We start from the raw sequence: 121,896 nt of genomic DNA on the forward strand, positions 1-121,896 counted from the left end.
ACATGCACACTCTGCATCCAGAGCTGGTGTCTGTTATCTGCACAGGACAGCACGATCCCATCAGCTCTGTGTCTCAGCTTTAGTTGTCAGCATTATTATCTAATATAGACCTCAGTTGCAGAAAGGGAAGAATCCTGGGAAATCACAGAAAAATTCAAATAAACCCTAAACATATATTACTTTTATAGAGTTAGGCTATACCTGAAGGTCATTCAGCTAAAGTAATCTTAGAGATTGCTAATGAGTGTAGCGTATGAGCTGTTTTATTCTAATGTGCATTGCTGTTTATCATGTAGAGAGGGCTTGTTGCAACCATAGTGTCAAGCTGTCAGAGAAAGAGCAGCCCAATTAGGTTAAATTGACTGATGGCCATGCTATAATCGCCACTGAGGTAAAGGTGGATTGCAGTGTTTCGGGTAACACACCACAAGTTGCTATAATGTCCAGGCTCTTTTCTAAGCATGTATAGCACTGCCTAATGCCAGCTGAAGCATTAGCTGGGTTTTCATTACCAGGGTCTAAATATGTATTCTGAGGTGAATAATACTTGGAAGACAGAGAATTTATGCTACCAAACGTGTATTTTCTTGGAACGTGTCTAGCAGGCAAACATATACACTGAGAAAAGAGTTAACAGATGCTGTGGGCACTGGAGAAATGCACTTATTGTGAAGTCCTTTTTAAAAATACTGTAATTACAGCTGGGAAGACAATCCCCAAGGCATTAAATTGGGTCAACAGCTAGAAAGGCTTGAGAAGAGACATTGATGACAGCAAGTGGTATATATGCAGGAAATAAACGGCAGTGTGATGCTGGGCGTGACAGGCTTTTAAATGCTGTAAGGGTGCCATTAACATATAAGTAATAATACATTAGAGAAGATGTGGTTATCATGAGATGATGAATAATTCTCAGATGTTAAGGCATTAGGCTCAGCAGACTACCTCTAATCCCATGGGGCTGATTTCTTCATAGTAGCCATATCCCCTGGAATCATCTTGTACAGTAGCTCTTTTAAAATATCTTCGTTATTATTACTTGAAGAAGCTGCGTGGCTGAGTGCTGTCATCATTAAAAGATTGTAGGTATAAGCTTTTCTGACACTTGCTTGTCCTTCCATCACCCCCTGCCAAGATCTGGCAGAGCCAACCTGAAACCTGGTCTATGGTTAAAAATGAAACAAAAGTCCTGTATCAGGTATTCATGTCCATGTGTGAGGCAGAGCAAAGCTGTCACTTTGGATTCATAGCGCACAGTGACTGTGGGACTGGAGCATTTAGTTATCTGTTATATATCTGTTAAAGTTATCTGTTTTAAAGGTGAGGAAGAGTCTCCTGCTTTGGGGTTACCTTTCAGAGAAAAGATAAGATTTTGTCAGAGGTAGAAATTTGGAGGAGCCAGGCACATGGGGTCACACATGATGGGTCGCTGGGACTGAGCAATGTTTTCCTGAAGAGTCTGATCCTCAGTCAAAAAATTGAAGTGCTTTGCTCTCACCGAGAGCTTGCCTCCAAAGCGATGAGTGGGAACAAAGGTAGTCTCAGCAGCTCCATTAATGAGTTTGAGTGATTATTGGGACTGATAGTTTGGTATTGAGGCCCACACCACAGCTCCAGCACCTACTGTCCCTCAGCCTGTTGGGAGCCTGGCCTCCCACCCCTGTTCCCTGCAGCCCTGCCTCCAGCCATGGTGGTGGGCCCCAGGGCAGCCCTGACCTTCTTCGCCATTGTGTGCCTCGCTCTTGCCATACCCTTTTTGTTTGGTTACTTCCTAGTTAGGTCTTCTGTTTGCTGCTGATGTGTGTTTGGGCCTCATTAATAAATTAAAATTTTACTGATCAGTAGAAAAGGTGCTCTTGGTGATCCTGGAGAATAACAGACCAGGGAGGAGTGCGCTGTGCAGAGCAGCTTGGGCCTCTGCTGCACCATTCACTGCACTTCCCTCCGTGGTTTATTTTTATTTAGGTGCAACAGCTAAAGGACCGTAGTAATGTATTTTCTAATACCTCTCTGTATGCCTCTTGCAGTAACTGAAACCGAAGCCTACTACAGGTTTTGCAAATGCTACATTTATCCTGAAATTACTTGGAGAGGGGAGAATCACTTACACTGTTTGAATTGGCCCAGTTACACCAATGTTGTTCCCCAAACAATTACGTATGAGTGTTTGATTAATTGTTATTCATACAAATGTGACTAAGAGCTCTGACTCAGACACGGTGTAGGCAGCCTATGTTCAAAGCTTCCTTGACAGCTCTGCCAAAGCATTTTAATGCTGATTTGTAGCAACTCCTTGTGCTATTTCAGTTTTGGACCTCCTCCCCACCGTAGCCGTCACTAGGCACATAAACAGATGCACACGCGTGCACAGTTCTGACAGCGTCCCTCCCTTCTCGTGCCACGTTTTCATTCCAGCCCAGGCTTCCAAACTGATCTACCAACATAGCATGGATCTGACCAGCAGCACAGCTTATCGCTGGTCATAAATCACTCTGCTGACATCCAGTTCTGCAGTACTGTGGCAGAGGACACAGTTTAGATTGATGTGAAGAGGAAAAGGGGATGTAAACTGGTCATATTAGCCTAAATTAGCTTAAATGTATATATATCTTTGAAAGATGTTACAGAGTTATAGTCAGGAATGACAGGGCACTGTACTTGTGATAAAAGATGTCCAGGAAAAATGCAATGCTGAAATTTATGCTGATACTAAAATGAAGCAACATAGCACTCCTTGAATAGTGTACTAGAGTGTTTTTGCTGTAATTTATGATCAGAGGCTGTAGAACTGAAAATGGATAAGGGTAATACACTGACCAATTACAGGAAAAACAGCGACAACGAAGGAGAAGGTGCTGTTTACAGAGTAAATTAGGTGTAACTTTTGTCTTGTGCTCTTCTGAAAATCTGAGAAATCCCCGATACGTACTTGTGGTTCAGTTGCTGTAACTGTAGGGCAAGAGGAATCCTGGTAGACCCAACTGGCTTTCATGTGCCAGCGAAAGCATGGGCTTTCTAGGTCTCATGCAGAAACACCAGGTGAAATTCCAGCAGAGAATGAGAGCTTCATTTTCTTTGCTTTGCTCTGGTGTGGTGAATATTGCCAGTAGTAACAGGTTCAATGAACATGCTTTGTTAGGTCATTGCTGCCACAAGAGGATGAACTTTTAAAATTGTCAGTATTTTAGTGGAAATGTGTGTTGCACTTAAAAGGCACTTTTTTAACTCTACAATTTTCCGTTAGGCTTTTAAGTAGTTTAGATGCACACTATTCTCAAATGGACCATAGGCTGATAGCCTTTGATGTTTTGTTGTACATTTAAATAGTTTGAAGTCTCATTTAAAATAAATATGAAGTTTTCAGATGCTGCTTTGAATGAGGAAATGCCTGTTATCCAGGTGTTGAATAAAACAAGAGTGTCCAGGGTAATATAATACATATGCGTATTTAATTGCATCCTATGCTCTCACTGTTGTAAATGTGTACTTAAAGTAAAAATATCTGGTTTGAGTGGGAAGAAGCTGACAGGTGTGCAGTAGTGGTGATGAAAATAAAAACAAGGGGAAACAAAAGCGTAATAAGAACAAAATACAGGATATTTTTCATCATCTGGGCTGTCAGAGAAGTGATGTGACCAGCACGTTGCAGTCTTGCTGTAATCAGTTACTTCTGAAAACAGTCAGATGCTGCAACGCTGCCAGACCTTTGCCAAAGGTGGTATGTACGTCCCCTTTGGGCCAAGGAAACAGGCAGCTAAAGAAAACAAGCAAATCCTCTGAAATGGGGTCTCTAAGTGAAATGCTTGCTTTCTTTTTTGCTAGTGCAGGCTTTTTTGATTAACTGGACAGATTATCTCTCAACTAAAGACTTGTATTCGAGAGAAAATTGCTGAAGTTGAGTTGCTCAAAGGAAGTTCAAGTGGCTGGAGGCTCTAAAGTTAGGCTGAGGCACTGAGAGTAGTGAGGCATTTGTTTTTCCAGTCACTGCAGAAGGGATGTGCCATCCATGAGACAAGAAGATCCTAGAAATGTGCCATGGTTTGGGGGTTTGTGAGCCTACTCTCACCTGGTGGGCTTTCTTCTGAGGGAGAGGAGAGGTGAAGGGTCCCGCATTGCAGGCACAGTTACTCTATGTTGATCTACCCAGACTTCTGAGGCTTTCAAATTAAAAATTTGAGTTTCATGACACTTAGGAACCAAAGTTAATTTACTGCCATGACTCACTGCTTACAGGCTGGTGTTTCCAAAGTCACCTGTACAATAAGGGACATACTACCAGCCATACCTGTTGCAGGTGGTTAACAGCTTGAAAAGAGAAGAGCTAAACTGGTACCCTCCTCAGAAGCACTTACCAGTGCATCGCTGGAGGCCAGACCTAGAGCAGGAACAGAAGGTATGTGAAACAAAAATGCCTGTGTTTGTAAGCGTTTACTGCAGGCTGTGACAGGGTGAGGGTGCTAGGGGTGAGCTTGAGGGAAAGCTCACTAGAGTGGGTTCAGATATTACTACTCTGAATGTTGCCTTCCGTACAAGAGACTGGAAAGAACGTGTGTTCTAAGCCTTAACTGCACCCCTGCATGGCGCAGCGTAATATGTTAAAGCTATTCTGAAATGGAGTTTGCACTAAGACAAAGTGTGAACTGTGGTGTAAGCATAGATTTGCTTCTGCAGGCTTTGCTGGGGGGAATTTGCAATTCCTGTCACACACAGAGGTGGAGGCACTAATAAGCTAAGTTGCTGCAGTGGTTCATTCAGCAAGCGTGAGCTGAAGCACCCTCTATAATACTCTGTGAACTTGCAATCCCTGCAGCACGATGTTGTGCCCACTGTCATTTCTGAAGGGACTTAGGACTACTAGAAACTACGAGCATGATTTCAAGAGCTGCATGAGAGTAACTGTGTTAGCAATCTCACACTATCTGTGAATGTCCCTCTCTGCTCAGGGAAGATCAGGAGCTTGGAAATGCTGAGTTGCTGCTTGGTGTGGTGGGATGGAGCCAGGGCAAGGGAACGCAACAGTTTGCCCTTTGAGGCACAGTGTTGTGCTTAGAGCAACCTCCTTCTTTCAGCTGGGATGCACCTTGCATGAGAAATGCCATTTTGTCTCTTGGAAGAGCTCATCAAAGGAGCTGTGGTGAGCAAAGTCCTCCGGAGAGAATTGCTGCACAGAGGGCTCAGGCAGGCACCCTGCAAGAAGCTGCTGCAGTGGTAGTATGAGCCCGTGGTGAACTCCAAGTTTCCTCACTGTTTCTGTCTCCAGAGTGCTCTTGCAAAAGCCTGATCGCATGTGCAGCTGCACGTCATGACCTCCCAAGTAACAGCATGTGAAGAAGGTATTTAGTTTTCATTAGCTAGGACAGTTGCTACTAATTAAGCAATGTAAAAAGCCTTCAAGTTAGGTGCAAATTGATTTTTCCTTTTAAAGACTCTCATGAAAGTGTGTTTCTAATTAAAGATACTTTGCTTGGCTAGGTGAGAGCCATTTTACTTGCTATATCTGTGCTGCATCCATTGCCATTAGCTGTCCCACATGCATGAGTGAGTCTAACTCTATTTGTCCACATTTTAAGCCGTGCAGCGGGTTTGAACAGGGATGAGGAGGCAGCATAGCCTGTCCCCGGACCCCCAGTTTGCCTGTGACAAGAATTGGGGGCTGCCTTGCCCTTACCCAGAAACCTGTGTGGTGTTCTTTTTAGTGAAGAGGCCGGGGAATGCTCACTGGCAAAGCCACCAGTCTTGGAGAGCTGCTGGAGTGGTGGTTGCCTGTCCACCTCCCCGAGGCTGCCTGGGGCAAAGGAGTGGGGACAGTGAGAGCCCAGGGCCTGCTCCAGCTTTTACTTGTTTATTGATGTTTAGGCATTCAGTTTTAATTGTGTTAGTAAAGCACCTTTAAAATTCAGGAGAACATGAGCAAGCATTTCTCCTCTTCATCTGCTGTTGCTGTCTGTCACTTGAAGCAAGCAGTGGGTTAAATTTCCTGGCCTGTGTCTGCACGTTGTGCCTGAGACAGTGGGGCTCTGTGTCTGCTTGAGGTTTGCTTTTCTGTAACTCCTCACCCAGCTGTGAAGATAGTTGACTATTTTTTTCCTAGTTGGCAACAGGTACAGAGGCAACTCTCCTCCCAAAATGCAGTTTTATGCTCATTTTTTCATTCAGTTAATTAGAGAAAAAAATCCAAGTTTCATGTCAATTGCAATTAAATAGTCCTTGCTCTAAGTTTTTGACTCCCAGTGCTAATAGTAATAGCAGTTGCTTTTGTATTTATGCCTTAGTGATGATAGCCCTAATTCAAACATGTGATTTAGTGCAAAGTAAGCAGCAGAAAATTGTATGAAACAGCATTCTGACTTGTGTAGTCACAAGTTATTTTAAAACTTGTGCAGACAGATGAAGCTGGAAAGACAGACCATCAACTCTTCCTCCATTTCTATTTGTTTAAAAAGAGAAAAACATCTCAGTCATACATTTTTACAATTCCACGAGATCTTTATTGAGAAAAAGAAACCTTGTAAAAGGGTTGCCACTCATTTAAGAGTCCAGATTGTGACCTGATGCAGTGCAAGAAAATGGGGCATAAGACTGATCCCTCACCAGCATGCTTTAAGAGACAGCGTCTCAAGTCCAGATGCTGCTCGGGCAGCCCCATTTGCCCTGCTTGGGAGGGCAGAACAGGCCCTGGGAGAGGGCTGGCAGAGGAGCTGTGGCTCTGTCCCCGCTTGACCTCAGCCACCAAGGCTGGTTGGCTGGATAAACTGCAGGAAAGGGCTTTTAAAAATATTGGCCCAGAGTCCTGTGAAACAGGGTCTGCTTTCGTGTTCCCCCCTAGGCAGCACACCACTCATCTGTGCCTATGTCTGCAGCTGCTGCCCAGGTGTCTTACTGGGACATCGAACCAGGGGAGAGAAGGATATTTAATGCTAGCTTAGTTTTCAGTTCCTAAAGGAACAAAACAGAGGACTCGATCTAAAAAGAGGCTTTTTTTGATATTTCCACTTAAGGTTTGGACAGAGCTATACAGCAACAAATCCCTGTGTGTACATTGCTGAGAGACTTGTTTGTTTTGAGCTCAGCAACTAGGGCATGCCGAGAGTTGCCCTTAGCATCGTTCAGGTGAGGCAAATGCGCCAGGTTACACACAGCATTTTTAAATTAGTAAAAACATCATTAAAATAGTTTTAAATAACGTGCAAGATCTGGGGAAAGCTGTAGTAATGGAAAAGCCAAAACCAATTCAGAGTAATACTGCTTATGGATAATTCATATCTATATTTCCTTGTGCAGAGCATATAGCAATAGTCATTGGCTCAAAGACTTTCATCAGCCGAAGTGTAGCTGGTGGCAGTGACAACCAATCTAGTTCAGGGAGGAGCCTTAGCTTCTACTGGAGTTATTTGGGGATGTGAAAAATTCAATGTCACTTCTTAAGTCTGCCATATGAAACAATGGCATGGAAAATAGGCAGGGGGAGGGCACACCTGTATTTTTACTCTGTGAATGGTTATTCCTATTTCAGTAGATATTTAGTAAAACTACATTGTTTGAAGTTTCTAGTAAAATGTGCTTAAAGATAAGCTAACATTAATTAACTTGATGGTACCTAGTGGTACTTACCTATCAAGATGACAGTAGTTTTCTTTTTCTATGATTGATTTAAGAACGTTTAAGAACATTTATTATTCTTACTTAAAACAACATAACTTTCACTATTGTCTGAAATTAAGGTCAAGTTTCCTGTGAATTTCTTCACAGGTAACGAGATATGTTTTAAATAATGAACTCTAGGCTGGTTTTCTGTTCAAGAAATTTGCTCTCCCCTGCCCACCCCCAACTTCATATGTTTAGAAGTAGTTGCCTTCCAACTTTGTGCCAACCAGGTAGCGTTTTTTCTATGTCTTGATTCATGACTGGTTGTATTGGCACCTCAGAGAGAGGGCAGCGTACCCCGATGCAGGGGCAAGAACAAATAGCCCTGAATTGGGATGGAGGCATGTAACTGATGCTGCTCTTGAACTGGTTTGCACGTCTGAGTTGACTGCAAGTTTTAGCAGAAGCGCTTTCCATATAGACGGGTCATACGTGAGGTCTCAGTTGTGTGGAGGTTGTTCTAATGCAATGGGTGTTGCGTGCTCACTGCAGCAATTCCTGCAGCTGTGGTACTGACACGAGAGAGGAACTTGGTCTCTAATATGTAATCACTTGTTTTTGTAAAACTCGTAGCATTGTAACTGTGTCTAATATCTCCCCATCTCACCAAATGTGGGCCAATAGGTTTAAAAGTTGTGCAAACTGAATTTCAGAGGACGAGTCAAATATATAGGCAGCAAGGCTGAATAGCTGAGTTTTTGAAGCACTCTCCTTCCTGTGCATGTGTGGTACCCCGCAGAGGGCCCTCCAAGCTTGAGACTGGGAAGTAGTAAGTTCTTGTATGTTCAAAGGAACAAATGTATGGTGGGGAATAGATTGACAAAGTAGATGAGGAGGCTGAGGCACTCAGAGATAAAGGTGCAGGAAGGTGGGAAGTAACCTTCCCTGAAGCCCAGGGAACTGATGAGGAGGAGCTGCACATACTGAACTAAGAGGATCCAAGCTACTCTCTTGGTACATCTGGAAACAAAGGCAAAATGCTTGCGGCCAGTCATTTGTTGCTGGCAACAGGGTAGTGGGAAGGACAGAAATCTCTTACGAATGAGATGGAAAATGGCAAATACTACTTGGAAAATTAGCATTAAACCCTCGGGAATGCTTGAACTTCAGAGATTGACAATACTGTGACTGTGTGCTACAAAACTGCACACAGTTATGTTCAAGTGTGCTGGTTCTTAGTCCCCGGAAAATCAGAAAGGCTGTTGCTGACTCCATGGAGTGATGCATCCGGATGCAGGATAGCAAGAGAAATCACCACGCAAATGATATGTGGAAGCTGGTGGTGAATCATTTATCTGCATAAAGTCTATGAGCAGCAGAGAAGAGAGAACTGTGGATTGTTTGCTTTTCGGAAAGCTTTTGCAGTGTTAGTTGCCTGATCCACAAACCTGTTAGTAGCCTACGTATCAGGAGCCAAATTCTGATAACAGTGTTGAATGTGAGAATGCAGTCAGACCTCTCTGCATATGAACTTGAGTACTGAAGGTGAAAGGAGAAAAATTGGTGTTGAATTTCAGATAGAAACTGTCCCATCTCTCTGCAAGTGAGTTGGAGCACTGTTTGGATCTGAGACACAGTCTAGAGTAATCCCCTTGCAGCAGCTCGTTTGTGTACTGGAAGACACCAGTAAATACAGGATGGCCATGCTCACAGAAATGGCCTTGAGAGCTCTCAAGAATGCTAGCTTTGAAATCACCATGCAGCGTGCAGTCCCCTTCTTCTCCACTCTGGCTGTTCTGACATGTATTATTGATGGGCTTCCACCAGCCTTTCCCCCCTGCTCCTGCAGAGCCCTTGTGCACCGCTGAGCTGAAGCAGGTGCAGAGACCAGCGTGGAGCCCGAGCTGCTGATCTCTGGGCTGTCAGGTCTTGTTTCTTTTCATGCACACTTCCTAGTGCTAATAGGGACCACTTGGTACTGGCACAGAAACTGAAGAGGACTTGTAGAGAATCTTTTTCTTCTTCTTTATCTGGTTATTCAGTTGTTACTAATTTTCTTTTTAATGTCTTACTGGTTCACTGGGTAAGAAATGCAGAGCAATGTCTTGCTGAGTTGACTGCAGGCGTAAGGGTATTCCACCGCTGCCCCCCCACACACCCTGTTTAAGTAACAGATTTATGATGTCTTATGGTTCCTGCCCGTGCACTTGAAACAACTGGCATCGTAAGATGTGTTAGATGAGGGTTAAGTGTCTAATTCCTGTGGATTTTCACCAGTTTGGGGTGGGTTTTTTATGAAGTTGTTAGCATTAAGCACCAAATCCTGCTCACTCACTTTTGTTTGACCTATGGTAACATAAGTAGAGAAAGATATGTCAGTACTACTTATTTCAGAGGTTTCTTAAGTTTCTCATTTAGTCACATTCATAAAGGACACAAAATGTCACTTTTAAAGGAATGCTCTATATTAAAAATTGTAAAGAGAAGAAGTAGGAGTTGGCTGTATGTCCTCTGCATTTAATCCTGGTTGTGGAACTGTGAGTAAACACAGCATTCAACATGGCTGAGTCTAAAAAATATTTCAGTTAGCTCACATTCATATTTTAAGTTGTTTGGTTAGTTTTTTACTGTGTACACATGTGCACATGAATGTATTTTTCATTATCCAAGTGTGTTCACACAGGTGAGAATTACATGCATCTATCTTTAGAGAAGCAGTTTATTTTAAATAAATATTGTTAGCTTTATACAGCTTGCAGTATCCACACATTAATAGAAGGCTCCACATTTGGTCTTTCTAAGTCTTACAGAAAAAGTGGCATCGCATCAGAACAAGAACCCCTTTTAGATTGTAGAAAGCAAGTCGCAAAATAAGGGTTGCTGAATTGCTCCGAATAGTTACAGGAGCTTACTTGTTACTCAAACTACCAGAAAAATATGAATAAGTTTTTAGTTTCAGGTGGTGGTCACAATGAAAAGTGTTCACCAAAGCTAGATTTTAGCTTAAACATCTTCATCTGCTCTCTACTAGCAGATTAAAACCCAAAGATCTCCAAAAGTCTATCATTAGGATATTTTAACAGCAAACATCTGATTATGGTGTTCAACTAATGCAAGGGACAAACACTGAGACAAGTTTTCGATTATTTATCTGTGCCAATCTGCTCTGCTAATAGACACCAATAGCATCATAAGCTTCCCAAACCTAATAAGCAGTCCGTTTTTATGGCAACACCAAGCTCACAGCCCAGCTGCATTTTTTTCTTTCTGCTGCACAGTTGTGGCCACAGGCAGCCTGAGACTCCTCTCTTGCCCTGGAACTGGTGGTCAAGTGCCCACACCTTTGGTTCTACAGAAAGGTTTTTATCTACCATTTGTTGTCATAGCACCATCTTCAACCTGAGCATTAGCAGTCCACCATCCACTGCAGCACTGATGTGGTGCAAAAGGAATTGCAGTTTTTTGCATTGTTGAAATTTGCTGTTTGGTATTGGAGTACATTCTTAAATAAATGTGGATATGTTATACATCATTTTAACGCACTTTTCTTGCTTTTTGTTTGTTTGGTTGTTGTTGCCGTGCACTTATTACTTGCTGTTTATATTTAGTTTAGACTACGGAAATGATGTTAGACAAAAAGCAAATTTGAGCGATTTTCATATTCGAGTTCAAAATGGGTCGTAAAGCAGCGGAGACAACTCACAATATCAACAACACGTTTGGCCCAAGAACTGCTAATGAATGTACAGTGCAGTGGTGGTTCAAGAAGTTCCACAAAGGAGACAAGACCCTTGAAGATGAGGAGCGTAGTGGCCGGCCATCGGAAGATGACAACAACCAATAGTTCAATCATCAAAGCTGATCTTCTTACAACTACACGAGAAGTTGCCGAAGAATTCAATGTCAACTGTTCTACAGTTGTTTCATTTTCGAAGCAAATTGGAAAGGTGAAAAAGCTCGGTAAGTGGGTGCCTCATGAGCTGACCAGAAATCCAAAAAATCATCATTTTGAAGTGCCATCTTATTCTATCCAACAACAATGAACCATTACTCGATTGGATTGTGACATGTGACAAAATGTGGATTGCATATGACAACTGGCGATGACCAGCTCAGTGGCTGGCCCAAGAAGAACCTCCAAAGCACTTCCCAAAGCCAAACTTACATCAAAAAAAGGTCATGGTCACTGTTTGGTGGTCTGTTGCTGGTCTGATCCACTACAGCTTTCTGAATCCCAGCAAAACCATTCCATCTGAGAAGGATGCTCAGCAAATCGATGAGATGCACGGAAAACTGCAAGGCCTGCATCCGGCATTGGTCAACAGAAAGGACCCAATTCTTCTCCACGACAGCACCCAACCGCAGATTGCACAACCTACACTTCAAAAGTTGAACAAATTTGGCTACAAAGTTTTACCTCATCCTCCATATTCACCTGACCTCTCGCCAACTGACTGCCACTTCTTCAAGCATCTTGACAACTTTTTGCAGGGAAAACGCTTCCACAACCAGCAGGATGAAGAAAATGCTTTCCAAGAGTTCGTTGAATCCCAGGAATAAACAAACTTATTTCCCGTTGGCAAAAATGTGATTGTAATGGTTCCTATTTTGATTAATAAAGATGTGTTTGAACCTAGTTGTGGTGATTTAAGAGTCACAGTCCAAAACTGCAATTGCTTTTGCACCAGCCTTTGCTTGACTGTCCCTCTAAAAGGGTTACTGTGCTCTTCTCCTTCCCTAGGAAAGGATTCAGATCGAAGGTTGCTGAGCTGCTTGTCTGGTTCTGTTGTGGGGAAAGATGAAGACAGTAAGACTTAAATGTGGCACCATATCTCAGTGCATAGAGCACTTATTCCTTTAGAATTACACGTGCTTAAGTCCTCAGACAACCTGTGCGAATGACGGAGGGAGCTGGTGGGGGCTCAGGGGCAGGAGCTGGTGGCTGGATAGAGGAGCAAGCCAGGGTGGACGAGGAGCACAAGAGGCTGCCGAGGAAGAGGGTGTATGAATGAGAAAATACCCTGGGTTTTGTGTTGTTTTGTTGCTGGGGTTTTTTTACTTACATAGTGAGAACTGCACTGCTGCAGAACTACGTCGTTTCATTTTAAGGTAGAATTGATGGGTAAAAATATACTCTTTGTGAAGTCAGGAAGCTCTAAGGAAATTTGTTTCTGTATAAGGTTTGCTCTTACCAACAAGAATTATTGTACTTTTTTTTCTGTCCATTTATAGATAGACCCATGGCTATATATTAGCCCACTGAAAGATGAGTTGCTGGACAGTGTCTTAAGTATCTTTTAATTCTGTTTTAGATGTTATGTTGCTTTGCAGTCAGAGTAGAAACTTAAGAGATAATTTCTTAGAAAAAAAAAATTGTGAAACAGGGAGACTTTGAATCAGCCTCAGCAGTGAATATTTCAATACTTCAGTGACCTTAGCTGGTTAAGATTTTTTTTTAATATATAGCAAAGTGAAAACCCCTTATACTGTATTGTTAATAATTCACTATTAAGTACTAGCATCAGACTTGAGCACTGATAAGATTTAACAACATAGAGGTACAAGTCAGGCCTGCTAGTATGTAACTCCTTTGTCTATAAAAGTCAAGGTCATGTATCTGAGGACTGTAAGTGTGTTTGTAAAAAGTTGTGACAGGAAAACAATTTAAAACATCATAAAACAGTGAGCCAGGTGTACTTCTAAAACTATAAAATGTGTTTCCCATCTGTGTGTAGAGTTGCTTCTGTTCTGTCCTAGAATGAGGAAGGTAAATCATTTTAACGTGGTCTGTGGTTTATATTGTAACTTATGTGCTTAAAACTTGCGTTGTTTATGTGTGCTGCTTAATGTGTTACTCTCTTTCAGTTCGTTGCATAGACATGACACTTGACAATTAAAAAAAAAAAATCCACTATCGCAATGTAGTTGTCTATTTAACAATTCCATATTTCAGCATCAAGCCATTAGAAATGTAGTGGCTAACCATTCTTGTAGACTTACACAACGGAGATGTATAGGCATTTAATGTTTTTATTCAACCAATATTCTACAGATGGAAGTACATTAGTGCAGAAACCATTGCTGTGGAAAGTAAGGTAGAGTGGAAGTCAAGACGAGGTTGTACAACCAGCTGTTTATGTGTAATAATATTTAATATGCTTATGGTGTTGTTATCTATGCTAGATGTTCTCCTTCCTCACCATGAAAACGTTGTTAATTGAACGTGAAATCCATGAGAAAAAATTACCTGTGTCAAATCTATGTATAGATACAGATATCACATGACAGTGATATAAAAAAGGTAAATGTAGCTATTTCATGTTCTGGAGGTAGCTCACTTGCTCTCATTTGGTATGTTCACATGTTAAAACAGCCACTCAGCTGTAGCCACAGGATGCAGTGTCTGCTCCCTTTATCCTGTCCTGCCCTTTCTCAGTGAATAAAACAGCACGTTGGCATTACAGGCCCCAAGATGGGCTTTTGTGTTGTCTGCTGGCAGGAGAGGCAGGCGAGAGCGCGCCGTGTGCTTACTGAGTAATTCTGCGTTGTGAGCGATATATTTGGTTGTCTCGTACACAGGCCCCTGTAGAGAAGGCAGCAATAAGCTACTGAAAGTAAATGACATCTTTCTCTGTAGGATTTCTAACTTTCAATCTACAAGTAACTCTTCCCCCACCCCTCTCCCCTAAATTTAGAAAAAACACTGATTAGGTGTCAAGAGGTAGAATTCTTTTAAATTGTTGTCTGTCAGAAACTGGAGCCATTTCTGCTCGACCACAGTATCCATATGTGTTCTGCAAACCTGGGGCTCCTCTGACTCTTTGGAAAGGTTTTGATGTGCATCATAAAATAGAATGTTAAAAGGAACTAAATGCCAGAGTTGAATAAAACAGCAGTTTGATGCTGAGATTTAAAAGAAAAGCAGACAAGGCATCATTTTGGTTAACTGCCACAAGTTTACTGCAAGTGATGTGTTCTTTGATTCATTATTAGCAAAAGAAGGAAAATTTTGTTGGAGGGAAAAAGAATCTGACATTTCTTTTTTATATGAACAAGGAAAATGCTAATTTTTCCAATGTTGTTAATTGTTTTGTTTAAGTGTTCTTCCTAATAAATTTACAATATCATTGCTACCACAGGACAGAGCTAACAGTAGTGGAACCACTGAATAAAATCGATGTTGAAGTAAATAACCTCATCCATGGTGAGGACCATAATTGAGTCGCAGTAGAACTTATGACTGTTTGATTTTGCCAAAGGGAAAGCACAAGTCACTTTTGGAATAATAAATAGTAGGTACAGTGCTTTAAAATGTTAATGAATCCAGTAATGATGATCATGTTATGAGAATCATATGCGCATTTTTAAGTCATGCCTTCCATTTAGCGGTCTGTGAGGTTTGGGGTTGAATTTTCCGATTCTAGTAATAGTAGCTATCAAAGTCAAGGGCCAAAGCAATTGAGTGACTGTTCGAGAGGCTTTGGGACTCCTATGTTATGCAAACTGGCTTATCGGCATTACTTAGCATATTTGAATAAATTCCTAAATTAAGATAACTTTGGTCAGACAGTATCAGATCTGGTTTGATTAATGCTCAGATTTATTTTAAATTTTATCTCTAGTACTTCTACATTTCCAGCTTTTCATTTTGCTGCCGCTCACTATCACGAGAGTGTGCAGTAGAGCACTTGTCAATTGCTGAAAAGGGGTTTTTTTCACATCACCAAACCTTATTACCTTACTACAAAAATGGTATCTATGCTTTGCAGAGTGCTTAGGTATGGTGTGGATGGACAGACCCACCCTGCCCATTGCTGCCTTCTGTCTGGACCTCTTTCCCAGAGCTAGGACAGAAAGTCTTGCGATCATAAACACTTCATCTTTCTCTCTTCATGGGCTAAACCAAGGTCTTCAGTTTCCAATACTGTTAATTGTGTACATTTTTGTGATAATGCAACTATCATTTTTTTGAGTAATGTGTATTTAAAGATGCATTAAAAAGCAAGATGGAGAAAAGACATAGTTGGTAGAGGTAAGCAAAAAAAAGATACCAAACCTACATTCTTTCACTCTCCAACAAACAACTTGTCACAAAACCTCTTTCTTGCCTCTGTCCTGAAATTCAACTGAAAATAGCATTTCATTTTGCAGTGATTACCTTTAAATCCTGGGTAGAAAATCTGGAGTTTTTTCGGGTCTTTGCCTTTATACTTTTTTAAAGTAATTTTTAAAATTTTATATGTAAAAATGGCAAGGTGACACTGTCACATGGAGAAGAAGGGAAACAAAATACAACCTCTTGATGGTGGTGAATAGCAGAATAGAATCCCGTAATTTATAAACTTGTTCTGCACCTACTTCACAGCATTTGGGGGGTGAGGGGAGGATCTAATCTTTATTGTGGTACGGCACTTTGCTCCGCAAAGAGTTAAATGGTGCATGAAATGACCTGTCACACTATATTATGTGCCCCAGTATTATATACACAGAGGAATGCTCTTAAAAAAAAAAAAAATCCTGCAGCCTCACTTTTTTGTTGTTTTGAAGAGAAACATTTGGTGTGTGTATATATATTTCTGCATAATTTATTTTAGCTAAGCCACAGGAGTCCATCAGCTACAAAAACAGAAGGAAAGGACATGCTGGATAGGGAAGGTAACGCTGGAGATTCAGTGCCTGTGATACATCTTTCCTGCAGGGAACAACAAAACCAAACTTTTGCATCTCATACTAGAAGTAGCCGATGAACTATTTCCTGAATGGCCCCAAGTAGCTTCATTATTGTGGGAGAATTTAGGAACGCACTTATGAAGCTTTGCAAAATGCAAAAAAGATGGTACACTGCATTTTTTATTAAACCATAATATTCTCAAGTTCATGCTATATAGTTTAATCTGATTTTGCCTGCAGTTGATGGTGATTTGTTGAATCTCAGATTGAAACAAGAAGTCCATAATGTGGAAGTCATGTCTTTATGCTTCATGTGCCATTCTTTTCACTACAAATACCTTTCATCCCTTTCACAAAGATATGGACACCAATATTCCTTCAGGCATGGGGCCTAAGTCCAAGTGCAAATTTAGGCCTTACAGTTTTAAACAGAAAATAGTAACTTTAAATGGGTGTTAGTTTATTTCCATTTTCTTCTCTGGATGCAGAATATGGTCAGGAATGCGGCAGATTTTTTTTGTCCTCAATTGCACAGTTCGCTTCCAGTTAAAGATCTGCTAGTGGGGTAGAAAATCTGTTTTGCTTTAAAAGAGTGAGAACTGGAGAATAACCCAGTCCTCTCTGAGCATTTGAGCTGCCACAGTGACATTCGCTGTTCATCATTACTCAGATTTTTAAAGACAGCAGTAGCAATGCTAAAACCCTGACTGGGCATCCACCAACTCCATCCCCACTTCTTCTCTTCTTTAATATTTATGTCTTTGGATTTCATTTTAATAAATAATATATTTAATAAACCACTTCAGATTAATTATTTAGCAGTTTCTGCATTTTGTAGCAAGGGGGAAAAGGTCACTTATGAGGAACAACTTGTCTTTTTACACCTGCTCAGCATTGTTTAAAATCACTTATTTTCTGCTGGACGCGTGAACAGCGTTTTCCACCCTGTTGCATGGGAAGGCTCATTTTCATGTGTCAGTGGTGCTGTGAGGGAGGTGGCTGGATAGTCCTGTCCTCCCCAGCCTTGTGTTGAAGGTGGGTGGATTGGGAGGTGGCAGCTCTGTGTTTGCAGCTCTGGGGAGGGATAGCAAACCTTGAGAATATTGTCCAGTTCCCAGCTTTGGGAAGATTCAAATGGGAATCTGCTTGGGTTTGTGGATTTGAAGTGGTTCGGGTGCAGTTCATAACCAGCTCTTCATTTTTTCTCAAGACTTGGGGAGCTGCAGGTTCCTATATGGGAACATATTGGTGACCCACTGTAGTCCAGCATTTTTTCTGTCTGGAAGTGCCTTATATTTGATGCTCCAGAGGAAAGTGACCTTCTGCTGCAAGTCCTGTGTTTGTCAAACTGTGGTTCAGCATCATGGAAGAGGGACCAGTGGTGCTTTCTCACACCAGGTCATGCATAGACCACCACAGGCTAGGATTATTGATTATTTAATGTAATCTACTGTAATCTAGTGTAATACTAAAACTCTTACGTGCTACTTCTAATCAAACTTGAAAAACTGGCCTCAAATCATATTACAAATTGGAAACTCAGTGCACTGTTGTTTGGAGGATTTAAGATTCCTGGAGCTTTTTCAGTTGTTCCAGTACAAAAACAGGTTTCAGCATAACTTTGTCTTGCATGAGAATGATTAGCTTGCGGCCAGAACTCAAAGTGAAATTCAGGGTGTGGGAGCTAATCCCCAAAAGAAGCACTCACAAAATCAAAGCTGTTGAACTAAACTCTCTTTCTTTTGGCACTTGCCAATTCAAACAGCTTGTGCAATGTTATTTTAGATGGCAGCTGGGTCACAGCTTTGCTTCTGGGCGTTCCAGAGCTTGGGTTAATGGGCTTCACCCTGGTGCCCTGTCTGCAGTGGAGTGATAAGAGGCCGAGATGTGCATGCCTGCATGGCAGCGGGTGCACTAAGGAGCTCTGCCATGTCATGTATGAAGTTTACTCCTTCTGTGATAGTCCCCACGCAGACTTTGGTAGGCATGTCTGCTCCACTCCTTCTCATTCATCACTGTATGAGCAATGCAGAGACCTCCATAGTTTTACATTAGGTGCAGTGATGCAACAGAAAAAATCTCTACTGTTTCCACAGCAACTTGTGCGTTGGATCCTGGCTGGAGTGAGGCAGCAGGATGCTGTCAGTCCCTGAAGTCGGTGACTTCAGTAGAAGCTTCTCAAAAAAAAGCACATGCTCTCATGTTCCCCCCTAGCCCCTCTTGGTTATTGACATAAGAGGACTCTGGTGAAGATATTACCATAAGTGCAGCTCTAGATTTCCTATTATAACTTTATTCCTTCATATTTCAACCCATGCTTCTGCTTTGTTTTGATTCAGTCTTCTATCTGCAAAGAGTCACTGAAGAGCTCTTCAGGATCATCTGTTCAAATCTTGCCGAACTTGGCATGGTCAGAAGTAGTTAGTACTATGTGACTGGTGACCTGTGTAAAATGGTCTGGAAGGCTTAGTGCTGTCACTACCTGACAGATACCAACAGCCCAGCTGCTGTCAGCACCAGTGGTTCCCTTAGCAGCACTGTTTAGGGCAAAGAGGGACTGAACTTCTTCCTTTTTTCCCCAAAGTGGTTCCTCCAATTTAGGTTGCACACTGCAAAACAGTTTATAGGTGATTCTACCCTACATTTTTCCTGGCTAAAATGATCTATACATTTATGCATGTATCCGTGCATAGGTTTGAATATTTGTTTGCAGAGTTTCTAAGTCAAACAAAGGCCTCCCCTGTTCAATACGTGCTGTATGGCAATAACAGTACAATTTCTTTCACTGAAATGTGACTTGCATCACACCTCAGTGATAATTCTACAGCCACTTGGTTTCTATTGGAGTGCGTTATTTACAATTCACATAGTCTTCACTGGATATTTACAATACTTTCCTAGAGTCATAAAAAGCTTAACACTTCTGCTTATGGAGCAAAGTAAATATTTAGTCTAATTTGCAGCTAGCCTAAGAAGGTTTCTAATTAGAGCAGCTGTGCTCTAAATCGTGAAAGATCTCTCAAGCTGTTCACATGCATATATGTGACATCTTTACCATAATTGTAGAAAGCATGGGGAAAAAATGCTCCGTTCACAAGAAACTTCTGTTATGCTGTAAAGTGCAACACAGCCCCAAGCATTTGCTACCATAATTACAGCTGCATGATGAGTGAACAAGAGTTCGCTTTAAGTATTTTTACACAGCTTTCTAACATGCCAAAATAGCCTCCACCTTTAAGCAGTTATAGCTCAGGTAGGATTTGAGCTGATCAGGAGTTGTCTGTCAAAATATTTTTAATGAAAAATTGAGTTTGCCTAACACTGATGCATTGATGTCTTTTGCTTCTAACTATTGACACTGATGGACTAAAAAGCTTGAAATTCGAGAGGGAGAAAATTATATTAGTTCAGCTCATTTGGAGAATCTCTGTTTGCTGAATTAATTTGCTAAGCTTTGGTTTTCTGCTGAATATTAAACCCGATTTTCCAGCTGTGCGTATACTGCCTGAGGGGAATAGCTCCATCTCTCGTCTTACAGTGCAGCCCAGGCCGAGCCAGGGGTGCTCTGCAGAGCTCATGGTGTAGCTGTCTTATGGGAGGCACAAAATGTTCCTGCCTGGTACTCCCCAGACCCTGGTGCTGAACCTCAGCAGCTGAATAAGAAGTGTCACAGTTTTTCCCTAAACACTATTTTGGATAAGTCAGTTTATGTGGTGAAACCCATCCATCCACGTGATGAATTGCTGAGTAGATACTCACTTCGTGAAGCTCTAGCTATATTAGTAGCAGTATACAAATAATCACGGTTAGTGCCTTGGTAGTTGTTCCTTCACCAGTACCCTCCCATTCACAATAGAGAAATAAAATGCTAAAACATGTTGCCAGTCTGAAGGTGACAATATTAGGTCTATTTCACCCTCCCAATAAACATGTGAAGAACACAGTTGTTACTTTCTTTCTTCCCTGAAACACACTCAAGCGTGACAGAGCTATGTGGTGTATTCTGCCTTTATCTGAAATAAGCTCTTTAATTTTAAAATAAGCAGAGGTAAAAGCTCTTTTGGAAAGACGACAAGTTCTATCAGTGCCCCTGCCATGAGCCATCGTCACAGAATTATAGAATAGTTTAGGTGGGAAGGGACCTTCAAAGGTCATCCAGTCCAACCCTCTGCAATGAGCAGGGACATCTTCAACTATATCGTGTTGCTCAGAACCCCGTCCAGCCTGGCCTGGAATGTTTCCAGGGATGGGGCATCTACCACCTCTCTGGGCAACCTGTGCCAGTGTTTTACCACCCCCACCATCAGAAGTTAGTTTTGTAGGAAGCATCCAAATGGCTCTGCTGCTGACGCATCGGTGCTCTGCCACACTCTGTTTTGTTGCGGGTGTTGGCATTGTGAAAGGTTGTCAGAGATGGGCAGCATATCTTTTGTAGTTGTGTAGCAACCACTATCTGAGGCACTCCAAGTCCAAGTCTGACATCTTTGAATTAAATTTCACTGCCCCTGTGCGATTCCATATTATCTCCATTATACAGGAGGGGAGACTTGAACAGGGACAGATGAAGCTGTTTGCTGAAGGTCACCCAGCAGTTCTCTGGTGGTGCTGCTCCACCACTTTCCAACACTGCCTCAGAGGCAAGATTGTCCTTTCTCCCTCAAGGATGCTGAAGGGAAGTGCATTAGCCTTTTTTTGTTTGAGCAGAGTGAAATCGTCTGGACTGGTGAAGCAAGTTAGTTTCAGACATCCCGTCAAATTAACTTTACTTGTCAGTGTGTGTGTGGGGCTGCGTGGCAGGAGTCAGCAGGTGCCAAAGGCTTGGGCACGCTGGTGGTGTCACAGAGCTAGTCAGAGGCATTCATGGGACCCATAGGGGTTGGCAACGTGAGAAACAGTCTATTTTAAACTTTTACTTCAGTACAGAGTAAAAGATCGAATGTATTTGTAATTGTTGCCATCATGCTAGCTGACAACAGATTGGTCCTTTCCTCCATGTACCATCCAGCTCCACCAATATTCATGAGAGCTTCCATCTGCCAGCATGAAGAGGATGTTTACCATCGCACAGAACTGTCCATCCAACCCTATACGTCTAATGTTGATGCTGATGAATGATGCTCAGGACTCTCCAGCCACAGGTTAGCTGGTGACAGGAATCCCCAAGAGCAGAGTACCTGCTGTGAGTAATCAGACAGGAACCTGGCGCATACCCAAATATTCAAAAATAGGCAGCAGGATCTTTCCTGCAGGGTCCAGTGGGAGGCTAGAATATGAAAAGGGCACTGTTTCCTTCACTAGTTCACAAAACTGAGCTGGTAAAATGGGACCATGGTGGTCTTTGACATCATTACGTGGTAATCAGTTGCAACTAAACTAGAGCTGGGTAGCTCCAGTAAGCTGTTGTTAGTGTCCAGGCATGGGGTTGTGGAAGGTAAGAGCTGTTAGTTTTTTTGTGTGTTATTTGCCCTTCCCTCAGAGTCTTGTCTCCAAGGACAGCCTGAGCTAAGAGCAGGGTCCTTAGAATCATAGAATCATTTCAGCTGGAAGAGACCCCAACCATAACCTAACTCTAGCACTAAACCATGTCCCTAAGAACCATATCTAAATGCCTTTTAAACACCTCCAGGGATGATGACTCCACCACTTCCCTGGGCAGCCTGTTCCAATGCCTGGCAACCCTTTCCGTGAAGAATTTTTTCCTAATATCCAATCTGAACCTCCCCTGGAGCAAACTTGAGGCCATTTCCTCTTGTCCTATCACTTGCTACCTGGGAGAAGAGACCAACACCCTCCATGCTACAACCTCCTTTCAGGTAGTTGTAGGCAGTGATAAGGTCTCCCCTCAGCCTCCTTTTCTCCAGGTTCCTCATAGGACTTGTGCTCCAGACCCCTCACCAGCTTCCTCGCCCTCCTCTGAACTCTCTCTGGTACCTCAATGTCCTTCTTATGATGAGGGGCCCAAAAGTGAACACAGAATTCAAGGTGCGGCCTCACCAGTGCGAAGTCCAGGGGAACAATCACTTCCCTGATTCCAGGGCCCAGCAAGGCCATGCATGCTGGTGTGATGCCACCTGGGTGCCTGCGTGACTTCTGGTGCTGGGAGAAACAGAAGCTACTGCAGAGTCGAGAGTTGTTTTCCCTGTTATAATGGTAGCATTAGGGATGTTGTGTGGCACTGACCCAAAGTTGCCAGGCTGTGATAGTTACATTCGTTGTTGTGTTATGACTTATTTATTATAGCACACCAACAAATGTAGTATTTTATTTTCCCCTGCCTCAGAAAAGGGATTCCTCGTCTCCCAGTGATGGACATCTCTGCTCTGACAGAAATTCAATGTCTTCTGCTTCATGCCTTTACCCTTCTTAGGCCAGCAAAATTGCTGATAGTGGAAAAGAAGGTCTAATGAATACCAGCAAATCCCACATATGCATTAAATCCTCAATACATTCTGTGTACCGTAATATGTTGGTAAACTCTCATAAACTACCTGCTGTAAAGTCCTGTCTCCACTGATAACGTGCTTCTGGAGCCAAAAGCCCTTTTCAATGCATTGAAAGTGGCGTAATGTGAAAATCATTCTGGACAAATATAGGGAGCAGAGTTGTCAGCAAGCAGTCAGGAGTTCGTTAGGCATACATTACTGTGTAGCTAACAGTGACAGCAGATACACAAATTGCTCTGGCTTTCTCATGGAGATACTGACCTAGAAATCCACTCAGAGGGGAGAATAACGGTTCACTTTACTGATGCGAAAATCAGACCAGATTGAAATAGCAGTGACCTCCATAACAGGGGGAAAAAAAAAAAAAAAGAAAGGTGCCTGTTCTTACCATGACTTTTGTTGGGCAGAAGTTAGTTCACTGAAGCTTGCTCATTTAGGAGTGATAAATATGAGGAACACTTAGTTTTACACGTTCCTGCTTCCTAGCCTAATTAAATGAACTATCCAAGGACTCCTCTTCCCTGTCTGCCAGATAGGGAAGCCTAAAGGATATTTAATGACATGCAGAAACTGAAGAGAGAATTATTAACAGTGAAGTGTCTAGGTAACTCTCTTAAAGTTAAGATGAAAGGGTTTCATGAAAGTGACCTTCACGCTTGATGTTCCCTCTTTGCTTTTCTCCACACTTCAAGCTCTAATAATCACTTTTTTCCACTTTGTCACTGTATCACTTATTTCATGAAACATTCCCATAGCTAGGCAGGAATTTGGATCCAGGGTGATATATCTGCAAATGTTAGGTGGATGCAAAATACGAAGAGTCAGATATTCTCTTTATAGTGGACTGAACAAAAACTTGACATAAGTCGCTAAATATATTTTTTTAATATTTTATTTAAAACTTGATTAAAACTTGAAGAGAGGATAAAATGGTCATCAAATGTTTCTTTGAGTAGGCTATACTGTCCCCTTTGAGCAGTGCAGAAATTTGCTGGAGAGCACAAGGAAAGCACGTTGGGAATGGAAAGACTATGTACAACCAGAGGCTGTAACGCGCAGGCTCTCAGGCAGCAGACCGCAAATGCTGATGTGCTGTAGGAGGATGATGTATGTAGTCATGTCTGGACCACATGAGAGGGCAGAAAAGGAAGAAGATGTGGCATCTGAGTAGAAAAGGGAGCAGAGAAGAAACATTCAGCGCTCAGAAATAAAGAGAGCAGAAAGTGCCAGTGGTCAGGCTGGAAGACATGAGGAAGAAGGAGCCTTCTGAAGAGGAGTTATCTCTTGGACAGTTTTGTTTACTTTGATTTAAAATTGCAATAGGCTTTTATAGTTGTGATTGAAACACAAACTGATGGCCCCATTTGAGACATTGGTGCCTGCTTGGTTGCTTGAAATGGGATAGTTTCAGTAAAACCAATATATTATGCTTTTTTTTAATGGAACTTTTATTGGGGCGGTAATAACATAAATCATGTCTGGTCTTCCTTTAGCTTACAGTGAGTGAAAGAGTAAGAAGTTTATTTTTCTCTATCAAAACAATTATTTTAGCTGATTTTTCATTCTGAACTTCTCATTGAAATAGGAAAAAACCAGTAGTTTTACCAAAACTTATGTTTGTGGCTTTTAAAGCCCTTTAAGTGTTCCTGGAGACATTCCAGAGTAGTTTCCTCGTAATACACATGGAAAAATCTGGCTCTGATGCTAGCTACAAGTGCATACAGATGAAGACATGTAACTAGTTGGACACGGAAAGGCTTTTTCATTGCCACATTGAAGTGATTCTTGCTCTGGCTGACCCTCTTTGTCTACCATTTGCAGGCAAGTGAGCTGTCCCATGCCCCAGCAGGTCTGGTGTCGGGGTGCCGTAGCCTGGTGGGTCTGGGTTCCTGATGAGCAATGCTGTCGGGCCCCTCTGAACACCATGGGGTGCTGTGAAACGCTTCTTGTCCAGCCTGAGAGGAGCAGTTACTCCTCCAGTTATCCTTAGACTGTAAGAAACTGTTTTGATCATCACATAACCTTGCATAAAGTTCAAGTGAAAGGGAAAAGGTGATATTAGTTTTCATAGTGTTTGGGTTGAGGGAAGAGTAGCATTATTTTATCACAAATTAACTGTAGGTGACAAACTCTCCTATAATCTACTGAATCTTTCAGGATATTTTCATATTTGTGACTTCATTCCTGCTGAGAGTCTGTTCAGGTCATGTGTTAACTTAAAAATAATGTATAAACAAGGTGTGAACAGTTCAGTTAAGTGATAACCTGAGGTTAAAAATAGTGATCAAATTCAGTGTCTGAAATTGGCAGGGAGATTGTCTTACTGCCTCAGGAAGACTTGAAATTAAACTTGTTTTGAAATGTAGGTGTTAAGCGTGTGAAATAAAACTCACACATGTAAACGAAGCCGGTTTTCCAAAGTTGAAGAGAGCTGGTTGAGCTCTCAAGCTGCCTTTAAGAGAAAGATGGGCTGTGCTCCCAACCACGTAATCTCTCTGCTGAGGTTGCGTTTCATAGTATCTGTGAGGAGAAAATCCTCATGTAGAATCAGAGCTGTGCTCCCCAAGAAGATCTGTGTTCCCTCTCTGGCCACCATTGGCCTTGGCCCCCTGTCCCCAGCCCCGGGCAGGGCTGTGCAGTCAGCCACTTGAGCTAACAGAGCCAACAGCTTCGGGTTTATTTTTGTTGGGCTTCTGAGTCCTAATTAACTTGAAAGAAGAAGGGTTTTGGAGATAGCAAATTTCCGCACTATGTTTGTGTTCAGCTTTTTGTTCTCCCTGGTGTTGCCTTCAAATAAATGCAGGAGGAGTAGCTTCAAAAGGAGCAAAAATCCATTCCCATTTTAGAGTAAACAGGAGGCGGATTAAGCTCCTTGCCCTAGTAATCAGATCCTCTGATTGCTGTGCCTTTTGAAGATGATTGTATGTTTCCTTGTATGTGATGGATTATGTATGTGCCTGTGAAGTAAAAGTTAACTCGGCTGTGAAAATCTAACCAGTTTTCCTCTGCAATCATTTTGCTTTGGGTTGTGTTCTTCATATGGTAACCCCACACACATCCCACCAGCCCACCCTGCAGCGTGGGGCACAGGGGAATCACCCTGTGGTTTTTCTGTCTCACGCTCTTCTCAAATCACAGCCCATTGGTGATGTCTGGGAGCCTTTGGAAAATGAAAGCCCTCCCAAGGTTACAGTATCAAGGATTCAAATGGAGAATGGGACAAACTGGAAGGGAAGCACTGGTTGCAGTATAGAGTCTAACTCAATTCACATGCAGAACGAACAACATGGTTCTGTCACCCCGGTCAGCAAAAAACGAACTATTGCAGTTGGATTGTCAGTATCTGACCACCATCTTTCAAGCTGGCCTACATTGTCTCGAGGTTACTAGTCTCAGGGTTTAAACTTGGGAGGTAGTAGCCATGTGTCTAGGTCTGTGGTTGTGCAGTAACATGCATGGTATATGTGAAGCCCATCCTTACCAGCAGGGTTCCAAAGCACTCACGGTATGTAAACATAACTGTCACCATTTTGCATAAACCACTAAGCCTCTCCTTCCTTTTGACAGATTGAAGACATCATTACGAGAATGCAAGATGACAAAACAGGTGGAGTTCCCATCCGCACTGTCAAGAGCTTTCTGTCCAAAATCCCCAGCGTCGTCACCGGTAAGGACCCTCGTTAGCAGGGAAGAGAGCATGAGATGGTACTCGCTGCCTCTAAGCAAATACACTTCTAAAGCCACAAAAAAAAAAAAGGAGCGTAAGAAAAAAATGGTTTCCTCTGCTTAGTTTTTCTGCATGTCATTTTTATGGGATGAAGTATTGAAAAAACATTTCTTAGTTCAGTTTAAGCAAGCTTTTGTTTATCTTTGGGGTGAGTTATATTTTAAAATGTCATATAGCTTTTGTGACTACTATATATATATCTATATATATATGTATATCTCTAACCAGGCAAAGTTATTCCCTATGATAGTAGGAAGATCTTGTGGAAGAACTCAGGAAGGAAAGTTGAAACCATGTTTTCTCACTCACAACCAGATACTCTTATCAGACAGGTAGAGGAATGTGAAATACCCTTCATGCATGTATGCTGTTTTATTAAAGCTCTATGTACAAAAATGCAGGTGGTGCAGGAACCAGGAGTCAGAGTACAAAACAGTTCCTACCCATATTTCCAGACAGAATGTCTTCCAGTGCAACAACTAACTTTGCCATTGATAGATGATGAGTTTATTCAGGGTGATGTAAATTGCTTGGAGAATTTGTACTTGAGTTTCTGGTACCTGCTTTCACTAACTCAGTAGCAGTATTCACTATGGTGGTACAAAACTACTGTTTTCCATCTTTCTACTGGTAGACTATTGTCTGTTAGGAGATACCTAACTACTACTGTGACTTATAATTTATGATGTTGCTCAGCTCTGCAAAGTAAATACAATTTTCTCTGTCCTGCAGAGTCTCTATCTGAATTAGACCAGATACACACACTGATGAGTCCGTTTAGGGAAGTTTCTCCTTCAGTTCTGAAAAGTGAAGGGCTTCCTTCTCTGTGGCTGAGACTTTGCTGCACTAAAATTCAAATGATTGTATTGTTGTATGTAGGTAGCTCACCTGTAACTGAGAGAAGACTGGCAGTTCTACAAGACCTTTCTTGCTCTTGGGGACTTTATACTGTCGTAAAATAATGGGGAAATACCTCTAGTCGACAAGGATGCTGGCAGTGCAGCTGGTGTCAAGCCACTGAAAAGAGAGTTCCCTGCAGTGGAGCATCTCTGAGCTGAAGCACTTCAGCAATCTCTTTACTGTGAAAATGGTTGGATTGAGCAGAGTTGGAGGTTGTGTTGGTTGGTTCAGGAGTGTGATTTGATACCCTTGTATCAGAAAAAAATGTCCAACTTAAGCTCCGGGGATGGAATACAAATCTGCAGAGTTCTTGGTGATAGGCAGGGAATATGGACATGGGGGAGTGAAGTTTTTACTTAAATGAGGCTCAGTCCAGTTAATCCCTTTTTATTGAGCAACAGGCTCTTCCGTTGGAAATTGATTTCAGGGTGGTGACTAAGTGTAACTGGCAGTTGCAGGATTAAGGTTTTACTGTGGAAAAGAAACCTGAGTCTAGAATGAGAAGTGAAAGTTTTGTTACTAAATTGCAGGTTATGGCTGGAGCAGGTATGAGCTAACTGTTCTTGTAGATTGCTGGCGAGAATAACCATATATCTGATTTAAAAACTCATTCCATGATCTCAAGTTTGCAATGCACAAACTGGATGTCTTAAGATTTATTCAGCTAAAACAAGTTTCTGATATTCCTGTTAATATTCATATTAATAGCATTGATTAAGCAATTGATGTAGTTGTCAAGCTGTCCCATTACTCAAAAGAAATGGGGGACTTCACAGCATCTTTAAGCTGATTATACTTACCCTTAGGGACCACCTTGGCTGGCAGCTTTCCCCTTGCACTCTGCCATTCTGGAGCAGCAGCTGCAACTACATCACCTTGACATGGCTGGTTTTTCACTGCACAGGGAATAGTAAAAAACTGAAGACAAAATAACAACAAAAGCTTCCTCTGAAACTCACAGAAAATTCTCAGATTTGGAGGGGAGCAACTCAGTGCCATTCCCTTCAGCTGATTTGAAGGTGGTTCCCTTATGATGTGTCGGGCATATGAAGCCTCTGAGTTTGAAAAGTATGGGAAAATAACGGCTCATCTGGGTGCCCAAAGTTTTCTGAATTTCTCATTTCTCCTTTCAGATGTATAGACCTGCCTATAGAGATCAAAACCAAAATAAATTTCTATATAATTCCAGTACTTGTGATAGGTAGGTAAAGAGCTGGAGCACTTCAAGAGGCAGGAGCAACAATGTTTGAGCAGAAGCTGAGGACGCTGAGCTTGTTCAGACTTGAGAAGGGAAAGCTGAAGGAAAAGAGAGGCTATAGAGAAGACAGGGTCAGACCCTTCTCAGGAACGCATGGTGGAAGCATAAAAGGCAATGTACACAAGTGGCAGGAAAAGAAATCCCAACCAGATTTAGGAAGAAAGCTTTTTAGTCTCAAAGTGGCTGAGCATGGGCTGGTAGCCTGGAGAGGCTGTGGAACCAGTGTTTTGGAGCTGTTCAGGAACCCCTGAGCACAAATGAACTGTGCAATCTGACCTAACTCTGCATTTGGCCTTGCTTTGGGTGGAGGTTAGAATACGTGACTTCCAGAGAATCTTTCCAACCTGAATTATTCTTCCAGTCATCAGATACTCAATTTTAGTGCTTGTCTAATTCCACTCAATGTCACTAATACAAGAGAAGAGCTTCTATTTTCAAAAACTTTGGACCCCTTCTTGGGAAGAGCTTAATTTCTAGATTCTGGCATTCTCCCACACTTTTTATTTCTACCTGAAAAATGGAACAGCAACACTGAGATGTGATTTACTTGGCAAGCTCACAGTGACTGTGATTAACAGGGGTTTATTTTTGCTTGACACTTCTATTGTAATTGCTTCTCACAGGAGAAATGTTAAATCTTAAAGAAAAAGAAACATTATAGCAGTGCCTTGGTACACTAAACAGGCAGCTCTGCTTGTAGTGTAGCAAAGTGAGTATTTGATTTAAAGTTTGAATACCAGGGAAAAAAAGGCTCATCTCTGTTTTGCTTTCATCTGTCCTGATGCCTAAGTTGTGAATGAGGTGTTGGGTAACATGAGGAGAAGAAGCCTCAGGGAGCTATCATTAAGGGTCCCCTCTCGACAACAAGAATCTGGGAAATGGATGAAAAAACCTTTTTTAAATGTATGATGAGTCTGTGTGGAGATACTGTGCCAAAGACACGTTTTAATCTGCATTAGAAGTAGATTTGTGTATCCTCTTCTCTGGCTTTTGGCTCAAAGTAGGTCAGTCAAAGGAGGACACTTCACACCATTATCTTCTTGGTTCAGTCTTCACTTTTATGGGCAAGCCACAGAGAGTGAAGGTAAGGCGAAACCAGTCCATGTGGCATCTATATGCATGTATATGATATTGTCTAATGGTAAGTTTAGAGTACAGCACTAACACAATGCACAAACAGACAGAAAAGGTGGCTGAAGGCAGGCACTGAGTAGTGCTGTGATCCGTGCCCAGATTGGGTCATCAGCCACCATCCATGATGGCAGTTGCTGCAATAAATGGAGCTTTACATTTCTCTTTTAGTGAGAGAACAGTTTCCTCAGTAATGATTTTGTTTCTGTAAATGAATAAGCATTTCTTTATTTTTCCAGTCATCAGACTGTTGTAAGAACATCTCATTATACTAACCAGCAGCAAAACTGGCTTTCTAGTCTTCTTTTTGATTTCTGTACAATTGCATCTTAAAAGTAACCTCCTGTTTGGTGGGAGGACCAAATATGTGTACTTTCTTCTCCAACCGATTCAGACTTGGCCCTATACACTATTGCTGAAACAAGTCAGAAAGAAGTCAGTGCTGCAACAGCTGAACTTTCCAGTGCAAAAAGCCTCCTTCGTGCTCCCCAATCTGCCTACAGCCTCATTCCAGATTTTTCCTGGTCCTGTGTACTGTCTGATCCTGTGTACCAGCATCTTTGCTAAAGCAACCCAAAGGTGACATGCAGTCTACAAGGCTTGCACCGTTCTTCCCTTCTCCCAAGAAGTTTTGATACAACTTCATCCTGACCCATAACCCCCTGACTTCAAGCAGGCGGGTCCCCACGGCTCCATTTCGAGTGATACCTCTTCCTTTCAGCAGCTGTCCCCTCACTTGTGCACTGCTCTGGACCTTACTCCAACACTCACTCATCGCCTTGCTCCACTCCCAAAGCTGCCTGTGTGGCCATGAAGGGACTGATGGGTGATGTCTCGGCTGGACCGGCTTGGGTTAAGTGCTGCCGTGCAAACTTCATGCATGCAGCCCTGCCAATGCATTTCACTCCTGACCTGCCATGTCTGTCTTATTTAGGTCCTGGACTTCTCTGAGCAGAAATTGCCAGTATGACCAAAATGTGCGAGGTGGCCTGTCATTACTTGAGACTCATGATCTAAACCAAGTTTAAACTGCCGTGTGTCTCTGTCTGAAGAAGCCAGCATGTGTCTTGGCAAATGCCTATGGAGGTGTCCCAGAACACATCAGAATGTCACTTTCTCAAAGAAAATGTGTTTGGATGGAGTATGGAAATCCTATAGTGCTGGGAAAGAGAGAGTTTATTATTGATAGTGTTCCCTGATGGTGTAGTTCAGGACAGTCAAGTTGTGCTGGAGGATTTCATATGCCCATTTCAAAATGAGGTCCCGCAGTGCTGGTTTGAGGGTATTCATTGCCTTTTCTCTTAAAAGAAGGTCAAACGCGTCTCCCATCCAGATGTGGCAGACAGAGGTGCAAGGCAGAAGAGCAGGTTCTTCATCTCCTGGGTTTGAAAGGTCACCATTCAGAGGAATTGTATAAAGAAAGACGTCGGTGGTGTGGTGAGCAGGACTAGGACTGGCAATGTTGACAGGAGCCAGCACCCATCACCTCACAGGGCCTGGTGAGCAGGCTGCCAGGCTGAGTGCTTTGCCACAATGTTCACTTTCTTAGTGCTTTTTTTCATGGGTAGGACATGCCTCAGTGCCTTACAGAAACTGCTTTTCATTGGGACCAAATGACTCCATGACTTGGCTACACAAGGATTTGGCTTCCCCTGAGCTGTCTGTCCCACTGCTTGCAGCATCTGACCATGGGATTCTGACTGGAGGACTGAGCCTGATACAGATCTCTCTGAACATTTGGGTGGTTTCATTCTAGATCTAAACCATCAGTCCCTGGATCTGGGACAGTGCTGGTCTCTGAACCTGAACAGCCAGAACATTTGTCAAAATGAGTGTCTGAATCTGAACTTTTAGCCCAGGTTGGGTGCTCGCTCTCTCTTTTTTTTTTTTTTTTTAATTTTGTCTTTCCTCTGCAGTTTAGCTTTGGAAAACGGGAGACTTGAAATGCAGTATTGACTCAGTTTCGGGCAAAGTTAGTAAATAGTCACAAATCTAAACCAAGAGCAACCTTTTGCTTAAGCATGAGTGAGCCCATTTAGTTAAAACAAGCAAAACAAGAAAAAAGCCTTTGCCAAAACTTAAGTCAGCATCCAAAATAATTTTGTGTGTTTACTGGTTTATAAATGATACAAAGAATGTGCTTTTGGGTTAAAATTGGTATATATTTGTATATAAATATATAGTACTGGGCCATTTCTGGTGGTTTTCCACATTTAAGTACAGCAGATGCTACACAATAAATTCAACAGTGTCGTGCAGTTGTGTGGTGGGAACCGGCTTGCAAATACTGGTTGAGCACACAAATCCATTTATTTCTCCTCAAAAATCAATTGTTCTCAGCAAGTTGCATTTAAACTAATTCAAGTCAAGACTGGGCTTCGTGATCAGAACTTACGTTTTCTTTTATGCATCTCTTCTTCAAATTGCACCCAGCGGAAATGTAATCCATCCTTCCTTCAATAAGAAGGTTGTTATACCTTTTAATCTAGTATTTCAAAGCTGCTGTGAATCACATAACATTAGACATGTCAGCTATTACATGAGTAGCGCATACTTCGCAATTTTTTTTTCCTGTAGCTTTCTCTTAAGCTTTCTATTCCCATGCCAGGAGACAAATTAACCCAGTTAAGGAGCCAAAGAGTTGCGCTGTCTTCATCCACAGCTCCCTCCTCCCTCCCTTTTTCCCTTTAAGTGCATCCAGCTTCCTACTTTTCAAAGAGTGAGAGAAATGGGGGAGGGAAAGAGGAAATCAGCTCTCCGAAGTGTAGCAATTCTTTGGCTGTTGTTAATAGGCAAATCAATGCCTTGTGAAGCAGAAGTGTAGAGGATTTGATTTTCAGAGGACAAAAGGGATAGCAGATGAATTGAATAGGATATGGTTGTCAAAGAAATAGGAGAAAGCAACCAGAATTAATATTTCTAATAGTGAATATTCAATCTGTTTCTGTGCAACTGCACATGTGCATGCTTAAATACATAGAAAGAGCATGCAGCATGCGATTTTTCTTCAGAATAAGCCTGAGAGTGGTAAGTGGTGAATGCTGGAAATGAACAAGGACAGGCTTCAGCATTTTTAGGTGCTGTGCAGAGTGAGGAGTGCTGGTGTCTGTGTGTCACTGCCCTCTGCTGCACCCAAGCTACAGTTCAGTTCTGCAGCTTCACCTTCCCCACAAGCCAGGCTGCGTGTGTCCTGTGCTCTCCCAGCTCAGGTGTAGTTCGCGTGGAGCTTACGCATCCCTTAAAAAATGTGTGCACACATTATGGGATAAATCCTAAATGATTAAATGAGATTAAGCATCACTTTTAAATGACAAAAATTGGGCATTTCACATAACCATGCACTTGAAAGTAGTCGTACCCGAGGTGAAAAACATTAGAGGAAAAGCACATCACAGCAGTGGGTGCATTAAAATTTGGCTTAGGCCCCTGCAGAACGCTTAGGAAACACATCCTGAGACTTTAGTATTCAGTCAGTAAAATGGCCTCTACTTCAAGTACTCTCTAAAAGCCCTGAATATTCATTTCCTGACATAATTTTGAAGGTCCTTCCTGGTCCTACTTGTCCTTGCTGCTTTTGAATCTCTGCATCATCAAGTGAAGCTATGGTCACTTGGAAGCATAAATAATCATGCTACATGGATATTACTGTGGGCAATAAAAATACGATGAAAATAATCGCCAAAATCACCAAATGGTCCAGCTTTGTCTTTCTGCAGTGACTTGTCTGCTCTTCCTAGTCACCAGAGGTGAAAATAAAACGAAGACCTTCCAACCACCTGGGCAGAAGTTAGAACAACAAAAAATTAGAATTTCTCTTAATGAAAAATACGAGTGTAAAAATTATGGGGCTGGAAGGCATCAAATGAAAGCTATGAGCCTGGAACAAAGCTGATCTATTAAAAATTGTTTAATTTTTTTTTTTTTTTCAAGAATTGCTTTTGGGCCTTTTCAGTCTTTCAGTAGAGACTAAAAGCTGGAACAGAGACAGATTAGATGATAAATTACCTGCTGAACTCCAGTGTTTAGATGAATTGGTAATTCAGCCACAATAACAGAAAATGTTACATATTAAGAGCATTTTTGTTGCTGACTGCAATTTTATCCTGAAACACAACATTTAGCTGATGGAATATTGTGGCTAATGAATAAAGCATTAAAAGGAAAAGTCAACAATTTTTCAATGCCTGTAGAAATTCATGGAAATGAATGATTAATGCTTTTCTGCATTCATCTTGCTATCTTCAAAAGCGCAGCATTATTACGAAAGTTTGTTTCCAGATCTGAATGACATAGCAAAAGAGCAGAGATTAATTATAAGTACTGTGTGGCTTTGATTTTTGGATGCGAGTGTTGAGCAGGCTGCACTCAAGCTGCAGTACTTCACCTCTCTTGTCTGCACTTCACAGCAACTTGGGAGGTGTGTAGTGAAGGCTCTACCAACAGAGTTTTGTGGTTTTTTCACACCTCTTGCTTTGTTTCTGCCCTGCCTCCAACACTCCTGTGGGCTGCGAAGCGTCAAATACACAGCAGAGCAGCTTTGCTCCCGCTGTGCCTGAGAACCCATGTACCCACCGAGGCGTATGTGGAGGTCTGACCCTTAAACAAACCATTTTTATAACACCTTGAGGTACTGGAAAAGCAATGGTACCTAAGTACCCAATGGTGATCAATAGCACCATGAAGGAGCAAATCTTTGAAGTGTGGTTCGGCAGTCGTTACTTTTAATCTATTGCTTTAATCTGATGCCATTCCAGCCATTAGAAAAATAAACCCCTCTCATTATTTGGTGAATACATCTACCTCATTATTCCATGCATATATTCTGTTCATTTTTATCTATCGTTCTTTGGCTTTTTTAGTCAAAGTAGTTTTCAGGGTGTTCTTTATTGAGCAGATTCTTACTTGCATTTTAATTAAAGGGCTTTTATTGCAAAACACAACAGTTTGTTCTGGAGTTTAAATTTCCTGACTTTAATCAATGTGTTGTTCTAATGTAATGCAGAAGTTAACTTTGGTAACTGTAAATCCAGTCTCATGAATCATTTTCTATTATTTTACACATACATTAGGTTTGATAGGTGAATGATTCTTCTATGTATGATACATCTCAGTTACAACATTGAAGTTACCAATAATGTGACTGTTTGGGGTAGAGTGAAAAGGTTGGTTTGGGTTTTTTACTTTAAATAGTACAAAGAATTACATAGTGCACCAGCTTATTTTTACCAGCCATAAATAGCACACCAGTCAGAAATCACTGTTGCTAAAAGCTGCACTGGGGACAGTTAGAATAGGTCTCCACAAGATGCTGTAGTTGAAGGGGCCTGGCATAGTGCTAGAATACAAAATTCTATTACCTGGCTTGTCTGGAATGGTTGATTAATAACTTGTTTTATTTTGCCTGTTCCAGTAGAAATACTCAGTTCTTTGGTCTGTTGTGTGTTTGCACTACATAGCATCTGAGAATGCCATCGATTTGGCTTTAGAACCTTCCATCAGAAATGGCAAACATGAAAATGAAAAAACTTTCAGGCTTTCCTTACATATCTGTCATTATAAATAATACGCATTTGCATGTTATCTCTAACTTTTTTTTCTGTGTGGATAAATCTCTCAAAATTGCATGCTGGTTTCCCATGGATTTGTTTTGAGTATGGTGTGAATTGATGAGCTTGGATATTTTTGATGTATGATTCACTACCACATGCAGGGAAGAAAATTATATTTTAGTCCTGCAGAGAAATAAAACTAAGCAATTGGGTCTTCATTTAGTTAATTCCTATTTGATGGCCGTGTGCTTTGTAAGAAGAGAGTCTCAGGATCCTACTCCACTACAAGGTCACTTGCACAATAAGAATTTTCTGCATACAGATACCTCCACAATATGGCCAGGATTGCAGATTAACTTTTACCTAGAGCTGAGTAATAAACATGCAAGAAACTTTGAGAAGTTGTTTAATGTAAAATGCTAATTACACTAAAACCAAACCAAAACAAAAACATAGACTGATAAGAAAAGTAATGTATGTCTGTAGCAGTGGAAAGTTTTACATCCAATTGTTGTGGGGTGTTGTGTTGTATTGCATAGGAAGTTTTATTCTGTTATTTTTGTACGTATTTTTTTGTGGATGGGATTGCACAGTGACAGATGAGCTTTCTAAGGGAACAGTAGTAGCCACTGAAAAGAAATAAAAGTTACTGTATTGTGATCAAGTTTCAATCACAAGGCTATTCAAAGCTGTTGTTGCTGAAATTAATTAATCGACAGTGGCATATTCATCAAAGTTTATTTCTTTTGTCAAGTAGAGATAACAGGATCAGAAGACTTAAAATGTGATTTAATAGTTTTGCATCGTAGCATCATTTATTCATAATTTATGTCATTGCTACGTGGATATTGTGTTATGGATTTTTTTTTTTTTTCTAAAGTAGGAGGAGTTGAATTTAGAGCTCCAAAGAGAGTTGAGTCTTTGACACAGTAGCTTGCTTTCTTGGAGAGCTATAAGATTTACTTGAAGATGACACATGCCCTAGGAGTTGAGAAGACACAACATGAAACTATAAAAAGAAGAAACAAAAAATCAAAAACCAAACAACAAAACCCTAACAACAACAAACAAAACAACAACAATACACCAGAAAACAAAGAAACAAACCAACCTTTCAAAATGAGCTTGTTGGTACACCTTTGTTTACTGACCCCAGAAACTTGCTTTGCCACCAGTTGTGTCTGGTGCCCAGTGGGAGCTGACGAGAGTCAGTTCAGACACTGCAGGCCTGTGCCCAGCAATAAATGACACAGATGTCAAGGCTCACAAGTCTGGTTGTGTGTCCTGGAATGGTTGCAAGTGCAGCTCATGTTTCTGGGAGGAGAGGCTGACCCTGGGTGAGCAGAGGAGGGATGGAGATCTTCGTACATTGTGCTGGGCTGTGCAGCAGGAGGTTGTGGTGGTCCTTTGGTTCGGTCTGCTTACATACAGTTTCCCTGCCTTTAAATCTCTCTACAACTGTAGATCTTATAGGAAAGTATCCAATTTAAAAAAACGCCTGACATGAAAAATCTGGGGTAACCTTTAAAAAAATCATTGTCACCCTTAAAAAAATAGTAATATGCCAAAAGTTGTTCCTTGTTTCTGGTCTGACTTTGTCCAGATCATCTTCTGGTATTTAAAGTGTTTTTATGGCTGCCATTGAAGATATTTGTTCTCCCCAAAAAGATACTTAGTCACTGCAGTGGAATAGCCCCTTCACTTTCTATTCGTGAGGTTAATAATTTGTGTCCCTGAAAGAGTGTCTGACTACAAAGCACTCTTTCAAGGCCTTTAATTCCTCTTGTGCTTCTCTCCTGGACACTTTCCCAAGTTTTTAACAACCTTTTTGAACGGTGGACACCAGAACTGCCTGAAGTTTTCCATTGACCGCTGTGCTAGTGCCAAGAGCGGAGGTAACGTAACCTCCCTGACCCTGCTCCACAGCCACCTTCCCCTGGGAGGTGGAACACCACGCTGACCCTCCTGTTACCCGTCTGCCCACTAGGCACCAAGTCCCAACAGGAAGATGCCCATCAAGAAAGGGTCTGGTAAGCACTTTGTTACTTTTGTTGTTATCCATGATACATAAACAAATTAATCAGTTTCTGTTTATTACGTAGTATGTTAGCATATCGCAGCACCATCTCTGTCAATGATGTACTGCTTGTTTGTTCCCTATTCAGGTTTTTGCTCCAGTTGCCAGGAATTGAGCGTCAAGTTAACAAACACACCTGGCCTACAAACATTCTTTCGTGTCTTGGCTCCAGTAAGAGAGCATGTTGGCGTGTTACAATCTTTCTTTGCAGACTGTTCTTCCCCATTAACTTGTATGGGCTGTCCTGTGGGGACCATCTCACTCATTCAGATAACTGAAGATCTCTATGGGTTCCCCTGATTTTTTGTACAAGACAGCTGAGCAAACATGTGTGAGTGTATTCCTCTGTACTTGGATACTTTTTTAAAAAACATAAAGGATCATATTTCTCTGCCCTAGTGGAGAATAGAATAAGGAAAAATTAAAATAAACATAGCCAGAGCTTTCTTCCTGCAGAGTGCTGTATTTTAAGAAAGTAATATTTTGACTGATTATAGTTAGCTTTCATAGAGCCATTCTTAATTAACGCATTATATTCCCTTATATTGCTAATCCTTTTGGTGGCTTGGGACTTGGCTGCAGATGCTTGTTGTGTGTGCGAACATAAATAAACTCAAGACAGAGTGGTGTTCAGGTTTTGTGGATTACTCTACATTCTCCGCTTTTCTTTCCTCAAGTACTTTCTAGGGATGCAGGGGCCCGCTAGGCTGGGGTGCTCGAGGCAGGGGGGTTACCATCCACGGCACCCCACAGGAGAGCATCCCCCTCTCGGTTCCTTAGTCCCCAAGGGTGGGTGCTGGCTCTGTAGAGCAGATCAGCTGGGGACAGATGTGAAGCCAAGTGAGCTCCCCCCTCTCTGTGCTGAGAGAAGCTCTCAGGCAACCTTGACACTCCCTGGAAAGCTCACAGGTGAGACTCTTTGCATCATTCTTCTGTAAAGCTGCTCTTCTCCACTCTGCCCTGGCGAATTTGTCAGTGTTGTGAAATTAAAGCTGGGGAAGAGTGAGGAGATCAGAACAGTGTCTAATCAGGGCAATAAAGCTCAAGAACATAAAGCTTGAAGAAAACTTCAAGCCTCTCTGCTGTATTCAGTCAGCCTGCTTCTTGAACACTGTGCAAGTTAGATTTGAGCATAACTTCTAATTAGGTATCTGGGTCATGTTTGACATGCTCTCAGTTCAGCACTGACGTTTCTATGCTCCTACTTAGCTCTAAATTTGCCAGCTGTTTTCCTGAAATAATTCCACCTTCCATTAAAGGATTGTGTGTCTTATGTAATTACACCCACAGTAGCGTGAGGGCAGTCATAAGGACACGGAGGTAGAAATAGCTCGGTGTTTTCCACCAGCCTTGGCATTCTTTAATTGAATTATTAAAATTCGGATTCTCTCCTCTGCTGTGACAAGCTTCTCTGGCTCTGCCGAGCTCTCATTCATAATGTCTAGACTCTGTCACTTTTGGCACAGCTCTGGAAACAACTGTCTTCTGTGCCACCGAGTCCTCCAGTGCTTGCCTGTCAACTGTTTAATCCCGAAATGTCAAGATTAAATTCTATTTCATTATCTTTCTTCAGCAGTTCAAGGATTTGTTACCAGTTTGGATAGATTCAGGGATGGGTTGCATTAATTTTCTTCTAAATAGTCTCAGGCCACGAGACATTTTCTGAAACAGAGATTTACATTATATGATTCAAAATAATACCAACAGTATAAAAGCAGATTGTGTGAGTGCTGGAAAAGTCACACCAGAATGCAGAGTACCAGACTACGGAAAAAAACTTTGCATGTGCAGTGTCAGGCTGGAGGTCTGTCAGTCTGTGACTGCTGTAAAGTAGGGTTCACTCTGTTACGGCCCATGCTGTCGAAAGAAAAGTTATTTTAAAAAAGCCTGGTTTTGTCACCACCTACTCCTCTTTCCTGGGATTCCTGGGCTAATCTGTTCATGGAAAAGGAAATGCCCATTTTAGGTGCAGTTTGTTAGAGATTCGCATCTGTACTGCAGTAGACACCTTACTAGCACCCTTAAAAATGCTGCTTTTTTAAAATGAAGAAATCCTGCTCCTCCTCCTAGCTGACCCTTCAGTCCCTGTCTACTCTTTTTGCATTTGTGTGTGGTGCCTCACCCCACCTGGCGGGTTCCTTGCAGCCTCATCCACTGCACTTTGCTTCAAGCCCACAATCATTTCATTCCACACTTGGTACCACTAATCCCCACTACCCTCTGGTATCCTCTTTCTCCTTCCAGCTTCCCACTTTCTTCTCTGTAATTTTGTGTGTTTGGAGCAGCCTCTCAGAACCTGCACACCAGGTACATAGATGTTTATCAAAGTGGTGCTTTCAGAAAGCCTTTGCGTGTTTCTAGTGCCTTTCATTTCCCAGGAATAAAAACATGTACTAACCACCCTAACTGAGCAATGAAGACATTTAAGGTCAGATGCCAACAGCTGAGCTCCTTGCCTGTGGTTTCAGATGGGCTTTTTGTGTCTTACATTGCTAAACTGTGCAGCTTGACAGCACCCTTCTGGGGTTTTATTATAACCATTCATACAAGTAGTGAAGATAAAGAGTAGGTGACTTGCCTGGTGTTAGACAAGAAGGCTGTAGTGCGGATGAACATGGAGACATAGGTACAAAACTGTCCCTTTCCTTGCTATGGCTGCGAGAAGGATGGAGACATGGCAAGCAGGATCCTGGGCAGAGACAGATTACAACAGTCCGCATATCTCAGGATCAGAGCAGGCCACATGCGGCAAGACAGCACATAGGAATGGGAGCTTGCGAGTGGTGTGAGGAGAGGTTGAAAAGCCATCACATCTTGATTGTTACGGTCACCTGCAATTACATATTTTCACTTCAGGCTACCTCTGGGTGACAGTGATTGTTAATATGGGCCTGGAGGTTTGCCCTGTAGAACAGGAGGAGCGTTTGCAGGTGGTGCTGAGAGAGATGGATTAATATGCTGTCACAGCGAGAGATAAAACCTGCAGCTGGTTTGCGTCATGTCTGCATGGGTCTGTTGAGCCACCTTGCTGGCTTTACTAAATTAAAGGAAGGTAGCATCTGTTCTTCAGCTGTGCCACTTGGCAGTGCCTGATCAGCCTGACTGAGCCTCTGAGCCTGTTTCTGCCCATTTGCTAAGAGAGGGAGTCACTTGCAGAGTTCATCCCGTTTTGTCTGATTGCATAGCAAACTTTATTTATTAAGTGGTAGTATTGAATTCCACTGTCCCTACCTCTAAAGGAAACCTGTATAGACTTGCACATTCACATGAATGGCAGCTGCAATTTTTTTCACACAAACTTGTATTTTTTTTATTATTGGGCTTGATAGGTTAAGCTTTTGGTGTTGAAGATGGTAATTTCATAGTATGTTATGGGGGCGCCAGATAATATACAACCTACTCTCTGCAAATAGTCGAATCTGCCAAGTAGGGCTGTAGTAGTGAAGGTAATGTGCAATACCACAGTTTGGGTGGGAACTTGCTGAAGGGGCTTTGAAGTCTAGACCTGCAGGATCTCTACTGAAATATTAGTGTTTTTAAAGAGTAATTTCTAGTGAAGCCAGGCTGCTGTGGATGCCCATGCATGCAGCTGTCCTTGGAACCATTATGGTGAAGGCAATACCTTTGCATGCTCCCTGTAGGTGCTGAGAGGGACAGAAGATAAGGCATGTCCTTTTCAGTTGTGTCCCTTCTCTTGTGCTTCTGCCTTTTTCCTCATAACCTGCAGCTGCTGAAGGGACTGGTCTTGCCTAATGAGACATGAGCCTACAGAGGATTTCTCCGAGATGAGTCTTTTAACTAATGTGGAGCAACTTAGCAGGTATGAACTGCAAAAGGGGCGCTCTAAGGGATGTGTAAGAATGACCAGCCTGAGTCAAACCAACGCCTGCCAATATTCTGTCAGGCCATGGATACTGTAGTGGATATCTAGGGTAGCATATAGGAAAAACAAGCCATGTATAGCAGTACTGTGGTGCAATATTCCTCAGCCTCCAGTTGTGTGCTAGGAGGGACTCAGTGCGGGGAGAGAGTCAAATGTTTTGCCATTCTGTTTGGATTTGGTTGTATTTTCATTTTTCAGAAATGCAGAACGAATATGACCTTTTTTTTTTTTTAGCATTTTGCATTGCCATGTGTAAAATCCTATAAATGTACACATAATGTACTTTTTACCTTGTGTGTGTGACATAGACAGAAGTATGTTGTCATAGAGCTGGATTTGAGTGTTTGACCAAAAGAGCATTCAGGTTAACATGTAGATATTTAAAGTAGTCCTTTGCTGCTAACCTGACTAATATAGTAAGTGACAGTCAAGTAACCATCTCAGTTACTTAATTGAACATGACGAGGCTGGCCAAGAACTTGTGTTCATAGCTGGAGTTACTGCTAGTGCCACGGAAAACCAACTGGTCTCTGCAGGAAGATCCTGCCCTGATTACCTTCAGCAGCCAGGACATCTCACCCTTAGTGTGTAGGCATGCTTGAAGGTTTCATCTTTTCCTGTAGTTCAGGGAAATGATTTTCCCTTTCTCATCCCAACACACTCCACCTGGACATGTTCAACCTGTTCTGCTGTACTAACCTTTTTTGCCACTTGCTATCACCCCTATTTTCTCATCTCTGGGCTGTACTTGTCACACAGATGCTTTTTAGCCTTTTATGCTTGACTGGGATCATGCCGAATGGTGGCACTGCAAAAAAAAAAAAAGTACCAAAAAACCCGAATGTCCACCAGGGTCTAAAGTGTGTGGCTTATAGTTATTCAAATATGTGAACTACAGAGTGCTTTGTCTCTTTAATGTTGCATTAATTATGACTTTCATGCAATAAATTATCTGCTTACCCTTAAGGGAAGATTTTTGATACGTATCAGTGGTCATTTTAGAAGAAATCTTTGCAGTGCTGGAAGACTGATGTGAATTACATAGCTGCTTATTTTACTGTGTATGAACTAAAATGTTCACACATTATGGATAGGTTTTTTTAAATGTATAATTATACATGAAAGTCTAACTAGAGAAAAAACATGCACGGGTTTTCCCAGAAATCTTAATCTGTTTTACAAAATGCTCACTGATGAATTGTAAAGGGAAAAGAAACTACCTGATGAGTTATGAAATTTTGTCTGGGCCTACATGACAGCTCAAGAAAGAGTTGGATGCTTGAAACCAAGGGCAGGCTGCTCCAATATCTGTGTGGCTGGGTGAAACACTTGAAGTGCCTTTGAAAAAGTAAGTCTGCTGTTTAAAAAATGACTTTAATTATTACACCAACACATATTTGCTGAAATCTGATAGAATGTAGGCTCCTGAGGGCCTTTTATTTTGAAAATGGAACAAAGGAGTCTAAGTCATTTTGGCATTTTTGAAACTCGTGGCCAGCATCATCTTTTAAAAATAGAGAAAGGTTGTCTGTAGGACGCCTTCCTGTTGCGTTGGTATTTTGTCTGGGGATGACATCCTTTATAGTCCAAAGATGTAACAAATCTATCTAGGGGAAATTCTCAGAACCATGAATGGTTATTAGGCTGCTATGGCCCAGTAATAATCTGAGGGAAATGTCCATGCCTTTGTGTGTTCAGGGAGGCAAAGGGATGCAAACTACTAGGGAGAAGAAAAGGAGAAGCGGGCAAGGAGGTGCATTGTTCTGCTCTCAGAATTATTACTTTAGAATAGAAAATTGCAGACAGCATACAAATACCCAACAATTTAGTTTCATAAAAGGGAGCATTCTAAACAAGCATAATCCATATAATTACTTCAAAATAGATTTAAGACAAAAATGCGCATTTAACAAGCAAATGATAATATAGAAGAGAACTTCAGAGAAAAAAAAAATTCTAGTTGAATCTAAGCCAGCTTGGGGAACCTACTTATCTCCATTCCTGGTAGCCACTGATAGCCTTCCCACAAAAAGGATAACAGCAAGATGATAAACCCCACCGTTTATTTTTGCTATAGATCAGCTTATGTTATTTTAATACTAAGAAAGCAATTAAACGACACCAACAGTGCGGCTATTTTCATTAGCGTGTGCTCTGGCAAGGGGTGTTGTGGGCTTTGTATGGAGCTCTTGGTCTCCTCAGGGAGGAATTCATTAGTGGTCAAACTGGTCTGTGTTTATAGGCAATTATATTCTTCCTTAGTACCAGAACTTAACCCCCCAGCTCTTGGCCAGCCAGAATAGCTTGATGCGGTGACAGGTCACAACGTTCCCTAGGCCAGCTATTGTAACTCTCGTTCTACAGCGTGGGTAACAGAATCATGCCCAGAGGCTGGAGACAGCCAAGTTCCTGACCCTGTTTTGTAAGTCTCAGAAGTGTAAGAGTTGGAAGAGCAATTAGCAGGTGGAGGTGCCCATGGCCTCCCATGGTACCCACCTCCCTGTGCTGGCTCCAATGGCACTCCAGCGGTGCAGGCACTCCTGCAGTCTGGGATTTGGGTGACCTAGAAGCTCCTGTGCAAGGAAGCCCCTCAGGATAGGAACCTCACTTGAAACCTTCATGAGTGCCATGTGGCTCAAAAGGCATAAACTGGCCATCTATTCTATTTTCTATTTTCTATTCTAAGTAGTGCTTGAGAGGAGCATTACCAACAACTGCCTAGCTCCTGAGCATCTGCAGATGTTTGAGAACTGCAGTTTTGTTGCCCATGGTAAGCCTGCTGTGTGCTTTTCTGCTTTGCTGTCGCTGCTCGGCTTCCTGGACTCGATTGCGTATCCCGAATCAGCCAGTTTTCTGCAAACTTGCATTTGAAATGGTCGTGAAACAAACACATCCTTACCATTTTATATTTACCTTCCAAACAAGGGATAAATCTGTTCTCTCTTGACTTACTTGTCTAGATTGTTCTGTTCAGTTCTGTTTCCTATAGGCTGGAGGAAGAGCAGGAGAACAGTTTAACCACGTTAAAAATAAATATCTTGTACTGTTTAAATTGTCATGATTCTTTAATCTGTTTATGGTGTACTCATGAGGCCACAAGTCTGTGGGCCGTTTCTGTGTTTTTCTGGAGGCGTCTGTGATACTGGTTTTGACCGATGGATCTAAGTGCTTGTTGTCTGCTGGGAACTGATATCGTCAGGGAAGCCTCACAAGACCAGCTGTTCCTGTTAAATCAGGTATTTGTGAGGTCCAGGTCTAAATCTAAGGTAAGTTCGTCACAAGATCGAAAGCATCTCTGGCAGAAACACAGTCAGTTGGCTAGACCAGCATTCTGGGGTTTTATAGGTGTAATTTGAAGAAAGGTTTTCATTTTCAATGGGACATAGAGGGAAACCTGGAGATATGCTGATTGTGGCTTGCAATATTCAATACTGGAAGGGTGTGTTGAGGGAAGGTGAGATGTAACTGGTGGGAGAGATGCTTCTTTAAGAAGTGGGTTAATAATGTGCCATGCTGTACTGCACTTTAACATAAGGCAGTCATCTCCACATCTGTGACGTGCCTCTCTGTGTGTTTTCAAATGTAAAGGCATAGAAGAAACCTCATGACTTTCAGAAGCGAATATCAGCTCTTGCTTTAATTTCTTCTCTCACCAGACCAACTCCTGGCAGCAAATTGCTGGTTTAGCCATAATGTGGCAGCCTTTGCTTAAAGTTTGCAGCACAGGTAGTCACAGTCACGGAGTGAACCTATGTGAGCTCGTTGTCTAAGACTGGAGCACTGAAGCTGTACAATGTTGTAAGAAGAATGGGTCAAATAAAGGACATGGTCCTTGGCTGAATGAGCTTAGTACCTGTGGGCCCTACAAAAGGGACCTGCCCAGTACTAGACAGTACAAAACACATGCTGAGTAGTATCTTGTAAAGTTACTTGATTGGGATCTTGGTTTCAAGTCTGCATGGCCTTGTCATAGACTGGTCGTGTTTGCACAAGGCAGTCTGTGAGTAAGCTGGCAAGAGAATGTAAATATTGGCCTTTCAATTTGTTCTCTCAGGTTGGAAACAATATTCTGAGTTACCTGCCTTGAGACTGGCTGTGGTTTGCTCTGGGCATAATGCTAACAAAATTTGCAAAGCACTGACAGGTTTCAATCTGTGAAAGTAAAACCAGAAATGAGTATTTACAGAGGAGAGACTCTGCACAGGAGAGTAGGACTGGGGAACTTCATTGGCAGGAATTAGTATAAATGTTCAACACACTATGTGAAGTTACATGGTGTTTCATGTTTTCAAAGTGCTAGGTAGACATCAATTCATTGATCTTTACAACCCTGCTGAGAGACACCTGAATATTATTACTACACTTTTTTTCAACCATATAGTTGACCTGCAGGAACATTATGTGGTCTTTCCAAAGCCGTGTAGCAACATACCTGTCCTGAGAGGACAGATCCAGTAAAGGCTTCCCAGTAGCCCACCAAAGACAGCTTTTTTTTTTCCAGTATAACTCTCACTTTGGGACTTGCTAATTGTATGTTTTCAGAGAAAATACAACGCTACTTGGGAGGCATTTGCTATGTCAGCGTTGATGTGATTTGTAATTTTTTTATATGGCCTTTGGAAGAGTTATATTGAGATCTGTGTAGTATTTATGACATTACTATATGTTTTCAGTATTGTTATACTTAACCAGGTGTCATGATGAACCATCACTGAGTTACCTTGCATTTGTACAGCAGGGTTTCCAGTCCCACTTCTTCCACACGTCACTTTCGTGCTTGTTCTTGCAGCAGGGACCATACATGAGCAATCCAGCAAATTACTCTCTGACCTGTGCTCCTGAGGAGGGACTGTATGGGTATACATAGTCAAAGCCATGTATTTCTGTATTATGATCTCATTTCTAGTGCCTGCCTCTCTATGTGACAAAACATTTTGTTAGAGAGAAGTGACTTCTGTGTCATTTTTTCCCCTGAGTTTAACATAATCTCTTTTGGAACTGACTTCATTTGTTTCTGTTGTACTGTTCTTTAGATGAATTTGCTGTAGTACTTTGAAAACATTTTTTTTCTTCAAAACTTCTGTTCATTCTGTATCTTTCACTGCTTGCACTTCCCCTCTCCTAAGTGATTCCGTTTAATTCATAAGGCGATAACTTTAAGCCCTTCTTCGGTTTTGGGTGTGTTGTTTTCCTCTGGGACGACAGAAGTAGTTCAGATTACTGATGTTCATCTGTCTTTTCTTTGAGTCCAGGCTTTTTTAACTAATTGCATTTCTGAGATCCACAGAAATGAAGATTTTCCTTTGCCTCCCCAGTAAAACAGAGTTGAATACATGTATAAAAGGCACTGTCTATAGCACAGTAAAAAGCTCGGTGTTTCCGTTAGGTCTGACAAATATTTCCTAACTTCACTGTGGGAGGAGGCAGGTGAGCTGGCTGCACTGGGATGGGCGAGGGACACCGCTCCACGGCCCTCCCTGGGCTGATGGTGCCAGGTTCGGAGCACCGTGTCTGCTCTGTCGCCATCTTTCTCGGGGACTGCTGGTGCGAGATGCTTATGACTCATTGAGGAAAACCAGGAGCATCACGTATCTGAGCGTTTTCCTCGCAAATGCGTGGTCCTGAGGTGAAAGTGAAAAATAAACAGAAGATAAACAGGGCTTTTCCTCCCTCTGCCTTTCCACGCCTGTTCTTGGGTACAACCTGATGGTGTGACCTGTTGTGTTTTGCCCTGGTGTAATTCTGAAGTGTTGGTTTCTTGGGACCTTTTTGTCTCACTTGTACTTTGTGAGTGATTTAAGTGGAGACGTCATCTCTCTCTTTCCTGTGTTTCTTCCTGGGCAGGGAGAGGACGGTGCCTGCTCCCATCTGCCTGGAGTCTGTGTTTACTGCCGTTATCTGCAAAACTAGTTACATCTTGAGATCATGAGCGGTGCTTTCAGAAGAGGTGGGGGCTCCATCTCATGTGCCACCGGCCTCGCCTCCCACTTGCAGCGTCCGCTAAGCTGGGCCTCGGGTCAGGAGCTCTGAGCCCGGGAAGGGCGCTGCGCCGGACCCAGCGGAGGGCCGGTGTCCGCGGCTGCCGGGGAGCCGCCGAGCCCGCCCGCGGAGCTGCCGCCCGTTCCGTGGGCAACACCGCCACCTCCCGGCCGCGAGGAGTGCCTGCCTGCCCCAGCCCTGCCTGCCCCAGCCCTGCCTGCCCCAACCTTGCCCCAACCTGCCTGCCGCTGCCCTGCCTGCCCCTGCCCTGCCTGCCCCAGCCCTGCCTGCCGCTGCCCTGCCTGCCCCTGCCCTGCCTGCCCCAGCCCTGCCTGCCCCAACCTTGCCCCAACCTGCCTGCCCCAGCCCTGCCTGCCCCAGCCCTGCCTGCCCAAGTCCTGCCTGCCCCTGCCCTGCCTGCCCCAGCTCTGCCTGCCCGAGTCCTGCCTGCCCCAACCTTGCCCCAACCTGCCTGCCCCAGCCTGCCTGCCCCAACCCTGCCCCAACCCTGCCTGCCCCAGTCCTGCCCGAGCCCTGCCTGCCCGAGTCCTGCCTGTCCCAGCCTCAACCCTGCCCCAGCCCTGCCCGCCCCAGCCCAGAGGCGACGCAGCCGGCTGGCGAGCAGCCCCGCCGTTGTTTCGCGTCAGAGCCTGACGCTGATGTTCCGTGAGCTCAACCTCCCAGGTGCGACCCAGAGGTTTGGGGCAAGGAGGAGGGAGAACGGGCAAAAGGTTTAAGGAGGGAAGGAGCAATATGTGTTTTAAATGAGGATGTGATCAGAAAGTATTTGGAGAATTCTTGTAATCCCTGGAAAATTTATTTTAATAAGTGTTGATTTAAGATAAAATCCATGTGATGTAGTCCCTGTTTTATGGTAGGTGCCCAGGAGTTTTTAAAGTAGGTTTCCAGCAGATATGCTCACATCTGCAAAACCAGCATTTGCTTTCCATCACTGCTTGTCAAAACATCCCTGGCAGTCAGCTTACTGCTATAATAACATTCAGAGGCAGGACACCAACTCTGTCAGTGTTTGCACAGCGCTCACTGGTGGGACCCTGAGGGTATTACAATATAAATGTAAAACAGTTGTTATTTCTGGAAAGCAAATACAGAAGTCGTGTGAGCAGAAGTGAAATGTAGTTGCTTCTTTTATTATTTTAATATTTGCAGGAAGATTTTTTGTTAGAGTATTTATATAGTTCTAGTTTCTCCAATCACTTGTGAAACTCTATTCTCTGAAAATCTTTTAAGACTTTTCTCCCTTAACATGGCAAAGCTTCTCAATATGTCTCAAGACCTTACAGGGCACAGTGTTGCTGGCTTAAAAAAAAAAAAAAGAAAAAGCTTTTACCTTACACGGAGAGGAGTTTGAGTTTTGCCTGTTTGAAACTAAAAATGCCAGAATGTGGTTTGCTGCATTATAAGGCTATTTTGTGCAAATTTGTCCAGGCAAAGTGTGCTTGCTGGGAAACATTGTGAGATCCGAGGCCATGCTTACCGCACACACCAGGACAACACGGCCGAGTTCAGAGTGCACAAAGCGGCTGATATGCCCAGTGGCACTGTTTCCAGAGAGCCGTACCAGACTGGGTTTTGTCAAGAGTCAACGGTGACAGTCGACAATTTACTCTCACCCTCATGAGATTTCCAGAAAGATGTGGGTGAAGCTGCTGGGCCTCAGACCAAGGCATTGGATGGAACCAGGAAAGCAGCAGCACTGTCTGGTTTGTCCCGCTGTTGTTGGATGTTGCACCATGAAGCCCTCTGAGGAGCTGCTTTGGACAAGGCTGATCCTCACCGCATGATGAATGGCTTTGTGGAGGGTGTGCTTCATGGGTAACAACGAAATACGCAGCCGTGTCTGCTCTGAGCCCATCCCACATTCGGGGCCTGTTGCTGTCTGAAATCATTGCTGCTTCGGAGCAGCCCGTCAACTTTTCCAAGTCCAAACCCATGCTTTTGTGGAAAGGAATTAAATAAAACATTTTTCTTCAAATTCTTGGAGGTGAAAAAAGAAAAAGAAAGAAAGGGAAATATTTTACTAGATTCCTTCTGTTTTCATATGGAAACAAAAATGCCTTCTAAAATTCATAGACATATTTTGCAGTTCTAAGCTACATGGTGTTTTGACAGTAGATTCAATTATTTAAACTGAATGGTACTTGTCTAATGCAGTTTTCAGCTTTTTAAAATGCTACTTACTTTTAGAGGTTATTTGGTAAAATAAACTTGAAGGATTTACCAGACAGGAAACACAATTTTAAAATACAGGTATTTAAGAGAAGCTGATTGTTGTTTTGACCGCTTGTTATTATGTGGAGCCCTGTAAAAGCCATCAAATTTTTGAACTTGTTACTTCATTATGAATACTAACAGATTTGTGCTTATTGATTGTTTCATTGTTATCATTAAATTGTTCTGAACATGTAAAATTCCTGCTGCTATATATCTCTACCCAAATTTGAAATGCAGGAATGAGAGGTTGCCAGAAAGATCGGTTGTTCCTTGCCAGTATAAGCACCTTTAACTTATGGTTTAAGGAGCCCTGTTTAAAATACGTCCTCTAGTGCTGGTGCCAATACTGTCTCTTTGTTTAGCATGGCAGTAAGTAAAGTGTCAGCAATTGCTATATGACTGTAATTCATCTGGTGTTACACTTTGCTAAAAGAAGTTATATGTGCAACCTTAATCCCACTGGAGAATTGGCCGTGAGTGACTGCTGCACCAGTATAGAGCTCCAGTGAAGCCAACTGCACTCCACTGCACCCTGTCTTATATGTGATTGAAAGGCCTAGCAGAGAAAGGGGGAAAAAAATCTGTACAATACCTATTGTTTCATTTTCAGGACAACAAACTCCTGGATGGAAAAGAGCTACAGATGTCAGGTTATTTCATTTTCCAGATAATGTGTCTGTTACTGTATCACTGCAAACAGCGCGTGTGGTTCTCAACCTTTCCTGAAGAATAAGAGAGAAAAGAGTAAAAACGTGATGGGATGAAGTTGGTTTCTTAGAGTATTCGATGATGCTAATTATCCTTATCTGTAACAGAGAGAACAGGCAATAGTGTGGCCACAGTTAACATGAAGTGTGTGATCTTGTGAAGGAGAGACCTGTCACAGCCAGAGCTCTTCAGGAGGTTTAAAAATTGAGTGCTTCTGCAGACAGAATTACTGTGGAAATTCATAGGAACCCAACATAAGTGAGGACTACAGGGTCAGATCTCCTTGTAAATAAATATTGCACCAAAATCATTAAAATGCTGCAGCTTTCAGAGCACTTTGCTGTCTCACACCAGTCGGTGACATTTACACTTTTGCAGAGAAACTGTTATAACACTGGTGAGGTTGAGGAGGACCTTGATGCGACAGCCTTTGAATCCCACCTTGTGAATGAGGACGCAGTGTGAAGGGACCTGATAGTCGCATGCTGAAATACACAGGTCGCCTTCTATGTTTTATTGATCTTCCCCTTTCCTGGGGAAGAAAATTTGCCATTAAAAGTACTAATGTATGATTGAAGTGACAGAAAGATTGCCTTTGATTTAAAGGCTGTGCACATGAATTGCATAGCAGTAAAAATGTTTCAACCCTAACAAGATCTGACACGGGAATCTTCAAAACCCTGATTCCAGCAGTGCTCTGAGTTGCTTCCCTTGCTGGTTTGTTGCTGAATCATTTTGAAAGCGTGAGGAACAGCATCTAAACATGACTACATGGCAGTGAGCCAAACTGCCAAGCTGTACAAGCTACTTCAGTAGTCTGAGTAGTGCAATGGCAGAGCAGCCTGAATTTATGATGAGTTGTAGGTGTAAAGGTACATCTTGAGACATCTGCAATTCTTCACGATTTGTAAAAGGAGGTAACTTCTGATGCTGCTACTGAATGCTGTAACTATTGCTGCTGGGAGGCTGGGACTGCAACAAGGTACAATTTTCCTGCTTCTTGTACACCTTTATAATGGCTCTCAAGGCAACGAGCTCGTCTTCTCTGGGTGGTATAGGAGGAACGGGTACAGGTTTGAATGACACAAAATGTGAAATTGTTAATCTGTTTTGTTTTGCAATTTTCTCCTGTACTTGTCGTAACAGCGGCTTGTTCAGAGTTGCATTTGAGGAGAGAAGAAGATTTGGGCATAGGTTGCACAGCATATCTCTTAATTTAGAAGAGGCCAAATTCTAGCTAAACAAAGCAATGGTGGTGGGGATCGCACTGGGGTTATGGTATATTCTGGGTTCTGGAGGGTGCACGTGCGTGTGTTTGGGTCTATCAGTATGTTTATTGATGCCAGGCCTGTCTGTAGATAGCACAAACCTGACAGCAGCTCAGGTGTTCTGAGGCAGGTGTGGAATGTTTAGCACAAATAAATCAGCGTGGCTACTCCTGCCGTAAGACCACTGCTTGGCATCTCTCAGTGCAAGCAAATGCCAGTGTGTAAGCGGTCAGAGGTGCTGAGCATCGAGTGCGAGGGCTGGGCTGACGTGACACAGCTCTGCCAAAGCGGAGTGAGAACAAGGCTGAGGCTGGCATAGCACCAAATGCTTTGTATCGGTGTGGGTCAACTGGAAAAAGACCTTTTGCTGGTGTCGCTTTTTTTCCAGTTGAAGACCCAGTTTAAGCTGTGCTGGCAGACCTCTTTCACTGGGATTAACTGTGCATCCATTAAGAAGTTTGCTAACTCAGCCTTACTAATACCACTGTGGAGCAGTCATTTTAAATCCAGGGCTCTCAGCTAGTGGCATCCTTCTGCCCCTCAGCGCTGGTTGCCAGCTTCTAAGTGTTGCTGATGGGAGGGTATTGCAAGCCAGAAGCATGTCTTTGGGTATGTCTTCTGCTACTTGCATTCATACCTTATAAAGTTACCTGAACTATTTTTTGACGGGCAGCATTGTAACAAAAGCAGTCTGGCCGTATCTCTAGGATCTTACGATCTAATTTATCTTTGTTACCTGGGTAAATTAGCCCACACAGAGCTCTGTGGTCTTGTCTGGTCATTTATTGATTCCTGCCTTATGAAAATCTCCCTCTATGGGTGTGCATTGTAGAGGGTACATGCGCTTTGGTAACCTGTCCCTCCAAACAGCAGTTCAGAAGAAGGAGCTATTAACAGGTGAAAGTACACAAGGAATTTGGATTTTGCAAATCCAAATCTCCGGCTTTCATCTTTCGTATCTGTCTACATTTAAAATGCAAGCAGCAGAGATTGTGTATGTATGTGTGTATTACATGTAAAATACATTCGGGAGACAAAGATTGAATTTACACCGCAGTGCTGATGGTTAAATTGTGAATTTGCAGCCCATTATTTCATAAGCTATTTCAAAGTGTGTTAGCACTTGCAAGAAATTCCTGTTGGATTCCTCGTTAGAGCACACAAGCAGCTCTGCAACTCTGCTGTGTTGCCCTCCGCCTGGTCTCATTCCCTGAACTGATCCCTCAGCAGCTCATCTGCTTTCCCCACCACGACCGCAGGAGCCCCTGGCATTTTTTCTCTCCTTGGGAGGTTTTCTTCTGTCACTCTCCAAACACCAGAAGTGTCTATCAACACCTTGCAGTGCAGCTGCCAGTCTGGGTCATTGCTCCCTTTCATGAAAGAATTTATTAATAGATTTGCTGCTAATTTTGCTTCAGGGCCTGGTGTCAGGGACATGAAAGCTCACTAGTCAAACATCAGAATTGTTCATTTTAATGGGCTTTCGATAAATCTGTGATCAGAGTCCCATATGGTTTTGTTTACACAGATATGGACACTCATGCAAGAGAGGTACAGCATGCTTCCTAAGTTCAAAAGCAACATTAGAAAGCCCAATGATTAGTGTTTATATGGGACTCAGCTCTGAAATAGCAGCATTTGGTATAAATGGACGGTCATACTGAACAGCTTTCTGTAGATAACATTTAGTAAAAGAAGCAGAGGAGGGTTGAAGAAATGGTTGGAATGTCGTATCAGCCCAAACACTGTGATAAATAACTCATGCTGATGTCAGGAAAAGCAAAGGATCAGAGACTTTGAACCCATTGAATTTACAAATATTCTGTCTTTGTCATTGTTTTGTCATCCTGGAATGCTCACATGCAACTTAGCTCCATGTGCTGCTTTCCACCTTCCCACCAAGCATCATTGTTACTTCACACAAAGTATAATATCTTCAATTTTTTTTATTACAAGAAAAGTAAATTGTAAAATAAAGCACATGAAAGTTATAACGAACAAAAAGACTCCTTGGAAACTTTGACTGCTTTAATCAAAACTCCTGCTGCTAATGATTGTTAATAATTCACAAACAAGATTTAAAGTGAATATAATGTAAAGGAAAATTGCTATTGCTAGAAGCCCTAAGCTGTTGTAGCTTTGATGATGCTCCTTGCTGACACTGAGTGGTGCAATTACCACATGCTGACGGAGGGGAGCTACAATTACCACATTTTCTGAGTCAACTGCTGAGACTTTCTTTTAGTTGGCATTGGTATTTATCTATGTGCTTATTGTAGACAAATTCTATAAAGTCCTTCCTCAATATTTGTAAGAGAATACTAGGCAGAGACCTAGATTTTTTTTTTTCCCCTACCATAAAAGTTGGCACTTTGCATTAAATCCCTCTCATGAGCAGAAGTCTACACTTCCAACCTAGCTGAAATCACTGTGGGAGTCAGTGGGCGGCTCTGTGTAAGAAAAATAGTAGCAGGGAGTGCTGGAGGCCATGAGAAATTTTATATTATGTCATTTTGCCCTTTATCATGGGTGATGTTCATGTGTTTATTTTTGTAAGCCCAGTGGTAAATATGTGGATAATCAATTAACCTTTTCGTCCTAGATTTACCAAGGACCCAGTACTGTTTCGAGGGGACGAAAACACGTTACTTCCATTTAACGGTGTGAGTGCCATGATTGGCAAGGTAGAAGGCAGCTTGAGTAGCTGCTCATACACCTATGCATGTATTGTTATAAGTCATTTTGACTGCTTGTGATTTTTTTTTCAGTCCTGCTTTTCTGGTATAAATATTTTAAGATGCATCTGAGTTCAGGAGCAAATTGTTTGGAAAATTTAGGGCTAAAATGGGTTCATCTCTTTTCAAGAATGAAGTGACAGGAAGGAGAACACATTTTCACCCTTTCATCAGAATACTATCTGAGCCTTGAGTTTGGAGATAACTGACCACGGAGGCTGGGCACATAGCTTGTTTGCCCACAGAGTGTGTCATGGAGTGTACAGATAAGGTCTAGGAAGGATTCAGATGTTTCACAGTTTTCATATTCCTTTTGTAAAATAATAAAAAATTATAAAATTATAAAAATAATAATAAAATACAAACAAAACCACTATGCAAAAATAGTTAATATTTATTAAAAGTCATTAAACTATGTTCAGGGAATATTTGGCTTACACTAACACTAGAAAAAAGATGGGAAACAACCAAGCAATCTGATGTCCGTTCCTGTAGACATGCATATATGACAAATTCTTTCAAAACATGATCAGACAGTATTCTAAAAATTATTTTAAGTCCGCACTTTCTTCATTGTTAGTATTTGTCAGTGCAACGTGAGGCTGTGAACAATCTGAGATCCAAAGCATCCCACCTCGTAGGCTGTAGTTGCTGGATGTGTCCCAGCTTCGGTCATCAGGGCTCAGCTCAGCTACTCCCGTGAGAAACGACAGACTTTAGTACTTGGTCACTGGTGCCACACCTGGGTAACACCAGATGTCCCACGTCAAATCGCTGTGGAGCTCCGCTTGACAGTGCTTACCAGCTCTGCCACCCCAGGGACATCCCCACTCCACTGGATGACAAGCAGCCCCCAGTGGTCCAGGCTCCTGTGCCCAGAGCCAGGAGCACAGTCCCCACTCCAAGCAGCGGATCTTTAGAAATTGCTGGAGGAGGGTACCTTGTTCTGTCTGCCTCTGCATTTCACACAGTGTGCAGAAGATGGGCAAATCTGATTGTTGGGTGCTCTACATTTTCCAAGCAAATCCTGGGTTTTCTGGAAGAGGTAGAACAACTTAGGTTGAGTAGAAAATGTATCAAATACAGTGGTGGTGACTCACCTCCTTAACTGCATCTTGCCAATGGCCTCACACCTTGTGAACTTTTTTTTTAATTTATCTTTTCATGACCGGCCACTCATTTGTCATGTTGACAGGCAATGGCCTTCTGAGAACACTAGCTACAGTTATGGGATCATTGAGGCCGAACAGAAGATGGAGAAAATAGCAAGAAATATAAAACTGCTGGTCTGTCTCTAAACCAGGTAGCCAGATAAATGGTCATTGTGAACCTGTTTAAGCGTAAAACCACAAGTATTCTGTTAGTATTAAGCCACTTGATCTACTTCAGCTTCAAAGAGGAGCCTAAAGCAAAAAGATATTTCATTATAGGTGTGGAGGAAATAGATGTTCACAGGCTGTTGACTATCCTTGAACTGTGCATACTGACTCAGGGGAAATGTATATATATGGAGGGGAATATAGAGGGGATGGGAGCCATTCCTTGACCTGGATCCAGCAACACTTTCTGTTATGAAAACACGCCCAACTGTTTGTTTTCAGAAGATCTCAAATGCCTGTTAGTGGAAACATGTCAGGGTCAAGGGTTTCCCTTGGGTGTTCTCTGAAAGAGCTTGTGAAATGTGGAATCTGTAAATCAGCCAGAAAATATGTTTTGGGGAAGGTGAGTTGTATGAGGGCTGTCTGCCGGGCTTAACCTGCAGGAGAGGTTAAGATGAAGTTTTCTGGAAACACATAAAAGAATCTGTGTCTTGGTCTGACAGAGGAGAGTCTTGTAAAGGATTTGCTCAAGTCTTCACCTTGTCTTATGAGGTTAAATCTGACTTTTCTCATTTGAGGAAGGGTATAAGTAGTGTTTCTAGGTGGGCAAAAGTAGGTTGCGGTGATAGAAACAGCCGCAAGCAGAGGCAAAGCCAATGTGTGAGGGTAACCCTAAAAATGAAGGTGTTGTGGGAGATGGCAGTAAAGAGTTTTCATTATGATTGAATATTAATTAGTGACATGGCTATTAATGATGACAGTAATTAACAGAGGAAGGAAAGACTTGTCATTGTCCCGAGGGTGAATAATCAGTCTTGGCAGGTGATAAATAATGGTTCAGCAAACTCAGCAGAAAGATAATCTGTCTGCCTCAGGACAACTGGAGAACAGCTATAAAATCTTCCAGGCTCTTGGCAACATTCAGGAATGACTTCATGTTTTTAACAGAGACAAATTAAAATCCCTGATCTCAAGTGCCGCTTATGTTCCAGAGTGGCTGATCACAGAAGTTCTGATTGAGTCGGTGCCTTCAGTTTACTTGCCCCTTTAAACCTTTCTTTTTTAATCTTAATAACAGGGAAGAAGGACTGGGGAACCAGCTTTCAGTGTTACTTTAATTTTTAATTGCACTTTCATGACAATTGAATAGATTCGTCAAGAGGCATAGAGCTGGGGACAGGACCGGTCTGTGTAAAAATGGAGAGAGACTTAATCCTACATTAAGCATTTTGATATATCTGGAAAGAGATTATGCAGAATGTGCTTTATCTACCTTGAGCAAAGCAATGCACTACTCTAGATGATTTCAAGATATGAGGTGTCACATCACTTGGCCATCATAAGCCTTAGAGATCCTGCAAGCCTGTAATCTAAGACCAAAACCAAGAGAACTAGTGGACTTTTTAGTTTGGGGGCTGAACAGAACCAAGAAAGATTCGGCTTTAGCTTGAGCAAAGACAGCATTTTATGAGGTTTGGTTTCGTTTGTAGCAATACAGAAGCAGTTCATTTTAAGTCTTCTGGAAATGATTTTCTAAACCCAAATGTTTTGTTCTGTCTTCAGGATATTTTTGTTTTGTGAAAGGCAAAAGGGAACAACCATGTTTATAAAATAGAATATTTTATTAACAAACTTGTCAAAACAACAGTTACTGGCTCTGAACATTTTCTCCGTATGTTATTCAGCTAGCACTGTTCACTAGATGTGTTCTTATCTAGGAGGTAGCTTTGCACCTCTCAGACATCCGTTTCTGAATAAATTTACAATTCACAAAAAAATGACGTGACTTTAGGATGCACCTGGCAAGCTGGTTTCAGTAGAGGCAGCGAAGTGCTGGCACCGTTGCCAGAGGCATTGGTTCAATGGTACTGCAAAGTACTGCCTGCAGTTCTGGTGACCCCAGTGCAAAGAAATGGAACTTAAATTTGAAAAGTTGCTGAATGGTAAGGTAGAGGGAGAGAACATCTTAAGAGGAGATTTTAAAAGTTTGCTTGGTTTAGTGAAATGGAGGTAGGGAGACAATGTGTCAGCCCTCTGTGGAAATGCGCAGGAGGAGCTATCAAGGAATAAGAATAATTCTTTCCATTAAATGATAAAATGGATTGATTTCAAATGCATATAAACTGCATATTAATAAACTTAGGCTCGAAGCTACAAGAGTTCTGTCTGTCAAAAAAAAAAAAAAAAAAAAAAAAAAGACGTTCTGGAATAACTTTCCAAATAGGATAGTGGCAACTTAAATTGCTCCTAGGTGGAGTCAGGAGCTATGGAGAGTGACCATAGAGCTGAGAACACAAGTTTGTGAGATCAGGCCTTTAGTATCTGGTCTGTTGCTACTGAGAAGGCAGATTGAGACAATGCCCACATGTTTTCCCAGTATTTAAGCAAAAGCAGGTTGTTCCCTGATCTTCAAGAGCTCTGCTGATTGCCTGCGGGGACAAATGAGTTGTTTCCCTTGCCTTGAGCGGGGGAGGAGAGAGATGGGAGGTCAGGTCCATGTTCCTGCTTGCCACCAAAGCCTGACTGAAGAGGGTTTGCTGGTGCCCCTTGCAGAGTCTTGGGTCAACTTGTATTGTCAGGGAGAGCGGGAGCTGCTGTCCCTTTCTGCATGGGGTACAGCCCATGTTTCTAGTGGGAATTTCACTTGTATGGGGGAGTCACTTGGACCTGAAGATGTTGCAGAGACCTGGGACACTAGCAATGCCTGTTGTCTCCCTCTCTGTGGCACATCATACTTGTTACTCATGGCCTTCATTGTATTTAAGGTTTGTTGAAGGTGTGGGGATGCTCTGGGCCTGTGGAAAGCAAAATGTTCTTCAGACCTTTTCTGGAACAGGCATCTTATGGGTTATGCTGTTTCTTGAAGCACCCACCATATCTGAACTCGGAAGTGTGCCATGCAGACAAAATCCTTGGGGGTTTGTTTAATGGGCCTGAACCATATGGTTGATCAGTTCCTTTTCGTATGCTATCTTCGACTGATGTATCCCAGAGCATAGCACTTAGTATTACTGGGGCTATTAGCCTACTGTATATGAATGCAAATATTTCTCAACAAATTGACTGTACACTGAGAAGAGCGTGGCATTCTGTCTGAATCCAGACAGGGCATTGTTAGGTTGTGCTGCAAACTGCCATAACTTGGTATGGGCTTGCTAATTTGCCTCCAAGTGCCTTTGCTGATTGCCTTTGGTTTTGGACAAGCCATGTTAGCTGACTTGTACACACCTTTATGTTTCATTTTAAGATTAACTTTCCGAGTATGTGATTTTACTAAATTTTGCTGCACTGACATGTTGTATTTTGACAAAAGGCCGTAGCTTCTACTGAACAGTGACAAGTTTTCTACTTCTATGATTTCCGTGTGAGCAACAGAGAGGTTCAATACATGCAGAGGATCAGTCCTAGAGATCTTTAGGCTGTTTTTAAGATAGCAACAAGCTTTGTACTACTTGATGAGCCCAGAAAACCTAATAAGCTACCTGTTGGGCCTTATAGACTCACTTTGCTCCTGGCCACCATGCTGCTGGTGCGATCACTATCAAGTGACAGCTCAACAGTGGCTTGGTTACAGGCACACTGAATGCCACTTTCTTCTCCAAGATATTGCTTGTCTTTGGCATAAGCGAGACTTTCCTCTGCCTTTTTTCGACTGATAACTCAGTTCCATACTTTTAGGTTATTGCCTCTGATGTTAGAGGTGCGAGGTGGCAGTAAAGTCTCCTTTGTCTCCTTGCTAGCTAGTGCTTGCAGAAACGTAACTCCCGGTATGCTGAGCAGGGAGAGAAGCAACTGGGGGGGAACAAGTTACATGGAACCATTAGAGTTCCTATCACACGGAATACTTTTTAGGACTTCGTACCTGTCAATAACTGTATACTTACAGTGTGGCACAGGAAGGAAAAACATTCTGAAACCTCAGTAGAGTTAAAAAGGAAAATTGAATAAAATCCATGTCAGTTCCATTATATCAATATTATCTCTCTCTAGGGTTCCCAAATCCTGTGGTCTCAGGGTTTAATGCTTTCTCCACTTTTTTTTTTTTTTTTTTTTTTTTTGAGGTGCTGATATTGTGCAGTGGCTTATGAAGAACCTCAGCATTGAGGATCCAGGTAAGGTGACCACAGGTGGGGAGGAACAGATACTCCATGTGTATTGTGTGTGCCATTAGACAATATATACTATTGTCTATTCTCTAAATTACCAGTGGAACAGCAAGGTTGATTTATGCATTTAAGGGAAGGAGGAGGGAAAGAGATAAGAATCAACATCTTAATTAAGTCTAAAGCCTTACACTGCAACACACAGAAGGCACTTTGCAGGAGTCTTAACCTGTCTGTGAAATTGTTGCTACCTGAGAAAGCCCATTTGATTTTAAGGTTGTTCCCAGACTTGGAAGGGAAGTTGGTGGATATGTGTGGTTAAACAGGCAAAGGCCATGACAGGTTTTCTTTATGAGGAGGAAAGTAGCCATGACTGAAAGGACATACTGGCCAAGGATGACACAGACACCATCATGGGATCTGATGGTGGCTGCTGATTTATCACAGCACACAGATAAATGGATAAACAGTGATCAGTGAATGAACCCAGTCCAAGTAGTCCACTCTTTAGAGAAACCAAAATAATTTTGGCACAGTGAAGAACTATTGGGAAAAGAGGAAGAAAAGATCTGCAGGTTCAGAAGTTTCCTTTTCTGGAAAGGGAAAAAATCCAGCATCTAACCTCCCAGTTTGTTTCTGCTGCCTACTGTCACCATGTAAAAGCAGAGACAGAGGCAGTATTGTCCCATCCAGGGCATCTCTATAAACGTATCCTTCCTCGTGAGTCCAGTCAAGTCCCAAATCTGAATTTCAGCTGCAGACAGGAGCTTTATTGTCTGCCTGGGGGCACATGAGCACCTAATATATGTATTTTGCAACTCTGAGAAAGTTGATGCAGCTTTTTACAGCTGACGTCAGTTGAAAATCTGTGCACATGTGCCTCTGTGGTGGTGAAGGTTGCCTTGGCAGTTGTTGGATACATGTTCTCCTTTACCTCAGCACCGTTTCCTCTAACAAACGCTGATGCTACAGTGTCAGGATTTGTCTTTGTGAATATACACGCCGTTAATGACCTGGTGTTGCAGGTGTTTGTCGGATTTGATAGAGGCAAGTGGGGTTCACTGATGGAATGGGCTTCTTCTCAGTTGTCACCTGTGGTGGCTGATGTGCTTTGAATTGAATTTCAGACTCCAGAGCTGAACTGGTGTGTGACATTTTGTAAACATGAAACCAGCATGTTAAACATTTGAACAGTGTTTCATCTGTGTTGTAAGGCTGATCTCTGCTCTCCTCTTTGCACGATTTAGTTGGAAGGCATAAGGATGTGGCGAGGGTACAGAGGCATGTTTGAACCAGGTCTTCACGTGAGTCATTGCCAGGGCTGCTGCTGCAAGCAGAGAATTGTGCAGTGCACATCTTCCTGACAAATTCCTGCTCTTTTCTCTCTTCCACAGGGGAAGCAATACACTTGGGAAGTCTTATTGCTGCACAGGGTTACGTCTTTCCGATCTCAGACCATGTCCTTACCCTGAAAGATGATGGGACATTCTATCGATTTCAGGTTGGTCAGCCCTCTGCCTTCCTTGTGGCCCCTTCTACTGTCCATGCAATAATACTGCTGAAATCACCCGCTCTTTATCCCTAGGCACCCGTTAGGTCTAAGAAGCCAGGGATTGAAGCTGTCTTGATAAAAGTCTTAGGAGCCTATGAAGTTCCTTGAAAAAGATCTGCTTTAGAATCCCAAATCACTATTTTCTACTTTCTGACCTACAGTTTTTGCATAAATGAACTGATATGTCCTGTGATTATTTTTGATATGTGATTTCAATGCTGTTGTACTCAGAGCTGAACTAAACCAGGAGAAAGAAAATGACTCTCGGGTTCTAACTCTGGCAGAGAATTGAGTAGCCACACTCTTGTGCAAAATGGACCAGGGCAAACTCTGGAGTTGGACATTCAAGCTCTGGCACAGCAGGAAATCCAAATTAGGGTTTTTTTGTTACAGATTGGTGTGGTGGGGGGCAAGCTTCAGGCTTTTCCTCTTTTACACAGAATGTGTAACCTTGGCAATCACCTAAGCCGGGACATCTCTATGCGGCAATGTCCCCATGCCTCCAGATGCGTTGAATTTTTAAAGCATCCTGCACTTGAGTTCCATGCCCTTTCCAAAACCTGCTGCTGTCTGCCTCCTAGATAACTGAGTGCTGTACTGCAACAACTCCTTTTGGACAGATTGTGTGACTTCAGAAGAAGCAATAAGTTCAAACCTGGAGTCAAACTGCCTAATTCTGCTGGTGGAATTTAAGTTTTTCTGTTACATGACCCCAGCCAGCTCCTTTGTCTTTCCTGTGACCTCTCTTGTTCACCCTCCCATTTCTCCTTTACACTTGTTTTCTCTTATTCATTTTTTATTTGAAAAGCCTGTTCTCTTTGCATCTGATGTTGCTACTGCTGTTGTGATACTGTGTTATCACATGGCACGGTGAACAAAGCAGCCCAGGAGATCACAGAGCTCGCTTTGTCTCACCCCACCTTCTGGTTACCTGGCATCATTCAGGTTTGTCATGACAGTTGCCTTGCTTTTGCGAAAGTCCTGCTCCTCTTGTTCTGCAAGACGTGACGGGAGCAGGGGTAATACTGTGGTTGCTTATTTAGTTGTATTTATCTCTGTTTTAAAAGAGTCACACCATAAGGAATTGTCCTGTGCAGCTCTCAGGAGCTAGATTTCACAAGCAGAGTATAATTCTATTTATTTTTCTTGTTTTAAGCCTGTTTAAACCACATCATCAAATTGTCTCGACTGCTTATAGACTTTTATTTCTGATATATTTTCCTACAACTTTTGCTTATTTTTTTGCCTGCTGTCATTTCCTGCAACAGTTGTCCTCAGCCGTTTTCTGCAAAAATAACCTGATAGAGTAGTTTTTCTTTTCCGTTACTCTCTACTTGCCACTTTCTACCTCAACATCAGTCTCTGCTTTAACAGTAGTTTATTGTCTGGTGAAGTTAGTAAGACATATATCAGTGAGAAGCATTGAACCCCGTACTTTTTGATCCATCCGTGTTTTCTCACTGTACTTTGATGCAAGGAGTAGTCTTCGTGCATGTAGTGTCCTATGCCTATTTGTGGCATTACACTGGTAATGCAAAACAGTGTTCTGTAATTTGTGTGATCACAGGAACATTATTTTTCATTCATGTTAAAACTGAAATACAGCTACATGTAGTAATTTCTTGTAATTAATTGTAGCAACTGCAATATGCAGACCTGGGTAGAAGACAAAAGCAGTGAGCTTAGCTGGACTCACCTTTCAGAATGACTCTAAACGGCTGAGTTTGGACCTCTACCATCTGTTCTATTTAAAAAGTAAATTGTTTTGTAGGCTGCCAACCACACTGGTAGATGCTCCAAAAAAAAAGCAAGTGGTGTGTAGTATATATAAAAGCCCATGAGGTTTCTCATGCTCAAAAAAAAAAAAAAAAATAGATCCAGGGTGCTTGTGAATTCCTGGGGAAAGAGGAGGTTCTGGACATAAGAGGGGAAGAGGTCCACATTCAGATAAGAAGGCAACAGAGTCTAAAATGTCATCAGGATATTGGACATCCTCCTCAAGAGATGCTTGTATTACAGTGTCTCTATTTACCTGAAGTGAGGAATGTTAAAGATGATACCTTCCTGGAAAAGCTGGCAATGTTTCCCCTGAGGGCAGAAGCTGGGCTGTAGACTTTGTGATTCTTCTCGTACTTGTAATGTTTTTCTGCATTTGAATTATTTTTTATCTCTAAAATTACAAAAATGCCGATATTGTTTCTTAGGCACCGTACTTTTGGCCTTCAAACTGCTGGGAACCAGAAAACACAGATTATGGTGAGAGCATAATTATTTCATTGTAGAAAGTTAGTACAGAAAGTTTGTGATGGAAAAATTTGTCCTTAAAGCAATTGCTGTTGGCCCACTAAACCCTTCATCAGCAGAATTTCTTGTCAAACTGCAGCATCAGAGGCAGGTTTGTGCCCACCTCAAATACATGAAGTGAAATCCTGGGTTGTCGCAAGGCCACACAGCTGTAGCCATCAAGCTCAGTGGGGCCAGAGTTTTACCTTCATTCTTCTATAGCTCTGTTCTTTTCGGCAGGATTTATAGCAATCACAGTACTGTGCCTTGGGAATCTTAAATAATACCAATATTGCTTTTGTGGGAAAACATACTCTGATCTGTAGCTGAATCTGATATGTTGATCAATAAAAAGTTACCTCATCTGGGCAGTCATCTGCCTGATCAACAAACCAGTATATAACTGATGGCAACCCATAGTTAAAGTTCTCTGATATATGACATCAGACTTATTTTTCCCACTTTTTTAAGATTACCAGCTGAGCATGGTTTATGAGCTAATAAACTGCAACATGGTGCATTAAACATGTGAGTGCCTGCAGACAGTGATAATACATAAAGAAAATATGTCAGTGTTGTTATCTTTAGCTGTCTGCTTGCAATATTGCTGTCTCTTCCAGAACTACACTTCTTTCACAGTTAAATGATAAAATCGATTGTTGCATCCCAGTGTGGCATTGGAAGAAGAAGTGAATCCATGTGTGTGCTCGTAAAACAGGAGCTTCTGGAATGGCTTCTTTTAAAATATCTCGTAATGTAAGATCAGTTTAGAACTCCTCCCTGAATAATCAGGTTTTCTGTCTTTCCTGGGCAATAACTGCTCATTGATATGGATTCTGGAAATCATTTGCTGGGGCGGAGAAGTAGCCAGCTATGTTGTCTGTCATGTGATAGTTCATTTGCAGTCCCCATCTGCAGGGGAGCGAGCACAGACTTGTGTGTTTATCCCAGTGAGGGGACTGCTTAGGAGAAAACATGATGCTGTTCATTGTATGCAAAACAATTTCCAGATTTTGCAGTCACCATGTATGACTGTCTGAACTGTGCCAAATATGTGTTCTGTAAGTATCAGAATAACAATCTGAAGAGGGAAGTTCTGGGTTTTTTCCTTTAGCATCTGATAAATAACTGGTTTTGCAGTCAGATTACTGTGTTGCAGGGGCATTGAGTGGAACAATGCACCTCAAAATAAAGCCTTATATGAGCTGACCCACAGCTGAACAAGCTGCAACCGCATTAGCTCTGAGCCCTGTAGTGACAGATTTTCATCTGTCCCAGAAATCTCTAACATATGCTTGTAATCAGTCTTTGCATATCAGAGGTCTGTACAGATGGAGTCTTCCCAGGAATTAATCCCAAAGTAGCAGTAGACCCAAATCAAACTGAAATCCCAGCAGCTCTTCATACTTCTTTTATTTGCATGGATCCACTCACAGGACAGGAACTAACTCATTAATACTAATGGCAGGTCACTGCCTAGCATGAAGAAATACTGTGAGATGACTGATTCTCACATTATTTGGTGTGGCAAATGGCTTACAGATGAAACTGCTCTTGAGATGTATAAATACACATGAACTGATCAGCTCTGGTTACCATGCATAATTTTGGTTCATTGTATGAATGTTAGAATTATAGGAATAGTAGAGAATTACGTTATATTGAGTAGTACCATTTTCCAATATATTTGCAATAAGAATAAGTTTCCAATGGAAAACGTCCATGAAGGTGTAAGAAAATTGTGTTTATCAGGAAACCAAAACCTCATGGTTTTCAAAGAAAAGCTGAAATTTTCTGGAAGAGATTTATTGCAGTTTTCTGTAGATGATGCTTTGTCTTTTGCCCTGCCCTGGTTTGGTAAGCTGTTAGACACTCAGCACCTGGCCCTGCAGCAGGAGAGAGGAGGGCATAACACAAGGAAGGTAGAAAATTCATATCTATATTCATCCCAGTATGAGAGCACTGGACCTCTGTTATGCAGTTTGGACCTGACTGTACACCCACGGTGTGCTGGGGCCCTTGTATTAAAGCCTATAATGGAAATGGGGTGAGCTGGCAGTCCAGCTGAAGCTTTCCCACAAGGCAGCCTGGAACTGGTTTGGTGTCGTGCACTGGGCTCGTCTTGGCCCTCGGAATCCCAAACCACATCAGTTTCTGCAGTGTCTGCCTATAGTGGAATGTGAGAAGGCTTTTCTTAACCATTTGAAATGTGTAGGATAAGTGGATGTAGCATATGAAAAAAATGCACAGATCATACATTTAAGATGTGGCCCATATTTCTGGTTTCATTTTAATATCCTGATTTTTTCTTTTTTAACGAAAGGGGAAAAGAAGTGCAGGGCTGCTCACTTTGGAAGGCATATTCCCAAAGTACTGAGGGGAACAGGTTGCTAATGCTAAATCTTTTACCAGCCCCAGAAGTACTTGTGCCTTTCTCAGACAGCTTGTTAGGTCCTGGCATCTACCCTCTGCACTTTTAAACGAGATGTCCCAGATGTTTAAGGCCTCTGAGACTACAAGAGGGTAATGTCAGCTGGGTATTCAGCCCTCTCATTTCTTGGCTTATGTTGCTTTCTGATGAGAATGAACAGTGCAGGGACCGCTGTTTTCTTTTTATGATCTAGTCCTAATAAACTGTCACTAATTGTTTTCCGTTCTGTTTCTCCCTTTAGCCATCTATCTTTGCAAACGGACCATGCAGAACAAAGCTAGGCTGGAGCTGGCAGATTATGAAGCCGTAGGTACACTGCTGCTAGAGTTTAATGCTGGGGGGTGTGGGAAGATCTTTTCTTGCCAATTTGATGTTGCCATTTTGTGCTTTGGGGTCAGCAATTACTGTGTCTTTTGTTACTCGTCAGAATTGTGGGAAGGCTGATCTGGAGACAACATCAGGGACACAATTGGGGAATGTCCTTGGCTTTGCAACATCTCAAAGCATCTGCTGTATAGCCAGCCCTCCAGGACTGGGGCAAATTACATAGAAGTTTACACTGGTTTCCTGTTTCCAGTTAACAGTTCCTGGTTTATATAGCAGATATTAACACACAGAAATGATGGATTTTCAGGTCCATTATTGGGCAATTAAATTGCTGATGAACCGTCTAATTACGAAAGTTTTCAGATACTAGACTTGGACTGTTTTCAATATACCATATAAAAAGCTCTTACTTAAGCTTATTCAGGGTGTGTTTGCTGTTATTAAATGATTATCCATAAAAATATCCTCAACCTTGGCTTCAAATTGTGCAGGGTTTGGGTGAAGAGGAGTGGGAAGAGGGAGGCAGAAGGGGCAGGGCTGGTGTGAGTTTCTTTGAACACCAGCAGTGTAACACTCTCACCAGCTGAACTTTTCTTTCTATCATATTGACTTTTTTTTTTTTTGCTTACTAACTCAACCGTGTATCAGCTAAATTTCAGATGTGGATTTTTTCATTGGAGAGTTTCTTTACAAAACTGGTTCTGGTGGACAACTGTGTCCATGTTTATTACAATAAAAACATTTATATTGCATATATTTTAGAGGTTTTTTTCCAAAACCAGACTTTTTCCTTCTTCCTTACCATCTACATTTTGGGACTTTTGTGCATATGGATATATATATGCACCATTTAGTCCTTTCAGTGGAGAGCATGCAAAAATTGCCTCTTATCTAGTCCGCCCTGGAAATTCATCCAGAGTTCCCAAGGGTTCTAGTTTTGAAGTACAGGCATAAAGGAAGGAATGTAATAATCTGCGTACATTTATACATCCTTTTGCTGCGTTTTCTCTTCTGCATATTCTTGATTTCATTATTAAAACCATTAAAATTGCTCACAGCTAACCAATTAACTGTAAGTACTCTAAAGATCTATCATAAAGCAACAAAAGGCTGTTCAGCAGTGCACACACTCCCACACACATGCAGTGAGGCTAAGGCTAAGTACTTTTGCACATCGTTGTCTTCTGAGAGTAGCAATGCTCCAGTGATGGCAAATAATTAGATCTTGGCAGTCTCTCTTTTTTCTTGTGAATATTGCATTGCACAATTAGAGATTGCTTCTGCGTTCAAACTTTGCTCTCTTAATTAGAGACAATCAGATAAGAATGGCACCAACTCTTCCTAGTCATTATGGGAGCTGAAGGAGATCCAACGATGGAGATGTAAGCTAAGCACAAGTGAGAGAAACAGGCTTACAGGAGTGAGAGGGAGCCCTGTACATTTAGTACACATTTTCTGAGTTGTAGCATGAGAATGCGTCTCCATGGGCATCAGCACTGACCTGGGGTTTCCAAAGAGAATCTCTACAAAGCATCTCAGGGGACATCTTCTCATTTTTATGTTCCGCTTGCAGCTTTTGTAGACAACCCCCCATCCCCATTTGTACTGGTAGAGCAGGGGTCTTGATGATATGATTAAGCTACATAATCACATTCAGTTTTGTTTATAATTGGCCGAACATAAGCACGATTCAAATAATGCCTCAATTGGTGATGTTTTATTGGCTTCAGCTTATTTACTCCAGAGGGCACATGTGAACATAATTTAAAAAAAAAAAAAAGAAACCCACAAAAAATTGGGTTTGCAGATAATTACAAGTAGTTCTTCCTTGTAGCCACAGTTAAGGAAATCATCACAGTTCAGCACAGCTGCAAATCATTTGCTTAACTGTTTTCCTCCATGTATACGGACTGAAACTCTTACAAAGACTTGGTGGTAACAGGGCCAAGCTTTATGCCTAGTGTTATACAAGAGTTTATAGTCGTTAATAGAAAGATTTTTACTAGCATTGAAATGCATGCACTTCAGCACTTTCTTGAAATAAAGGGAATAGGTATAAAAAGAACAGCAGTAGAACTAATAGTGTTCATTTTCAATGTTAATTTGCAAGAGTTGAATTAGCTATAATGGAGAAGAGTGTCAGGTTAATGGTCTCATAGGGCTACTTGTCAGGGTGGGCGTGGATATGTGACTTTGGGGTGCCATTTGAGCCTGAAATTCTGGCCATGTCCCGAGTTTGACCTTGAGCTGTGATGAAGTCACATCCACCTCCAAATGTTCAGATCATGGCGCTCTCCCCAATGGGTCTGGGCCAGAGCTCTTACTGCAGCTGTAGAGCAAGGCTGCATCTGGACCTAGGCTTTGCAGTTTGCTGTGTTCATTGTTCAGACAAACAGGCTGTTTCCTTTTCTGAATCATCCTGGCAATCCCCAGGCTTCGGTGCTGTGCAGCCACGTGGTGCTCATGGTGGTGAGCAGGACTGAGCAAAGCGAGGGATGCTCTGGCTTTGCACCTTAGCAAGAGCCTGAAGAGAGCGGTTGGGGGAGGAAGGGAAAGAGGGGATGAGAGGGAAATGTGCAGGTGGCAGCCATCTGCTATCAGAAATGAAAGTCGTCAGTTTCACAGAGCTGCTCAGTGTTATCTTTTGGGAACAAGTCCATCATTATTTTCGTAGTAGAGCTCAGGCTGTCTTCATCACACTCCATTACTTATCACTGACAGGACCCTCTTGGCTGCGGCCATGGGGCTGCAGCCCAGAAGGATGTGTTACAGCCTTGCTTTGCCGGCAAGATAGTACACCCGAAACCAACACTGATTTCTGTGTCTTGAGTTTTCCAGCTTAAAAAAAAAAAAAAAAAAAGGAATAAAATAAACACCCACCATGCTAATTGTGCTCTTAAGCAATTGCTGTAATTACAGGGATTAATTGTTCTTACTATTTTAATCTTTTGTCAGGAAAACTTAGCGAGGCTTCAGAGAGCATTTGCAAGAAAGTGGGAATTCATCTTCATGCAAGCTGAGGCCCAAGTGAAGTGAGTAATCCTGGAGCACTGAACTACACCAGTATTTAGAGCTGTGAAGGAAAGGAGATTCTGTACAAATAAAACTCCTCTGTCAAAGTCTTTACTGCAACTAAGATCAGAAGGTGTTGGTGAATTTTAGTCACCAGCAAACTAAAAACTATAGAGAGCAAATTCTGAAGGTTTCTGCCAGAATTTGAAAGATGGGTTTAATTATATGTACTTGGAAATCTTGGTCAGGAACTCCTGAGACTGGATTCACCATGGGAGCTTGGGCAATTCACTTGCCCATTCTGCTTCTACTTTTGTGTAGTGTTTTTGTTTTGTATAAATGGAAAGAACAGAACTTTGTCATCTGTCTGTGTTACTTTATGCTTGTAAAGCATTTTTGAGTTTAAAAATACTGCCACTTCAAAGTGATTATAAGGGTAGCATGTACAGCAGACTGGATTTGGTTTTCTTATTTACACCAATCTCTAGCTGACTCAGTTGTACCTCTGCTCTCTGCAGTCTGATTTGTGCTACTGAATTAGTGCGGAGAATTGGGTGACACTTATATGAAGGTTATTCAGATTTAGTATTTGGTTTTTTCCTATCCTCTGCTCATACTTTAAATCTATAGTTTTTTTCTCATCTTCCTTTCTGAAAACAGTTTGAAGCATTTTAATGTTTTCGTGTGTTTTCATTATTGCTGCAAAATGGGTATGGTCCAGAGTTTGTATACTAGGGTCTACAAAGTAGTGCCTGAAACCCTACATGTCCATTTTGTGCATGTAGTTGTCAACTGTAAAATGGAAAGGTTGGTGAAGCTGCCATCTGAGAACACCAGTACTGATACTCTGTACCATTAAGAGGGAATTTGCACTTTCAGCATTAGATGAGAAAAAGTTAAGGAACATCATCTCTTAAGGGTGTGGCTGAGGTTTATTTCTCTATCTTTGATTAACCCTTTGGAATTTTGATTAATTCTTTGCTTAATAACATTGTAATTATGCATTATTTAAGTACACGATGATTATCCTTTAAATTACAAGGTAATTGAGGGATTTTTTTCTGACCAGAATACTAGTGCTCTGTTTAGAAGAGAAAATTAGAAGTTACAATAGCAATTGTACTTTCAGTTACTTAAAACAACCTTTAGTCAAAACAAAATTCTGCATTCTCTCTATAGCATACAATTATTACCCAAGAAAAAAAAAGTAAATATCAGATTCTTTACATGATCACTGTTGCATATTAATCTTTCTCCATTATGTTTTCCTTGAAACATAAGCATGGACTGGCCACTATCATCTTTTTTTGCTGGCTGGTTTCAGCTTCTTGGTTCTCAGTTCATGTGGTGGTTCAGTCTTCAGGTTTCCAGCAAGGCAGGGCTGGAATTCACAGTGTAATTTACAGCCCCGAATTAACTAAAAAGGAAAACCAAACAAAAATACCTGAAAACATTCCTTCTGTTTATCAAGTTCTGCTCCACCTTCCACATCTTTGCTTACACACTGAATTTCCATTGCTGTACCTACATTGCTCAAAAACAGCAGCCACAGAGCATCTAATTATGTTGTGTGTTCATAGTTTAAAATGTGAAATACTGAGTTATCAGTAAGTTTGGGGATTTGAGCCGAGAACCTGGGTTCAGCACGAAGCACCTGTGAAAAGAATCTCTAGAGCCTCCAAAGAGTCCCTCCGGTTCGCATGCGTTGTGTGGTGTGAGGTTGGCAGAAGACTTCACAAAGAGCTCACTCAGAAAAAAAAAAGAGATTTTGGCGTGAGTGTCTGTGTTTGCTTGCTCCTCAGCACAGTGACTGTTGTCTGGTGGTGGGGACGGAGCCTGTGCAGAGCTGGTTTCTCATCTCAGCCTTGCAGGGATGATATTCAGAGAGTGATGTGAAACTCTGGAGAACTCAGACTTTTTGGCGGGAGCGGTGTTCAGAAGCTTCAGTTTCCCTGTTTTCTGTCCCTTTGGCACGTTTCTAGCAAAGACTTAGCCAAGGACCGCTGCCCCACCAAAGAAAAACAGGAGAGGGGAGAACCTGATGGTCAGAAATCCCAGCTTACACGTTTCTTTCCTCACTGCTTTGATTTTCACGGGCAGCAGCAGTGTGGGAACCCAGCACAGGGACACTGTCAAATTTTCGGTCCTGATCTGGAGGTGAAAGCAGTTCCTCCTTTCCTGTGCCTCATCCAGGATCTCTGCAGGAAGATCTTGCAAGCCAGTGGTGACTTTGCTGTGCTCATGTGTAGAGCCGAGCACGGGAGCGAGGCACCGAATGCACATTGCTCGATGCTGCCAAGAGACAGAGGAACAGTTGCTTTGAACAACCTCTGGCAGCCTTTGATATGAGTGCTTTGAGTGAGACGATTCACTGGCTGCATCAGGGCTGGAATTATTGTGTTGCAGTTGTGCTGGCCCAGTTGCACGTCTCTTGGGTGAGCTCTGGCTTGCACGAGGCCGTGCAGCAAGCTCGGCTCCACTCGCCTGTGCTGTCACCGGTTGCTCTGCCAACACCAGGGCAGGCAGGCAGAGCCCTGAGAGGGGTGGCCCCATGTGCTGCCCATGCTGTTGCTGCTGAGAACTCCTGGGGTGGCTGCCCCTTCACAATCTGTGGTCATGCTGGGGCGCTGGGGTGCAGCGGGACCTCTTGATGTGGACCTCCATCTGGCACCGGCCGAGAGCTTCACCTGGAGTAAAGAGGTCCTGGTGGGTGTCCTGACAGAGCCAAAGCCAAACATGAACTTGCCCAGCCTGCCAAATCAGGGTCTGGGAACAGAGTATCAGGAAAGGCTGTTTTCCTCACCAGATGAAAAAGCAGATGTTACAATAAATTTTCTACCTTAATAGGAAAATCTCTTTTGACACATATTAGGAGCAAACATCAGTGATATTTTGTTCATGGCACGTGGCCTTGGAAGCAGGAGTGTGACATTTCTGTACAAAAAAGTGGATTTCTGAATTTTTTTGTCATGGGATTAAAACCCCAGATAGGAACTGTAACAAACAAGAAAGCATTACTTGGATGTTGACTCATATGTTTATGCTTTTGTTTTCAGAATTGACAGGAAAAAGGATAAAACAGAAAGAAAGATTTTGGACAGCCAGGAAAGAGCATTCTGGGATGTGCACAGGCCTGTGGTAAAGCTCTTTTTGAATGATGAGACATTCCAGGTTTTGACAGGAAAGTTTTAATGCTGGTAAACATTGTGCCACGTATTGCGCAAAGACGTTGCCATGAAAGTCACCACGTGGTTTTTACTCACAGTTCAAGACAAGCCAAGTATCTACAAGATTCTTTTAGACATTCTAGATTTGTGCATGGATGAAAGTATTGATTTGGAAATGTATGATAAACATGAAGTTTTGAAGATTATTTATTCTGCACACAAACCAAAAGCAGCTTACCCACTTTGGCTTATACTTCCTAGAAAAAACTCTCCACTTAGCTGAGAGATTTCCATTTCATCCCAAAGTTCTGAATAAGTGGATTTGATGCTAAGATGCCAACTTTGGGTATATGCCCGCTCTTGTTTAGCCAGCATAATTTATGGGACACAAACTTCAGGAAAGAATTTTGGACAAGATCTAATTGTATATTTTATAAAGGTAAAGTAGCACACGGACTGTGAACAAAGAAGTAATACAATTACCATCTCTTTGCAGCCGGGCTGTGTGAACACCACAGAAATGGACATTAGAAAGTGCCGTCGTATGAAAAACCCACAGAAGGTGAAAAAGGTCAGTTTGAGTTCCTGGTTTTGCTTTGGTTTGGGGTTTTTGGTTGGTTAGTTTTGGTTTGTTTGTTTGTTTAATGCAAATCATGCTTGACTCCTACAGTGTATCAATTTCCCAACAGGAACCAGAAGAAGTGTTTTGCTGATATCAGTTCTGTTTGGTTCTAATCTGTGAATTTACTCTTCCTGTTTTACCAGCGAGCAGTACTTGCTGGGTGACTAGTATAGCTGAGAAAAGCATTAAGGAGCTCTGTGTTCCAGATGTCTACTGGTTCTGCACTCCCATAAAATTAAAAGCAATTGGCAAACGTACCTAGGTCCTGTCATGTTTTAACTCCAGCCAGCAACTAGGACTGTAGGACCATGGTAGCTGCTCACTCAGTCCCCTCCATCCTCCAAGTGGGACAGGGGAAAGAATCAAAAGGAAAGAGATTAACTCATGGGTTGAGATGAGAACAGTTTAATAAGACAACATTAATAATAGCAATATAGCACTAATAATAAAATATAAAATAAGTGATACTCAGTGCAGTTTCTCATGAATTCCATTTGTGCTAAACAGCGAGTCCCAGAAAGGAGAGCACCCTGGTCCCGAACAGCCGATCCCAGCGAGAGAGCAAAAAAGGCAAAAGGCAGAGGCCCAAAGGCCACATGTGAAACAGCAGAATAGTGGAAGGCCAAATTCCAGTGGAGCTGAACCGGGGTGGAACTAGCCAAACCGGTTGGAAAACCTGAACTCCCCAGCCAGAAAAGCCGGCTCCAGTTATATACCAAGCATGATGCTAGTGGTAGGGAATATTTCACTGACCAAGCTGGATGTCAGTCTAGGTGCTGCTCCATCTGTGCCCCTCTCCTAGCTGCCTTGCAGCTGCAACTGGTAAGCCAAGAAAGTCCTTAGTTTCCTTAGTAACAGCCAAAATATCAGTGAGTTCTTACATTCTTTTCATACCAAATCCTAAACACTGGAAAGCCACTGGAAAGAAAGAAGTTGGCTTTTCTCAGGCAAGGCATGGGAAACATGGTTGTTATCACATTATTCTTATACTCAATCCAAAATGAAAAACTATGCTAGCTACTTAGAAGATTCTAACTGCATGGAAAATTACCTCGATTTCAACTAAACTAGCACAGTTCCCATTTTCAGAAATTATTTGGGCACAGATTTTACAGAACTGTTTGCTCGCCTCAATCATTTCAAATCATTAGCAACTTGGATGCCTTTGACTTCCATCAAGTTTTAGCTTTTCTGTGTATATATTAGTTTTGGAGGTGACACCAGACTCCTGAACTTCCGTTGGAAGTTAAATTGCAGCAGAGCCATTCACATGTCTCTTACAAATGTTAAATAAAAAGCAAAAGCACTAAATGAAAGGGTAGCTGATATTGCTTTCAGTGCAGGTCTCAGTCCTGAAAATGGATGGCTACAAGTCAATTTGCAGGTTTTCATTTTGAGAGGTTCTTTTTGAACTTGGCCTGTCGACACCTGGTTAAGCTCGCTCTTCAATGTGTAGTTTTACAAGGCAGTAAACCAAGTGGAAGAAAATGGCATAGATTAGGTTCTCAGCTTTTCTCTGCTTGGTTCACCACAATCACCATTCCCAGTGTTCATCCTACAAGTGTTGACTCACACAGTCGTCAGACCTCCTAAAATTTTCAGCTGCATTTTACTATTTAAAATAAACTCTATTCTTAATGGGCCTACAGACTTTCCAAGTTCAGGTGCCTGCAAGCACAGTCTGATCTGTAAATTTTGCTCCAGGCTAAATGATTATTGACCTGTGTAGATATAAACAGTAGGAAATTGACGGCTTGTTACCTTACTGTTTTTATACTGCACTTTCCCTCATTGTGTAACAGAGAAAAATGCCATAATCTCTTCTATTTATTTATTGGTTCCTCGCAGTCAGTATACGGGGTTACAGAGGAGTCTCAGCCCCAAAGCCCTGTACACATGCCCTCTCAACCTGTACGCAAAACTACAAAAGAGGATTTCTGGAAACAAGTAAGTAGATGGCTACACAGAAACTCTTCTGAGAACTGTTATCTGCCAAAAAACACCCAAACAAAACCCCAAAACATAAAAACCACCATATAAAGTTATGGAGATATCAGCAAAATCAATTGTATGCGTTACTGTCACCTGTCTTTGATCCACATATACTTTATGTGAACTAGTAAGTTTTTAAAGATATGTATCTTGATTGAGCAGTACAGTTGTATGATGATATGTGTTATGGGTAATACTGACCTTTGAATCTAGCATTACTCTTTTTGTGGGCCAGTAGACAGATTCATTTCCAGATCACTGAGGATATTTGAAAAGTGGGCAGTGACAAAGGCTGGGGAAGAATCCAGCATACTGGAGCACAGGCTGGGGATGGGTGGTGAGGAAAGGCATCATTTGGTGCATGACCGTTAGACTGCACAGTCAGAGCTTTTAGGGAACTGTGAAAAAAGTTATTTGCATAATCACTCCAAGGAATGGCCAGCCAACTCATGCTCAGGAAGCTCTCCCTCAAAATTACTTTCCTGCAACAAGCAGCACTCACTGAAGTGCCGGCAGGGATTGCTAGGTTGGCATTTTAGTAAAGGCAGCTTTGAACATGTTTCTTAGGCAGGCGCTTTTAGGGTGGTCTTCTGAACTAAACCTGAACACTAAATTTCTTGAGCTTTTTCTGTCATAGGCAATGTTGGCTGCAGAGTGCTGTGAAGAACTAGTTCATAGCAGAGTGCCAATGTGCTGTAAAATGGTAATTGGTCTTGTGATGCCAGTCAGTTATAGAAATGGAAGAGAGGAGTGTGCCGTAGTAAGGGGATTGCATTGCACGCTGAGGAGTCTAGGAACCTCGGTCCCAAATGTATGCCTTTCCTACTTTTAATTATGTCTTCTGAAGCCTCCCCTGGGGCTTTGCCATAGGAAATGGAGACTCCTGTTGGAAGCAGTTAATAAGCTCCTTCTAATACCTAGGGAAGGGTCCCATTTCCTTCTGAGTTACTTGCAAGCTTTTTGGAAAGAGAAATCAATAGTGTGTTGGGGTATGATCAATTAATGCTGTAGAACTCCTGGATTGTTAATGTCCTTGTCATCTCTCTCCTCAGATAACTTTTCTGAACATGCAGATAGAGAGACATTGTTTAAAGATGTCCAAAGTAGCAGAAAGGTGAGTGTCCTCATTTGCATGATTTTGCATTCTTTCCTCATCTCCACTTTGGCATCTCCAGAATCAGAGAGCGGGCAGGAACACACAAAGGCTGGTCCCCTTGCTGTGTATCAATCCTTTCCCCGCCTTGACTGGCCGTGCTACCTGTCCACTGACCACTGACACTTCTGCACTCGCTCTTCTGCCACAGAGAAAAAGCAGGTGAAAAATGAAGGTGTACTGTAAAAACAAAAGAAATATTATTCATAAAATAAAGAAACCTTGCAGTACTTTCGTTTCCCACCCTTTAACAAGCCTAGAGTTTACTTACAGAAAAGTCATTCCTGTTTCAACTTGCAAATACCCTTTTTTCTTTTGTGGGTGAACTCTCAGAGCTTGTCTCTTGTTAGTCCGGCACAGCTCAGGGGCAGGAGATGTGTTTGTGTCTTTTTGAACGTGGTGTTCATGTCTGCGTTCGTACTGGGGTTGTAAGGCCTGTTTCTGCTCCCACTCAAATATACGAAACCCTATGAGAAGTACTGGGATTGTACCTGGACTACTCAAGGCAGTGATTTTAGAGAATGATTTCTCCTAGACGCAAATCAAGTCACAATTTGACTTGCGGAATATTTATTTCTGGTAGGAAAGTATAAACAGATAAAGAACGAGCTCAAATTTAATTGAGAATGACAGCTCCTTTACTTAAATATTTGGAAGTTAGGCACATATGCAGGGGAATCACAGAATCACAGAATGATAGGGATTGGAAGGGACCTCAAAAGATCATCTAGTCCAATGCCCCTGCCGGAGCAGGAACACCTAGATGAGGTTACACAGGAATATGTCCAGGCGGGTTTTGAATGTCTCCAGAGAAGGAGACTCCACAACCTCCCTGGGCAGCCTGTTCCAGTGTTCCGTCACTCTGACTGAGAAGAAGTTTCTTCTCAAATTTAAGTGGAACCTCTTGTGTTCCAGTTTGAACCCATTACCCCTTGTCTTACTGTTGGTTGTCACCGCGAAGAGCCTGGCTCCATCCTCGTGACACCCATCCTTTATATATTTATAAACATTAATGAGGTCACCCCTCAGTCTCCTCTTCTCCAAGCTAAAGAGCCCCAGCTCCCTCAGCCTTTCCTCATAAGGGAGATGCTCCACTCCCTTCATCATCTTCGTGGCTCTGCACTGGACTCTCTCCAGCAGTTCCCTGTCCTTGTTGAACTGAGGGGCCCAGAACTGGACACAATATTCCAGATGTGGTCTCACCAGGGCAGAGTAGAGGGGAAGGAGAACCTCTCTCGACCTACTAACCGCCCCCCTTCTAATACACCCCAGGATGCCATTGGCCTTCTTGGCCACAAGGGCACAGTGCTGGCTCATGGTCATCCTGCTGTCTACCAGGACCCCCAGGTCCCTTTCCCCTACACTGCTCTCTAACAGGTCGTTCCCCAACTTATACCAAAACCTGGGGTTGTTCCTGCCCAGATGTAAGACTCTACATTTTCCCTTGTTATATTTCATTAAATTTTTCCCTGCCCAACTGTCCAGATCTCGCTGGATGGCAGCACAGCCTTCTGGCCTGTCAGCCACTCCTCCCAGCTTGGTGTCATCAGCAAACTTGCTGACAGTACACTCTATTCCCTCATCCAAGTCGTTGATGAATATATTGAATAGTACTGGCCCCAGAAGTGACCCTTGAGGCACTCCACTAGATACAGGCCTCCAACCTGACTCCGCCCCATTGACCACGACTCTCTGGCTTCTTTCCTTCAGCCAGTTCGTGGTCCACCTCACTACCCGATCGTCCAGTCCACACTTCCTCAGTTTAGTCGTGAGGATGCTGTGGGAGATGGTGTCAAATGCTTTACTGAAGTCAAGGTAGACCACATCCACCACTCTGCCTTCATCAATCCACCTTGTTATGTCTTCATAAAAGGCTATGAGGTTGGTCAAGCACGACTTCCCCTTGGTGAAGCCATGTTGACTGCCCCTGATGACCCTCTTATCCTTGATATGTCTTAAGATGGCACCAAGGATAAGGTGTTCCATCACTTTCCCAGGGATGGAGGTGAGGCTGACCAGTCTATAATTACCTGGGTCCTCCTTCTTGCCCTTTTTGAAGACCGGAGTGACATTTGCTTTCCTCCAGTCCTCAGGCACCTCTCCCGTTTCCCAAGATTTGGCAAAGATGATGGAGAGTGGTCCAGCAATGACTTCAGCCAGCTCCCTCAGCACCTGCGGGTGCATCCCATCTGGACCCATGGATTTATGGATGTCCAGATTGCTTAATTGCTCCCTAACCCAATCCTCATCAACCAAGGCAAACTCTTCCATTGCCCTGCCTTCCTCTGGGGCCTCAGGGGTACAGGGCTCCTCAGGACAGCCGCTGGCAGTGTAGACAGAGACAAAGAAGGCATTCAGTAACTCTGCCTTCTCTGTATCTTCTGTCACCAGGGCACCCACCCCATTCATCAGTGGGCCTACATTGCCTCTGGTGTTACTGAGACTGATGGTAGGGATCAGCGTGCTCTTCAGTAACATCGCTTTTAGAGCAAAACTGTGTTGAACATGAGGGACATGATAAGGGCTGATGCCTTGTAGAGAAATAAAACAGATTACCCTATGAGAAATGTGCTTTGCAGTGTCTGGACATGTAATTAGCATGTGTGTACTAAACTGGGCAAATTAAATGGCGAGAGCCCAAAAAGTAAGTTCCTATTGGCTTATAAAGTTCAACAATTAAAATGAAAATTTATCCAATTAAAAAGAAAATATTCAGAGGCTCCCTGAAATCCTGCATACACTATATATTAGCACATTCATATTTATGTTTTGGGCTTTCTGTTTCTTTTTTTATTAAGAGGGTGCATTTGTGCTTTACCAAAACCTGTCATTTTGTACTGAATTTACTTACAATGGCCTTAATATACTGAGACAGTAATAATTTCCAGGCTGGTAATTTACAAGCAAGCAGGTCTGTTTTGCTTGAATTTTTTCTAGGTAGGTATTTATTCAATAAGATGGATTCAGTAAAACTCATTCATTTGTGAACATCAAATCCTGTCCTCATAACACACCTGTTGTTCAACTTCATAAGGAGCTACTGACATAATAAATGTAACATTCACAATGCCACAAACAACCCTATTAGTTTTCAGTAAAACTAGACAGAAAATTTTCCTGGTTTATAAAGGGCTTTCAGCTTTTTTTTTTTTAATTGGTCCCAGACGAGATTAAAAAATGTTGCTATCAAAACCTGTGCAAATTTATGACCAGGAGAAAAGTAAATAAAATGAGAACAGTCAAAAAGCTCTTTAGAGCTCTTTTCTCCTGTTTTGAAAGTTTTGTTTTGGAATTTTCGCTTTGAAATCATAAAGAATGAAAATCATAGTTTGTGATAGTTAATATCTTGTGAAGAAGTGTTTGGTTATGTGATGACTTTGGGTGGCAGTGTTGTCTCAGGGCTTGGTGGGGCGAGTGGTGGGAAGCGCAGGCTGGATGTGAAGCATCGGGGAGCAGGTGGGAGGAAACCAGAGGGGCTTGGCAGGGGTGGGGGTAGCTGAGGAGGAATGAATGTGGGTGACCTGAGTTGAACTACTGCCTGAAATAAAAACCTGTGCAGCCTGAAAACCCAATGCAGAACACGGAATGCACACGCCAGGAACAAATCTGCTGTGTAAGGAGGTGCCGCTATTAGCAAGTCACTCTTCAGGCTGGGCCCTGCTTTCAGGACTAGTTTAAGTGACAACATGGCAGATGGGGGTACAAGAGATGACTCCTTGGCACGCTCCTTTCGACAGCCAAGCCTGACAGCAGCACCACCTGCCATTTTTACAGTGCAGTGCAAAGGCGCTTCCAGACAGGATGAGAGAAGTCACGAAGAGGAAATAAGGCAGGGAGCAGTGAGGGAAACAAGCTGCTCTCTAATCTGTCATAGGAACAGAATATAAATTATTTTAATAGTGATAGACCAATCACATACATCTTCCATGAATGCGTGCTATTTTATGGGATAGCCTTTGTCCTACAGAAGAGGAGTGGAAAGGCTCTCAACAGATTATCCCCAGCTCCCATGAAATAAATGCCTACTATTAAAGACTTGCTTCCCCCTCCTCCTTGTTTCCCTTCCTGGTGCAGACCGGCACCAACTATGGGAGCAGGCATCCCTCAGCCAGCCCAGGCACCTTGGAAATAGTTTACTTCTTGTTTCTTCCACATCCTTTTCCCCCACTTGGGACTTGCACACTGACAGATTTAGGATTTGGCAATGAGATTTGAGGACTATCGAGCAAATCTATCAATTACCTACTGTTTTTCCTAACTGTGTCATGTAGTGTTGGTGCAATCTCAATACAGAAATGGCTGGGAAAAAACAGAGCATCTTCCTACCAGGACCAGTCTCAGCTCCCTAGATGAATATCTGTCAGAAATCTTTGCTATCCTCTCATCTCCTCAAGATACTGTGGAGGCTCAGCTGGGCCCCCTCCTTGCAAGACAGTCAGGCTCTTAAGGCAAACTCTGCATGGTGAACTCTTCCCACCATCTCTTCTACCATAATTACAGTGCATCACCTGAAAGGCTAAAAGTCCAGGTTTGCATTTTGACAGAAATGCTTTCCCTTAAGAGGGAAATGCTTTCCCTGGTAGCCTCCTTTAGAAAATGAGACAATGATTGCACTGCTTTCATTATACTGAATCAGCAAAATGTGCTTAGCAATTCCCCCTTGTTTCATTTAGTTTAGGTTTTTCCCTAAAAAAAAGGCATCACCCCTGATGCCTTCTTATTATTTTATTAGGAGCAATCCAGGTTTCACAGCAGATATCGCCTGATTGATCCTTTTTATTGGTGGGTTTTTTTAACCAACTCTCTCTCATTGATGTCTCAGGGATTGCTGCTGCTCTCTGAAATTGGACTCTGCTCCCTCCTCCAACCCTTGACCCATAGCAGTCATGAAATGTAATTAATGAAATGAGATGAGACAGCCCTGAGTGCCCTGAGGGGCAATGGGAACCTGCTGTGGTTACAAAAGTGTATGATTTTAATGCCTCATGATAAGAGCTAGGACAAACAAAAAGAAATAATTACCGTAGAGCAGGTCAGGGAAACTTTCTGCCTTTTGTGACCCTTTGTTTCACAGGGTCTTTTCATTCTCCTGCCTTTTTGAGGTGTGGAAGACCAGAGGTAAAGTTTAGAATGGACAATCAGAGTGCAAGTAGATAAGTTTTTCAATATGATGAGACTCAATTAACTTAGTTAATTACTTGGTAGACCTAGGCAAAAAAATTAAAAAGTGCCTTAGAGTATTTCCAATATACAGTAGGACAAATTTCTTTTGATTTATTTTATATAAGCTGTCTTTATTTTGTAAAAATGCCCCCTTAGCCCCAACGCCAGTGGGATTCCTGAATCACTTATGCAAGCAGACACAGTCCTTTTCCCAGGAAGCTCTTTGAATCTCATCCTAGCGAGGATTAGAGGCTATATGTCTTATGTAACTCGTCATGAAGCAAACAAGTCTAAATGCCAGGTGTTTTTCCAACATACATATAGCTTATAATTATTGTAAACTACTGTTGGAGTATTTAGTGCCATTAGACTAAATGGAATACCAGTGTAACAAAACAATGATCTATAGCTTGAAGCTTTAGTGCTCAGGGCTGTGATTCTCCAAAGATTTAAATATATTCTTAGCTACGGCACATGACTCTGTTTAGATGAGTTACTCACAATGCATAAAGTTGAGTGATGCAAAAGTCTGCAAAAATGAAGAGGGCAAGAGGCAATGGCAGCATGCAACAAATGAGGAGGATGGCATGCATTTCATAGTCATCCCATGGGTCTCTGTGGGAAATCCCACCATAGCAGTCTAGCTGTTGCCTCATCGGCTTTTTTTCTGGACATCTCGACAGAGACAAGCTTGAGGAAAATACTGCAGTTAGCTGGTGGGTGTTTGCAGAGAAATCTTGGCATGCACTGTCCCTGGGAAAAGGGACTCCTGTGATTGCTGGGAAACTGACTGATCCCTACCAAAATAAAAAGAAGCACACAAAATAAAGAAAAAAAGAAAGGAAAAAACCCAGAAACTGTACCTCTCTGACATATGACTGATCATTCAGGCCCTGATTATTTTTTTCTTTCCTCTTTTTTTTTTTTTAAAATATCTGTCAGTTTAATAGCCTACACAGAGCAGTATGTGGAATATGACCCCTTTATAACTCCTGCTGAGCCTTCCAATCCCTGGATAAGTGATGATGCAGCATTGTGGGACATTGAAATGAGGTAAGAATTGGTAGTTTTAAGTAATGTTAGAGTTGTCTTGCCATTTTGTTTGTGTGTTCTTCCCACTGCCCTGTTTGGATAGGAAGTTGTATGTCTGTAACTTTACACGATACAAGTACATAGCTAAAGTTTAAAGAGGAGCTTATGCTTTATCACTTCTGTGAATTATTCAGACCTTCCACTTCCATACAACTTGGTGTGTGGTACTCTGTAAGTCAGGTAATGGGTGTTCTCTTGCCTGTCAAGGACATGCACAGACTCCAGTCTAAGAGTCCACAGATGTAGGATCCTGCAAAGAAGTATTTGTTTCAGCACATCTCCTTTGACCCTTGAGAGCCTGCTCTCTGGTGCTCCCCAGCTGTAGGGCTCCAGCCCTGCCCCTGTCCCAGGATCCCATGAAAGATGCCGCAGGCAGAACAGGCTGGGCTATAGGGCAGTGGCCATTCCTGCTGCACGGGGGTGGATTTGGCACAGGAGCCAGAGGAGTCTAGCTCACATGTAATGTGTGACACTTGCCAGGTCAGAATGATGGTAGATTGACCAAGTGAGTTTGGGCCTCCCCTGTTGGTGAACAAGCTGGCTTGTCTCTGTTATGGTGACTAATAGATGAAAAGGAGAATGAATTATTGTAGGACCTTCAGTGCCTTGCACCTCAGAGATTTTCTCCAGAAAAACAAGCACAGCACTGCAATTTAGATCGTCTTTTGCTCACGTGATGCTGGTGCAAGGGAAATCCGGCCAGTGTCTACATCTCTTGCTATTACAGGCTCTCCACAGCCCTTGTAGTGGGGCCAGAGTTGTCCTGTGTGCCTCTGTGCCTAGCAGCTGTCGCAGCAGATTTAAACGAAATCACCATGCCACGTATCACCTTAACTACACACATCCTGTGGCCAACTACTGCAAGGGCTCAGCAGCTTCTCCTGGTGTTTAGCCTCTGCTGTTGGGCACCAAATCTGAACCGGGAGTGCCCTTTAGCAAATCTTTGAAAAGAGAATGCCCAACCTCATCCTGTCTGTTCTTGAATAATAATGTAAAGTTTAAGACGCTACCAGGGTAAAAAAGCCAATTCATAGTGAATCCGGGTTCCAGGAAAAGGGCAGGTTATTTCCCAGTTTGAAACCCATGTGGTCTGGGATGTGAAGGATGTTTTCACTTGCTTCTCTGGTAGTCACAGAAACCCATTAATTCCCTAATCTCTACCCGTCTTCACATAATTTCAATATTTTGGATTTCCTTTTTAGTCAGTTTATGACATTTTTTCAGTCCTCCCTAGCAGGGCTAGAACCAGATACAGCTGCAGCAAAATACTTATCTGGAGGAACCCCCACCCACAAGGCGATCCAGGCATGCAGTATTTCTGCGTCTGTTGAGGTAATTTCTCTGCAAATCCCAGAGAAAAATGCCTATGTCCCTGGAGAATACGATTGACTTGATGTCATGGCCTTTGTAGGAATTTAAAATAGATGCTTGGCTTCTGTTATGATTTCAGAGTCAAGGAAGGTGATTCTCCTGATGATGAAAAAGTTGTGTTGCTGGGAGATGGAAGAGCAAACAGCTCTGTATTTCCATTTTTTTCTCTATTGTAAGAGAACTCACTGCATCTGCATCTAGTTGCAACTTGCATTAATAATTAAATGATCCCCGAGAGCTGCAGTAGCCCTTGTGTTGCCTGCAAATCTGTTTCCTCAGTTAGGAGAACAGAGCCCATGCTCAGGAAAACAAAGAGCCTCTCACTTCTAATGGTGAGGCTACCTGCTGAGTATGGACAGCCCTGTGCCACTGCACTTCATGTTTCATGGCACTTGGGAAGCGTCATGGAAAGCCTTCCATTTTAGCCAGTGCTTTGGCGTTTTTGTTCATGCTAGAACGTTGTGCAGCGGCAAGAAGAGCAGCTGCAGGTCTCTGGGTTCAGCAGGAAATTTCCCCAGCCGAGCTCACGCGTAGCTCTGACACGTGTGGCTGTCATGTCCCCATGTGTGCACAGCTCTGCACACGTGTGGCTCTCATGTCCCCCTGCCCAGGCTGGCTCACATGTAGGCTGGTGTCTGCACACATGTCCACCGCGCTGCTGGCTTTTGAATGAGCACAAGAGGAGCCATCCTGAGTGCTCTGCACTTCAAAGGAGGATATGCCCATCAATTTTGCTTAGTCTTTACACCAAAAGGAAATCAAAGCAGGCATTTTATTTACCCCTTTGGCTTATTTGTCTTCAGCACAGATCGCCACTGTCCCCTAAGGCTCTAGGATTAGGAATCACAGTGGACATGATGAGACATGTAGTTTAATAGATACGTACTGTTAACAATGGCTCTACTGTCACAAATGCGAGCAGCTGAGCTGTATTTTAATGATTGTCTTGTAGTATGACGCCATCACACCAGAAGCCTTCAAACAGTTTGTGAGCCCAGATTACGCTCTGATACGGACTGTCTTGTAGGATCCTCGTTGTGATTCCCAAGCAATGCCTCTCCCCATGGGCATCTCTGCAACATGTCTGGCAATTCAAACAACAGCTTATGGAAGTGCAGTTGTATTAAGAAACAATTTAGCAGAAAGGTTGTTAGTGATTTTGGGTGCCTCTGCATCTCAGTGTCCCAGCTGAGACACAAAATAAGAGTCTGATTAACATGGAGGGGAAGAGGAGATGCTTTTTAGTCTTCTAAGACTTAGGCATCGAAAAATCAGAGGCATTGAAAAATAAAAGGCCACGAACCACTAATCATTTTTAGAAATCTTGTCTGTACTGCTTCATAGCGAAACTGCTTTTTTAATGCAAATGTGAAAATCCAAAGCCAGTTCCAAGTGACCAGCCAGCACGGTGTGGGACACGAGGAGATGCTCTGGAGCTCACCAGCAGCCCAGGGAACACTGTTGGCAAATTTCTGCCTTGACATAGAAGCAATTCCCAAGGTACATTTGAGGAGATATATAAGAAGTGCATAATGAATAATCATTCAATTATGGTTTGTTGTTCTTTACATGAAACCACCAGAAATTACTCTGAAAATCGTATCGTTCACCATCTCTCTTATTTTACTGTGTATGTAGCATCCAGATAGTACACTGACTTTAACGATGACCTTGGTCTTTATAGCTTCTTTTTGTATGCTATTTGCTAACTTGTATTTCTGCAAAATCTCGTCTGATAATCTTTCTCCCTTTGCTGCTTAGCAGAAACAGCAGCAGCTGCTTGGACAGCAGGCAGAAATGCACATTCCATCTGGTTTTTTTCCCTTCTGTCTCCAAACAGCAAAGAACCTAGTCAGCAGCGTGTGAAAAGATGGGGTTTCTCCATGGATGAGGTGCTGAAGGATCCAGTAGGACGAGACCAATTCCTTCGTTTCCTGGAATCAGAATTCAGCTCAGAAAACCTCAGGTGATTTTTTTTTTTACTTGAACTAAATGAGTGGGGCTAATCCCGTTCTCTTGCACAGGCGAAATGCAGTGCTTGGTCTGTCTTGAATGGCTAAAACCACCCATTTGAATAAAGTTGAGAATGGCAGAATTTGGCTCATAGCACAGCTATGGATGTCGGTACTAGAACTATGTAAGTAATCTCAGAACAGTGTTTAGCAGAACCAGTCTTGTCAGGTATCGTATGCAAAGGTTTGCCAAGTTATAATAATGTGATGAGGCACAGTGTATTGCTATTAAGCCCCCTAACAATATATAGGATTTATATGTGTGTTTGTGGCAGAGGTCATGTGAGGGGAACAGTATGGTGATCGCATGTCTAAAAACTGTTGCAGCACTAGCACTCACCAAATCGGGTTTGCGACAACTGCTTTTAATTGTGATATCTCTTAACTATTTGAGAGCTTGACTCTTACCTTAATAGCACTATCTCTGTGTAGGGATTCTGAGTACCTGGATTTTTATGTTGCGAAGAAGACAAAACTCCTATTGTGAAGCATTAACGTAGACACACACGTGATCCTACATCAGTCTGAGAGTCTATAAATCTATTGTGCACAATTCTGTTATTTCAACTACAGCAGGAATAGGCAGCAGTAATAAGTTGCCATTTTTTGGTGAACCAAAACTAGATGAAGACAAAAACTTTCCTAGAAGATCCAGCCCTTCTGGCCTTGTTTGTAACACTGTTCTAAACCTAATCTCTGGGCCTAGCACATTGCTCCAAGGTCCAGTCCCATTGCAGAATTGATGACAAGACATTGCAAGTGCCAACAGCATGCTTCGTTCTAGGGTAGCAATCCTTCAAAGAGTATGTGTGTCTCTTCAGCTCTTCCAGCTGCAAAACTAAGTGCTAAACTAAACACCTTATGATTTGTTAGTCGTCCCTGCATACCCCAGAACTAATGTATTAAGCCATTTTCCCTTATCGATACCAAGTGTCTTCTCACACTGACAGAAGCAGAGAAGTCTGGATAGATAACCCCCACAGACTCGAAGCTAAACCCACAGCCCTGCCTACATAGCAAGAATCTGAGTCCTCTTCTTGTCCAAGGATTAATCAGGAGATAGCCACAGGTTTTACCATCCTTGTCTTGAATCTTAACTCTAATTCCAACCCTAACCCTGAAGTTCATTTCAGGGAAAGCAGCACTCCTGCTGTGGACAGGGTGAGGTCCATGGAAGAGCTAGTGTGTTGTTGTATCCTGCAGATCCAGCCAAACCACAGCAGTTCCTGTAACTGCAGAAGCAAATATACTACAGTGAGCTATGATAAATTTGGGTTCCCAGGATTACACTTGAAACAGGGTTGGGACAAACATTGAATTAGTGTTCAGAATTGCGGGCATTTAAATGCTAGCTTCATCGCTTAGTGCTGCAAAGTCTGAAGGAAACAGGAGAGGGCTCCTGCCAGCTGGAGAGGCAGCCTGAACAGGTAGAGCTTGATACTCATTGAGGTTGTGGTTCAGGCTTTCACCTGCACATGACAAACAGCCAAATTTACTGCTACCTTCACCCATTTGTGCAGAGGCAGAGGGGTGGTGGTTAGCAACAGGGCAGGCTGCAGCCGCCAGCCTGGGCTGACGTGATGGCTTGAGTTGGTGTCAGGGTGCCAGTCTGTGCTCTTGCGCTCTTGTGTGTGGGATCCTTCACCTTGCCCCTTAACTGAGGTACGGCAGGTCAGAGGTGCTTCATGGATATCTGCAACTGCTCCTTCCCCTTGTTAGTCCTGGAGACACAGAAGAATCCATCAGTAATGCAATTTGACTGCCCTAGGTATGATGGTAACCAGTAAAATCCACTTTTTTTACGAAGTCTGAATTACACTGCAGAGGCTTCGTTGTCATGCTCTGGTGCTGTCTCAGTACATGGATGGGCACAGGGACCAGTTTACCTGCTTTCTTTTGGGGGCAGCCCTATTCCAATAGGCCTGGTGATCGTTGGCAGAAACAGCCAGTGAGCTCGCAGCGTCACCAGCAGATCCCTGCCTCCTGCTGGGATGAGCAAATCTGCTGTCAACTGCGCATGCAGTCTGTCAGATTTTGTGCCTTTGCTGGTAGTGAGCAGGTTTGATGATGTTCTTAGTTCATGCCAGCTAAGAACCTGGTTGCGCAGCCTTTTAGTTTGTGTTTTGTTAATTTTTTCACTTAAAAATCAAATACATTAGTAAAGCAGGTGAAGAATCGCCACTTTAGTGCAGTCTGCTAGCCGGTGAGATCTGAAAGGGAAATTCCCCAGAAAGTGACTTTAAACGACATTGGAACTGACCATTGTATTGATCAGATTTGCTTGAGGAGAAATACAGAAAGCATGCCAGCAGCAAAACAGTGAAAAATCAATGCACTTTTATGTTTGTTATTTTTAAAAACCTGAAAGTTAACTTGTAAGATAAACAAGGGAATGTTACTAAATTACATAAATGAGCTTGAAATTTTATTGCTGAACAGGTACTGAGCTTGTGTATGCTTACTGCACTTATGTACAGTAAGTACAGCAATTAAATTGTAGTGATGAAGTGCAAAATTAATATGCTGTATTGAAATACTCCTCAGCTGGGTTTTCCGAAATATATCTGGGGTTGTGCTAATGAAATCCAGCAGATTTTATTACTAGCAAGTGTCCCCCACGTTCATCCTACTCAAAAAAATTGAGAAAGTTTAATTATGCGACAGCAAGCATGTACCTGCCTCGGTCAGTCAGAGCAGCTCCTCCTGCTCATGTGCGTTCTCTTTGGTTTTGAGATGGCTTGTGACGAAGGGAGGCTGCAAGTCAGTGGGCTGGGATGGAGAGGTTAAATCCCACATCCTTTTTAGAAGATACTGGTTTCATTATCGGTTAATATGGGAACATTGCTATCATTCCTGTGGTATCATTATAATGGTAATGGCTTATGTGGTAACATTATTAACTAATATTGCATCAGTATTAGCAAGCCTGCTTAAAGCTTTAAATAACAACAGGATGTAAAGGCAGAAATATTAATGAAGAAAACCAGAATAGGATGGATCGTTAGCAGTGGTGCTAGACAGCAGAAGTGGCTCTCTAGGATTCAGGTGTGGCAGAGCAAGCTGCTGAATTCTCATTAGGAATGTGTGACAGGAAGGAAAGTAACTGCTGGGTGCTTAAACATGCAAGCAAAATTTAAGTTACACCCAGCTACAAGGCTGGGATCTGCCTCACCTAAGGTAGCATGTTGGAAGCACACGCTTTCTTCTGTATCATCCAGGCTCCCTTTAGAGTGAGAGAAGAGAAGCTGAAGAGGAGTCAGTGAACCACCAAGTAAGGATTTGTTTCAGCTTTAAGTGGAAACAAAACTAAAAGCACCTAAATTACACTGCAAAGCACCTGTCTCTCTCTGCCCTCGATAAGCCTGGAGAGACTGATTCAAATGAGTGTCTGCATGGTAGACATCTACAGTTAAGTGAGATGCATCCCACCCAAACCTTGGGAATCTGTAGGGAACTTTGTGAGGGCACAACATCTAGCACCTTGCTGGAAAAATTACATTTGCAGTTGTCTTTCAAGGACTCTCCTCCCAGTAACTATCCAGAGATCTGGGAACTGTTGCAGTGGAGATGTATTCTCTTTCGGGAACGTCAGTAGGATCTTCATTAACACTGGCAGGAATCCTGCAGGCCCTGTGTTGTCCTCAAGGCAGATATGAGAAAGTGACTGCTGGAAAACCTAGGAATTCCTGGTAGTGCTAGATAAGATATCATGAAGTGTGCACTTGAGAATACCTTGAAATGAATGTAATTCAGTGGTGTATAGCAAGGGGACCAAATTCTGCTCTTATACCCAGTGGTGCAGGTCCCAAATCACAGGGCTGATTGTGGTTGGGTATTTCCATATCTTCCTAGCTGAGAAAAATTGGTCCCGGTGGGGGTCTCGAGTGAGGCACTGCCAGAGATAGCAGCAGACTAGACTCGGTGACCTCTTGGGTCTTCTTCCTGCTGTGTTTCTGTGTTCTAATAAACTTGCAGGATCATGTCCACCAGTCTCGTGGGCTCGTCTGAGCCCTATATCTTATTTATTTACTGAATGTGAAAGCAGGAAAGCCAGTCGGGTATTTTTCTGTCTGTTTCTATTTTAACTCTTTTTCTTGCTCTCTTTTCTTTTTCCTCTATGTTGCTATCTTTCATCTACAATTTGTTTTGACTGTTGATTTTTCAAGTACCCAAAATACAACAAACAAAATGCCAAGCTTCAATTAAAAAAAAAAAAAAAGGCCAACAGAGAGTTGTTATACATTTTTTATGACTTGGAAGTCTCCTGAGACACCTCGAGATTGCTGAGATGTTCATCTAACCGGTGGATTGATTTTTTTTTTTTTTCCCCCAACTTCAAAGAGTGTCAACTGGAAAGAGAAACAACTAAGTGGGAATATGGGACATGGGAATTTTACCCGAAGGGAGACTGGACACTTGTTTATAGACCTAAACAGAGAACACATGATGCTTTGTAGGAATGCACTGTGCAGCTTGCAGTGCACGCATGCAGGCATTCCGTGCGGTGTTGTGAACATATGTTGAAAATCAAGTTATCCGAAAAAGAATTTTGCCTGCATAAAGCGTTTAGATCCTGTATGATCCCAATGGCTGAAACTTGTTGCCTTTTTTTTTTTTTTTTCGTTTTCATCAGGAAGGGAAAAGTTCAGGTGTCGAGGAGAGCGGATGTGTTAAGTAAAACCCACCCACCCAAGCCCCTTGATTTTGACTAGAAAGGTTTTAGACGGGAAGTCCCGCAGCCGGGGCAGTGCCGGGGGGTCCCCCCGGGGCCGGCCCCCGCCTGGCCAGCAGGGGGCGCCGCAGCCCCGCGCCTCGCCTGGCCGCGCGGGGCTGCGGCGGCGGCGGCGGCGGCGTCTACCCCGAGCAAAGCGGCGTCCTGCGCTCTGCCGGCCGCTGCCGAACTGCGGAGAGGCGTCTTCTGCGCCAAAAAAAACCCCACCAAAAACCAAAACCAACGGCAGGGCAGCAGAACAGGGGGGCTCACAGTTTGAAGGTGGGGAGCGCGGCTTGGGAGAGGAGGAAGGACGGGGAGGGGGCGGCCAGCTGGGCGGCGGGAAGCTTGTCGCCGCTTGCACCGGCACCGAGGTGTCCTGGGGAATGCCGCGCTAGCGAAGGACCAGCGCTCTGCCATGCCCTTCGCCTCACCGCAAGCACCTGTCCCCGAGCTGCCCCACGGAGAGCACATTGCTGCTGGCCCTGCCAAGGATCTGGCTGTTAAGTGGCCCAAAAATGTAAACATTTCTCCTGTCTGAACTGCAGGTTCATTTATACCTATTACCTTCATTAATTTCCCCTCCAAACGGTGATGTTAAAATGGTATTTTTTCCTCTTCGTGAAAGGAAGTGAGAACAAGATTGTGAATGGGGAGAGATGTGAGATGCGAGGTACTTGCATGCAGCTGCTCGGGCTCAGGCAAGAAGACAGGAGTGTGCTCATATTTCAAACTCGGATAGTCACTCAGTGATTTCACTGTAAAGCCAGGGGTATCATGTCCTCTCCCAAGATGGGCACACAACACTGTCCTTATGTTGACAGTCTCTTCCCAGTCTCTGCACTCATGCATATTTTGCCCCTTGATCAGGTCTTAAAATCCATTTTTGTTTTGCAACACACCTCAGAAGCAACCCCCTGTATTTCCCTGGCAGTGTTTTCACCGAGAGGCATCTGCAAACGGCAGCCCACAGTGACTGACCACCCCCACAGTGACCAAGCACCTCCACAGTGCCCCGTGGGGAGGCAGAGCCGGCACGCTGATGCCCAGGAGCTCTGTGCCTTGAGAGGACTGTGTAGGATAAAGCGCCATTATGGGATATCTCCTGCAAGTGACAGCAGCTTAATTACATGCTGGATGAGGCTGGAATGGTTTATGCCTCTGACAACAGTTTAGGACACCGTATTATCAGCCTTCTGCAGATCGTACATGCTGTTTTAAAAAGGGCAAAGAACCTGTGATCGATGCTGCTATTCCCTTGGTGCAGACAGTCCCTGTGCCAGTCCTGCTCTGTGGAGAGGACACATGAGGACATCGCCCTCCTCCCCTGCCCTGTGCAAGAGGTGTCCACTGGAGATCTGCCTCCCAGAGGGAGGAGAGATGCAATGTGGGATCTTCTCCTGGCTCCTTGTGAGCATGGGGCTGGGCATGCACTTCAGAAATTGTTGGACTGACTCAGGGAGCGCATTTGCACTCTATAATTAAGCAAAAATTCCAGCACAGCCAGCATATGCCTGCTCTTATCCTGGGCAGAAATACCTGTGTCTCCCTTGTAAATGATGTATATATTGCATAGGAAGCCCTGCCTGTGCATTGGCTTCAGGATGATTCCTCGTGGCAGAGAGTTAGCCTTGGAGTTGAGTCTGTGGGGCCAGATGCCCCTCTTTGATGTTCCTCCATTTTCAGATATCAGCTATAGTGAATAGCTTTGAAATTTTTACCGAGACAAAACTCCCCTTTGCCTTGAAGAGGACATCCAGCCTTGGGCATGAATTCACAATTGCTTGCAGAAAAAAGAGCTTGTTCTTGTTAGTGTCAGGTTGGTCTGGTTGGTTGGTTTTCAGATTGAGCCAAATGGTTATTAAAATGGATGGTGCTCCTGTTCAGGCAAGCTGTCACTTCACTGTGTGCCCGGTTCTCTCACGAGCGTGCTTTCCCAGCCCGCCTCCCCGGCTCCAGGGGCAGAAGATAAGCCAGCAGAAAATGTTCTCTCTAGCCATGTGTTTGTTTGAAGTGTCCCAGCTACTCTGGAATGATTACCATCTTCTCTCTTTATGCATTTTCTGCATTCTCATGTTCCCATCCCATCTGAAATTGAATGATAAAATAATTTTGAAGCAAGGAAAGCCACATATGGCATCAGATTGTTGCACTGTGAGTACCACCCTTTACTCTCTGCATGCATGTGATAAGTGGGAGTGTCACTTATGGCTCAAATAACAAGGCAGAACATCAGGCACACTTAACATCTTGAAGACGGAAAAGGGCCAAGCATGCACACCCCTCCACCAACCCCAAATACTGTATTTTGGTTTAGAAAGCTGAATGCCACTGTGTGAGGGCCACCAGTACAGGAGTCCACAAGTACTGATGTAGCGTCTGAGTGTACCCCAGTCTGTTTTACTGACAGCCTGCCAGGGAGCAGGGAAACCGTAGGAAGGAATATGATCCAGTGTCTTGTGCGAGTCAAGGCTACAGCATTAGTGCCTGTGCGTGCAGCAGCCCTGCAGATGCCGGAGCAGCGCTGCAAGGGGCAGGCAGCCACTGCCAGTTACTGGTGGGGTCGGGCAGTGCATCCTGCCTACATGGTGGTCCCAGCCCTCATCCCAGTGGTGCAGTCTCCTGCTATCTCTCATGGGCTTCATGGATGGATTAAGCATGTTATTCGGGTGAGGGACAGTAGCAACAAGGGAGAACACAAGATGGGGCTGACTTGGCAGCAGGGGAGCAAGAGATAAAACATGTACCTGCAAACACAGCCTGATTGCTGGAGTCATAGGTGCAAGGAGCATGCTCAGCCCACACGCCTGCCCGGCTGGGCAGGAACAGGGGACAGGCAAGGAGGATTTAGGCTGGCCTTGCACACAGCATGGTGGATGTCTTTTTTTCCCAAATTGGCCATTTCCCTCTGTTGCAGGCAGAGCACCAGGCCAAAAGGTTTAGTGGCCTCATTTGATTATGATAACCCCAGTACTCCTGGGGTGATTAGGTACCTCCTGCAGCCAGTAAGGAAGCGACGGTCAAAAACAGCACAGGAGTCACCAGGCTGCTGGCTCCTCCACGCACCAACAGGACTTTAGTTTGGGAGAGTCTGTATTTTCCGCCTTCCACCATGGGGAAACATTTGCCTTAGTGGCACAAGGCTGGCACCACTGAATCATTTGCGGTGGGAAATCAGGCTTTCTGTTAAATTTCAGCTGGTTTATTTAGTAGTGTCCCATAATGACAAAGGGGGGACACAGGGTTTTCTAAGTTGTGTAGCTCTTTCAGGTACCCTGAACAAGCAGTGACCCAGACAAACCCTGTCCTCACCACACACTCTGCTGAGCAGAGACGAGTGTGTGCGAGAGTGGTCGTCATCATCCCTGGGGCCACGGGCTCCTCTGCAATGGGGTCAGAAAGAGCTGGTTGTTGCAGGTGGCTGCAAAGGTCCCTTCTGTACCTGTTTATCCTGAAACCCTTGGCACTCCCTGCAGAGCACTGCTGTACCCGCTCAGGCGGGCTGCAGGACCTGGGTACCCAGGGCAGAGGCCTCGGGGGATATCTTCTTGCTAGAAGGTAGAATTGACCAAAAGTTGACCAAAACAAAAGGCTACCAGGGGCCATGCATCTTCTGAGTTAATAACCTAAAAGACCATATTTCTGTCAACAATAAATAAAATTGTAAACACCAACAAAATACCTTTTTTTTTTTCAGGGTAAAAGACAATGCATGTCACTCTTGCAAAAAGATTCCATTTCCTTTGATTTCACAGATCTAATTGTGGATTATGCCCATAGCCATCAAAGAGGTTATCTTCTCAATGTTTGTGAACTTATTTTAGTCCATAAGTGTGGTCCAGTCAAGAAAATATCCCCGTAAAACTGGACTATGGCCATGACAAGATTAATCTCTTCCCATGGCATCCATCTGAATGCTGGTCAGTTTACAAGTGGGGAAAAAAAAATCTAATTGCCATTTCTACGACTTGGAAATGATAGGAATATTTCGTTCTGCATTTTGCATCCCCTCAGGATGGCCAGGTTGGAGCAGGGCTGTGAGGGGCAGAGCCTGTGCCCCTCCTCCTGCTGCACAGCTCTGGGGGTTCCCGTTTGCCTGCCTGGTGTCACACTCTGCAGGGGTGGTTTGAATAAGAACCTATCACTTCTTAAAGTCGCTGTTCTGATCTTAGCCACAGTGTAAGGGTTTGGTGTAAAGTGTATCACACCTTCTCCTGAAATCGTGCTAAATGGAGAGTCTTCTGTGAATTCAGCTCGTTTCGGGGTTAGGCTCTATGTCTGTGCTTTGGGACTCTGCCCAGGCTTATCCACAAAGTCTTATCTAGATTTCTTTCTTTTTCTCTTTTATTCCCAACCAACAGGTTTTGGCTGGCTGTCCAGGATCTCAAGAAACAACCTCTACAGGATGTAACCACCAGAGTGGAGGAAATCTGGCAAGAGTTTCTAGCTCCTGGGGCCCAAAGTGCTATCAACCTGGATTCCCACAGCTATGAGAAAACAAGCCAAAATGTCAAAGACCCAGGGAGATACACATATGAAGATGCACAGGTTTGTTTTTGATTTTATGGAACTACTGCTAATAAAACTCTCAGTTTTACTGTGATATTCCACTATCACATTGTCACTGCTCACTTGTAAGAAAAAGGAGAGGCGCAGTTGGAAGTGACTTTGAGGATATCTCTTCAAGCTGTGTAAATGATATTTTCTTTGAATCTGTCAGTTATAACAGGCTAATGCTCCTCTGGGAACAAATGTTCTAAAATTTACAAGTCTGCAAGGCGCAGCGAGCTGGAGCCATGTCTCAGAGAAAGCAAAGATGAAAGAGTGCTATAAAGTTCAGTTTGGCTTTCTATACTCCCTGTCACCAAAGTCTGTCGTATTTACAGAATGCCTGATATCATATCAAAATCCTGGTTAATACACTTTTTTAATCATTTATTTATTTATAGCTAATTATATCCCCCCCCCGCCAAACCCCAAATGCAGCAGCTCCCTCCAACACAACTAGAAATTTGTCCACCAGACAATACCTTAGAATAATGATAGGACAGCAGGCAATGCAGTGGGCTTAATCCTTCCCTCCTAAGGGCCACAGATTTATCAGGGAAATTTTACAGATAAAGTGTACACAGAAAATGCCTTTAGGAAAACAGATAATTTGAGAAAAACTGCTACAAGGAAGGATAAAGCTGCGTAACCTTCTGAAAAAAAAGTGAAAATGTCATTTTATAAAGGCTAAAAAAGAAAAAGAAAAAATGGATCATTTGGCAAATATTACCAGGGACACAATTAAAATATATTCTCCTCGTAATCGTTTTTATCAAAAGCATGTAATAGAACCAACTTGTTCTTTACATTGGCATTCAAAGGCGGTTCTTCCAAATACTCTACTAACAAAATATTTCCATCTCAGGGGAGATGTTGTGGACCACTTATACAAGGTTAGGCAATGAATTTTTCAAACCAGCATCAAAAACTGTATTTTCTTGAATGCAGTCTTGCTCCTTGGGGCCAGCATAGACGGAATGTACGCAAAGTTTCAAGGTAATCCCTTGTGAATATCAGGCAACTTAAATGTTCTTTTTAAAGCTGAGAAACACAGGAATATGAAGACATTCTGGCTAAGTCATATTTTTTGCTTTGCAGTTATAGTGAACAAGATCTTCTGCAAATTTGCATTACCTGAAAAAGATGATGATGGCAAATGCAGTCTAAAGCAGATAGGTGAATAATGAGGGAATTGATTAAATTGATAAGTAGAAGTACTGAGAAGAAGATGGATGTTTAGACAATGAGTATTTAATCAGAAGAAGACACAGGATTTCGGCTTGAACTGATCAGTTCACAATGTAATTGCCATTCAAAGGGGTGTTGATGAAATCAAGCTGGAGCCCTTGGAGTAAGACTGCAATTTTAGCTCCTCAGGTTAATTTTATTCAGGGGATTTTTATGCTGAAGGATGTCCTCAACTCATCTCTCTTGGTTCACGGAAACAGAAGTATGAGGTGAAGGTAGACCTTGAGGCCCAGCTGTGGTCCTCTTGGAGACTAGGTCTGTGCCAGGGGAGGACAGAGCAATGTGGAAGGTGAACCCAGCTACCTTCATGTGCAGTGGAATTCTAGTAGCTCTCCAAAGTCCAAGCAAGCTGTTTCTGACTGCTTGAACAGATAGCTAAGAAGGCTGTCTAGCAGAAGCAGGGGGAAACAGAATGCTACTGATGGGCGTAGTGCCCTGGTGGGCCTGGTGCAATGTTGGTTTTCACTGGCTCATCCTGGAGAGGGGAGATTTTATTTGCGTATCCACTTCACAGGAACCCATGTAAGTCCCTGCAATGTGCTCTGAATCTCCCAGGTACTGTCCTGGTGTCTCCCCCAGGTCAGCCCTACGTCCTCGGGGGCTCTGTTGTCCATGCATCTCTGGCAGGTTATAGCCTGGCTGCCTTATCTCAGCACACTGGCACCAGGAGCCTGTGAGAGTTCCCACACATCCCACATCCCTAAGGGACACAACTCAACACAATCAGTCAAAACAGCCCACTGTGGGAGGGAAAATACAAGTGTTGTCCCATCCTGGGTAGCTTTAGCACAAAGAGGAAAACAACTGAAATGTCCTTGTGAATAAAGAACAAGAAAAAATTTAGTTTACTGAACAGCACATTCTTCGAATGCCCGCGGCTCTGAGACACTAAGACTAAAAGGAAAGAAAAGAGTTGGCTGAACTGATAAAATTAAGTTGCTGCTCCTGCGATGGAAAAATAGAAGGTGATGTGACACTCTAGTGCTTTGGCTGACCTAGGAGACCTGCAAAATGCCAATTCTGTATAAAAAGTGTTGGGAATGGACACATTGCGGTACTTGGGAAGGGGAGGCGTAGCAGCACACAGTGTACTTCAGGCTAGTTGAGTGCCTTATAACTGTAAGTTCAAAGCAAAGCATTATCTATTATCAGGTGCTTTAACAGTCTCCATGGATGTGCTACTTCGCACAGCCTTGGCTCCCGGCCCCAAAGAGCTCTCCCAGATGCTGCACAATCACTGGTAAGACAACTGGCCTAGAAGTAAACAGGGAGAAAAAGGGGTTTCTGACAAACATGCCTCTCACTTAAGACCTCTTCATCCCAAGGCCACTCATGGTCTGAAGGCAAATGTTCCTCTGTTTAAGAAAAGGGACACTGAAAATCTCAGCTCCGAACGCCCTCAAAGCGCTCCTAATCCAAACCTGAAATTGGTGGGCGTTTAGTATTTCCGACAGAGCTCTCTCTAAGATGGGTTCCAGTATTACAGAAGCGTTTTGCCACCTCCCTATCTCAGCTTGAGATATTTGCCCTGTTGTGAGTCCCTTGCTGCTGCTGTGCTTTGCAGTCCCGTGATGCTCCACTTGCACAGAGCCACCTTCTCTTGCTGCATCTCCCGCCTGTGCCCTCACCCTCCCGTGCCCATTTCAGGCTGTGCCAGCTCACCCCTACCCTGAGCAGAGCTGCCATCCCCCACCCCGAGCAGCACAGCCCCTGCTCCTGGCTCTGTCCTGACCGTCGGCTTTGCCAGCTATCTTGATCTGCAGCACCTTCTGTCATTTTAGTGCTGGGCCCCTCCAGAGGCGAGCTTGCCAATTTAGCTGGTTATTTTCTGCTCTTAAACAACTGTCCACTGAGTAAAATATTATGATTATCAAACCATTTTCACTGGGGAGTAAAGCAGCTTTTAATACAAGGGTCACAGTTGGGAAAGGTCAGTTCAATTAAACAGTGAACTACTTAGCAGGATGTAAGCTCCCACAGGAGTTACCAGCATCATTGGACAACCGATGTGGGGCCTTGCAATATGAAGCAGGCACAGCCGGCTCTGGAAAGTAAATAAGTTTGGGTCCATCTAAATGGCCTCTTTTGACTAATGAAGCTGCTGACAACAAAAGTAATTCATCTTTAACATGGCAACCCAGAGCTGTGAGTGTGACAATTATGACTTATCTGTACAACGCATTATTAGTTTTCAAATATTTTTTCTTCCCACCTTCAAGCATCTCCTTGCCTCCCCTGAAATGTGTTTGTGCCTTCAGCAAGTCTTTCATCCCTGCCTCAGTCCCTTGGCATTGGGAACTGGCATCACAAGAATGTGATAGCAATGTTTGCTTGTAAGGGCATTTACTGGTAGGCTTCAGAGCGAGGTATACTAAAGTAAGGTAAGACACATGGTTGTCTTTGGAATTACATTCCTGTTTGCTTTGTTTGTTTTTCTTCTTCCATAAATAAAACAGTATTTTAGATTGACATTCCTTTACCTGAACTAATCAGCTATTGTTTCTGTGAAGATGATTCAGGGAAATTCGTTTCTAATCCCAGCTCAGATAGGGATTTTAACTGTGCTGCGCAGATCCTTGGCTAATTCCAGAGCAGATTTAGACCATAATGCTAAACTCCAGGCTGCTCAAGCCAGAAATGTACCTGGCCCAGATTGGGCACAATTCATGCTCTCAGCTGCCCTGAGTGTTTGTTCTGGACTGTGATAGAGATACGAGCTCTTGCAGGATTCATCAGCGACCAGTCCTCAGTTTGCATTCTGGTCCCATCAGGAAGGTGGGAGCGTTGACAGAACTTGACAGAATCCTGTTGAATTCAAAAACAAACTCCGAGTGTGAGCAAGGATCTCTTGGTAGTGGAATGTCATTTTCTACCAAGAAAGGAAGATAAGGGGTGACCTTTCTTCCACTGACTTCGTCTTTTCAAGCATGCACGGGATGTGAAAACAAGCATATAGAGCAACGTATGCATGGTGTCTATTCAGTGGGCATAAAGAACTCACTTTGTAGGTATCACAGCATGCAAGGAAAACATGAAAATAATAATTCGTCATGCATCTCTGTCACCTTTCTTGTAAGAACTTGAAGAAACATTATTCCTGTTTTCTTAGTGTTTCACTTAGGCACCCCCGTTACATGCCTGCCTGTAAAGGATGGTGACTAGGGATGAAGAATCAAGGTAACAGCAAAGCGGTTCTGGTGGGCAGCGCATGGGCAGGCCCAGGCGCTCTGCCTTGGAGTGGGGCTCAAGTCCACCTGAGCCAGAGCTGCTCAGGGGCCTGGCGCTTGCGATACAAGAAATTGAAAGCACTAAGGCTGTGCATCTATATATATACATGGATGGTGCCCAGGACTCCTGGAGGCTTTTGACAGCCTGGTCCTTCCTGTGGAGGTTAGAGACTGCACAAAGACTTGACCTTTATTCTCCTCCTTTGACTCTGATTCTGTGAGACTGGAGGAGAAAATCCTTCCTTACGCTGCACTCCAGTTGTCTTCCCAGTATGTGGGTTACAGTGACTGTAGAAACAGCCTTCACGTGAAGCCTCACCAGTACTGTGGGTTTGTTACACGCACAAACAAAAATGCAAGCTCCTTCATTTTCTCAAAATGACCTAAAACCAAACAGAATCTAAAACCAAGAGCTCCACGAATACACTCAGAAGAGCCATTAGGTGTCTGGAGCAAAAATAGGAAGGTGATGGTGGAGCCTTGTGCTGGTGTGCCTGATGCTGCACAGAGCAGGAAACAAAAGACTTGAGGCAGAGGTCTACATAGGAGCAGATATTCACTGTTATTACTTTCCCAGGATTTTTTTTGAAATGTGTATCCGCACCACACATCAGAAAGTACTTATTTTATCCTTTGCCCTCCATTTTAATTTGTGGTCTAGTGGTCATGTCATATGAAAAACACCTAACATCCAGCCTTTGTCTTGCTGTTGCCTTTCTGCCTCTGAAGGCATCAGGAATTACACGACTGTCTAAGCTAACCCGCCTCTGATACACACAGGCAGGAAAAGGGCTAGGAAAAGTCACAAGTGAACTCTCTCCATACACATACAGTGACAGAAGACAGCAGATCTCTCCAAATGAAAGATCATGAGAATGGTGTGACAAGAACAGTCGGCATATTCCCACAGGACAATAGTCTGCCTGTGATTGTGTGTTGATCCTGCCAAGCTGGCTGGAACCATGTGCACAAGCAATAACAGTGCCTCATGTGCCAGACATTTCCTAACTCCAAAAAATACCTTTAAATGGGTTACGTGGGAAAGTCTCTAGTTTGCTTAGAAATTGAGTTCAGCACTCAGACTCTGGGATTCTAGTGTCAATAGTGTGCACTGTGCTTCTTGAATGCAAGGAACAACTGCATTTCAAATCCAGAGCAAGAGCATTTTCTCTTTGTGTGAAAGTCAGGAAGCAGCTGATGCTGTTCTGTTTCTCCCAAGCAAGGAGTGAAAGCGCTTGCACTTGCATCCCTTTCTACCCGAGAAGCCAGGACTCCACTGCTCATGGATAATGAGTGAATGTTCTTGTGGATGATTCAGTTCCACCTCTGCCAAACCCACATGCTGCAGGAACATTACAGGCTAATTTTTTTAAGGGCGTATTATCTCTTGAAGTGTTCACCCTTCTAATTTAAAAAAAGATATGTATATCCCTGTGGAGATTTATCAACAATGCATTTCACATCTCCCCTTCTCAGACCAGGGCAGGTATGAATGTCATGTGTGGTCTGGATGGGGTTCATCGGCAAACAGATGCAAGATTTTGATATGCATTTGTAGCATGTACTGCAAAAGCTTGAGGTCAGTCACTTAAAGACAGTCCAAGGTGATACAGCAGTAGATATCTTACAGCTAAAATGTTGATGAGATGTGGAAGGATGTTTCTGTATCCAGCATATATTCTCTAGGTAGGCATCCAAGCAGGGCTGGTGGTCCCTATCTCAGCATAGCCTCCTTTACTCAGAAGCTGTATGCTACTGGTCTCTGTAGGGCTGCATCCTGCTCTGTCACCATCTGCTATGGGACACAGGCTGCCCCAGTGCAACCAAATTTTGTTTCTGCTGTGTGAGGGATTCTACATGTTCCTCTCCATGGCACAACTCAGCTTTTTGCACGATTTTCACCAGAGAAAACAGAGAGAGGCAGCCCTTCAAGTGTCAGGGTGTTGGCCAAAAAGTTGAGTAGTTTTATCTCATGGCTGTACCATAGCATATATAGCAATGCAAAACCCCATCTTCGTTGCTGCAACTCCGAGTTACTGTATGGTTTGGAAAAGAAATGCCAGTCTTCTAAGTGCTACACTGGGTTGTTTCCTCCTCTCCGGCAAAACCTGTTCACTTGGGCTTTTTGCCAGTAGCCAGGATTTGGCCCATATTGAGAGAATCAGCCTCTTAGACATGATCATTGTTCTCAAAACCTAAAGCTGCTCATATGGTGTTAGACTCCCGGCAGCCCACTCTTGTCTCCCAGGATAGCCCTTGCTATATTTAGGACTAAATCCTCCTGCAGTACCAGGCTGACCCCTTCACTGTGCAGCACTCGACAACCCTTCGCCTCTGTCGTCCTGCACACTGTATTTGCCACGGACCCCCCAGCAGCTCTGCCTTCCCATTTGTGTGTTTGGAGGTATGAAGCAAACCAGTTGTCTCATCAATTTACAGAGGAGCCAAAGCTAAATTTATGTGTTAACTTTTATCAATGCACTTTCCCACAAAAGATTTACATTGTGTTTCCAACTCTGTATCTACAGGGCTAAACAAAGGATTTCTGTGTATTACTCAAAATGAGCTCTCATTGCTTACAGTTATCCCTCTTGCTAAAGCTCCTTCTTACGTTCCTGTGCCTTCAGCCCAGTGTAATTTCATTTGTGGCCTGAAAAGAGGTTTTATGCTTTTTTAGTTTAGCAGTGAGGTTAGTCTGTATTACAGTATAATTATTCATCTTTTTTTTTTTTCTGTAGTAACAAAAACAACTTGGTTGAGTGTGAAGAAAATGCATCAGCTAAAACTCTGGGTGTAAATTATTGTGTCACTTAAGTAACTTGAGAGTGGCCAAAGAAATATTGCTCAGATTTTCCAGAGCAATTCACACTCAGGCCAAGACCCTTATGTGCCGTTTACCAACCTGAAACATTTCCTTTCTAAACTGTAAATCAAGGAAAGCTCAGCCCTCCCGCAGCAGCCAGAGTACCCATTTTCCCCTCGCCCTGCTAGACAGCAGTACTGCCAGGTACCGACAAGGTTTTGGGAGGGAGGCTCTCCCTGGCTGATGCATGCAGACGGCTCGAAATAGGCAGTACAGCACTTTAGAGAAGAGCGGGATCCTAAAAGCAGGGACCAGAATAAGCAGATCCAGAGGCGTTCTTAGTGCGGATTTGGACACATTAAGGGGAATTGGAGTAAAAAACCCTGCGTTTCCCTGCCTCCTCCCCCAGCTGGTGTTTTCTCATCAGATTCAGTCAGGGCAAGTGCAGAGGTCTTTTCTTCTGCAGCTTCTTCACTGCTTGCCTCAGCTCGGCTGTGTCCGCTACCAAGTACTTCAGCTTCCAGAGCTGATGCAGCATTTTTTCCTGCTTTCTCTAAAGTGCATTTCAGTGCTCCAAGTCAGACTGAGTGGCAAGTGATTGTAATTACTCCAGAAAATGGTTGCATCCATTAGTGGCACAGGTAACTGCTGGAGAGGAGGCGGTCTCCTTTCCTTTCTTTGGCTTTTTGGAAGATTCTGGTGGTGGTGTGGTAGGGGGTCCTGCTGGTCAGGCAGGATTGCTGAGGATGGGCTGGGAATGGTGAGACAGAGGGAGTAGGATACATCTCCAACAGCCCCTGGATTGCAGTTTTTGCAGCTGCAGTGTGTGTGTGTGTGCTGACACAGGGGTTAACTGGAGTTAACCTCCCCTCCTTTGCCACCGATGTCCGGGCAGAGCAGAGGTGCCAACACAAAGGCATTAGGCTGCTGCCTGGTCTAATTGGAAGGTGCAGCAGTTGCACACCGTGTGGTCAGAAAAGCATCTCCTTCCCACGTCCTCTTTGTGCTATGGAGATAGCTTTTCAAAAAGCAAACCCCTGGCAGGTCCTCAGCAGACATCCCTTATCATCCTTCCAGTGGAGGCCACAAGGCATTCACTGAGGCTCTGCTCTCTCATGTGCGAATCTGCAGTAAATTCCTCCCCAGTGCCCAGCATACAGGTAGAACAAACATTAACATTCATCGTGGTTTGCTGTTATTTATTTAGTTATTTAATCTACTGCTTTACATTGCTTATGGGATTTTCTTTTAATGGATTTGTCTGACATTCTGCAAATCTGTCTTGCAGTTGGCCAGCGGGGTGGCCGCTGGTGTTCACATGCTTGCAATACAAAGAGGTCTCCAAATAAAATCTCACTGCTTTAATGCCAGGTCTTGGTGATGGAGTGAAGGGATGCCCTAAAACAATCCAAAATATGTTAGTGGGGTAGCTACAGCAAGGAGATTTCAGACCAGTTTACTTTAAAAGGGCGAAGTGGGCCCTTGGGTCTCAAGTGAATCTCAACAGCTTCTGGCCTTAGTGTAAGCCCCCTGTAAAGGGCTAAAAATGTGCTAAATGGGAAACCTGTGCTTGAAACAAGCAAAAAATTTGCGATTTCCCCGTATTCCCCCATGTCATCTAAAGCTCACGGCTGTGTTTAGGCACAAACAGGGAAAGCTTTCTATCAGCAACTTCAAATGTAAGGGCTGTCTCATAACTGACTGGTGTTCAAAGGTAATGAGAACATTGTGCTTGGCCTTCACAACCCCCAAAAAGTCTCAAGCCTGTCACAAAATGTCACAGTGGGTAAGATACAGGTGGGATTAGAAATGGATGTTTAACCACCAACACTCTTCATCTCATGTATGCAATTCAGAGGGGAAGAACCAAGATTTTCTGCTAAAAAGAAAGGTTAACGGAGAACACAGTTCCTGAGGTCTACCAGGTGCTTTGTCCAAGTCAGATTTTGTTATTATTTTTTTGTCATTCAGGTTTTCTTCCCACATACTTTTCGGGTGTTCCCGAGGTCCTGCTTGGCTGCCATCCATGCCCTCCTCAGGGTCACTGCATTTGACTGCAAAGGGGGAGAGAGTCCTGAGATCACATTGCAGTGCATTGATTTGAAGCAGGTGCGGCTTTGAGACAGTTTCTGGTATCACAGCCACCTCCCACGTTCCCATCTGGATTGCAATCTTTCTTTTTTTTTTTTTTCCTCCCCCTTTCCCCTCTTGTCAAGAAAATTTACAGAGTTTGTCCTTCATCTCTTTCCAAAGATAGAGCTTGTGGAAGGAAAACAGCCGAGAGATGCCGAATCTTATCAGGGTTTATTTCCCTGCACTTAAGCTGTCAGCTGTAGCTGGGATGGGTTTTCCTCTTGGTTTCTTGTAACTGTAGAAAATATTTTTTTTGTGATTTACCTGACTGGTTCCTTTGTCTTCTAATTCACAGAAGTGACAATGTTTCCCCATTTAAAATTAACCATTTGTTCTCTTTTATATCGTGCAATGGCAATCGCAAGTGGAATGGTTACACCATCTGAAGTATAACTCTCATGGCACCAGCCCAAGTACAGAGAAGATGCTCAGTGGAGCTGGATAGTCCCACTATGTAGTTCTTCCCACAATGGAGGAGATGTGATTCAGGTGCCCAAACCATGAAAGCCACTCTGCCTTTTTTCTCAAGAAGAGGTGCATGCAGACTCCATTGTCTCTGTCGACTTGGTTTAGGATCTGGGGAAGAACAGTTCTGGGGATGTTTGAAAGCAAACCTGCTCTGCTTGCAGGAGTCTTGTAAGGGAAGTCTCATCAATGGCACGCTGTGAGAGGGACTGAGTGACTGGTCAGGTCAGAAAGCCAGGCCACCAGGGCTTGCTTGCACATACAAAGTCCATGCCTGTCTCCACTTGCAGCTGCCACTGCAGTGGCCTGGGACAGTGTCTTGCTACTCAGAGAGAGCTGGCAAGGCTGCAGGGGAGACCCATGGGATGTGTGATGCCTGTCATCTCCTAGCCCAATCTTGAAAGGCCTTTTTTTTCTGCATTCTATCTGTATTTAAAAGCAGGGTGCTACCTTGTTTAATGGTTTGATAGATCGGTTTGGCAACTTTTGTTAGAAGATTGTTTGGAATTTTTGTTTCTGCAATATGTTTCCCTAAGGGATTGCTGTCCTAAGTCTAGAGCAGGGAGCTGGGAGTCTGAGCCCTACCTGGGAGGTGGTACCCAGCAGTGGCTGGGAGATGCTGAGAAATGAAATGTTGCTCCTGCTGTTGTGCAGATGTGTCACAAGAACTTCCCATGGCACTTGCAAAGAAATGTCGCAGTGATAATTCCAGCCAGACTGCTCGCAGCACAGGAGACGGTAATGTCCAGAGCTGCAGCTGCATTATTAAAAATTACACAAGTAGTGGATTTGCTTTGTGTATTCAGGGAGCCAGTAATAATGAGCTTGTTACCTTACAATAAACAACTTTACAAAATGCAGAGTTCTCTCAGCAAAAGGACAGGAAGGCTCAAATTTCTTGCCAGCAGTGTCGGGTGTGTCAGAGAGTGATGCACGTGTGTAAAGTGCAGCACTAGAGATGCTGGCTGCAGTTGGAGATTTCAGTCTTTGGAGAGGTTATCTTCCCTCTCCACCACATGATAAAGAGGAGGAACAAAAGCAGCTGCTCAGTAAAATAAGTGAGAGACCAGTGGGTTACAATGAGCCGAAGTGAGTTAAAAATCTGTGATAGAAGGGACAAGCCAATTCGCACAAGTTGCACAGAGCAGCTAAATCCATGCAGACACCTCTGTTGAGAGGCCCCTTGCTCAGGCCTCCTCAGAAGAATATCTGTGGTTGCTGGACCTCCAGTAGCTTTCAATGTATTTAAGAAATGAGGAGCTGCCAAATGCTGTCTGTAAATTCTCAGTAGCAAGTTGCAGATTTCAGAAAGTATAACAGAAAATAACCTGGTGGCAAAGAACAGAAAAGGCAAAAGATCCAAACAAATGTCCCAGCCACTAGTGTTTCCCATCCTGCAGCTGGGTTTGTTGTGTGACTGGGCTGAACACAGACTGCAGCCCAACTGGAGCAGGAACCTTCCTGCCGCAGTCTCAGCAGGGATTTTGGCTGCAGCGATGTAAGCTGTCCTGTACTGTTGCAAATTGGAAGGCAGTCTTTGCTGACCTGAGCAACTGGCTCAGACTTCCAGCGGGTACTTCAGAAATGCAGTGCTGTAAAATAAACGATCAGCGTATCATTCGTGCCTCCAATCCAGAGCTTATTCAAAGCAAGCCCTTGGAATTCTTGCAATTAAGCAATAAAGTTTGCTTCTAAAGCTATGGATGTCCCGCCTTTCCCCATGCCCAGCCTTCTTTCTTCATTAGCATTCAAAGCCTAGGAATAGTTATTCCCTGTTTGAACATATCTTTGGTGAACAGCTGAAAGGTAGCTGTGTTCTGTTCAGTGATTCCAAGATATGAAAAGCAGAGAAGATGCTTCATACCAATTAGCTCACCGCAGTGGCAGTTGGGCTGTGGGTGTGCAACAGTCCTATTTTTCAGGGAAGGGCTTCAGTTAAGAAGTCAGCTGGTAGTTTATTTCATCTCAGGATCGAAGTAATTTTTCCCCCTTCCCACAGCCAGATATTGAGTTTATACTGTTTTAAGGTCAAAGACATGAAGACATGTTGACGTGAGCAAGAATGATAGTTGTTGCTGGTGTGCCAGTGGGCTGTATGGCCAGCCAGGCTCTGCTCTGCTGTGTTCTCCTTTGCCTGCAAACAGCTCATGTGATCTGTGTGGCAATGAAAACTGAATGCTGTGTTCCAAAAATGTTATTATTTCATTTCAGAGCAGACCCAGTTTTCTGGCCACAGGTAAAGAAACCATTTGGAGTCAAAAGGTAGTAAAAAAAATTAATCGTGTGTCTATCAAAACGTTAACCAGAGTACCCCTGTCATGCAGTGCCTTACCCGAGCCCCACAGCACCTTCCTGCCCACCTCAGCACCCCCTCCCACCAGCACCCTGCATGTACTGGTGCTGCGAGGGAGGACCACTAAGAGGAGGGGGGCTCTGGAGACCCCTTGGGGCCTTTGCTATCCATGGGCTACCAGGTGGCTGCCCTACTTATTCATCAGTTTCCTCATGGTCCTGGAGAAGGAAGGAGAAAGACCTTTAGGTATGCAGTTAGGAGGGTTTGTTTGTTTGTTTGTTTTTTCCCCAGGTAATTATGAAGAACTCATGAGGACGGTGTGGAGTCTCCTTGAGAGACCTTAAGAGGTAACAGTACAGATTAACTGGTCGCGATATGGTTGGGTGAAAATCAGCTGAATCCCACATTTCTGCTAGTTGAAGTACTTGAGAGAACGTTGGTGATGTAAATCTTTGCTCACACCAGAGAAACAGAAACCTTTTGATGACCATATCCACGACATGCATTATTTTCTCTCTTCTTGTCTCAGAGTGTATTTGGCTCATTCTGTCCTGAATAAATAAAACAAATGTCCCACAGCTGCATGCAAAATCTCATGGCAGTGCTGTAGGTGAGAAGTATGCAGCTGTGCCCTCCCTTGTGTTTTTCTGCAGCAAGGAAGGGTGACAGTTGCTAAATGGCTTTATACGAGCATTTCTGTTGCAGAATCTTCCGCTATCCTTCAGATAGATAATGCTACACAAATGAGGATTTGTCAGGTCTGAAAGCAAGTATGGAAGCAATACAAATTGTTCCACACCAGGTTGTAGCTCAAAGGATACATTTGTGCTGTGTCATAGGAAAACAGTGGCAGTTATCCCTCTCTTAGCAGTGCACCAGATAGTGCAAGAAAGCTGAATTAAGCAATTCTTCTGTGTATAGACAGGTCATCACTAATTACCCATGATGGTGAAGATAAGGGAATTCTGCTTGGCTTGTGAAATAAGCTATGTGACTTCAGTCTCGTTTGGCTCTTCTAAAGTTTCGTGTACAATGGCTTTAGGGCAAGAGAGAATATTTCACATTGTATAAATCAGTATAGATAAAATTGAGCATTAAATCGATAAAAGTAGTTCCTTGGGCAAAGTCTAAGAGAAATGTCCAGGGTGCCTTTTTTTTTTTTTCTCTTGAGTTCCTTTAGTGTGTTCTCAGTCTTTATTTGGTCAAAGTATTTTGATTTGATTTTCTTGGTGTTTGGAATAGTATATATTACAAATCCAGGGATAATTAAGCAAAGAAGAGCTGGCTGTGTTGAGGGATTCTCAGCAGAAAAGTAAAACTGGGCAAGGAAGCTGAAAAAGGGTGGCCATGAAGTTCTGCTGCAATGAAACACTGCTCTGTAAGTTTGAAGATGCACATAGAAAGTGCTCTCAGAGCAAGCTGGTAACAGTAGTTTGACTTGCTAGGAGAAAAAAGACCCTATGGGAAGGACTCATCTGACATACATAACTTTATACATGTGATGTAGCCATCCACATCTGAGCTAGTCATATAACCTCCCTGCATAGTCACCAGAGATACAGGCTTTTTCAGGACATTAACAGCTTGACTTGCTTTAAGTATATGTCTTAAGTGGAGATGAAACATGCCCAAGTATCAGTTCCCCTCTGTGAACAGGAGCGGAGTGCTGGGTGATAGTTCAAGTATCTATGAGTGGTGAAATGGAACCTAATCTGTGGGACAATTTCTGGTGTTTATTTCTTCCTTCTTGAGACATCCCAGTAGTTTCAGACTGGCCAGACACCTGCTTATAATCTGGGGACTTCAGAGAGTTGCAGTCTTTGCAGAATAACTCTGATTACTGAATAATGTGTGCCAGCCTTTGGGGTGAGGGCCATCTCTTTGTTTTGTGTTCGTGCAGCCCCAGGCACAGCAGGGTCGTGCCCCAGGATGGACCTCCTGTGCGCTACCACAACACAGATAATCAATAATAGCAGACTTAATTAGAACTTTGATCAGTCTCTCCCTTCTAATTCACTGTGTTTTAAATCCCTGTGATGTCTAAATGAGGTTTGATAACAATTCTCTCTCTCATTTCCTCCCGTCCCTCAGGAGCACATTTACAAGCTGATGAAGAGTGACAGCTATGCGCGCTTCCTCCGTTCGAATGCTTACCAGGACTTATTGCTGGCAAAGAAGAAGGTATCTGGTGGGAAGGACCTGCTTGCATCTCTTAGCACGTCTTGATTCTTGCCTGCTGCTTGCTGCTAGTGTGAAAATGAGATATTGTTTCCTTTTTTTTTTTTTTCCTTTAAGAAAGGAATGAGCACTTTTATTTTCTGCACTGGGGAGGCAGGGTATGGCATCCATATGCACAGCCTCAACATGTGTTTTGGGGAAAACATGGTGACCCAAGGTAAAAATAATATGGAAAAGCATCTTGCACATCTGTCTCCCAGACTCAGTGCAGGCAATTAAAATTGCATTGCCTCATGACAATGCAGAACCCATCAGACTGTTCATTACTGCTGCAAATTTCACCCATTCTGATGTTCACCTCCTTAGCCCCGTCATGTGATCTTCCCTTTGGATGCCTTACCTGGAGACCTCCCTGCAGTGATTCCCAGGCTCCTTTTCTCCCTTTCCTTTGCTTTTGGCTCCCAAGAGATGTTTCCTTTTCCTTGAAGACAAGAAACAATTGCAACCCATGCGGTAATCAAGAATTCCAGCCACATTTTCTCGCAGGAGAACTGGCTTTGAGCTCTTGGCCTTTTTGGTGTCTGCATGTGCTCTGCCAGCACCACATTTCTGCCAGGAACCCCCAGTTCAGGGTAGAAAAGGAGCGGGTACGTAGAATTATGGCAGCTCCTGTCCAAGTGTCACTTCTTTCTGAGGGGGCTGGGAGGTTAACTACTGATCTCTGCATTTCTGGCTGTGTTCAAATGCTTCCTGCACCTCCTGACTTATTTCCATAAGTCTGCCTGTCCGTCTGTGAGCATGTGCATGCGGGTACACGTGTACGTGTCCCACTTATATTTGGCTTCCAGGACCGTACATAAACTGACTCCTGGCTCCTGCAGCCTGAGTGTGTGGCTTCCCATCACCATCTTCCCTGCTGTTTTTCTGCTGCATTCTCTGTGTGCTGCCAAATTACATTTCGTCGGCACAATACAATGAAATCCCAGTGGTATTTTTGTCCTGATTGTCACTGTGTGCCCTAAAAGCATGCATATGGTGACAAAAGGAGGCAAACCCCTCTCTCTGCTGTGTCTGGGACTACTGGCAGGTGGATTAGGGGAAGGTAATGGAGGGCAGCAGTCAGCCTTATGTTTCAAAATGTCTGGTTTGAGACAGCATGAACCAGTGCTGCTTACATTTGAAAAGGTTAGACCTGACTTAGAGTTCAGAGGCTGTGGGAAAAGAAGGTGCAAGGCAAAGTATTCTGATGGTATAAAGCATTAAAACCTTTTCAATTTTTCTAAAAACCTTTGCCATCTTTCTACCCCTATCAGTTTATGGTGCCTCTTGGCAAGTCTCCACGGAATACGTGAGGGTTCCTGTGCTTCGAGGCAGGACAATTTTCTCCTTCTAGCTGAACCCATTCAAACCAGAGGTGGTATTTTTTGGTGGTGGGTTGGTTTTGTTGGTTGTTTTTTTCTTTTTTTCCAGTCTTTGTTTGCTGTCAGATCAAGCCCTGGATGTGTCAGCATGACATCCTCATCCCCCTGCAAACTGCCAGCAGAGTAGGTTTTGGTGTCATCTTAACACAGCCGTGAAAGTAAGAATTAAGTTTCTTTTAGAAAGAACTGTGGGTGCATTAGTAAACATAGCGAGGTACAAAAAAGATGATGGGTTGTTCATCGGCTTCACACAACGTGGGAGGGGAGTTGATGTTACTCCAGAATCTGTAAAGCTCTTTGCAGTCATGTTACATTGTGTTGGGCAAGTGAATGTTTCTGAAGCAGAGTAGGTAGAGAGATGCTGACAGAAAGAACATGAAGTTCCTTAATGCTGAGCTACACGGTAAGATCTTTAGTACCTTTGGTGCAGCTTTGAGAGGCATCCCCTTAAAATTCCTCTACATAGCTGGAAAGCAGAGAGAAGGAAAAGAGAAAAAACAGTGGTATATCAGAGCCCATGTGGATGGAGGATTTGGTTTAGAACCTGCATGCAAAGTCCTGGATTCACTGACGTCAGTAGAAATTCGCTGCAGTTGTTGTAAGTCTTTATGAGTACATCTCTCTGGGGCATGAGTATGCCTTGCCCCAAAGATGTCCTAATGTTGCCTGTTTACCACACTGATATGACATAGCCTTACCTTTAGTACTGAAAACAAGTTCTGTCAGAAGCATCGCATGATGGACTCGGGCTAAAAGAGTTGCTTGCACAGATCAAATTAATGTCTCTGTGGACTGAGATTCACATGTGAATATTTTGTGGGTAAGTTTATGTCATTTGGGATCTTTTGCCCCCCAGCACTGGGTTGTGGCAAGCTGAGAGGGCAGGAAAAAGGGACAGGTTGGCTGTGTGGCTAAAGCACGGGACTGAGAGCCACAAAATCCACGGGCTTCCCCTGGTTCCCCACTTCCTTTCTTATGTGGGGAAGAAAAGGTTCAGCTTTGCCTGCCGCATATCCTCTTCTCCTGTTGAATGGGAATAATAATAGCGACCTGCTCAGTGGGGAGGTAGCAGGGCTTGATTAGTGCCTCAAAACATGCTTGATATTTTTGAGGTTTGTAAGATACTCTAAGCTTGAAGAGTTACTTTTTCCCACACCGTGCAATAACCATGGATGTGGGAGCTTCCCCTCCTTGCTCTGGGAGTGCAGTAATGGAGGGGAGGGAGGGAGGAGAAGTTATGGGTCAGGGCTGAGATACAATGACAGAATTCTAGGGGAGACCAGCAATAGTAAAAGGAACGTATTGTTCACACCACTGACTGATGCAAGACAGTGGACATAGGCTGTGTACAGACCAGGCATATATACTTTGTAAATCCATTTAGTTTTGGGGTTTTTTTTCTCCATTCTTCCCAGTGTCATTATTACAAATAACCACAGTATTATTGGCCTTGATCCTTAGGATTCATGGTGCTCAGCAGGAAACATGAGGTTGGCCTCCAGCAAGGGTGTGATTGGAAGCAGTGAGCTGCAGAGGGGGAGAGCTGGGTGTAGCTCCTTGCCTCACACAGAAATCCTCCTCCCCTGCCAGGCTGGAGGAGGGATGAGGGCAAAGCCCTGTCCCCAGGAGGAACATCTGTACCGCCAGCCCGATTTGAGCTCAATGTCTCCATGCCCAGCCCTCCACCTGCAGCAGGTAGAAGTCACGGGGCTGCTGAAAGCAGCCGGCTCAGCAGTGAAGGGCTGGATGGTGCTGAGATCCCTGACCGACTCATCATGTTTTATTTGTGTATCTATGCAACACGTCCCACTTGTGCTGTGCAGGGTCAAGCATCGACCTGCTCCTCTTTCTGCTGATACGCACGTTACTGCAGGCTACTTTACAGCAGGTAATCACCACCGCACCATCCCTCCGCCCTCCTCCACAGTGGCCAAAGTGGTGGCTGGGTGTCCTTAGACGGCAGCAAGCCTCATGTCAGAATGAGTGCCATGACAAGCCTCCTCGCTTGAGGCAAGGAGGCGTTAGGGCTGGATGACTTGGCTGCAGAGCCAGGGTTTATTCCCTGAGGAAAGAGCAGCGTTGATTAGTTAGTGCACCATGGAAGGGGGTGGGCGTGCACCGGAGCTTTGTTAACGGTGAAGGAGCAGCCAGACATGTGCTTTGCTAGTTATTTTTGAGGAGAAGGCAGAGAAAGGAACAGAAAAGGTCTCGAGGCATTCTCCATTACTCCCTGTAATGGTGAAACGATGACATTGGCAGGCACCTGGCTGCTGGCCGAAGTGGCAGCTGAGCTGTCACGGCTCCGATGGCCATGGCAGGCTGGCGTGGGGTGGCTTCCTGCCATCCAGCCCTGCCCGCAGGCAGGGGAGCATCCTGGAGAGGCGGCCACAGCTGCGGTGCAGAGCGGCTGCGAAGCCGCCGGTGCGAGCCCCGTCACGGCGGGGGAAGAGCAGGTTGGTATTTGCTTGGTTTAGAGCATTGTTTTCCTCTCCAGCTGGTTCAGAGGAGGGTGAGTTCTCTGTGGTCCTGCGCAAATAGACACAAACCAGATGCAAAATGCTGCTCCAGCCATTTGGTAGCACCGTACACGCCCTTTGCTTTCTTGCTTTGGACAGGTGTACATGACTGCCTGAGAAGCCTGGGACCTGATCCTGGCCTTTCCCTGAGCCAGGGTCAGGGAAGTGATTATCCTTTCTTTTCATCTGATGTCATTCCTTCTGGAATACATGATTTTCACCAAGTTAAAGTTCAAAAAAACCCTACCCCAGACCCCAAAGTCTCATACCAAAGAAAGGATTCAGTAGCCAAGAAAATGAATCCTGGGATGGAGGGAGAGAGGGAGGGATGGAGAGATTTTTGCAGACCTGCAGTTCAGAAGACCAAGTTATGGGATGTATTTCCCTACTCCTTTTCAGATCCCTGGCAGAAAGTGTCGGCAAGGCAGTGGCTAGGAGCCTCGTGCCTTGAGGGACAGGCTTCGTTTTCAGCACGCACCTCTTGAAGCATTGCTTTTATCCAGACCTGCTGTCCCAGCTGCTCTATATTGTCCAGGAAGGTTCCCACTGTAAATTCTGTCCCCATCTCAGTTCCATCAGGGCACACATGACCAATTTGATTCAGTGGCAGGAGTTGGCTTGAATATTGTGAAGATGCTGAGCAATTTTCTCTAATTACTTCTAATGATCAGCATCAGCTGGTTTTCATAAGTTTTTTCTACTTACACTGTTCTGTGCCAGCAGAATCTACACAAAGGAACTTAAAATTGGGATGACTGGGTAAATAATTAATCATGAAAAAAGGAAAACTTGGAGGAGACAGTTAATAATTAGTGAATGGCTCCTAAGTGGTGAGGTCTATTTTTCTGCACCTACCTGGGCTGAAAGGTTTTCATCTGTAGTGGGGGTGGTCGTTTCATATTTTATCCAAATGCACATATCCTTTGCCGTTACCTGGTAGAGTCTGTTGGTGTATTTACTGGCAAAGATGCACCTAGGAGGACTGCTTGACATGTGTTTCTCTGCCTTTGCCCTGTGCACTTGCAGTGTGTGTTTGTGCAGACGCTGCAGTGGTGCTGCAGCGGGCACGGCTCTGGGGTCCGCAGCTTGTCAGGCACTCCCTGCACAGGACGCCAGGTCTGTTCATAGGGTTGAGAAAGGTCTGACTTGGTCTTTTTTTTTGTCGTCTTTTTTTTTTTTTTTAACTTTGTTATTTTAAAATTTCCTTCCTCTGCTGTGCAAGGCAGCCTCCGTGCTGTGCTGGAGGGATGCGGGCAGGCGGCTGCCTGCGCAGCAGGCTGCCAGGCACAGGGTCTGCAGGCAAGCAGGCAGGAAGAGCCGCGCAGCCCGCACCCACACCCACCGCCGCTAAAACTGCTCAGGCTGGCTCATCACTCTGCAGCCAGCCTGCATCAGCTGCTTTTTATTTTACTAGAAAATGTCATGCTTTGACTCAGAGCTGGATGTTACGGGGATGATCTTTCCACGCATCCAGCTGGTCCCAGCTTGCCATCCCCATGCCAAATGTGCAGGGTAGCTGCAGCCTGTGCTTGTAAGACGCTTCTGTGGGACACCGTCAGTGCTCTCTGTGCCCACTTCCTCACGTATGTCTTCAGCCATCCTAGGGAAACAGTCTTGTGTGTGGCCCTTTATGCTACGTGAGCTCTCAGCACCCCAACAAGGTGCTCATCATCTTTGGAGACCACTGTCCTGTTTTCCTGCTGGATGGGAAGCTGCATCACCTTTTGCTTGGTAGCGAAACCAGAGACACTACATTTTGATGGCAAGTGCAGGGGCACAGCATGACCTGTTTTCAGCAGCTCATTCTCCTTTGCCTCCAGTGCATGCCAAAGCTCCACTTTAAATGCAGTTGGGCCAGACACTGGTTTTCCAGCCCACAGCAATGTGATGCTGCAGACTCCAAGTGCCTTGATCCCCTAGGGAGCCTTGCAGAACGCTCTGTCTTTTGTCTAGGTAGTTCTTCTCTTGGGGGAAATTGTGCCTTTAATTTGGCAGCCGGTGGGTCTTGCCGTCCCTGCAGGAGACCCACGTGGAGGCCCAGTGCACGGCCATGCACTGCTGTCCTCGATCCCGCTCATCATGACGCGTTCAGCCAAGGCAGCAGGACCTCAGCCCTTCTCTGCCACCTCTGCTGTCTCAGGGTGCAGGGGCACCTCTGATGCAGAAGAGTTGAGGCTGGTATTTCTTTTTCATCTCTCACATGCAGGGAGAGGCAACTAACCCTTGGGTTTGTGCATTTTAAATAGTCCTTTGGGGAGTGTTGTACTGGGTACATCGCTGACTCCTTGCCAGCTAGGAAGCCTGCACTGTCACTTGGTACGTGCTCTGAGGCCTTGGCTCCATCCTCAATGTTGGCTAAAACAACCTGCGTTGAGCTTTCACTTTCAACACCACTTTTGGGACATCAGAGCTGATGGTGTGACTTGCTCAAATGGTTATAAGTGGGAAGGTTGCTTGATCTTTCTTCTGGACAAAGAATATTGCTTGTCTTAAAAAGGCCTTGTGGTCTGGTCTCATCTCTGACAATGCAGCAGGGAGAATCAGCCCCATGTCCACCTGGGATGCTTCAGACCAACCTTGTAGACATCAGAGAGCTGTGACAGATGTGATGAACATGCAGAAGACTCAAAAGGATTTACCTAGATTCACCTACACAAGTTCTCATCCAATTTATGTGATATGCTTTTGGTTTCTTTACATCTTCTCTATCTGGTTTTTGCATTGGCGATTTGTCCTTTGGGTTGTTACTGCAGCTGAATCTGTGGTAGATGAGCACCTCCAGAGCAATGCACTCTTATGCATCATCATGACTGTGACTTTCCCTTACATGTATATCCCCTTCGGTCCAGTTCTACTTCTGTCTTATCACCTCTGTTTTGCTGGCTTACCACGTGAAAATAAGTTTCTCTCCTGGAAATCAGCAGTGTCCGCAGCTTTCTGACTGAAATGAGGTTTCCTTCATATTATTGAGTTTCTTCTCCGTAACAATTTTTTCTCTTACGTCTTCCAGAAAATATGCCAATAAATTACTTAGTTCTTCCTTGTTAGCAACAATTAGATCTCCCTTGTGCCAAATGAATGAAGCGCTGCAGTGAGCAACCTTCTCAGGGATATGTTAATAAAGCCACGATGCACACGCTTGTCTTCTTGCATATGAATAGTCCTATACTCCAGATACAAAAATATCCGTGCCCCAAATCTGCCTATATCTTTCCGTGGCCTTGCACAGACATACATGTGCTGTCTTGTGTTTTGATGTAGCCAAACTTACTGGAAATATGCTTCTGGATAAATAGAGGAGTGTAGGTTCCCTGGCAATGAGTTCGGTGGTGGTTTTCTTCCAACGCTCTATTCACTCGCGCATTGCTTTTTGATGTTGTAAAAGTTACTGTGATTTTTTTCATCTCTCTAAGCAAGTAGGTGGGAGTCCTGATCAGTTGTTTGGCAGATGGTAACCAGAATCAGAGATCCCAGCTCAAACAGCAACAGAAGGAAGATTCAATGAACAAGAAATCAATAGCAATAGCTGTGAGACACAGCAATGCATAGACCTGTTTGAACCATTCAAAAAACGCACAGAAGAAAAGGTGGTATTCTCCAAGAGTAAAAGTAGTGATGTCTCTCATTCTTTAAGAGATTTTGATTTCCTATGTTTGCCATTGCAAACATTGATTTCTGCTTTTTAAATTTTTTTACAACTTTTCCCCCTTGCTGCTTCCTTATATTTTGCTGCTGTTTTGAAAAACTGCATTTAAGCTGAAGGGTTTTTTTCTGTATTTTTTTCTCCTCACTTTTTTCCCTGTTAAGCCAGAGAATGAGCAAGGTCGTAGAACTTCTCTAGAAAAGTTCACTCGCAGTGTGGTAAGTTCCTTTTCTTTTCCCTACTCCCTTTCCTCAGAACTTCATTTTTAGTTGGGGGAAATGTGGATGCTTGACTTTTTATTTCATCCTTTATTTTTGCAGCTAGCATCTTTACATCTTATGTTTTAAACCTGTAGCTCATCTAAATAGTGGCTGTAAGGAAAGGGGCGGGGACGGGCAGCAGAATTCCATAATGCTCATTCTAGCTTATCATCACTGCAGAAGCAAATTGATTTCTGTCTAGAATTAAACGCAAGGTTGTCTTCTTGCTGTGTTCCCACTACAGTATTTGTTGCAACTTTTCCTTGTGCAATGAAGTAGAAGAGCATGGTTCTCATAGCGCTGTTGCAACAGTATCCGTATGGTTATATAGTGCATGGTTAATCACATCGTATGTATGTACACATACATATCCACCCACAGCACTGCAGCCGCTTACCTCCATTGCCCCATCTGTCAGTGCTCATGTAAATAGTGATGGGCGATCCCCTTTGACTCGTTCATGATACCGATATGGGAAAAGGAGCACAGTAACAGCAAGAAACACAACACTGTTAAACCTTTTAGATAAGGGCACAATGGGATCTCAAAGGCAGCAGACAGATGTCTTCTCCTTTCTTGTCCTTTGCCAGTCTCCAACCTCCAGCCAGTCCTTCCAGGAGGGGAAACTGGTCTGGCCGTGAAGGGATGCTGCAGCACTGGGCACTGGCCAGAGCTGCTTCTCTCCAGCCCCCAGGGCAGGACCCCAGAGCTTGGGCAGGACCCACTTGTGCCACTTGCTTTCAGGGGTCTGCGTGTGCAGCAGATTTCCTAGAGAAAGGGAAGAGTTAGGAGAGGGGGCAGGACCAGAGGCAGATGCTGCAGGTGGGGTGGAGGAGCAGGGATACTGGGCGGCAGGGGGTAGGACAGGGCTAGAGCCGAAGATACAGCAACTGGGTCAGTGGGGAATTACTCTTGCGTGGCTCAGTATCAAGTACACTTTGACTTGGTATGTCATAGGGTTTTGGCATACTGCTGTGGTCTTAACGTGTCGCCCATCATTAGTTGTAAGGTGATACTGGGACAGCAGAGTCATCAAATGGTTGATTCCTGTAGAAGCTGCTGTACAGAGCAATTATTTCATAGAAAGTTCATAGACCTTGTTATGGCTTTATAACAGCTTTATAATGAAGGCATTGGAGTATGTGTATATACAGTACATATGCCTGCATTTGTGTATATTTATACATTGTGTATATTTATACATACACTATATACGTACACATGGCATATAAATAGAAAATATTTGTACATAGAGATAGAAAAGGGGAAACTACGCAGGTAAGTGTGAGCTGTTGTAGAGCAAGTAAGGCTGAAGGGGTTCTTTCTGATGCTGCCATGCTACTGCACAAGCAAACCCAAATGTAACACGCAGAGCTTTGTAGTATATCCACTGGCAGAATTCCTGGGGAATGTATTTATATAGCTAATGCATATGCACACATTTAAAATATGTTGATACAAAATATATCACTATGCCCATCTGCATATTTACTACTTTCTAAGAGTCTGCCAGAAAGAGGAATAGGCAAGATTTTTTTTTTAAACAAACTATGCAGAAATATTTACACCGAGTGGTAAATTCTGCGCCCAGATTTGCCAGACACATATAAGAGTAACTCTCGCTTTACAAAACTGGCTGGGTTTATAGTGACACAGCCAAGGACGGATTTTTCTTATATTTGATTTGAAGGGTAAATTGACAAGCTCAGTTTGGGATGGTAGATTTATAATGTAAGTGCCTGTAAAGAAAATCTTTGTGGATTGGTTGGCACTTTAGTTCATTTTTGTCTTACTGGCTAGCATACTGTAAACATTTTCTTTCATTTTTCCTAATGCAGATAGAAAATGTCATCCTCTGGTGGCATGGTGGCTACCAGAACTAGGAAAGGTCTGAATTTTTTATGCTTTGCATTATGGCAGTTTGTCACTACCATCAGATGAGAAAATAGTCACTATGTTGACATGTCATGATGTCCTCGGAGGACAGCATTACCAAAGCAGTAACTTTGGGGTGTACTCAGGGGACTAAATTAAGACGAAGTTCATTCTGCATGCTCTAGTTCTCCAAAATGCACTGCAGTTCCCTGACTGCGTCGGAGTGGAGCAATACAGCGGCCCTCGTTCCCAGAGCTCCACTATACTTTAGTGATTGCTCATTACAGGATCACATATTCAAGCTGACCCCGCACAGGCATGCTGAAGTTAAGCATATGCTTAAGGTTTAGCTGGAACAGAGCCTGGATGCTCAGCTCTCTTCAGGAGGAGGCCCTAAGCCCATTTTTCAAACAGAAAAATACGAGGTTAGTTTTCCAGTGATGGCTGTAAGGGGAATGTCCAAAACAACCAGGGCTAGAAGTTCATTTGCTTTAAGGAGCCATCACCGAGGTGCCGCTATGGCAACCAGACCAGCCATACCATCAGCCACCCCTGGACATGGGCCACCTCCAGACCGTGCTGCTGTTTGGCACTGGGAGGGTGCAGCAGACCCCTGAGGAAACGTTCAGTTTTGGCTATGACATGTCACCCAGCGCTTCGGGAAATGACTGAGAAGAGGGTTGTGCAATGGCCAAGAAGAGGGTTGTGCCCACCGCTGGTCAGGTCCTCCTGTCACGAAGGGCATAGTTTGCAGTGCCTCTCTCTCTGGGTTCCCCTTGGAGCAAGGGGACGTCTGTCTGACCCGATGCCCGTCGTGCCAGACATCCTCAACCTCCTCAGCTTTCCTGCCTGAAGTCTGCAGCCGCAGTGTCAGTCCGTGTTTCACGGCAGCCCCCACCACGGCCTGGGCAGTGGCTGTGTGGTCCCAGGACCAAACATCAGGGTCATCGGTCATCTGGTGAACACCAAAGGGCCACATCCACATGAAAGACGAGATCACTCCAGGGCACGTGTCACCCAGCACTGTTGGGGAAGGGGGCGGCAGATAATCTTTCTTGCCCTGTTCAGGTTTTGAAGAGTCCTCAAAAATATGTGGGCAGCACAGCAGTAGGATAGACATCCTGGTCCCTGACCCCTTCAGCCCTGTGCAGGACTCCCGTGCCCTGAAATTGCAGTCTATAAAGCTAGGCTGGCTCTTCCATCTTCTCCACAGTGGCCCTGAAGAAGGGTTGATCTCAGGGAGTTGCAGATCTGACAGTCTATTGCATCGGAACACTTACTAATCCGCCTCATTTAAAAAATGATGGCACTGCGCGTGGTGGCAGGTTTATCTTATTACAGTTTTCCTTTTGAATACAGCAAGGATTGACATTATGAAAGCAGAGTTAGACTGTCTTCTCTCCCAAGTGAAGACAAATGGCATCATAAAAATCAGACATCATGTATCATATATGTTATAAATAATACCTGGTATTGAGGTAATAACTTAATTTTAAAGACACACATACACACGAATCCATATATCTACATCCCTCTCTTCTGTCATATTTGATCATCTTACTAATTAAAAGGAGCCTGCTATACTATTTTTAGCCATACAGTCTCAGCCTAGCTGTTTAAACCACTGTAGTTTCCCATCTGCTTTAGGAATGATTTAATAATCAGATAGACAGAAGCTTAGTTCTCATAAGCTAAGATGATCCTTTAGGGCCAAGAGGAGAAGGAAAATATATTTTAATGAGTACATCTAGGGAATCCACTGCTGCTTTTGTCTTGCAAAGGAAGCCACCAAGTCTCTGCCTAACTTGTGGTGGTGGCCATGTACATTTAATAAAGGGGGAAACAGGAGGGGTTTCCTTTGTCGTATCTTGCATCATCTCGAGTATTACCTCTAAAAGCAGCCATGGTTACTCCAGCAGTAACAGGGATTAAACCTATGGATACCAGCTTTGGCATGTAACTTAGATAAGCTGGGCTACAATACTCGGACTTGAATTCAAACTTTCCTAAAATTACTATATTCCAAGGAAGGGATTTCCGCTGTAAGAAAACTGATGTTCAAGTTTCTGACTCAATATTGAGGTGGTGACCCAATGCTGAGAGGATCTCTGCATTTTATTCCCAGCTGACTTATTTTTAAAAACAAAAGACGCATACACACATACAGCTTTTTCAAGGATCAGAGTTCTCCGTCTTTGCGCTTTAAAGTAGAAGAGAGTGGCCAGACCAGTTGATAATATTGTTTGTTCAGAATTTTTACAACTTCTATCTGAACCAACTGATGTGGCACATCGTTAGTTGTTACTTTCCTGGACTGAAAAAGCTCTTTACCCAAAGAAGGTAGAGAAGCTCTTGTGCATCTGTTCCACTGCCTGAGGACAGAGAGCAGAGCTGCACAACCTGGGAGAAGCAGGAGGTGTTTGCTGGCCAGAGCCCCTTGTGAAACAGCCCAAGCCATGGCAGCACCTGGCAGCTCCAGGCAAAACCAGCAGCCTCAGCCACAGAGTGCCACACAGGACTGCGGGGCCAAAGACGCAAATGCCAGACTTCTGGCTGGATATCGGTGTCTGTGGGAAATCCCTTTCCGTGTATTTTCCCTGTCTCCTTCCCCAAGCAGTCATGGCCCAGTGCGGTGCATGCAGAGGCGTGATGTGCACAGCGCTGCCGCAGCTGCTTACCTGCATGCTTGTACGTGGTCAGCCACAGGCCACACTTCATCTTTCATCGTTACAGTCTGTAAAGAGTGTAATACTTGACGGGAAAAGGAGCCCTTCTGTTAAGTCCTAGAGGAAATGTGAGTATGTAGTGAGACTTAAAAGACTCGGGAGA

At 43.5% G+C, this 121,896-nt stretch overlaps 1 protein-coding gene and 1 pseudogene across 1 annotated transcript; both read left to right on the forward strand.

Annotated features, from left to right (window-relative positions):
• Positions 1-11,206: 11,206 nt before the first annotated feature.
• LOC135988981 (histone-lysine N-methyltransferase SETMAR-like) lies at positions 11,207-12,200 on the forward strand (annotated as a pseudogene).
• Positions 12,201-26,270: 14,070 nt separating this feature from the next.
• Positions 26,271-117,201, forward strand: RGS6 (regulator of G protein signaling 6). The gene is made up of 15 exons (XM_065635148.1): positions 26,271-26,364; positions 59,528-59,578; positions 60,964-61,070; positions 63,326-63,377; positions 66,077-66,141; positions 69,118-69,194; positions 72,231-72,312; positions 72,838-72,912; positions 74,812-74,910; positions 76,008-76,069; positions 82,214-82,324; positions 85,575-85,700; positions 94,819-95,005; positions 109,266-109,355; positions 117,097-117,201. The coding sequence occupies exons 1-15, from the start codon at positions 26,286-26,288 to the stop codon at positions 117,199-117,201; spliced, it is 1,368 nt and encodes a 455-aa protein (XP_065491220.1). The 5' UTR covers positions 26,271-26,285.
• Positions 117,202-121,896: the final 4,695 nt, after the last annotated feature.

The sequence above is a fragment of the Caloenas nicobarica genome, chromosome 5 (assembly GCF_036013445.1).
Source record: "Caloenas nicobarica isolate bCalNic1 chromosome 5, bCalNic1.hap1, whole genome shotgun sequence".
Classification (NCBI taxonomy): domain Eukaryota; kingdom Metazoa; phylum Chordata; class Aves; order Columbiformes; family Columbidae; genus Caloenas; species Caloenas nicobarica.

Excerpts from the sequence above, each read along its gene's own strand:
- RGS6 (XM_065635148.1), top strand. The coding sequence starts at position 26,286 with ATGCAAGATGACAAAACAGGTGGAGTTCCCATCCGCACTGTCAAGAGC. Across the intron at positions 63,378-66,076 it reads ACCAGAAAACACAGATTATG|CCATCTATCTTTGCAAACGG; the intron begins GTGAGAGCATAA and ends TTCTCCCTTTAG. Across the intron at positions 109,356-117,096 it reads TATTGCTGGCAAAGAAGAAG|CCAGAGAATGAGCAAGGTCG; the intron begins GTATCTGGTGGG and ends TTCCCTGTTAAG.